Here is a 121,896-nt window from a genome sequence, read left to right on the forward strand (position 1 = left end):
TGCTAACAAGTTAGCAGGCCAAGCTTCACGAACACTGGCAGAAAACACAAGGTTTCTGGGTTAGGGACAAGGATGGTCTTTTCAACATATGGTGATGATACATACAGTTGGCATCAGAGCAAAAAGGCAGGAACTGAAATCTCTGTGGGAACCAGAGCCAGGGTTGGAAAAGCAGAACTGTAATTGACAAATTGCTGGAGGCTCAAAGGGGAAGCGTCTGAGAGTGAAAAACTAGGGGCCAGGGGTGCGTGGTGGGGAATCCCCATACATTGTGAGTTTTACCTCCAAGCTGTGAACCAGGTTCTTACAGTAAACATCAGAGGAAAATCCTTTTGTGCTACCAGCAATGGAAGAAGAAAGGGAATCATTTTGGGGGGAGTCATATTCTCAGTTCCTCATATGTTGAGTAATTTTGAATTGCCCTCTGGACATTGTAAATGTGTATTACGGAATATGTCTGTTACATTCCTCTGAAGAAGCTTTTATTTCTGTTTTAGCACAGACGTGAAATGCAAAGTCTATCTTTCAACAACAACACATATCTCAGATCAGTTCTTTTATCTTTAGCTGGGTTTCTATGTATGTTTCAAGGATCAGCTAGAAATTTGGGTGGTTTTTACACAGAATTTTGTGACTCTCGCTCTTACTGCCTCACTCCTGCTAAGGTTACCTTCTCACTTTCTAGCGGCTGTGGTTGTCCCCAAACCTGTCCCCTGGTCTTTCAAAGACTGTAGGATTTTCTATTAGTTCTAGTTGTTTCACATCATGTAGCATTAGTTAGCTTTCAGTCTAAAACTGCAAAATTGAGAAACTGACATTTGTGGATTATTTTTTCTAAGTGGCTACTTCACTCTAGAATCTCTCTGAATGTGTTTTCTTGTGTTCACTCGCCAAGGCACTCAGATCCCCTCCCTACCAGGTCTTATAGCTGTTTTTGTGAAAGTCTTGGTCCAATAGGAGCCTACTCAAGACACCAAAAAAAACTCATATCTTTCTAAGAATAGCTTTCATAATTAGCACATTGTGGCATTTTTTCCCTGATCTCTTATTTTTTATGTTAGTTCAGTTCAGTTCAGTTCAGTCGCTCAGTCGTGTCCAACTCTTTGCGACCCCATGAATCTCAGCACGCCAGGCCTCCCTGTCCATCACCAACTCCCAGAGATTACCCAAACCCATGTCCACCGAGTCAGTGATGCCATGCAACCATCTCATCCTCTGTCGTCCCCTTCTCCTCCTGCCCACAATCCTTCCCAGCATCAAGGTCTTTTCCAATGAGTCAACTCTTCGCATGAGGTGGCCAAAGTATTGGAGTTTCAGCTTCAACATCAGTCCTTCCAATGAACATCCAGGACTGATCTCCTTTAGGATGGATTGGTTGGATCTCCTTGCAGTCCAAGGGACTCTCAAGAGTCTTCTCCAACACCACAGTTTAAAAGCATCAATTCTTCGGTGCTCAGCTTTCTTCACTGTCCAACTCTCACGTCCATACATGACCACTGGTTTTTATGTTAACTGGAGAATTAAGTTAAATTGACTGATTTCAATTTACTTCCACCGTTCTTCCATTTTTTTCTTTCTGATATCTTTTTTTTGTTTCTTTTTCTCCTTCCTTTACTGCTTTCAATCAGAAGGAGGGAGGTGGTTTTGTTTGTTTTTCCTTTATTCATTTTCCTCTCAAGTTTGGAAGTCACATACTCTCTATTAATTTGATAGTTACTCTAACCATTTCCTAGACTTAACTAAATACAAAGTTAGCTGTTATTTTAGCTGGGGAACTGTGCCATAGTAAGGGTGGCTATGAGGGTAGGATGGTAACTTCTTCCTGGACTCTCTGAATTTTCCCTCCTTGAATGTCCCCTGAGTTTTGTGATGCAGACAGAGTGTGACTCTCTGTCATTTCATTTGTAATGGCTTTGCTGAAGGGCCAAGCAAGGGTAGAATTCAAAGTTGGTGCCTGCTCCACCCAACAGAGCAAATACTGACTACATCCTTGGACATCCAAGATAACTGGAGTAAGTCAGGCCTCAGGGACCATTTTGGTATCCAACCTAGAGACAGGAGGCTGTATACAGAAACCCAAGTCTATCTACACTTACTCCTCAGCCCTTGAACTTAAAGGATAGGACCTATGATTATCTCCCTTCAGTCTGGTGATAATGGGAGTAGGTCACAAAAGGACATGGTTTGTATGGTCTGCAATAGACAGTTTCCTACTGAGCAGCACTCATTCCTGAGTTCTTCATCTGAAATACAAGCAAAGAGGAAGATGGAGCAGTTGAGAGAATGAGCTCTTTCCACCTGTCCCTGAATCCATACACTCTCTGCATCTCTATCTTTTGTCCTCGTCTCTGTCTTTGTTCTCTCACTCCTACCATCAGTCCTTGAAGTCATGAAGTGAAGTGAAAGGTGCTCAGTCATGTCCAACTCTTTGAAACCACATGGACTGTACAGTCCATAGGGGGAATAGTCCAGTATTCCCCAGGCCAGAATATTGGAGTGGAATACTGAAATTCCCTTCTCCATGGGATCTTCCAAACCCAGGGATTGAACCCAGGTCTCCCACATTGCAGGTGATTCTTTACCAGCTGAGCCACCAGGGAAGCCCAAGAATACTGGAGTGGGTAGCCTATCCCTTCTTCAGGGGATCTTCCCAACTCAGGAACTGAACCAGGGTCTCCTGCATTGCTGGCGGATTCTTTACCTGCTGAGAGGTTGTGAAGCTTATCTTTTCTTCTGGGATCTCCCCAAATAACCCATCCCAAAGCCTATCATCTGAGCCTTAGGCTTGAAATCTTCACCGTTCTACATCTGGCCCCAACATCAACCAACCTCCTCAATGTGTGACCAAACTGGACTGAGATTCAAGGATGTCACACAGTAGCACACATCTCATTCTATGAACTACAACAGAGGAGCACCTGGAGGTCACAGTGGGATTAGAAATCTTCTACCAGGAATTTGGTCTTCCCTGGTGGCTCAGTGGTAACGAATATGCTTGCCCATGCAGAAGATGCGGGTTCAATCACAGGGTCAGGAAGATCCCCTGGAGAAGGAAATGGCAACCCACTCCAGAATTCTTGCTTGGGAAATCCCAAGGACAGAGGAGCCTGGCGGGCTACAGTCCTTGCAATCTCAAAAGAGTAGGACATGACTTAGTGACTAAACAGAAACAATCAGGAAATTATCCTTAAAGGAATTGGACCTTCTAATAAGCATGGAACAGAAATTTGCTAAGAGTAAATAGGCATGCCCAGACCATTTCACAATTTCCAGTATGAAAGCTCTCTTATCTTCAAAGAAAAAGCAGCACTACAGGTCATTCTGGTACAGAATGACCATAGTGGACACTAGGTAGATCCCTGAGCCCAGACAGTTTTGAAAAACTCTCCGCGTTTGGGATTGTGATCTCGGTGCCTTGTTCTCTGAAGGCCTCCCATCTATCACCTTGTAGCAAGAAGAAAAGTGTCTTTCCTGTTTGGGAAGTGCAAAGCACAGGTCCCCAGCTGTCCCCAGGCCCAAATTATCAATACAGTCTGTCCTCTAGGTATATTTCAGACCCACTTAAGGCTTTGTAGTGGAGGGGAGGGAAGAGTTTCTCAAGTTGTCATTTAACCCAAGGAGAAGCAGTATTACTGGACTTCAAATGTCATCATCAAACTCTCATTCAAACTGTGATTCATTCTTCCAAGGAGGAAATTGCCCAGAAAAATTCTCTCATTGCAGATCTACCCTAATTATGATGCATAAATTAAGCTGGACTAAGAAACAGAAAATTACTCATGCAAATTTTGTAATACCAAATGTCTCCTCCTTTAACTGATCTGATCAAGGGTCAAACCAGCACATAAAATTTAGTTTCTAATTTGATGAGAATTTACCTCTAAAGCATAAAATTGATTAAAACAAATTTCCTAAAGAGTCTTTATATGTATTTATGCTGCTGCTGCTTAGTCATTTCAGTCATGTCCAATTCTGTGTGACCCTGCTCCTGGCAGGAGCAGACTGCTAGGCTCCTCTGTCCATGGGATTCTCTAGGCAAGAATACTGGAGTGGGTTGCCATGCTCTCCTCCAGGGGATCTTCCTGACCCAGGGATCGAACCCAGGTCTCCTGCACTGCAGGCAGATTCTTTACCCCTGAGCCACCAGGGAAGCCCATATGTATTTATAAATATATATAAAAATTAAAAAAAAACCTATATATACTATATATATATAGATTACATATACTATATATATACTATATGTATGTGGAAAATCTCATTATTCATATAATAATTCGAAGAGTGTACAAAAACATGAAGTATAGACTCATTGGGTCTTCTATAGGAGTTACGTCTTCTGAAATAACACAGGTTTGTACTCTCTGGTCTGTTGAGAGAATCCACATGTAAATATCAAGGAAACTCCAACAACGAGCAACAGGTCTTGATGCTGGAACTTTCATGGAGGCAGAGAATGATCTGGATATGGTTTTGTCAGAGAGGATGAAAATTTTCTCTACCTTTCTTTGTTCTTCTCTCTGGTATAAAAATTAAACTGACATGAGACAGATTAACAGGAGCTAATCAAGTAAAAGTTAAAATAACATGTTCATATGGGAGAGACCCATGAAACTGAAACAAAAATGACCAAGATCCTCCCCTTAAATGACATCTTCAGCTAAAAACAAAAGAGGGTGTTGGGGGTAGTGGTTTGGGACTTCAAAGGAGAAGAAAGCAATTCACATGAAGATGGAAAAGCAAACGCGTTATGAACAAATGTTTGCTGGGCCAAGCACAGATGATGGGACAGACAGAAATTTTAACAAATAGACTTTGCTCAGTTCCTGCATATTCACTTTCCCTACTTCATACAAATAGTTGTTGTTTAGTCAGTAAGTCATGTCTGACTCTTTCGGGATCCCATGGACAGTAGCCCTCCAGGCTCCTCTGTCCACAGTATTCTCCAGGCAAGAACACTGGAGTGGGTTGCCATTTCCTTCTGCAGGTGATCTTCCCAACCCAGGGACTGAACTCAGGTCTCCTACATTGGCAGGCAGATTCTTTACTACTGAGGCACCAGGGAAGCCATACTAATAGTTATCTATGGTCAAAGCTCCATTCCTGGAACAAGCCCTCTATCTACATTCTTTGGGCAGCAAGAGAAAATTTTTTTTAAAAAAAGAAATAGAAAATCTCCTAGGTCTTCTGTTTCTTAAACAGAATCAGCCTAAACAAATCCTCAGGCTAGGAAGATACATTTTTGATGTTGTTGTTGTTTCCAGCACAAATTCTTAGACGATTTATTATTATTATTTTCAATCCATCTAGAGATGCTTTTATTTTTCCTAAAGAATATTTATCGTCTTAGTGAAAGTGAAAGTGGCTCAGTCATGTCTGACTCTGCGAACCCATGGACTATATAGTCCATGCAATTCTCCAGGCCAGAACACTGGAGTGGGCAGCTTTTCCCTTCTTCAGGGGATCTTCCCAACCCAGGGATCAAATCCAGGTCTCCTGCATTGCAGGCGGATTCTTTACCAGCTGAGCCACAAGGGAAGCCCTTTACCATCTTATCCTCATCATTATTCAAATGGTGAGAAAAACATTAAGCACATAGACAGTGTTGTAGGCATAGGGAATATCAGTTCAGTTCAGTTCAGTTCAGTCTCTCAATCGTGTCTGACTTTTTGCTACCCCATGGACTGCAGCACACCAGGCTTCCCTGTCCATCACCAACTCCCAGAGCTTCCTCAAACTCATGTCTGTCGAGTCGGTGATGCCATCCAACCATCTCATCCTCTGTCGTCCCCTTCTCCTCCTGCCTTCAACCTTGCCCAGCATGACGGTCTTTTGAAGAGAGTCAGTTCTTCACATCAGGTGGCCAAAGTACTGGAACTTCAGCTTTAGCATCAGTCCTTCCAATGAATATTCAGGACTGATTTCCTTTAGGATAAACTGGTTTGATCTCCTTGCAGTCCCAAGGACTCTCAAGAGTCTTCTCCAACACCACAGTCCAAAAACATCAATTTTTCAGCCCTCAGCTTTCTTGATGGTTCAACTGTCACATCCGTATAATCATAAGCAAACAGACTTATGCTAAGTCCGCATCCTGCATGAGCAGATAGGTTTTTTTTAAAATTTTTATTGGACTATAGTTTTTTTTACAATGTTGTGTTAGTTTCTACTGTACAGCAAAATGAATCAGCTATATGCATACATATATCTGGGGCTTCCCTAGTAGCTCAGCTGGTAAAGAATCTGCCTGCAATGCAGGAGACCTAGATTCAATCCCTGGGTTAGGAAGATCCCCTGGAGGAGAACATGGCAACTCACTCCAGTATTCTTGCCTAGAGAATCCCATGAACAGAGGAGCCTGGAGGGCTACAGTCCATGGGGTCACAAAGAGTCGAACATGACTGACAGACTAAGCACAGCACAGCATGTGCATATATCCACTTTTTAAAAAATTTCCTTCCCATTTAGATCACCACAGAGCATTGAGTAGCATTTCCTGTACTATACGTTGGGTTCTCATTAATGATATATTTTATACATAGCATCAATAGGGTATATATATATATATATATATATATATATATATATATATATTTGTCTTTTATATTTTGTCCTACCTTCTTTCGAAGAAAATGGGCTGCCTTTCTGGGTGCCAGGTGTCCTCTTCCAGTGTTCAAAAGTTGTTTTGTGGAAGTTGTTCAGCATTCAAATGATCTTTTGATGAATTTGTGGCGGGAGAAATTGGTCTCCCCGAACTATTCCTATGCCATCTCGCAAAAAGGCAAAATGGTTGTCTGACGAGGCCTTACAAATAGCTGAGAAAAGAACTAAAGGCAAAGAAGAAAGGGAAAGATATACCCATTTGAATGCAGAGTTCCAAAGAATAGCAAGGAGAGATAAGAAAGCCTTCCTCAGTGATCAATGCAAAGAAATAGAGGAAAACAATACAATGGAAAAGACTAGAGATCACTTCAAGAAAATTAGAGATACCAAGGGAATATTTCATGCAAAGATGAGCACAATGAAGGACAGAAATGGTATGAACATAACAGAAGCAGAAGATATTAAGAACAGGTGGCAAGGATACACAGAAGAACTAGACAAAAAAGATCTTCATGACCCAGATAATCACAATGGTGTGATGACCTACCTAGAGCCAGACATCCTGGAATGCAAAGTCAAATGGTCCTTAGAAAGCATCACTATGAACAAAGCTAGTGGAGGTGATGGAATTCCAGTCGAGCTATTTCAAATCCTAAAAGACGATGCTGTGAATGTGCTACACTCAATATGCCAGCAAATCTGGAAAACGCAGCAGTGACCACAGGACTGGAAAAGGTCAGTTTTCATTTCAATCCATAAGAAAGGCAATGCCAAAGAATGTTCAAACTACCACACAATTACACACATCTCACATGCTAGCAAAGTAATGCTCAAAATTCTCCACGCCAGGCTTCAACAGTATGTGAACCATGCACTTCCAGATGTTCAAGCTGGATTTAGAAAAGGCAGAAGAACCAGAGATCAAATTGCCAACATCCACTGGATCATCAAAAAAGCAAGAGAGTTCCAGAAAAACATCTGCTTTATTGACTATGCCAAAGTCTTTGACTGTGTGGATCAGAACAAACTGTGGAAAATTCTGAAAGACATGGGAATACCAGACCACCTGACCTGCTTCCTGAGAAATCTGTATGCAGATCAAGAAGCAACAGTTAGAACTGGACATGGAACAATAGACTAGTTCCAAATCAGGAAAGGAGTACGTCAAGGCTGTGTATTGTCACCCTGCTTAGTTAACTTATATGCAGAGTACATCATGCAAAATGCTGGGCTGGATGAAGCACAAGCTGGAATCAAGATTGCCAGGATAAATATCAATGACCTCAGATACGCAGATGATACCACCCTTATGGCAGAAAGTGAAGAAGAACTAAAGAGCCTCTTGATGAAAGTAAAAGAGGAGAGTGAAAAAGTTGGCTTAAAGCTCAACATTCAGAAAACTAAGATCATGGCCTCTGGCCCCATCACTTCATGGCAAATAGATGGGGAGACAATGGAAATAGTGACAGAATTTATTTTGGGGGGCTCCAAAATCACTGCAGATGGTGACTTCAGCCATGAAATTAAAAGACATTTGCTCCTTGGAAGAAAAGCTATGACCAACCTAGACAGTATATTAAAAAGCAGAAACATTACATTACCAACAAAGGTCCATCTAGTCAGAGACATGGTTTTACCAGTGGTCATGTATGGATGTGAGAGTTGGACTATAAAGAAAGCTGAGCATTGAAGAATTGATGCTTTTGAACTGTGGTGTTGGAGAAGACTCTTGAGCGTCCCTTGGACTGCAGGGAGATCCAACCAGTCCATCCTAAAGAAAATCAGTCCTGAATATTCATTGGAAGGACTGATGTTGAAGCTGAAACTCCAATACTTTGGCCACCTTATGTGAAGAAGTGACTCATTGGAAAAGACCCTGATGCTGGGGAAGATTGAGGGTGGGAGGACAAGGGGACAGGAGAGGATGAGATGGTTGGATGGCATCACCGATGTGATGGACATGAGTTTGAGTAGGCTCCAGGAGTTGGTGACGGACAGGGAAGCCTTGTGTGCTGCAGTCCATTGGGTCGCAAAGAGTCGGACATGACTCAGCGACTGAACTGAACTGAACTGTTAGTGATTCTGCTACATTCACCAGGCTGGAGAAACTTAGGGAAGGACAAATTTCCTACAGGTGGAATGAAGGCAGGGCGGGCAGTCTACACGGGATAGTGCAGCCCTAGATTTTTATCTGCCCCAGATGTGGCCTCCTCTGATTGTGTGAATCACCAAGGCTGGGCCTCCAACATCATCCATCTCACTCTGAACCAGGAAAGGGACATCTGAGTTTTCAGCTTTGAGAAGTCAGGATGAGGCACTCCATGCAGGGTTAAGGACTTAGTCATTCTTTTGACTCAACGGCCTCTGAAAGAACTGAGCTACTTGGACATCACAGAAATGTATTCGTCTGGAAGCAGGAAATGGAAGTTCCAGTTTGTCATCAACTTTGTCAGCAGGAAGGACAAGAATTGAGGCAGAATTTCCAATGCGAACGTGAAATATGAGCTTGATGCCCTAAAGTACATTCTTCAGATGTTTGGTTTTCCTCTCAAAGAGAAAAGAGGACTGATATCATGGTTTGTGATTCAGATAAATCTTCCTGGATTTCTTATACTGATCTCCTTAAAGGGAACTCAGTCCCCAGCCTGGTGAAAAAGAGAAAGACATTTTCAGATGAGTAAAACAAGGACACAGAATCATACTATTTCAATTAATTTTAATTTTTACCATAATGATACATACATATTGCTTTTGAGATTCAGAAAAGATGTTTGGGTAGTGCTTTGGGACTTTAAAGAGGAGAAAGGAGATTGACAAGGAGATGGAAAAGCAAATATTTGGTATTTTCTGGGCCCTGCAGAGACAATGGACTGTGTCATGTTTTCCCCACCACACCCTGCCCATATTCTTGCAAATATCTCTGGAGGGAGCTTTATCCCCAGAACAGGCCCTTTATCCAGTCTTTGGGCAGCTATGTTTGTGCATGCATGCTCGTTCATGTCTGACTCTTTGTGACCCCATGGACTGTAGCCCACCAGGCTTCTCTGTCCATGGGATTTCCCAGGCAAGAATACTAGAGTGGGTTGTCATTTCCTCTTCCAGGGGATCTTTCTGACTTAGGGATAAAACCTGTGTCTCTTGCATTGGCAGATGGATTCTTTACCACTGACTCACCGCGGAAGCCCTTAGGCAGCTAAAGGGGAGGTAAAAAGAAAGACTCTCTGAGTCTTCTTTTGCTAAAAAATAATCAGCCTAAAATAATTCACATGCAAAAGAGACGTATTTGGGAGTTGCAAATTTTGCTTCTCTATAGCAATATACGTGTAGTTGTCAGGGAGAGTAGGACCATCAGCATCACCCTACCTCTTCCCACCATTTAGCATCCTCGGAGAGACCTGCATAGGTCCCAGACCCAAACTATCTTCAAGGTTGGACATCTCGTCGCTCAACCCATTGATCTCTTGGGGGAAAACCCCATGGTTCCAATCCTTCTGCCAATCTCGGGTCTCTTCACATGGAGTCAAGAGGGCCTCTGGGATTATCTTATCCCTACCCACCCACCACCCACCCCAACGAGCATCTCACACTTCTGAGTTGTCATGGGAGTTTCTACCAACTATCAAGAAAAATTTAGACATGAAAAATTTAGACATAAAAACTTTCTCTCTGCCCTTTGACCTTCCCTTCCCCTCTAGCTCTTAGCAGTCTGAGCTATGCTGTGGCTGTCATCTCCCTACCCAGAGCGTCACCAGCAAGCAGCTTTCTAAGGAGAGAAGCCTCCACATGCTTCTCTAGCTAAAAGCCCAGAAGCCAGTCCTGATTCACTCAGAGAACAGAATCCGTAAGACAGACTGCCATGCCCACGAGACCACAGAAAACTCTGATTCATACTGGTGTCTGAGCCCCTGAGCCCAGTTGTTCTGTGAAGCTGCTGCCACCAGATCCCATGATCACTGTTGTGTTTTTGGTGTGTGGTGGGTGCTGATGAGGGACTTAGTCTATGCAGGAATCAAAGGGACAGCTGCTTCTCATTGGGCAGTCTTGTTGTTGAGCAGCATTCCATTATACACACACATACACACACACACATTCCACAACTTATTTATCCATTCATCTTTTGACAGACACTTATGTTGTTCCTGTTTCCATGTTTTGGCTACTGTAAACAGTGATGCTATGAATAGCGGGATGCATATACCTTTTCCAATTAGCTGCTCAAGGAAAAAAAGCAGGAGAAATCCCCTGAATGGTGAAAATAAAGACTTTAAATGACAGAAATATTTAGTGGGACTGCCCTGAATCAGGGGCCCAGATCTTGTCCCATTTGAAATTGTGAGCTCCCTGCAAGGAGGATGAAAGGGTTCAGGAGAAAAGCATCCCCACCTGACAGGTCCCCAGCTCTTCAGAGCCCAGGGCAGGCCACCTGTGGGCATCCTGGTCCACGATGATGGACTCAACATCCCTCCATCAAGATGCAGAAGAGAGAGACATATCCTCCAAGACTGAAGTTCTGGCTCACGTCTTTTTCCAAAGCACCTTTCCCAATTACCAAGGCCTGCAAATTGTAAGGTTTTCTAGAGATTAACGAAGGTAGAAGACGCCAGCATTTTCTTTTTCTTTCCTTTTAATTATTTTTTTATTTTTATTTTACATTGAAGCATAGCCGATTAACAATGTTGTGATAGTTTCAGGTGGACAGCAGAGGGACTCGGCCATACCCGTCTTGGTGGGACCATGCTCCTCACAGTAAGGCTGGGAAGACGCAAGACTGGGGACAAATAAAGAGAACATTGAAGGACTTTGACCCTGAACTTGCCTTGGACCCTCAGGGAGCAGACAGGTTAGGAGACACTGATCTCTAAGAGAGGACTAGACAATTCCCCCTACTCGTTCTGTGCTGTCCCAATGTGGGACAGGGAGAGAGTGCTGACCCAGAGCCAGAAACTAGGAAATTCTAAGCAGGTAGACTTGCTCACCTTCTGTGATGCTCACCTCCTGGCCCACCTCATAACAATCTCTCCAGTCCTTGCAGCCAAGGTTCAGAGCAGATGGTGGATTGGGAAGGGCTCGGGGTCCTTCCCTGGCCTCACAGGCTCTGAGACCCCAACCTCCATACACTGCTGACGAGTCGACTTTCCATGAGTCAGTGCTCTCCTAGGCCTCATAGGTTGTCCTACATTCCATCCATCCCTTCAGGAATAAAGAGGACCTCCAGCAAGAAGACATAGAGAGAATTGTTGTTGTTCAGTTGCTTCAGGTATGTAACTCTTTGCGACCCCATGGACTGGAGCCCACCAGGCAAGAATATTGGAGTGGGTTGCCATTTCCTTCTCCAGGGGGTCTCCCTGACCCAGGGATCGAACACACATCTCCTGCATTGCAGGCATATTCTTTACCACTGATCCATTTAAGAGAGTTAAATGGCCCAATCACTCATCAGGCTGGGATGACAGGACACAGACAAAGCCAGCTGGGCATTAACACAAAATACATAGCAACTGAAACATGGTACAACATCCCCTTTCTCGGGAGACTCCCACTTTTTACTTTTTAAACCATAAACTGTCAGAAACATGACTTCTTGAGCCACTGTGGAAAACAGTATAGAAGTTCCATAGAAAACTAAAAATAGGACTGCCAATTCCAGCAATTCTGCTCCTGAATACATAGCCATTAAAAAGACAAAAACACTAATTGGAAAGGCTATGCGCATCCCATTATTCATAGCATCGTTATTTACAGTAGCCAAAACATTATTTACAGTCTATCAAAAGATGAATGGATAAAGAAGTTGTGGAATATATATATACAAAATGAAATACTACTTAACAATAAAAGATGAAATTTTGCCATTTGCAGCAACGTCAGTGAACTTGAAGGGTATTATGCTAAGTGAAATAAATCAGACAAAAATAAATACTGTATATCACTTACATGCAGTTGATTTCCATTTGAGGGAGAAGCAGGGATATGATTCTGGGGCAACAGCCTTGTTAACAAATGGAGATCACAGAGGTCCATGGGAGCTGCCTTCACAAAGTGGAAGCACTTGTGTAGACATGAGACCTCTCTTCTCTGTGACATCAAGGATTAGGAACAAGAAGGTGGGTTTTATTCCGGATGAGACTGGTTTTTCTGGAGAGGGTGGACTGCCTGGGGAGGGTGAACTGCCTGGGGAGAAAGTCAGCTACTCATTTATTCACTCACTTAGCAATTAATTAATAATTAATTTTTTCAACATATACTTATTTGACACAGACATGGTGCTAGGAGCTGAGGGTGTAGTGGTGAACTAGACAAACACTACTTCCCACCAATCTAGGATTTTATACTGCAAAGAGGGAAGGAAAGAAAGACAAAGGCAAATAAAATCATTATGAATTATGTGAAGGAAAAAAAAACAGGAGAAAGGAAATTTCAGGAGGTAGAAGCAGTTTTCTTCAGACATGGTGGTTAGGGAAGACCTCTTGAGGAGGTGACATATAAGGAGATAACTTGAACTAGCCAGAAAGGCAAAGAGAGAGAATAAGCCAATACAGGTAACAGGGATGTACATGAGCATAGCATATGCAAAGGTCCAGGGGCTATAAAGGACTCAGCATATTCAAAGAACTGAAAGATTAGCATGACTGAAGATGGCAATGGAGAGACTGATCTGAAAGTAGTGTTGGGTCATCAGGGGCCAGACCATCCAGTCAAACCTGTAAACTGTGGTAAAGAATTTGCATTTCATGAAAATTCAAACTACAATGAGTTATCACCTCACACCAATCAGAATGGCCATCATCAAAAAAATCTACAAATGATAAATACTGGAGAGGATGTGGAGAAAAGGGAACCTTCCTACACCATTGACCAGAACGTAAACTGATAGAGCCACTATGGAGAACTGTATGGAGATTCCTTAAAAAACTATAAATCTACCATATGACCAGCAAGGGCTTCCCAGGTTGGCGTAGTGGTAAAGAACCTGCCTGCCAATGCACATAGACATAAGAGACATGAGTTTGATCCCTGGGTGGGGGAACATCCCCTGGAGGAGGGCACAGTGAACCACTCCAGTATTCTTGCCTGGGAAATCCCATGGACAGAGGAGCCTGATGGGCTGCAGCACATAGGGTCTCAAAGAGTCAGACATGACTGAACTGACATAGCACTTACACACACATGACCCAGCAATCCCACTATGGGGCATATGCCCTGAGAAAACCACAATTCTACAAGACACTTGTACACCAATGTTCATTGCAGCAATATTTACAATAGCCAGGACGTGGAAGCAACCTAGTTGTCCATCAACAGATTAATGGATAAATATATAAATGGAATATTATTCAGTCATACAAAGGAACAAATTTGAGTCACTTGTAGTGAGGTGGATGAACCTAGAGCCACTTACACAGAGTGAAGTAAGTCAGAAAGAGAAAAACGAGCGTGGTATATTAACACATATATATGGAATCCAGAAAAATGATACTGATGAACCTAGCAGAGAATGGACTTGTGGACACAATGGGGGAAGATGAGGGTGGGACAAACTGAGAAAGTAGCACTGACATGCATACACATGATAAAGTGTATATATGGGTTAGATGTAGGTCACGTGCAAAATAGATAGTCAAAAGTCTCTGTATAACTCAGGGAACCCAGCCTGGTGCTCTGAAATGACCTAGAGGAGTGGGATGGAGGGAGGGGAGGGAGGCTTAAAGGGGAGAGGGTGTGTGTGTGTGTGTGTGTGTACATATATATATATATATATATATGCTGCTTAGTTGCTTCAGTCATGTCTGATTCTGTGTGACCCTATGGACTTCAGTTTGCCAGGCTCCTATGTCCATGGGATGCTCTAGGCAAGAGTACTAGAGTGGGTTGCCATGCCCTCCTCCAGAGGATCTTTCCAATCCAGGGATGGAACTGGGGTCTCCTGCATTGCAGACAGATTCTCTACCACTGAGCCATCAGGAAAACCTATCTATCTATCTATCTATCTATTTATCCATCTATCTATCTATCTATCTATCTATCTATCTGCCTAAATATGACTGATTTGAGTTGTTCCATGGCAGAAACCAACACAACATTGTAAAGCAATTTTCCACCAATTAAAAAATTTAACAATAAGCAAATTTTTATAAATGAATTTGCATTTCATTCTAACTGCAAGTGGAAACATCAAAGAAGTCTAAATATTGGAATGACATAGTTGAATCTCCATTTATGGAGATAATCCTTGCTGGCTCACAGAGAACTGACTTAACAGATAGATGGAGTGCTAGATGGAGTCACCAGTCAGGAGGCAGGTGTACAGGACTGGTGAGTTACGGTGGTTTCCAGATATCCAGTGGTGGATGGCAGAGAAGTTGGAAAGGGAGGGGTGGATTTGAGATGTACTTTGAAGGTAGGCTTCTTGGTGAATAGACTTGATGGGTTGGATGCAGGTCTTTAGGGAGAGGAAAATCAAGGATGACTCCCAGGTTTCTATATTGAGTAACTGAGATGGAAAAGACTGGGTGTGGGAATAGGCATATTGGGCAAGGATCAAGGGTGCTACTTAGGACATGCTCAATTTGCAAGTTCTGAGTATATCCAAGCCGGTAGTTGCAAGTGCAAATCTGAAGTTTCAACAAGAGCTCTGGGCCAGATCAAACCACCATTATCCATTTGGAATTTAAATTCATAACAAGTAAGATCATCTAGTCATGGGATTCCCTGGTGGCTCAGTGGATAAGAATCTGCCTGTCAATGCAAGAGACACGGTTTCGATCCCTGGTTGGGGAAGATCCCACATGCCGTGGAGCAACTAAGCCAGTGCACCACAATTGTTGAGCCTGTGCACTAGAGTCTGAGAGCTGCAACTACTGAAGCCCAAGTGCCCTAGAGCCCATGCTCCACACCAAGAGGAGCCACCACAATGAGAAGCTCCCACACAGCAACAAAGAGTAAAACCCCCTCCCCACTACTAGAGAAAAAGCCATTGCAGCAATGAAGACCCATTGCAGACAAAAATAAATGAAATTATTTTTAATGCCTATGTTCAAGTAAATAGAAGACAAAATTTTTAAAAAAAGAATAAAAGAACAACAATAGCATCAACATTTCGAACATTAGAGTATATCAAAGGCTGGAGGAAAAAGTCGTAGAAACCAGTGTTTCAGAGACTGAAACAAGGGAAGTAAAACTGATAGAGCTCTCTCCATCTGTCATGAGAGGACGTGAGTTCAAGGTCCTTCTACTCTGCCATCTTTCCCCTTCTCTCTTTCTCCATCTGTCTATCTTGGAATGATGAGAATTGATCTGAAGGAATAAGAATGGGAGCTAGAGAAACTGAAGCAGGGAAATGAAGGAAACCAATGCAAGGAGGTGTTCCTGAGCTCAACACTCCCATGGGTGACTGCGACTCCATCCTGCTTGGATCCTCTGAGGAATCATGTGGACTACAGAGCTGAAATTTCCCTACCCGCTCTCCCCCATTGGTGAAGGGTTCCCAGTCATTGAAAAGCCCAATACACCTGTTCATCATATATCAAGAAGGGCAAGGATTCCTGAAGGAAGAAAACCTGATATGCTCACATTCGTATTCAGGACATTATAAACCTGCAATTTACATGTCTCTGGTTGAGTGAATTCATAAATTATACTATAAGCTTTAACTAAAGTAATCCTCACAAAATGGACAACTGGTTTAAAAGTATCAGAATAAACTGGGGATTGAATGTCCCCCTAAAAGTCTAGGAAACAGGAATAATAACAAGAAAATGTCATAGCTGATGCTTGAAAAAAGTGTAAACTGCTATCAGTGATTCTTTGAAATACAGATTGATTTACATCCACTATGGTTAACAATCAATCTTAACCAAATTGTATACTGTGTGTCAAATTATTAACTAATGATACTATGAGTTCATCATGATTATCAAGACTTGTGATATTTTTATTTTACATTCACCTTACCCTTTAGATTCATCTTTTGGAGTGCATGTTACAATATTTATAATAAGCATGCATAGAATTATTAATATCATTTATTGATAGGGTTATATGTTTGGAAGTCACATTTCCAGTCTATGGGTTGGCAGAATGAATAGCAAGAGAGGTTGCAAGAAGGATTTGGGAGTGGACTTAACTGGACTTGGTAACTAGGATGAGGGGACAAGATCAAGAAAGAATAAAAAGTGACTCAGGTTTTCACACTGGAATGACGTGCAAGTGGGGGACATGGTGTATCTAGAAATCATCTAGAGATTATCTAGAGGGTGGGCTTCCCTGGTGGTTCAGGAAATCTGCCTGCCAGTACGGGATATGTGGGTTCGATCCCTGGCTCAGGAAGATCCCCTAGAGAAGGAAATGGCAACCCATTCCAATATTTTGCCTGGGAAATCCCACAGACAGAAGAGCCTGGCAGGCTATAGTCCATGGGGTCACAAAAGAGTCGGACACAACTTAGTGGCTAAACAACAGCAACAAATCTAGAGGGTATCTAGAAGAGGAGGGGGTTTTGAGGTGATGAGAATGAGGTAGGCTATGGATGGGCATCCATGTATGGTGGTCTCTTAAGATGACCTGTTGTGTTTTCAAACAGAAGAACCTCTGACTGCTTGATCCTCTAAACTGGATTCAGCCACCCAGAGCCCAGACTGATTTAGAGTCCAGCCTCTAAGTAGTAATTTGTGCTTTGGGCTGTGCCCCTCTCCTTGGTGAGGGTAACAGGCTGCCCTGCCTCAGAGGAGGTCGCGATGAACCAGCCAGGGTAGGAGACAGACTGAAAGACCACGGTAGAGCCTTCATCATTGCGGTAAAAGAGGAAGCACTTCTCTCCTTTTGGCTTACTGTAGAGATTCATGATATCTTCTTCCTGAGGGTACGAAAAAGGCTGGTTAGAGAGGATTTTTGGCGGGAGGGAGCTAAACTAACTCAGCCCTGGCACTGTCCCCTTTCCCCAAAGAGAGGGACAGCGATAAGGGACACAGGCAGATGATAGGGGGATGCCAGCTCTCAAAACAGGCAATCCACTGGTTCCCAGTACTTGGCCCCACCCTAGAATCCCATCACAAGAGGTGCTTCTGATTCCTTGAACCAGAACTGCCTTCCTGAGAACAGAGGGAGTTGTAAACTCTTCCATGGATACACTCATCGAATGGTTCAGGCCAGTTTCATGAGGTTCCCCACCTCCAAGTGGATTTATACATTACAGCTTCCATCAGAAGCAGAGGATTGGCTTCATCACTACATATCTGACTTTCAGAATGGGGACCATAAGCGTGTCATCCACCAAATCTGACTAACAATCTCCCTTCTGGTCTCCACTGCCATGCAGTAGCTTTACTTAAGAGGAAGCATCCCAGAGCCTTGGAAGATCTCTGGGAGGTGGTTAAAGAGGACTGAGAATGGCCATTCTGAAACATTTTCATGGATGTTTTCTCTGGCTTGCAGGGTAAGCTCTTTCAGTAAAATGAGCCTTACACCTTCCAAAGGTCCCTTGTGTTGACTTGGGAATCAGGTCAGCTTTCCTTCTTTACAGTGAATATCCAGGATTGCAAGCCTGTTTCTTTCTGGCTTATTTTCTTCTTTCTTTTTTATTTTCTAAATTATGAAAGGATGATAACATATTTACAGGAGACTTGGAAAATACAGAACAAAGTTACATATCATTCCACTATAGGTTACAATTATTTTTCAGTTCAGTTCAGTTGCTCAGTCATGTCTGACTCTTTGTGACCCCATGAACTACAGCACACCACACCTCCCTGTCCATCACCATCTCCCGGAGTCTACCCAAACTCATGTCCATTGAGTCGGTGATGCCATCCAACCATCTCATTCTCTGTTGTCCCCTTCTCCTCCTGCCCTCAATCTTTCCCAGCATCAGGGTCTTTTCAAATGAGTCAGCTCTTCGCATGAGGTGGCCAAAGTATTGGAGTTTCAGTTTCAACATCAGTCCTTCCAATGAATACCCAGGACTGATCTCCTTTAGGATGGACTGGTTGGATCTCCTTGCAGTCCAAGGGACTCTTTAAGAGTCTTCTCTAACACCACAGTTCAAAAGCATCAATTCTTGAGCACTCAGCTTTCTTCATAGTCCAACTCTCACATCCATACATGACTACTGGAAAAACCATAGCCTTGACTAGATGGACCTTTGTTGACAAAGTAATGTCTCTGCTTTTTAATATTAAATTAAGATTTTTGGTTGGAATTTCAATATCAAACTCTCAAAAGTTACTAGAATGAATAGACGTAAAAATAGAAGCATATAGTATATCCAAAAAGCACTATGAACCAATCCAACATAATTAAGATTATACAATTTTTACACAGTGGCAGGATACAAATTCTATTCAAGTTCCCATAGACTATAAACCAGGAGACCCTGGACCATCCAGGGACATAAAACTAGGTGCAAAAGTTTCATGGTCTAAAGATATTGAAATCATACAGAGTCTGTTTTTTTATTACTGTAGAATTATACAAACCTATTACTTATATTCAGTAACAGATTAGATGAAATTGAAAGTTCCTCTCATTAATGTACTTCTCCAATTAGCTACACAACCACTCACCTTAAGCTGCAAAGTAGGAGAGCCCTGGATTTCTGTACAGTAGAGACAGAGATTTTTGTCCTTGATTCCCAGGTAATGCGGAGTACCGTTTCCTTTCTTGTGGAATTCCATGTCTCTACATGCTATCAAGGAAAGAATGACTGGAAACACAGGGGAAATGGAAACAGGTGTCAGGCTCCAAGCAGTGAAAAGACCAGTCCTTCTGGTCTGACACTCACATCTGGGGGATACTGAGCAACCAGGACATGCCCCCCCCCCGAAGTCTTCTCCCATTAGCCATGTGTCAGAGACTCTTCATCAGTTGGTGGAAACCCATTTCCTTTTTCTTCCTTAATATCAGAGCCCCAGATGTCACCAGGATATATTACTTCCCCAAAATAAAAATAAATTTCCCATCACACTTACAGCTAACTTTGACTATATGCTTAAGTTTTAGCCCATGAGATAGGAGTGGAATGTTGTGTAGGATTTCTAAGAATGTTCTTCTTTAAAAGGAGTTCACTCAGTTGGGAGAAGCTTCTTCTTATTCCCTGTCTTTATACCTAGATGGTGGTGAAGGTGATCTTGAAGATGGTAAAGCAGAACCCTAGAATCCTTGGAATCTGGTGGCATCACAGAGGCACCTATGGGCCTTAGTCTGCCTTCTCAGGCTTCTTTTCCATGAGAAAGAAAGGAATTTCTACCTTATTTAATTCCTGCTGGATGGTTTAGTCACCAAGTCATGTCTGACTCTTTTGCAATCTCAGGGACTGCAGCTCGCCAGGCTCCTCTATCCATGAGATTTCCCATGCAAGAATACTGGAGTGGGTTGCCATGCCCTCTTCCAGGGGTTCTTCCTGACCTTGGGATCAAACCCACATCTCCTGCATTGGAAAGCAGATTCCTTACTACTGAGCCACCGGGGAAGCCCCTAATTAATTCCTAGTTGAGTGGATTTTCTGTCACTATCAGTATAATTTAATTCTCAACTAATTTAACAGGTGATTCCCAGGAGCCTGCATGTTCTGCATCTATCCTTCTGGGTAGGGAGAAGGGAATTTAGCCATTCAACATTCTTTATTGAGTTCTCACTCAAGGTTCTGGAGATTTAGCTGAAAACAAGAGACATTGTTATTGCCACCATGGAAAATGGAACTAAACCATGGAAACAGAGTAATGACCAGAACCACAATAAATGGCAACACCTGTTTTGGGGAAACTGACAAAGGCCTGAGACAGTAGGAGAGAGACCAAGAAAGAGGAAGCCAAAAAGCAGAGTGAAGTTCAAGCCAAGAACTTAACGCTAAGAGAAAGCCAGTAAATGAAGAAATGGGAATGTGGTGGTGGAGGGGTTCAGATGAAAAGTGTTGACAGGGAAAGGAAATGTCAAGACCCTTACATGAAAGAAGCTTGGTAAGTTCCAGGCTCCAAAAATAAGATTGGTGTGCCTGAGATCTCCTCACTGCTAACTTTCCCCTAACTTCCACCCCCAAAACACAAATACTTGGAAACAATATTCTTCAATTAATGTGGTAAGAAGGTCACTCTTGATGGTTTGTGAAGATAGGATGTGAAGCTACACAAGTGAAGTGTTGACAGGGAAAGGAAATGTCAAGACCCTTACATGAAAGAAGCTCGGTAAGTTCCAGGCTCCAAAAATAAGATTGGTGTGCCTGAGATCTCCTCACTGCTAACTTTCCCCTAACTTCCACCCCCAAAACACAAATACTTGGAAACAATATTCTTCAATTAATGTGGTAAGAAGGTCACTCTTGATGGTTTGTGAAGATAGGATGTGAAGCTACACAAGTGAAGTGGGAGGGAGGGCAGTGAGGAAGTAATACAGTGCTCCAAGTGAAAGATGATATTAACTCAGAAATAAGGCTTATTTTGCACATAGACTCATCAGTCTCTGCTGGTGGATTAAATGGAGATCAAAGAAAAGAATAAATAAGGATGCCTCCTGAATTTCTGGCTCCAGTGAACAGGGTGATGATAGTGCCACTAAAGAAGATGGGGAAGACTGGGTCCATAAACTGTTTTGAGGAGTTAGATCCACAGTTCCACTTGGAATAGATGTTGTTAGAGATGTCTGCATGGTAAGTCGCTTCAGTCGTGTCCGACTCTCTGTGACCCCATGCACTGTAGCCCACCAGGGTCCTCTGTCCCCGGGATTCTCCAGACAAGAATACTGGAGTGAGTTGCCATGCCCACCTCCAGGGGATCTTCCCAACCTAGGGATCAAACCCGCATCTCCCGCATCTCCTTCAACGACAGGCGGGTTCTTTGCCACTAGTGCCACCAGAGATGTCTGAGAGGACATCAAAAGGACATGGGTTAAAGAGACCTGTACATCAGCTCAGCAAACAGTTCAGGAAACATTCACTGAACATCCACCCTGTGATAGTTGGAATTTAAAGGCCACTAGTTACTAGCCAAAATCTGTTTTTGTTTTGTCTCTGGACACAGAGTTAGACTACATTTCCCAGCTTCCCTTGCAGTTAGCTACAAGTCATGTGACTCCATTCTAGCCAAGCGTTATTAATGGGAATGTTCCAGGCCATTTTCACGCTTGGTCACAAAGCCCTTCTATACATACTCTTCTGCTCTCTATCATCTTCTGTCAGATGGAAACAAAAAAGGACATGGGTAAAATTTTCAGGGGAGACATCTGGGTTGGAAGTATAAATGCCAGAATGAAGAGGCAACATGTCAATCCAAGAAACCAGCTCTGAGTCCCTTCAGAGTGGTGGTGTGATGGTTACAGATTGAGCTCTGAAAATTGCCAGCATTTGGGTATTTTACAGAGAAAGTGGAGTCAGAAGGGAGAGTGCCAAAGAAGAGCCAGTGAACCACATAGAACATTCTTACCAAAGGAGGGAATGGAGAGTGTTCAAGAAAGAGTAATCAATTATGCTGACTGCCACTTGAGGAACAGAAAGTGAGGACAGAGAAATGGGTCTGGTGACTGGAAAGAGAAGCTAGAGATGAGTGGGCAAAGAACAATTCAGAAGTTTTATTGTTTGTTGTAAGCATGGACAGGTGGGGAAATGGAGACAAGTTGTGTACTCTTCCATGACTATGGCTGTACATAGAACAGTATATAGATTACCACATAGGAAAATAGAACACTTGTAGAAATGAAATGTGCAAATCCAGAGGAGGTTTTTAGTATTAAGCCTGGAAATGTTCTATCAGTGCCTGTCTATCAGAGTTAGAAAGAAGACAAAGACAGAATAAGCAGGGGAAAGGGGAATGAAATCAAACATCAAAGGAACAAGCAAGAAAGGAAAAGAAGCTGATTTGGATTGACTTTTTTTTTCAGTTTTATTGAGGTATAATTGGCATGCAATGGATTGATAGGAGGAAGGAATATTCCCCTATTATTAGAAGAGAGGACTCCAAATTAGAAAAATACAGGTATGATAATGGAAAGCTGAAGCAGTTTAAATTTAAGGACAGAGGTAGCAATGGTTGAAATTTAGAAGAGAGAAATTCCAAGGAGAAGGTCAGCTGTTAATTGAATGAATAATCTCTTCTTAACTAAGGACATTTTCTTTTGGTAAGGAGAACTCCAGATCCATCACACCCTCATTTCTGCGTACAGGTCTCGTTTCCTCATACCCTTTCCAGATAGTGTGAGGGAACCATCCTGCCCTTTCCTGCCTTTCTTGAGGACACTGAAGCTGTCCCCAAGAACATGCTCCCCAAGCTCACACAACCTCGGCCTCATCCCCAGTGGAGCTGATGTCCCTTTAAGGGCAACACAGTGGCTTTGATTGTCACTCACCAGGTTTAACGTTGTCGCTAGAAGGAACTGCTATTAACGAATTTCCTTTTACGACCCACACCATCTGCTGAGAATCACGAATGTGACGGTGACTGGGACATTCTTGCGCTGCCAGAAGACAGAAAATCACAAAATACACGTGAGGTTATTGTAAACTTTAGGACTCCAATTGCAACTGGTAACAAAGGCCTTTGATTCCTAGGATTCCTAGGAGTAGATTTACTGCTCTGACAAAGAGTGGCTATTGGAAAAAGGGAAGGGAAATAGGGCAGGGGCTGGTTTGTGAACCAACACATTTGAAAGAAGCTACATGCACTCACAGTCCCAAGAGTCTTTCAAGATTCACCCTTTTTTCTAGGATTGTCAGTGATATGTCTTTTTGCTGATTGATAGTCTCTGGGTAGTAACTAAACCAAGTATATATAAATCAGTCATCAGTACATTGTTTCTTATTTACCTTCTTTATCAAAAGAAATAAGCAGTTCTAGAACTGCTTATTTATTTTGAATGAATAATCTGGACTACAAGGGTTTCTTGTACTCTAAATTACAAGACAGAAACCCCTGTACTCCATTTCTTTGGGGAGACCAGATGGAAGTATTTCCAAGCTGGTTTGTGATTCACCACTTACACATAGGGGACGCCATGTTGGCTTCAGAGCTTTCTGTGAAGAGGACGAGGTAGACCAGATGGTGGAGACGCTGTGGTCAGCAGTTAGTCTTGTAGGGAAAGAGGAAAGAAAAACACGTTATCCATTTCTCTCCCTTCCCCTGGAATTCTGTATTAAAAAACTGTCGTGAGACCCTATCTTAGATGCACATTTGAAAGTAACTATGGGAAAAGCATGTTCCAGGGCTGTAAAACCCAAGATGGAAGCTCCCATCACTGTCAGGGCTGAGTGGTCCTGGCTCTCCAGGCTTCAGCGGCCCTGGGATGCCCTGCATCCATCATATCTAGGATTGTTAGGAGATTTCAGTGCATCAGCTCAGATGCCTTCTGGTACAGCAAGTCTCTGGATTTAGAGGAAGAAAGGGTGCGTGTCTGTCTCCATTTAGCACAGCTGATAAGCCTCCAACTATCCTGACTTCAAGCTTGAACATCCTAAATAACCAGCAGCTACCCTGTCTCTCTGACTCACATCTTCCCCCACCCTTCATCCAAAGAGGCATCTCTGCACAAGGATGTCCATGGACCACGTTAGGTATTTTGACTATTAGGGGACATCTATCTCTGAGCTTCTGGTTAGGGAACCATGACAATTCCCCAAGAAGACCACAAACTCCCCACAATGAGAACCAATTGTTCACATCCCCCTCTGCCTCAGGATATGCAGTGCCTGAATCTATAGTCATCCCTAGAGAAAGAGTAAACCCACTACCAGCAGCACTCTGGAAGCAGTCTCAGTTCCTCTGACACTGTGGGTCTTGGACCAAGGCTCTCAGAGGTTCCTCAAGGCTGGACACAGAGCAGTGAAAGAAGGTTCCCCATACACAGTTTCTGAGCAGCAGGAGTTACCTTTGTCCAAAGAGATGCTCTTGTCTTAGAGCCCAATGTTAAGGCTCCACCTACACCCAAGTGCCCTGTAGAACTGACCAGGACTTCCAGGCCTTTAAATGAGTGAGGAAGGAGGGTTATTTCCTGGCTCTGGGCGTGCCCACTTTGGCAAGAAAACTGGTCCAAGACAGAGGTCCCATGAGGATTCAGTGGGTGACTGAGAGGCAACACAGGTGTGGCCAGGCTGGGGTCCTGGAGAAACCAGAGGAGGGTAAATGCCAGGAAACACCAATGAGGAAATACAAAAAAGGCCAGATGCTGAGTTAAGAAGGAGAACTTCCTTCTGGACTGCTTTGGAGGCAGAGGTGTGGCTCACTTGATTCACTGATGGTATGAGCCATGGCCTCATTCACATCCTATTTGGGGCAATCCATAGTCCTCCTTTCAGAGTTTTGCATAACCAACATTGAGAGCTCATTCTGTATCTGATAGAATTCTGTACCTGATGAATCTTTCATCTTTTAGGAGCCACTCATCTTTATTTATTATGGAAGAAATCAGTCTCTGAGAGATGGCAAAACTTACCCAAAGTCATATAGCCACTAAGAAATGTAGCTAAGTTAAAAATTAAGTCTTTCTGGGCTTCCCTGGTATCTCAGTGGTGAAGAATCCACCTGCCAATGCAGGAGACACGGGTTTGATCCTTGATCCAGTAAGATCCCATATGCTGTGAGGCAACTAAGCCCATGAACCAAGACTATTGAGCCTGTGCTCTAGAGTCCAGGAATCACAAATACTGAGCCCACATGTCACAACTGCTGAAGTCCATGCACCCTAGAGCCTGTGCTCCACAACAAAAGAAGCCACTGCAATAAGAAGCCTTTGTACTGCAACGAAGAGTAGCCCCCACTCGCTGCAACTAGAGAAAAGCCTGCACAGCAACAAAGACCCAGCACAGCCAAAAACAAATAAACAAAAAAATTATTTTTTAAAAGTCAAGCCTTTTTGTTCTTTTTTTTTTTTTTTAAATAAATTAACCACTATGTAGTGTGTTTCCTTTGGGTCATGATCTCCTGTACCCTGTGTTAACTGAGATACATAGGAAGCCTTGTGCTTGGTAGTGGGTATTAAAAACTGCACTGTGTCTAAGGAGACTCACTTAATAGGAGGAAATTGGGAGGTCTCCTGGCTTCCTATCTCTGCTTCAGGAATCAGACTCAGCCACAACATTGGTGGTGAAAGGGAACCATGACCCTTGAAACCCATATTGTTGGTTAGTCCCAGGCGGCGTTAGTGGTAAAGAACATGGGTGCCATTGCAGGAGATGCGGGAGACCCTGGTTCAATCCCTCCATCTGGAAGATCCCTTGGAGGAGGGCATGGCAACCGACTCCAGTATTCTTGCCTGGAGAATCCCAGGGACAGAGGAGCCTGGCGGGCTACAGTCCACGGGGTCGCAAAGTGTTGACACAACTTAGCAGGCAAACACGCATGCCTAAACATAAAGAAGTATTCATTCCATGCCAAGATTTACTTCCATGTTACTCACAAGCACTGATCAGGGCTCTGTTCTCTGAAACCCACCACTGACTCTCTCCCAAGGAGTATTGCAATAGTCCCTAACGAGCCTCCCTGCTTCTGTTCTTACCTCCCTCGAGTTAAACTCACAGCCAGCAGCAGTAAGCAGGATCAAAGATGTCAGTGTGGTCCTATCACTGCCCTGCTCAGAACTCTCCCACGGCTTCACGTCACACCCCAAAAGCACTCAACACAGCTCACACAAGCGCACGTAAACTTGCCCTTGCTTATAAACTTGCCCTTTCTTGTCTCTCTGCACGTCTTCTATCCCTGCCCTTCCTACCGTCCCTGCTCTGGGGTCTTGCTGATTCTATCCCCCACCCCCAATAAAGAGCGCATCTTCACAGAGAGCCTCTCCTGTTTCTCTGCAAGAATTGGGCTTTCGCAGACCTTATGGGGTCCTCCCCCTCACTTCCATGCATTTGCGGAAAAAAAAAAAAACACCAGCCTCTAAATGATGTCTTCCCTGACTGCCCTGTCTCCAACAGCCTGCTCACTCATGCTCTGATTTCTAATTCTTCTCTATTATTTTCTTTAATGTGTATGTTGCCATGACCATGGATATTTATCTGTGTATGTACATATGTATGTATATATATATATATATGTACATAGACACGTATGTATGTGTGTATTGTCCTCACCACCAAAATGCCAGCTTCGTGGGGCCAAGGAACTTGTCTGTCTTGTTAACTAGATCCTAATGTCTGAAATAGTGTCTCACCCATTTTGGGGATTAGTAAAAAATGTATTAAATAAACAAAGGAATGAGTGGAATATTCTATGAATGAGAGGAAGACTGGGAAGAGAAAGGGAGAGAGCCGCCTTGTAGGGGCATCTGTTGAGATGAGAGGCAAGTTCCTGCCCCTCTCATGGAGAAGGGTCAGGGGTTGCTCTCCTATCCCATAGCAGAAGTAGAGGATTACCCCAAGAGCACTACCCCAAGAGGATTTCTCAAACAGATAGAGGTAGAGGAGACTAGGAGCTTCACCTTCAGTTGGATGACTGATATACCTAGAGATCCTCGGGCTCACTCTGGCTCCTCAGCCAGGACAGGGTGTAGGGAGGGAGTTCTTGGGAAGCCTGATATGGGTTCCAGCCTTGAACCCAAGAGACTGTACACCCCAGTTGGTCCAAAAGCATCCAATTTATGCCCATTGTCCTAGGGTGATACTTGTTTGGGTTTTGGGGGTTTGGGGGTGTTTTGGGGGGGTATTTTTGTTTTGTTTTGGGTTTTGTTTTGTTTGTTGTTTGTTTTGTTTTGACTCTGCTGCATGGCTTGCGGGATCTTAGTTCCCCTAGACCAGGAGTCAAACCCAGGCTCTGGCAATAAAAGCGCTAACCATTGGACAACCAGGGAATTCCCCCTGTGTGATTCTTAATAGAGCTCCTTTCACTATCTTAAGAGTTCTGGCCACCTCACAGCTCTAGGGAAATTACCTACATAGGGAAAGGCAAAGGAGAAACAGGTCTACCTTTCTGTAGAAACCATGAGAAATGAAAAGCTCAGGGATTTCTGTGCTATCACCAGGAAGAAATTGAATCTCTGCCATCAACATGGCCACTCAAATGCTGAAAGGCAGAAGATATTAGGATGGGGTGAGGAGGTCAGGGCAATGTTTGCGGGGCCCAGAAATTCATCATTGTGCTTGGAAAAATCTCCATAATCTTTCTCCAAATCTTAGGATAAGTAAAATCATAATAGAAAGTTTTAAAAAAAATCACAAGATGTTATGGGTTAGAAATCACCATATTGGGCTTCCTTGGTGGCCCAGTCGATAAGAATCCACCTGCCAGTGCAGGGGACATGGGTTCAATCCCTGGTCCAGGAAGATCCCACAAGCTATGGAGCAACTAAGCCCATGCACCACAACTATTGAGCTTGTACTCTAGAGCTTGGAAGCTGCAACTACTTGTTGCTCTGCAACAAGAGAAGCCACTGCAATGAGAAGCCCACACACTGCAACTAGAGAAAAGCCTGCACAGCAACAAAGACCCAGTGCAGCCAAGATTAAATAAATAAATAAATATTTTAAAAAAGAAATCCCTGTATTTACAGAGAATGCTGTTTACTGACATGATATGGGAAGAAATGTTATTTCATAAAAGGTAGAAGAAGAGATAAGTCTTTGTTGTCACTATGCTCTAGACGAGTGGATGCCATGTCAGATCATGGTCTGTGAGTTGATGAAAAAAACCCATGGGAGACTCTCAGAAGCTCTTTCTGGGATAAGATAGGGGAGCGTTTTGTTAGCTGTGCAGTAGCATTATGCATAAAATATGGAGTGTGATATCTACTAATGATGCTTTATTTGTACCACCACCCCAGTAGTGAGGCCAGGGGAAACCTGAGTTTAGGAAGATACCACCTTCTACAACTATCCTACTGAGTTCTTCTTAGAAGTGGGAGATTTCATGGGAACCTATTTTATCATTTCATGGGAACAAATGATAAAATTCCTTATGAATGCAAGGAATCAGTATTATAATCATGATATCCCATTAAAGTCATTCCATTCATAACAGCAACTGAGAGGAGCAAATTTTTTATTTCACATATTTAACTTTTCATGAGATCCAGTGATAACGTTTTAGGTGAAAACTTCATAAACAACACTAGTTCTTCATTCAAACCAGCGGAGCAGATAACTTCACTGAGACACAAGCCACGCCCACAAGGGGTTCCAGCTTTTTTTCTTAGTCTTTTCTTTTATGGAACTTGTCTGTCTGCTTTTTCCCACCAGGATCCAAAAGATCTTGATACATTGCCACAGAGCAACATATCTGAAAATCCAGAGATCTGGACTCCAAATGAAAGAATCATCACCTTCATTTGTTATTTGAAGTATCATTAGCAGGTATGTTAAGTAGAGTTTTCTTTAGTATTTTTGTCAAGGTGTCATAATTTAGCTACATAGCCATAGCAAAGACTCTCAACTTCCCTGAACTGTTATCCATGTGGTTCCTGGCAGAGGGCACACAACTTGGCCCAGTGTTGTGTGGATGTTGTCACTGCATGGATGTGTTGAGGTCAGTAAGATACTCTTGGGTAAAAAGCTTAACCAAGATTCTTCCTTCCTTTAAGACTAAGATGGTTGGGGAACCATCAAGCCAAAAAAAAATTATGGCAATTCTACCTTTCCTTGTTGAATGATCGGTATGACAATGTTCATTTCCAAAGCACTTTTCTCTCTTATTTTCTTAATTAATTATTGTTGATTTGCAGTGTTGTGATTCAGAAGCACTTCAGGAGCTTGAATGGAGGAAACCAAAGACAAGATTCTCTGTGCAGAGAACAACCTTCATCCTTAGACCAGCCTTAAGCCTGGAGTACTGTGAACCCAAAGTCAGTAGTGTAGATTTTCCCCAGTTCTTGGGTGATAATCACAGGACAGCCTCCACTGGAGCAGGAGCCGATGAACCAGCCAGGGAAGGCCACAGACTCAAAGCTGGAGGCCCTGCCATTCTGGTCATGGTAGAAGAGAAAAGGCTTCACAGGCTCAGTTTGGTGGTACAGATCCATTATGTTCTGTTCCTAAAGGGCAAGAAGGAGGTCCCAGGGAGAAACATCACTGTTTGAGTTGTTCCACACTCTGCACACTAACAGTTCCTATTCAAGATTGTTTTCTCTGTTGAAACAGGCCTGGGCACCTCTATTTCATATTAAACCATTAAAAATTATCAGCCCCAAATACTTTAGAGATGTTAACTTTAGGAGTGAAAACTTAGACCATTAATTTCAATGGTTCTTACTGTGAGACTTTGAAGAAGAACAGTGTTGACATCAATGTTTTTGAGAATACAAAGCACAGATTTAGCCATTACCTGTTCCTTATAAACCCAAGGAATAGTTACATAACAGTTATCATGAATTTAAACAGAGTTCTCAGAACTATGGATGTTTTGGGCAGAATAATCTTTTGTTGTCAGGGTCTGTCTTGTGTATGCTGGGAGGTTTAATAGCACCCCTGCCTTCCACCCACTAGAGATCAGCAACATCCCCCAGTCTCGAGGTGTGGCAACTAAAAATATCACCAGACAATGAAAAATTTGTCAGGGGCAAAATTGACCATCATTAAACCACTATTTTCTATCTTGTCATCAAATTGAGTGTCTGCCTATGCTTGTTTGCTGAAGGCTTTTACATTTATTCCTGACTCCAGTAGATGGGCTTCCCTGGTGGCTCAGCTGGTAAAGAATCTGCCCACAATGCAGGAGACCTGGGTTTGGCCCCTGGGTTGGGAAGATCCCCTGGAGAAGGGAATGGCCACTGACTCCAGTATTCTGGCCTGGAGAATTGCACGGACTGTTTAGTCCATGGGGTTCCAAAGAGTCGGACATGACTGAGTGACTTTCACTTTCACTCTTCTTTCCAGTAGAATAAATATAGATATAGAACATACATGCATGCAAGCTAAGATGCTTCAGTTATGTCCAACTCTTTGCGACACTATGGGATTCTCCAGGCAAGAATATTGGAGTGGGTTGCCATACCTGCCTTCAGGGGATCTTCCCGACCCAGGGATCAAACCTGTGTCTCTTATGTCTCCTGCATTAGCAGACAGGTTCTTTACTACTAGGGCCACCTGGGAAACCTATAGAATATATAGATCAAGGGATCAAGAGATTTCCTAAAGCACACAGAGGCCTGGTTTGTGATCCTCCTATAACTTAAAATATTTTTAAATAATGGAGAATAGCATTATTAAAATGTTTGTTACAGAGAATTGCTTGTTCACTTAAAGTTGAAAACTATCTCCTGTAAAAACATGTTTTAATTTGCTCACCCACCTAGTGATAATCAACTGCTGAAACTGTCATAGCTGATTCCACTCACACATGTGCAGTTGACCCTCCCTATCAGCAGATTCTGCGTACTTGGAGTAAACCAACTGAGGACCAAAAATATTTGGAAAAAAAAAACAAAAAAATTCCAGAAAGTTCCAAAAAAGCAAAACTTAAATTTTCTGTGTGCTGGCAACTACTTATATAGTGTTCTCACTGTATTAGGTATTATTAAGTAATCTAGAGATGATTTAAAGGATAGGTTACATAATTATACGGGTTATATAAGAACTTGAGCATCCACTTTGGTATCCATGAGGGGTAGAGGAATCCAGCACCAAATCCCCCAAAGATACCAAGGAATGATCCTGTGTGTGTGTGTGTGTGTGTGTGTGAGAGAGAGAGAGAGAGACAGAGACAGAGAGAGAGAGAGAGATTCATATATATAGTCAAAAATAAATCTAAAAGCCTTCCTCTTTGCTGAATTACTTTTTAAGTAAAACAAATGATTTTAGCAGATTAGTTTCAAAACACCCATGAAATTTTTTCTTATTTCATAATACACGCAGCCTAAAAAGAACCAAAAATAAATATGCATAAGGATAATAAATAGTTTGTCCTTTAAAAGATTCTAGAGGACTTCTCTGGTGGTCCAGTGGTTAAGAATGGGCCTGTCAATGCAGGGAACACAGGTTCGATCCCTGGTGTGGGAAGATCCCACATGCCACGGGGAAACTAAGCCTGTGTGCCGCAACTGTTGAAGCCCTCATGCTCTAGAGCCCATGCTTTGCAACAAGAGAAGCCACCACTTCTCAGTGCACAATGAGAAGGCTGTGCACCGCAATTAGAGAATAGCCCCTGTCCTCAGCAACTAGAGAATGCCCATGCACAGCAATGAAGAGCCGGCACAGCTAGAAATAAATTTTTAAAAAATTTTAACAAAGATTCTAAAAGGCTAAATTTTCCATCAAATGAGCACTTAGTGAAATAAATGCACATCTTCCTCCTAGTTGGGGGTAAATACTATGGCTCAGATGGTAAAAAATCTGCCCACAATGCTGGAGACTTGGGTTTGATCCCTGGGTGGGGAAGATCCCCTGGAGTAGGTAATGGCAACCCACTCCAGTATTCTTACCTGGAGAATCGCACGGACAGAGGAACCTGGCAGGGCTACAGTCCATATGGTGGCAAAGTCGGACACGACTGAGCAACTGCCACTTTCACTTTTACTCCTAGTCAGGCATAGACAAGACCCTTATTTTCCATACTCACTTGAAGCTGCAGCATGGGCTGCCCCTTGACCTTTGTGCAGAATAGGCAAAGCTCCGGCTCCTTCAGTCCCAAGTAGACAGGATTCCCCCTGCCCTTCTCAAGAGTCTCTGTGTACTTGCATGAGATTAAGGTAACAGTGACTGGGAACACAACATAATCACAGATCACTCTTTCATTCATTACAACCTGCGAGATAAGCCCAGTTAACGAGTCTATTCACAGTAAAATGAAAAAACTGAGCACACAACACACAGCAGTACTGGCCAAAAGGATTGCCTTGGACAGGCCTTGACCACTCACCTGGATCCATTTGGTCCTTCCTCGGGACAGCTGTGAGGGTCTGGCCTTGAAGGACCCATACCAGGTGGTTGACATCCTGAATATCCACCAGAATTGGATGTATCCTGGATAATACTGTAGAGAAAATCAAAAGGCAAATGTGAGCAGGAGGGTACCAAATATCCCCCCTTTCCAATTTTTTGGCCCTTCCGTGTACATCTTCACCTGTACCTTTTATTTTTTCATTCCCTTTGGATGATGCTGTTTCAGATCTGCCAAGGTGTGAAGACATTTATATGCAGATGGATCCCACAAGAAAATCTGAGTCAGTCCCAAGCCACGATTTGACCTTGAGTCAGAAGAAGAGCTAATGAGCCAACAGCAATCCCAGGGAGAATCTACGGTCCCAGAACTCACCTCACCCCCTCTCCTGTTCACCTTCTTGGACGTACCTTCCAGCAGAAGCAGTGGTACCTGCATTCAGGTCTAAACCCAGAGCCTTAAGACGACAGGAGGGCCAAGGCTAGGGGTCTGGAAACAGAGATTAAAGGTCAGCAGGCTTTGCAGCTACAGAGGACGCCGTGTCCCTATAGCTATGGACTATGGCTTCTTCTGTGCTCAGGTGCTCTGACGGAGTCCAATAGGGCCTGAATCTTTGATCCACATCAAGAAAGGAGGAAGTTCTGCCTCACTGGGGCTAGGACTTCCCAGCACCCTGAGTATTTGTCAGTTCCTGATACCAGGGGAATTTAGTGAGGCTTTATATAAAGAAATATCAACTGGGGCATGGTTGCAACCTGTTCATGCACCGTGAAAAGGGAGGCATGCTAAGTCTTCAAGAGTAGTCACCAGGAAACATCGTCATCAACACTGAGTTTGAGGAAAGAAGTGTTATGGGACTGTCCCATGGCTGATGAGTAAGTAATGATGCTGCAAAATATTACACTAATCTTATTTCAATGAGTGGAAACCCATAGTGGGTTCAAGGTAGACTTAGAAAGGGAGGGGTCCCCTAAGGCCTGTGTAGTTTCCAACCACTCCTGGTCCAGTCATCTTATCTCCTGACAATCTCGGATGAAAAAATACACTCAAGTGTATGCTCCTCCAGCTCTTCAGAGCAAGTATGAATGCTGCTTCTCCACTCAAGGAAAGACTTGCCTGGACAAGGTCAGCTCCTGCACACCCTGCCCCTCATGGACTCTAGAATAGTGGCTCCTAGATACTCTATTCGATGAGCTAGCAGACATGCATTAGCTCTTCTGCAAAGGGAAACAGGCAGTGCTGGTGAGGCTCTGTCCCGTCCTTTCAGTCCATCTGAGTTCACTATCTGAAGTGATTCCCAGCTCCTGTCTGCTCCACATAAAGGGCTTGCATCTCAGGGGCAACCTCAACCAATTGGGGAGGGGATTGGTGAATAAATGTCTCAGGTTCTTCAGCCTCTGATGGGATTGTGCTAAGATTTTATGTAGGGTTCCTAACTATCTTATCAGCCTACCTCACCTCATAAAGACACCCTCATGTTCACACATTCACCCTCCCCAAAGATTCTTGTTTCTTGATCTTGTCCTGGGTAGCCCACGATAAGCTGGTGAGCTGTCCTCTTAGGAGTGTGGAGTCATGAAGCACTGACATTTAAAGGTACAGCAAGTTTTGTTGAGTCAAAACTGGGATTTAGAATCAAGTTGAGTCTATAAGGAGGTCCTGCCTAGAGCATCCCTTAGCATGAGTTGATTCCCATTCTCTGAGAAGAAAGGGCTTCCCAGGTGGCTCAGTGTTAAAAGTATCCACCTGCCAAGGCAGGAGTTGCAGGAGACACTGGTTGTATCCCGGGATGGGGAAGGTCCCCTTGAGAAGGAAACGGCAGAAGAAAGTCCAGAGTTTGGACATCACCCCCATGCTCCTTATACAGGACTGAATGCACTTGGATATCTTAAGAAGAGGGGCTCAACATCCTGCCATCAGGTATGAAGAAGCAAACATCCAGGACACACTAGTATAGATGCAGCATATACTAAGGCAAACTCGTTCATGACCACGGTCGATAGGATATGTGGTCCTTCCAGATTCTTTATTGCATCCTATAAAACATATGACCTGGGAACTTAGCCCATAGTACCATTATCAGAGGTGATGGGGGCTTAGGTGATACCAGATAACCCAAGACCTCTGTGTATCTCTCCCTAATATGGAAGTGACATCCTTCATAGCTAAGGGAGTAGATACTCCTGAGATGGGAAATTGAGTCAAATATGATGAAGGAAATTTCTCTCTCTGCAAGAAAATAACTCCATAAGGATACAGTTTAGAGATACAGCTTCCCTACTCTCTTAGCTAGCCAGAACTGAATTTGCCTTGAAATTTAATTCCTTTGTCCATCCATATCTATCTTTCATTATTCAGTTTAAGGTGTAATACAGTCATCTCAGCCCCACAAATCCATCCCAGTTCTGATAGTATAATCCCCACAACTCAATTTTTCTATGGTTCACCTGTTGGCAAATCACATGCAACGTCCTTCTTCTGCACATTCCTTATGTTCAAAGTGTGGTGCGTGGAGCAGCAGCACTGGCAACAACCAGCAGTTTACCAGAAATGCACAATCTCAGGTTCTACCCCAGACTTACAGAATCAGGACCTGCAATGTTTTTAAACAGCATTAAAACTACAATATATTCTATGCTGATATAGAACACACCACTGTCAATACTCTAGTCATATAAGCATAGGAAAAAAGCAGTTGGGATTCAGGGTAGGCCTGGGCCTGAGGAAGGAACAAGCAAACCAGCCCCAGACCCACCCTCAACTTTCCTCAGCCTCTGGAACTCATGAGATAGGCTGTCTTGGCACTGTGGGGGGGGGGGGAGGGAGCAAATGACAATAGTAAAGAAAAGAAGTCATTCCTGGAAGTCTGTGATGATGGACAGACCCTCACAAGGATTTTCACTTGGAGTACTTACAGTTTGATTGAACCAGGTACTCTCAAACTATATTTGGTTTCATTTGGGCCAAATACTTTCTACCAGAAGGAAAGAGAAAGTCTCTCTAGAAGCAAGCAGAGTCACTTCACAGACAACAAGCCGTAAGTAGTTGAAGATTACCAGGCATACACACAAAAAAGAATAAGAGCAAAAAAGGAAAGAAAGGGAAGAGAAAGGAAGGAAGGGAGAGAGGGAGAGAAGGAGGGAGGGAGAAAGCAAAAGAAAGAAAGAAAGGGAAAATAGAAACATATCCACACAGAGATCACATTTTGTAACTCTTATACACAGAGCTTAAAACAACTGTCCTAACCATGTTTAAGAAACAAATGATGAATAAGAATATCTTTCTAGAACAGCAAACTATGAAAAGTGGCAAATTTGGAGGAGGCAAACAGCATCTCTTGCACTGTAAAATACATTAAACAAAATAAAATAAGCCAATATTTGTATTTGGCAATAGACAGCACACAGCAGAAGAATTAGAGAATGACATCAACAAGGTGGTGGTTTAGGAATTTCTAGGGCTTGTCCCCTCCCAGAAACATCCATTTGAACAACTCTCCACGCTCTGAAATACCTTCACAAGAGCTTCACAGGTGAGGGATTACAGCACTTGGGTGGAACATGGAAATAAGAAAAGATGCATTGAAAAACATAGGAAAGACAGTTTTACATTACTCCCGTCACCTCTCCCCTGTGGAGAGAGACATCTAACCTATGGGAGAAGGAAGTGAAGTAAGGACCTGACTTCACAGTGGACTCTACCATCAGCCCACCACAACATCAGGCCAGTTCCCATGAACCCAGGCTCCTGATGGGCTTGCACAAAACCAGGTTGCCAGCCCACCCAGCACCAGGTAGGTTCCTATGAACCCAGGCTTCTGGTAGGCTTCCTGACCTGCCTTAGCACCAGGTTGGCTCCATGGCCCCAGGTTCCCAACTGCCCCAGCACCAAGATGGCTTCTACAGACCTATACTCCAGATGAGCTTTCATGGAACTAGGCTCTTGGCCTGCCCCAATGCAAGGCTGGTACCATTGGCCCCAGGCTCCAGGCAGGCTCCTATGGAGCCAGGCTCCTGACTCATGGCAGTCCCAGGCAGCCCCATGGCCTCAGACTTTTGGCTGGTTTCCCTGGCCTGGACTCTTGGCAAGCTTCTGTGGATACAGACTCCCAGCCCAGTCCAGCCCAACCCAGCATTTGGCTGCTCCCATGGCCCCAGCTTTCACTGACTCCCATGGTCCCAACCTCCAGACTTGTTCCTTGGATTCAACCTCCAGGTTGGCCCCATGAGCCCTGGGACTATAGGTTATAGGCTGACTCCTGCAGCCCCAGTTGTCAGGTTCACCCAAATGCAAGGTAACCCCAGCTTCCAGGCTCCTGTGAACCCAGACTCCAGGCCTACCCCACCACCAGGCCAGCTCCTGTGGGCCCAGATGCCAGACCCACCCCAGTGGTCCCCAGGACCTGACTGGCTGGCACAGACCCAGGATCCAGGCCCACCCACACAGACTCAGGTCCCAGGCTTACCATCACAGACTCAGGCACCTGGTCAAACTCAGTGAACTCAGACGCAAGGGTAGTTTGTCGTAAGGGTCGACCTTGTGGATCTAAGCACCAGGTATGGTCACCTGCTGACCCAGGCACCACCTGCCTGTCTGAGAACTCCAGCAGCAAACACCCATGGACACCACCAGATGCCTTACTCAGAATCTCTGGACAAGCTGACTGGTGAAGGGCTTTCCCTTCCGAAGCCAGACTGTAAAGACTGGAAGAGGCAACTACTTTCTTAAATGCACGGACAACGAAGGCCACAAAGATCACAAAAATCAAGGAAACATGACACCTGCAAAGGAAACTAATAAAGCTCCAATAGTAGTTGTTGTGGTAGTCACTCAGTTGTGTCCAACTCTGCAACCCCATGGACTGTAGCTTACCAAGCTAACTGCCAATGGGATTCTCCAGGCAAGAACACTGAAGTGGGTTGCCATTCCCTTCTCCAGGGTATCTTCCTGACCGAGGAATTGAACCCAGATCTCCTGTACTGCAGACAGATTCTTTATCCTCTGAGCCACCAGAGAAGCTCCAATAATTGATCCTAAAGAAAAGGAGATAAATGAACTGACAAATAATTCTGAATAATCCTTTTAAGAAATTCAGTGAACTACAACAACACAGAGAAAACAAAATAAAATTAGAAGCATAATGCATAAAAAAAAATAGTTTAGGGCATTCCTTAGCAGTCCAGTGGTTAGGACTCCTTGCTTTCACTGCCAAGAGCTTGTGTTTGATCCCTGATCAGGGAACTAATATCCCACAAGTCATGCTGGATATTAAATCAAATTAAAAATTGAGAACTTAAAAAAAATGAGTCCGACAAAGAAACAGAAATCATTAAATAAAAACTAACAGAAATCCTGGAGTTGAAGGACTTTTCCACTCTGCAATGACTAAGCTGATGAATTCCACAGACAGCTTCAACAACAGACTGGATTTAACAAAAAAAAAGAATTAGAGCAACAGAAGACAGGTCATTTGATATTATTCAGTTAGAGGAGAAAAACAGGAAAATAATAATTAAAAATAGAAAAGAGGGGGCTTCCTTGGTGGCTCAGTGGTAAAAATCTCCCTGCCAAGGCAGGAGACATGGACAGATTTGATCCCTGATCTGGGAGAATCCCATATGTCATGGAGCAACTAAGCCTGGGCACTACAATTATTGGGTTCATGCTCCACAAAGGAAGCCGCCACAATGAGAAGCCTACACACTGCAACTAGAGAACAGCTCCCACTATCCACAACAAGAGAAAAACCCATGCAGCCACAAAGACCCAACACAGCCAAAAAATAAAATAAATAAAACTTTTTTAAAATTGAAAAGAAGACTTCCACTTTAAAATGGTGATGTACAAAGATTCTGAACTCACATCACAAGGACACGCTAAATCTACAAAACTAGCTGACCTTGCATCCACAGCAAAGATTAAAAAGGCCACATTGAGATAGGTAGGAGAAGCAGAGACTTGGTCTCACCAAACACCACATCCAAGACATGGCAACCCATAAGTGAGGGAGACAACTTTGCCTTGAAGAGCAAGGTGTTTATGCTCCACATAAAGCATTCAAAACCCTGGGGACCTGTGCCAAAGAGACAAGCCCACAAATTCCCTGTCTATGAAAACAAAGGTGGTTTATGTTCATAGAGCTGTAGAGAATGGAATAACTGCTCCTAAAGGGCTCATGCACTGACTCACTTGCCCTGGGACCTCACACAGGAGTGGCAGTTTGAAGGGTGCCTGGACCATGTGTGGAGGAGATTGACTTGCTAGACTTGGGGGTATTTCTAGACTTGGGGGGAGATGCAGAAACTTGCTGAGACTCTCTGGGGGTGGAAGCACTGACAGACATCATCTTTGAGTTCTCTTTTGGCCTTGCTAGTGTCAGCACTGGTGGGCACCATTTTGGCACACCCTCTTTCCCTGTTAAAGCCAGTAGGCACACCTGATCCCTCCATGCCACCTCTGAGGCCCTACTAATGCTAGAAATTACACCCAGCCCACATAGAGATGTCCCTTGACTGCCTAGCTCTGGTGACCAGGCAAATAGTGCAACTGGGCCCCATGAGTCATCTTTGCACAAGGCCACTCCTTTAAGACTTGGAGAGATAGCTGTTTTACCTAAGACACAGAAACAAACACAGAGCATCAGGCAGAATGGGGAGACAGAGGAATATATTCCAAATGAAAAAACAAAACCTCAGAGAAAGACCCTAGTGAAACAGAGATAAGTAATCTACCTGATAAAGAGGTCAAAGTAATGATCATAAAGATGCTTACAAAAACAAGAGAAGAACGGATGAACACAGTGAGAACTGTAAGAAAGAGACAAAAATTATAAGAAAGCATGAAATAGAAGTCACAGACCTGAAGAATATAATAGCTGAACTGAAAAAAAAAAATACACTAGCAGGGTTGAACAGCAAACTATATGAAGTAGATGAATGAATCAGTGACCTCAAAGAGAGGTAGTGGAAATCACCCAAACAGAGCAGCAAAATGAATTTTTAAATGTGAATATAGCTTAAGGGACCTACTGAACACAACAAACAGAATAGCATCCATATTGTAGTGGTACCAGAAGAAGAAAGGGCTTCCCAGGTGGCTCAGCTGGTAAAGAACCTGCCTGCCAATGCAGAAGACACAAGAGACTCAGGTTCGATCCCTTAAAGTAGAAAATGGCAATCCACTCCAGTATTCTTGCCTGGAACATCCCATGGACAGAGGAACCTGGTGGGCTACAGTCCATGGGGTCACAAAGAGTTGGACATGACTAAGCATACACAGAAGAAGAAAGAGTAAAAGGGGCAGAAAACTTATTTGAAGAAATAATGCCTGAAAACCTCTAATCTGGGGAAGGAAACAGCCATCCAAGATGAGGTAGCACAGAGAGTTCTAAACAAGATTAAGCCAAGGAGACCCACACCAAGACATGTAATAATTAAAATGTCAAAAGTTAAAGAGATCATCTTAAAAACAGCAAGAGAAAAACAACTTGGTACAAACAAGAGAACTCTCATAAAACTATCAGCTGACTTCTCAGAAGAAACTTTGCAGGCCAGAAGGGAGTGGTGTGATATATTCAAAGTACTGAAAGGAATAAAACTTCCAACCAAGAGTACTCTACCTGGCAAAGTTATCATTCAGAATTGAAGATTAAGAGATTAATCTTCTTAAGATTAAAAGATTAAGAGACTGCCAGAAAAAGCGAAAGATAAAAGAGTTCATCACCACTAATGGCTTCGTTGTAAAGAATCTGCCTGCCAATGCAGGAGACGTGGGTTTGATCCCTGGGTTGGGAAGATCCCCTGTAGAAGGAAATGGCTATTCACTCCAGTATTCTTGCCTGGGAAATCCCATGGACAGAGGAACCTGGTGGGCTACAGTCCATGGGGTCACAAAAGAGTCAAAAGAAATGTTAAGAAACTTCTTTAAGAAAAGAAAAAGCAGTAACTAGTAACAAGAAAATATATGAAGAGGGACTTCCCTGGTGGTCCAATGGTTAAGACTCCAAGTGTCCACTGCAGGGATTGTGGGTTCGATCCCTAGTTAGGGAAATAAGATCCCATGGGCAAATGATGCAGCCAAGAAATAAATAAAAATAAAGAAACTAGAAATCAATAACAGGAGGAAAAGTGAAAAATAAACAAATATGTGAAAATTAAACAACATGTACTCGAATAACTAATGCATCAAAGAAAAAAGCCAAAGGGGAAATTTTTAAATAGCTTGAACCAAACAAAAATGAAAATGCAGTATAACAAAACTTATAGGATGCAATAAAAGAAAGTTTATAATAATAAACACATTAAGAAAAGAGAAAGGTTTTAAGTAAACAACCTAACTTTATATCTCAAGAACAGAAAAGAAGAGCAAACTAAGCTCAATGTTCACAGAAGAAAGGAAATTACAAAGATCAGAGCAGAAGTAAATTAAATAGAAATCAAACGCACAACAGAAAAGATCAATGAAACTAAGACTTTGTTTTTTGAAAAGATAAGCATAATAGGCAAATCTTCAGCTAGATTAGTTAAGAAAAAAAGAGAGAGGACTCAAATCAAGTCAGATATGAAAGAAAAGACATTACAACTTACATTAAGTACAAAAGATCATAAGAGATCACTATAAGCAATTATATACCAACAAATATAACAACCTAGAAGAAATACCTAGAAATATGCAATTTACCAAGACAGTATCATGAAGAAAGAAAATCTGGACAGACCAAAAATGAGTAAGGAGAATCAATAATCAAAAACTTTCCAAGAAAGAAAAGCCCAGGATCAGATGGTGAATTCTACTAAACATTTAAATAATTAACTTCTCAGGCTCTTCCAAAATACTGAAGAGGGCCTAAACTCATTTTATGAGACTAGCATCATATTGACACCAAAACCAAAGAAGGACGACATAAGAAAAGAAAACTATAGGGCTCAATAGAAGGCATTTCCACTTACCAAGGATGACTGTGTAACTTATTAGCAGCAGAGACTAATACTGAGCCCCTGATGTGGCAGTATTCTTCAAGGAGTCTGACTAATCTCATGGTGGCAAGTTACTGACGTGTCAGATCTTTTCCCTCTTGGAAGGGCAACAGTGTGCCTTCAGAAGGATTGATGTATATACCATTTCTGCTTTCAGAGCCTCAGTCACCACTACTATGGGATGCCTGATCTACAGGCATGGAATCCCACACAAGATAGCATCCAAGCATAGAATTCATTTTATATTGAAGGAGGGGCTAAAAGAGGCCCATGACCATTGAATCCACTCAATAGTATGCTGGTAAATTTTTAACTATTTTCTTCCTAGAAAATAAACAAACAGAACATAAGACAAAACTTGTGGTGATTGTCAGTATCTATGATGTAGATACTCCCAACTTGGGCAATTTCAAGTTACCAACTGGCTTTCAAAGTCTGAAGATGTAACATTTGGTCTTTTCTAGCCAGTATGAGCCAACTCTACCACTTCCCTGGATTCACTGGTTCATCCATAAGTAGTCGACTTAATGGAGCTTTGGGTGGTGTATTGGAGGTACAACTGAAGTACCTCTCAGTGGCAGTACTCTTGAAGAAAGGAATTCATCCTTCAAGATGCAGCCTATGCAGGAGGAGGTAGAGTTTCCTTTATACATGAAGACAGGGAGAAATACAGTGTAATATTACTTGTGTAATATACAAGGAGGGCTTCCCTGGGGGTTCAGCAGTAAAGAATCCTCCTGCCATGCAAGAGATGTAGGTTTGATTCCTGGATTGGGAAGATCCCCTGGAAAATATTGGAAATGGCAACCCATTCCAGTATTCTTGCCTGAAAAATTGCTTGGACAGAGGAGCCTCGTGGGCTACAGCCCATGGAGTCACAAGAGTTGGAGATGACTTAGTGACTAAACTATAACAATACACAAGGAACTCAGGTGATCTGCTTGGGTACCTCTTGGTATCCCTTTGCCTAACCATAACTGTGAATAAGTACATGTAAGAACACCTAAGTTGGACCATAAAGAAGGCTGTGCCCAAGAATTAATGCTTTTGAATTGTGGTGCTGGAGAAGACTCTTGAGAGTCCCTTGGACAGCAGGGAGATAAAATCAGTTAATCCTAAAGGACATCAACCCTGAATATTCATTGGAATGACTGATGCTGAAGCTGAATCTCCAAAACTTTGGCCAACTAAGGTGAAGAGCTGACTCATTGGAAAAGACCCTGATGCTGAAAAAGATTGAGGGCAGGAGGATAAGGGGGCAACAGAGGATGAGATTGTTGGATGGCATCACCAACTCAATGGACAAGAGTTTGAGCAAACTCTGGGATATAGTGAAGGACATGGAAGCTTGGCAGTCCATGCAGTCAAAAAGAGTCAGGCACACTTAGTGACTAAACAATCACAAGAAAATGATAACTAAATGGTCAGACTTCTCATGGATGAGATCTTTGGTTAGATCACCAGGAAAGCCACTAAGACCTGCCAAGGTGATCACTGAGGATAAGGGAAATCCAGAATAGATAGTGGAGAAGGGAGACAGTAGAAACCAGCCACTGGGACCAATTGCAGAAACAGGTGCAGTAGTCAATCCATTTATATGCTGCTTCTAAGTTCCCCCTTAGGAAAAAGTGAATCAGAGTGGATCTGCTCCCAAACACGTGGAGAGGAGGAGATACATGCAGCACAATGCTGAAGTGCTGTGGTCACAGAGATGTGCCTCTCTGATCTTCCTTTAAGAGACCCTGTCACAATGAGAATTGTAAGCAGATGGCCTCAGGTGCCACACCTCTGGATCCACTGTGATATTCCTGCCAAGGCTACTCTCCCTGAGATGCTCCCAACCAATGACAGAGCAGCAGGAGGACCAGAGCCAGGACTCCATCAGGACACAGAAGCTGTTACAGGTAACTTTTGCTGTGCATCTCCTCATCAGTCTGATCAAGACATTCTCAGAGTTCTCACAGCTGCACTGCATGCTGAGGCTCTTCCTCTCACTCTTTCTTCCCTCTTTTCAATCACCGGTGTCAGTCCTGCATGATGATTTGAAGGCTCAGGGACTTTCCCGGTAGTCCAGAGGTTAGGACTCTGCTCTTTCAACTCAAGGGTCATCGGTTCGATCCCTGGTTGGGAGCTAAGATCCCAAATCCCTCATGGCACAACCAAAAAATAAATACATAATTTTAAAAAAATAAATGATTTGAATGCTCTGCTTGACTGCCCTGATCCCTCTCCCCATATCTTTCATGTGCATTTCTCCCAATAAATTTATTGACATCTTATTTCACCTCAGGGTCTTCTCTTCAGAGCCCCCAAACTAACATGACAGAACCACAAGTGAATCTCAGGAACATGAGGCAAGCTGTAAAAGGGTATAAGCAATATGATTTCACTTATATGAAGTCTAGAAGCATGCAAAACTAATTAACATCTATTTTTGTTGCCGTTTAGTCACTAAGTAGTGTCTCTTTGTGATGCCATGGACTGTAGCCCACCAGGCTCCTCTGTCCATGGGATTTTCCAGGCAAAAACACTGGCCTGGGTTGCCATTTCCTTCTCCAAGGGATCTTCCTGAACCAGGGATTGAACTTGTGTCTCCTACATTGGCAGGCGGGTTCTTTACCATTGAACCACCAGGGAAACCCAACATCTGTTTAGGGCATATACATATATGGTAAATCTATAACAAAATGCAAGCGAATAATAACCATCACATTCAGGATGACAGTTACATCCAATGGAAGGATGGGAAGGCAATGAGACGGTGAATGAACACACGGGTATTCTTAATGTCCTTTGTTTCTTCAGCTGAGGGCTGAGTTCATGTTGGTCCCTTTTATTTACATCTTGAATATTTTTTTTGTAAATATTCTCTCAATATAACTCAATATTTAAGTTAAAATAGAAAGAGATTTCCTGAATTTTCTGGAAATAATAATATGATAGTTATCATTTATTGTTAACCATAATTTCACTCCTTCATTAAACTCTCATAACAATTTCTTAACAGCTATATGTAGCATTTTTAAAGTCAGGTGTGAAACAAAAGAAAAAAGCTGAAATATTACTTAAAAGGTAGAAATAAATCAGATATCGGTAAAAAAAAAAGATAAAAAATAAATTCAGTCATATAGGAAAGCCAATAATGTTTTCATCAAACTTTTACAAAGAGAAAAAAATAAAATCACTTATGAAAATTTAAAGTATAGATATTCAGATATTACAATCCCAAAATATGAATCAGTGACGAATGAAAGCATTTAGTCCCTCTCTATAGACTTGGGTGTTAATCTAGACATCCTCAAGGTGAGGGCCTACAGGCAGACCAATGGTACATCCGCCCAGTGGAGAGCAAGAAGGGCCACCTCCCCATCCTATGGCCTCCAGCCCACTGGCAAAATGAACAATCATGATTTTCTTGAAATAGAAAGAGCACCATTGACAAAGGAAAATTATTTTAAATTCAAATGTTAAGAGTTAGACAACTAATGATATACTTGAAACATTTTTTAAAAATTTATTTATTGACATATAGTTGATTGACAATGATGTGTTCATTTCTGCTGTACAGCAAAGGTTTCAGAGAGAGAGATCTACATATATACATATACACTCATGGGGCTTCCCTGATGGCTCAGCAGTAAAGAATCTGCTTGCTAATGCAGGAACTGCAAGTTCAATCCCTGGCTGGGAAGATCCCTTGGAGAAGGAAATGGCAGCCATGGCAACCTGCTCCAGTATTCTTGACTGGAAAATCCCATGGACTGGTGGGCTACAGTCCACGGGGTCACGAAAGAGTTGGACACAACTTAGTGACTAAACAACAACAAATACAAATAAAAAACACGACCAAGAAACAACAAATATGACTAAAAAAAAACAGATACACACAGTAAGTCCCCCTACAAATGAATATTCAAGTTGCAAACTTTCAGAGATGCCAATGTGCTACTACCCAGATATCACTGGATCATTTTTTCAAGAGTGTGGATAGAACTGAATCCAGCAAGGAACTAGAACTTGTGCCATCAACATCAGGCATGAGTGAAATTGCACCTTGCCCTCCACCTCTTCTTGCTGACAATCCTGCAGCTCTACCAACTCCCTCCTCCAGTCAGTAACACTTCTTGCCTGTTGATGCCAGCCCCTGTGTGCCAGCTACTGTACTGTACTACTGTACTCTTCAAGGTACTGTACTGTAGGATTAAATATGTTTTCATTATTTTTTGTGTTTGTTTTTTATGTATTATTTGTGTGAAGAATATTATAAACCTATTACAGTATTACAGTATTTAACTCTTTGTATTAGTTGGGTACTTAGGCCAACTTTGTTGGACTTGCAAAAAAATTGGACTTAGGAGCACACTCTGGGAATGGAACTCATTTGTATGTGGGGAACTTTGTGTGCACGTGTGTATTCTTTTTCATTGTGATTTATCACAGAATACTGAATATTGTTCTCCGTGCTATACAATAGGACCTTGCTGTTTACCCATCCTATACATAATAGCTTGCATCTGCTAATCCCAAACTCCTCCATCCTTCCCCAATTCCCTGTCTCCCTTGAGATGTTTATTCTCTATGTCTGTGATTCTGTTTTTGGAAACATCTTTTTTTTTTTTGCAAGATGTATTATTTTTGTTTGATAAATTCAAAGTTTTAGTTCAGTAGTGAAATATTTTATTAAATTTGAATAATATCTTTTGAAATTAAATCTAATTTTTAAAAATTATGACTCTTTTTCATTATTAAATCATATTGTTGGAAAACATTATTTTCAAAAGACCATGAACACAGCCTGAGTTTTCACATAGAAAAAATAAAATTTGTCACCAACTCTCTTAGCTCTGATCTCTCTAATTCCCAAGACAAAATTTTCTCCTCTTGTGGCCAGGGTTTTTCCAGGCCTTACCAGCTCCTCGGAAGTGGTCACACCAATAATGATGACCAGCTCTTGAGCTGGCTTACACGAGGTGTGGAGAGGGATGCTGCAATGCTGAGAGCTGGCTTTTCTGTCCTCCCCACTCCACTCCCACTCCACTCCCAACCCCTACAGATGGCACATGCCTCTTCCCTGTATGCTGGGAATGAGATTTTGTTACCAACCCTTATGACTGAGGGAGGTTTCCGAGTGATAAGGGAAAAGCCCATACATGTAAACTTGCCTCTAATCTCATGTACTCAGCTAAATATTATTTTACATCTTCAAGACACAGATCTGCCAATATGGGACATGTGTTGTGATCTGAATTAAGAAATACGTGTTTATAGTTCTCTGGCTGTCTAGTGGTTAAGAATGGGCCCATTAATGCAGGGGACACGGGCTCAATCCCTAGTCTGGGAAGACTGTGCATGCCTTGGGCAACTTGGCCCTGTGAGTCACAACTACTGAGCCCGTGTGATGCAGCTACTGAAGCCCATGGTCCTAGAGCCTGTGCTCTGGAACAAGAAAAGCCATCACAATGAGAAACCAGAGAACCACAACTAGAGAGTAGCCCTAGCTCGTCGCAACTAAAGAAAGTCCAAGCGCAGCAACAAAGACCCAGCACAGCCAAAATAAAATAAATATTTAAAAAAGAAATACATGTTTAATCTCTGTTCCCATTTCTGGCACAGAGCTCCTAAAATCCTTGAAATGTCCTAGGTGTTGAGAGCAATAAAAGTGTCTTTTGTTACGTTATGAGGCGACTTTTGCAGGTTGCTGGGAAACCCCAACCATTGGATTAGAGGGTTGGAACTTTCATTGCCACCAAGTTCTGACCTCCAGGGACAGGGGAGGGGCTGGAGTTTGAAGCAATTGCTAATGGCCAATGATTTAATCAATATCTATGTAGTGAAGCCTGCATAAAAACCCAAAAAGATGGGGTTTGGAGAACTTCTAGGCTGGTGAACATGTCAAAGATCTGGAGTGAATGGCATCCTCAGAGAACCTGGAAGCTCCATGCTCTGTCTCCATACCTTGCCACATACATCTCTTTCATCTAAGGCCCTGTCCTAAGCCTAGACAGTTAGAATTTTGAGAGGAGTGGGTTTAACTTGTCATTCTTGTTTAGTTGCTAAGTCATGTCTGACTCTTTTGTGACTGCATAGACTCTAGCCCACCAGGCTCCTCTGTTCATGAGATTTTCCAGGCTAGACTAGGTTGCCATTTCCTTCTCCAGGTGATCTTCCTGACCCAAGGATGGAATCCGAGTCTCCTGCATTGCACACAAGTTCTTTATCGCTGAGCCACCAAGGAAGCCCGGGTTTGACTTACTAGGTCTACATTTTGCCCAAACACCCAAGCTTTTAGTTTACACTCCAGGTGATTCTGATGTTGCCTCAAGTTTGAGAAACAACTGCACAATATAGGTCAGCACTTAAGTCATTTCATAATGATGCTTAGGTGCCAGGAGTGCTCCGCCTGGGGTGGGTCATCCACTGACAGCGTGCTAGATGAGAACAGCCCAATGATGGGAGTGAGGAGGCTCACAAGGCACTGTCTTGTTCTGGATAATTGTTGCTGATTTCTCACACCGTGATTCATAATATCCCAACTCCAGGAAACAGAAATTGAAAGACCTCAAATCAAGGCTATCATGATTTCCAGTTCAAATAATCAATGTCAATGCCACACTGTGCACCTCCCTTTCCTCACCCATAAAATGAAAAGGCTAAAGGAGATGATGTCATTAAGAAAAACTATACAATTCCTGGGGAGGGGGAGCAAAAAACTATTGTGTGCCTATTATTTTTAACTGAAGTAGAGTTGATTTACAATGTTTCAGGTATATAGGAAAGTGATTCACTTACATACATATATACATATATTGTTTTTCAGAATTTTTTCCATTAAAATTATTACAAAATATTGAATATAGTTTCCTGTGTATAAAGTAGGTTCTTATTATCTATTTTATATATAGGAGGGTGTATCTATTAACCCAAATTTCCAATTTACCATTCTCCATTTTCCCTTTGGTAACCACAAGCTTGTTTTCTCTGTCTATGAGTCTTTTTCTGTTTTGTAAATAAGTTCATTTACATCATTTTTTTAGATTTGACATGTAAGTGATATCACATCATCAGTTCAGTTCAGTTCAGTCACTCAGTCGTGTCCGACTCTGCAACCCCATAGACTGCAGCATGCCAGGCTTCCCTATCCATCATCAACTCCTGAAGCTTGCTCAAACTCACATCCATCGAGTTGGTGATGCCATCCAACCATCTCCTCAAGTGTGAGAAATACAAATTGATGTTTCATTGACATGAAGAATTATTCTTTACAACCCTTGGTCTCAGGGTCTTGGGGAGGCATCTTTAGTCCTCATGGCCAATTGTTAATGCTGGGGACAGTGTCTTCAGGAAACTATCTTTGCCCTTCAGCAGTTCTGGGGCCAGATGATGTAAGCCCCAAAGCAGCTTGACAGGAAAACATCCCACTCAACTGTTTTCTCTGGACTTGTGATTTTGGTGGCAAAGTTCTTAATCCCCTCCCTCCACTGGAAGCCAGAAACCCCTCTCCCAGGGCATCAAGGTTTTCTGTAGTATCTAGTTGCTAAAGATACAAAGGAACCAAATGCTTCAATGAATATTGGCCTGGAGCACATGGTACTCAGGTGCAAGAACACTAGACACAACAAACACGTGAAAGTCAGATGTGCACCAGGCAATGAGCTGAAAATGAGAGTGCTGCTGCTCACAAGAACCTTCCCTGATTTCTTCCACTGTGCCAGATCGTGTGTGGTATTTCTCAGTGTGATGGGTAAGCTGGGGGTCCATGGAAGGCTGTTCTCTGGGTTCCACAGGATAAGATTATTGTGTTTTTCATTTTTGTTTATTTTTTTGGTTTTGCTTTGTTTGTTTGTTTGTTTTTGGCCATGCTGCTTGGCTTGTGGGATCTTAGTTCTCTGTCCAAGGATTGAACACGAGCCCAAGACAATGAAAGCACCAAGTCTTAAACACTGGATCACGGAGAAATTCCGTTTGCATTTTGAGAGTGAAAGTGTTAGTCGCCCAGTTGCGTCTGACTCTGCAACCCCATGGACTGTAGTCCACCAGGCTCCTCTGTCCATGGGATTTCCCAGGCAAGAATACTGGACTGAGTAGCCACTCCCTTCTCCAGGGGATCTTCTGGACCCAGGGATCGAACTCATGTCTCCTGCATTGCAGGCAGATTCTTTATCATTTGAGCTACCAGGGAAGCCCCTGAGCCACCAGAGAAGCCCCATTTTTCATTTTGAGTATGCTCTAAATATGTTATCAGAACCTCTTATGGGTGACCAGAATGACCATCTTACCCCTGAGACCAGCCCCAAGGCATCACCTTATTAGAGTTTTCCATGAGCTCTTGTACATGCCAGTTGACAAATGTATCATAGTGCCTGCATGAACAGAGATTCCACAGTAGAGAAAGGAGATGAGGAAACTGAATCATCGCACAGCCCCTGGTAGGACTGGCTATGCCATGGCACTCAGAATCATAATCACATCGCAAGGGAATGAGTCATCAGACCCCAATTGTCACATGTAACAATTGACAATGTAATGATGCAAATAGGCAGATGTAACAACCTGTCACCATTTATTAGCAGTGAGTGTAGTACTAAATATCCAATGAGTAATTCTTCTATTTGATATTTCAGAACTAATTAGCTTTGTGCCCACATTAATGTTGACTTTTATAAAACCACATGCTGAAAAAGTATTTCATTGAAGAAGAAAACTTTTAAGAATCAAGAGACACTGTTAAGTCAGTGCTTATTGACTGCTTACTAGCCTGCTAGTAGAGTAAGTGGTGTGATTGTCCCCCACTTTAATGAAAGTTTCATTAAAAAAAATTCATTACTGGTGCTATTGTGTGGACTGTATTTAAGCAAACATCGTTTCCTGCATTTGTAGTATCAGAGTCAGAATAAGAAATCTACGATATGCAGAACCAGATCTGAGCTGCATCTTTCTACAATTACACCCTAAATCAGTTGTTTCATTTCATCACAGTGTAACATCTGAAGCATGGCTGGTGAAGAATTTAGGTTCTCAGTTCCCCAAAAGGCACCTTTTACTGCAGTTTTTAGAGGGAGTAGTTAGATGGTGAGAGCTCCTAAAAAGAAAAGAAAGCAAGGCATGAGATTCTACAGAAAAGAGTAAATAGTAGTGCCTTTTTACATGAAATATCCCCACCCCCCACCCCCATCACCATTGATAAGGACCCTTCTCCCTTCAGCTAAGCCCCAGGCTGACCCGCTGTGGTGTCCTCATCTAATTACTCTTGCTAATTTCAGCTTGCTCCTTGTTCCCTGTTTCATTTCAGATCTGTTTTAGCTTTCTTATTGTATAAACAACCTAGAGTTTATATTTGGCTTTCTGGTGCGTACATGTGTGCTAAATTGCTTCAGTCGTGTCTGACTCTTTGCGACACCATGGACTGTAGCCTGACAGGTTCCTCTGTCCATGGGATTCTCCAAGCAAGAATACTGGAGTGAGTTGCTATGCCTTCCTCCAGGGGATCTTCCCAACCCAGGGATCAAACCCACATCTCTTGCGGCTCCTGCACTGCAGGTGGATTCTTTACCACTGAGCCACCAGGGGAGCCTTGGCTTTATGGTGACACATTAGAATTAGACAAAAATAATTCAATTTCATTAAGAATTATTTTCTTTTACAAGATTTTAACCCTTAAAATGATGTATTAACCCTTGCAATGTACTGGAAACATATAGAGATTATGGGAAATGTAATCCCATCAGGAAACAAAACAGAACAGAAAGATCAGCTCCAAGCTAGTCCCAATATCTTGGGTAAGACTCATGAGCTCTGAGGCTTCTTCATAACCACACCCAAGAGAGAATCCTACTGTTTTAGGGTCCCGATATCTTTGTACAGATGGCTTGAGGGATGGACCATTGCAGCTGGAAAGGAGAGCCACACAGCCACCCACCTCCTTTGCTTCTGAGCCCACATTCTATTCCTTGGTTGCCATAGAGTCATTGCTTCTTCTCCATTTATAAAATAAGATGAGAACGGGGTCAAGCCCACCTCTAAGCACTGATGAAAATGACACAGAGATAATACAGACAAAGACACTGAGTGCTAGAAATGATAAGACCAAGTTGCCACCTCTAGGGTGAGTTCAAACCTTGAAATCTAATTGGAAGGCAGTATTGTACACGTTCCCCTGCTCGGAAGTGAGAAGGATGGGCTGGTTTATCTTGGAAGAGGCAATGAACCATCCAGGAAAGGCCGCAGATTCAAATGTGGAGGTCCTGCCTGTCTTTTTGTGGTAGAAAAGGAATGGCTTGACAGGCTTGGCTTGGTTGTACAGATCCACTATCTTCTGGTTCTGAAACGGAACAGAAAATGCCAGAAGGAGAAGCAGAGGCTGTTTGAGTAGTTCAAGGTTGTTGTTGTTTAGTCACTGAGTCATGTCCGACTCTTTTGAGACCCCTCAGACTGTAGCCTGCCAGGCTCCTCTGTCCATGGGATTCTCCAGGCAGGAATACTAGAGGGGGTTGCCATTTCCTTCTCCAGGGGACCTTCCCAACCCAGGGCTTGAACCCTCGTCTCTTGTATTGACAGGCAGATTCTTTACCACTGAGCCACCTAGGAAGCCCTGCAGGTCAAGGTTCCTTGCACATAACCTATAAATGTTCCAACATTTGAGCAACCCTCTCCATCTATTAGAGCAAGCCTAGGAAAATACATTTCAAAGGAACAGCAGAGTGGGCACACACAAAATCTCACCTTCCCAGCCTTCACCCTCAAATCCAGAGGTGGCATGGAAGTGACACAAGGCACAGGTTCAGGAACAAGTGGCCACACTTGAATTAAAAATTGGAACTCTCCTCACATTAGAGGCTGAGAGGACCCCCCGTCCCTCTAGGAAAAGGAAGGAGATGCAAATTTGCAGCAGGAAGCCAAGGTCCACTCTCACCCAAGCTGCATCCATGAGAGACTCCCTTCTGTAAGAACTTATCTTAGGTAAGATAAGTATTTCTAAGTAAATTACATTATATCCAAGATCTCCAAAGAGATAATAGAATGGCCCATAATTCAGCCACATCCTACCCTGAATAGGGGAACTTCTTCTAAAAGATTCCTTTATTCAGTTAATAACTTTTAGTTAATCTATCCCACTCCTTGGACAGCCAAAAACCAAGAAGCCAACCTTGATACGGCTTTCTTTGACCTCTCAGCATCTAACCCAGCAGCAAGACCTGTAAACCCTAGTTCCAAAATCTTTGTCGTATTGAGCCGCTTCTCACATCCTCCCCCAACACCTGTTCCATCTCCACCACCCATTCTCCACAAAGCAGTTGAATGAACTGTAAACTGAAATAACTGAATAAATAAGATCATGTTACCATCCAGCTTAAATGTCTTGAATGATGTTCTCATAATTATCATACAATTTAAAGCCTTTAACAAAACCTGCAGTGTCTTAACCATCTAGCTCTTGCCTTCAGATCTGAAAGCATACTGTTTCATCCTCCTCTACTTCATCACACACCATATTCGCTCTGTCAGCAAATCCCATTACCTCAATTTAAAGTATTTCAAGACTCTGACCATCATCCCTCTTCCTCCAGTAGACCCTCAGATTACACCTGGGTCACCCTGAAACCTCCAAGGGGCATTTTCTCTTTGTCCTTCACACCCTGCTCTCAAGTAGCAGCCAAAATGATCCTTTTAAAATCTATTTCCTTTCATGTCACTCTTCTATTCAAAACATTCTAACAATTTGGATTTAATTAATTTTTAAAAATTTCTATATATTTTTAATTGAAGTATAGTTGCTTTACAGTGTTGTGTTAGTCTCTGCTGTACAACAAAGTGAATCACCCCTATGTATACATATATCTCCTTCCTCTTGGACCTCTCTCCCACCCCCACCCCCAATTCCACCCCTCTAGATCATCATAGAGCACCGAACTGAGCTCCCTGTGCTGTATAACAGGTTCCCACTAGCTATCTATTTCACACATAGTCGTAGGTAAATACAACGGAATATTACACAGCCATCAAAGGGAATGAAATTGGGTCTTTGTAGTGATGCAGATGAACCTAGAGTCTAGCATATATGTTGAATGAATTAATTGATTGACAGGTTAAAGTCTTTACAAAAGTGGGAAAGCTCTTTTACTATCTGCCTTTCTCTGAACTCTGCCTCCCCCCTAGCTCACTCCCGGTCCTTGAACTTGCCCTCGCTGGACACTCTGTTGGCTCACACTTTTGCTTCCTTTCCTGTCCAATAAAATCTCACCTTTGCAATAACACCTGCTGTACTATTTACCACGAAGCCAGGCTCTAGCTCTAGCTGGCACCACCAGTCTCTTTACCAGCTCTAATCATTCTTTCCCAGACAACAGAACCCCCTTTAACATGTCACAGGCTTACCCATGATTACGCTTCTTGTGGACCATTTCTTGTCTTCCACTAGAATGTAAACCCTAGGAAAGCAGGGCTCTTTGCCATTCTGTGCACTGATGATGTTCAAATGCCTACAACAGTGCCGGAGACCAGTAAGAATGCACACATTTGCTGACTTGGATTGGATGCTATTGAATTAAATTGAATTGCTGTAAACTGAAGTTTCAGAAACAAGTTGTTTTATAACAGACAGTTACAACTAAGAAAAACATGGGCTTCCCTGGTGGCTCATGGTAAAGAATCCTCCTGCCAATGCAGGAGACACAGTCTCTATCCCTAGTTCTGGGAAGATCCCACATGCCGAGGAACAACTAAGCCATGCCACAACTACCAAGCCTGTGCCCTAGAGCCCAGGAGCCACAACTAATGAGCCCATGTGCCACAACTACTGAAGCCCACATGCCTAGAGAGCCCGTGCTCTGCAACAAGAGAAGCCACCACAATGAGAAGCCCATCCACCACAACTAGAGAGTAGCCCCCACTCACTGCAATTAGAAAAAGCCCACACAGCAAAAAAGACCCAGCACAGCCAAAACTAAGCAAATAAAAATTAGTTAGTTTGTTTTTTTTAAAAAAAAAAAAGCTTATTGCCTGAAAATGACTCTAAAGGAGCCAGGTATAAATATGCTTAAGAACAGAAAACTATTTCTTTTTTAATTATAAAATTAGATTTCCTGACAAATCAACTTCTGAGAAAAGAAGTTGGGTTTTTTCTAACATTACTTTCCTTTGTCACTTACCTTCAACTGAAGTTTGGGCTGTCCGCCAGTGTCCTCACAATATAGACACATTTCTGGCTGCTCTATTCCCAAATAAATAGGAATCCCTTTGTCTTTCTCAAGAGACTCTGGATAGTTGCATGGCATAATGGTGACAGTGACTGTCAGAGAAGAGGGGTTACGGTGTCAGTGACCTTTTGCAATTACAAAAGACCAAGATCTTACAGGCAAGGCTGGAAGAGACCTTAAGAGTATAATCCCACTACCCCAGACCCACAGAATGGTCAGCCTCATATTCATTCGTTCATTCATTCACTCAATCACACCAAGCACCAATCACTGCTCTAGGAAATGGAGCAAAGGCAGAGGAGGCAGACCCCACCCTTGGAATTTTCACAACCTCTGCTTGAACACCTGAAGTCGAGAAGCACCAACCCCAAGCAACCCCTCTGATCCTTGGAAAGTTCTGTTCATTAGCGAGTTTTGCCTAAGCAATGTTGAAATCTGCCTTCTGTGCAATCCACCCAATTAGTCCTCTTAGGACATAGGAAGTTGGGCAAACAAGCCACTCTTTTTCCTTAGCACAGGACTTCAGAACACTGAAAGCAGCTCTCCTGCTCCCCAGAAAGCTACTCCACTCCTGCTGCTCTCTTTGCTGTGGTCCATGACACCCCTTCCTGGGCAGATGTGAAATTCTTCCGCCTCCAGGCGTTGTTGTTCAGTTGCTAAGTTGTGTCTGACTCTTCGCAATCCCATGGACTGCAGCACACCAGGCTCCTCTGTCCTCTACTCTCTCCCAGAGTTTGCTCAAAATCATATCCATCAGATTGGTGATGCCATCCAACCATCTCATTTTCTGCTGCCCCCTTCTCCTTTTGCCTTAGTCTTTCCCAGTAACAAAGTCTTTTCCAGTGACTTGGCTCTTCACATCAGATGGCCAAAGTATTGGAGCTTCAGCTTCAACAACAGTCCTTCGATGAATACTCAGTGTTGATTTCCTTTAGGGTTGACTGGTTTGATTTTTTATAGTTCAAGAGACTCTCAAGAGTCTTCTCCAGCACCACAGTTGAAAAGCATCATTTCTTCAGCGCTCAGTCTTCTTTCTGGTCCAACTCTCAGACCCGTATATGACTCCTGGAAAAACCATAGCTTTGACTATATTGACCTTTGTCAGCCAAATGATGTCTCTGCTGTAAAGCCACACTTTAGTAAAAGAATGGTACTAGCATCCCAGCTGCACTGATGTGAGGCTGCTCCAAGGAGCAGCCACGGGATGACCTGTCACTTACCTGGCCACACATTATTGCTCCGAGGAACTGCCATGAGGGTCTGACCCTGAAGGATCCACACCTGCTGACTCAAGTCAGAGACTACTACAGGTCTGGGATGATCCATTGCTGTTTAAATGGAAAAGAATAATTAAAAAAAAAAAAAAAAAAACCCAACATGATGAAGGCTGCTTTACCAGATGTTAGGAGAAAGATCATCTAATCCAGGTCTTTCAGGAAGGAAGGCTCAGTCAGTAAATAATCTGCCTGAACATAAAAAAAAAAAAAAAAGAATCTGCCTGAAATCCAGGAAACCACCTGCAATATAGGAGACCTATGGAAGATCGCCTGGAGAAGGAAATGGCAACCCCCTACAGTATTCTTGCCTGGAGAATCCCATGGACAGAGGAACGTGGTGGGATACAGTCCCTGGGATTGCAAAGAGTCAGACATGACTTAGCGACTAAACCACCACCAGGAGAATGATCTAATCCAGGTCTTTCAGGAAGGATGGTTCAGGGTTTGCACATTAAAACTAGCAGCTCTCACATGACCCATGAACCCAGCCTTTCTTTCCATTGAAACTGTGGGCTCTGTTGAGGAAGAGAAGGGCCATAACTGTTCTAAGAAGATAAACTCTCATCCCCATAAGCACACATGTGTCAGGGCCCAACTACTCTCTTTGATACTTTGGGTTTGGCCCAAGCCTGGATCTGGACCCAGAGCAGTGAATAAGAAATGGTCCTCACCCTCACGTTCCACTGAAGGATGGCTAGCCTTGGGTGGTAAGGACTGTACACAGGAAGGGGAAGAGAAGGCTGGGGTGTCCAGAAGAGACAGACATGAATGTTCCTGGCCTCCAGATCCCATGCCAATATCACCTGACGTATGGACTTCTCTATTGTCTCCCAGAACACGTGCCATAGTGGGGTAGTCTCAGTACCTGTGGGGGACAGTGATAGGAGATCTGAGCATTAGAAGACATTTCAAGACCCTCCCAGGAAACTAGTTCCTAATGTCCTGATTCTGGGCAGGGAACCAGGAAGCCTGGACTGATACCAAGATCTGAGGTACCTTCTGGGACAAAACCTCAAAGCAACCTTAAGGAGAGCATGTAAAGCAGCATTTTCCTCCTCCCAGGGATCCAGCCAGGGACCGTGATCCCCCTAGAGGTTCCAAGGTCAGGCATGACTTTTGACCTCAAATATCCCACAGCTGAAGTCTGGGTCACCTCCTCTCAGCAGCCCTCCCCAATCCCACTGGCAAATTCATCTGCCTAGGAACAGAGGAGGGACCCGAGTCAAGTAGATCTGCCAGGATCCTAGCAGCTCCCTAGTAAGAAGCACCTAGCCTGGCATGGCTCCACCCCTTCACTGAGTCCTAAAACACTGAAAAGAGAGAAGACTCAAGAGTCAAGGAACCTTCCAGCTCTCAGTTGGCAAGAACCTTTATCGAAAGCACAGGGGACTCTATAGTAGCTCCAGCAGCTCCCGAGAGCAATGACGGACTAAGACAAAGCAGGAGACATTTATCTGGCATGTTAGGGAGTGCCAGCTGCCTCAATGGGGCGTGACAATCTTATGACATGAATGAAAGCAGGATCCTCCTTTCAGAAGATCCCGTGAGGCTCAGATGAAGAAATTACAGCATCAGCATGCATATGACCTGTCTGGGCTCGCTGAGAAGAAAATACCAAGCCAAGCTCCGCCGGCAGGGTTAATGACAGATCCTGGGTTTCTCAGGAAGGGGAGATTGAGGGACTTCCCCAGAACCCAGTTCTCCTGCTGCTGTCACTCTGGTCTGGACTTGCCAGCTCTAAGTGAGGGGAATCCATCACCTGGGGCCAGGAAGCTTGCCCTCTGCAGTCCTACTAAGGGAGCCCTGTGATGGAAAAATTAGCTGTGGGCCCAGGTGGCACTAGTGGTAATGATCCCGCATGCCAGTACAGGAGACCATAAGAGACACGGGTTCGATCCCTGGGTCGGGAAGATCTCCTGGAGGAGGGCATGGCAACCCACTCCAGTATTCTCATCTGGAGAACCCCATGGACAGAGGAGCCTTGCGGGCTACAGTCCATAGGGTCAGGCACAACTGAAGCGACTTAGCACACACAGGCACAGACAGGAGGAATATGGCATTTCTGGTCACTGAATCATTCCAACTTGGGCTACACATACATGGAGGGTTAAGCTAAAAGCACCTTCCTCTGCTCCTTTAGTCCCTTGGAGATGCACCTCCATCCTCTTGGGAGCCACAGGCATTGAGTAGCACACCCTTAACTGTGGTAAACCCAGGGACTTCCCTGGTGGTCCAGGGGTTAAGTCTCTGTGCTTCCAATCAGGGGACGCAGGTTCAATCCCTGGTTGGGGAACTAAGATTCCACATGCCATTTGGTATAGCCAAAAAAAAAAAAAAGTAATCCTAGTTTCTGGTGCCCCCAAATATAGAGGACTCTAGACCTGCCTAAGGAATTAACGAGGTAGGTAGTGACTTTTTGAAAAACTGAACCCCAGATCCCAGCTTATCCCTTCCACTCTGCTCTAATAATGTAGGACATTTGTAGGTGTCAAGAAATGGTAAGTTATTGTTCTATATGTTTGTTACATGCACACACCATCTGCTGAGGTCACACATAAAACATTTCTGAGACACAAGTTAATTTGACTAAAGTGAATTTCAGAAGGCAGACTTAAAAGCACCTATAACTTCGTATTCATCTGGGGGGGAAAGTGCAAAGAATAAGATAGAACCTTCTAGGTTAGCACCTCCATGAACCCCTCTTTCCAACCCTGAGAAGAGTCTCCTTACTTAACCTCTCATACATTTCACCCCCATATCCTTTCTTTCTTTCTCACTCTCTTTCTTTTTTTTTGAAATGTCTGACCAGACCACACCACCCAGCATGCGGAATCTTAGTTCCCCAACCAGGGATCAAACCCCTGCTTCTTGTAGTGGAAGCAGATTCTTAACCACTGTTGAAGTCCCACCCATCTCCTTTCTGGCCTTAGAGGAACATGATCCTTCCTTGTTGAGGCCTGAGTCCCATCACTTCTGGTTTGCAGTTTATCTGTTTCCCTTGGAGAGAAAGTGTGGTTATGAGTTTAGATACTGCTAAGTCGCTTCAGTCGTGTCCGACTCTGTGCGACCCCATAGACGACAGCCCATCAGGCTCCCCCGACCCTGGGAATCTCCAGGCAAGAACACTGGAGTGGGTCGCCATTTCCTTCTTCAATGCATGAAAGTGAAAAGTGAAAGTGAAGTCGCTCAGTCGTGTCCGTCTCTTAGCGACCCCATGGACTGCAGCCTATCAGGCTCCTCCATCCATGGGATTTTCCAGGCAAGAATACTGAAGTGGGGTGCCATTGCCTTCTCCGAGTTTAGATACACCTCTGTACAAATCCAGGCTTGGCCAGTGTCACCTCTTGAGTCCTCTCTGCCCAGCTGAAGAATCCCTCCATCATGCTTCAGTTAACATACCCCCTTTCTTGGGATGCTTGCCCCAAAATGACATCAAAAAGGCCCCACCATCTGGCCTCCAAATTCATTGGTCTCTGTTTCAATCAGGATCTAGGCTGGAAAGCAGAACCCATACAAGGAACTGCAAACAGAGGGAACTGAACACCAGGAACTGGTTACACATATGTTAGAAGGCTGAAGAGTACAAAGGAGTTGCCAAAGTTATCTCAGTTCAGTTCAGTTCAGTTGCTTAGTCGTGTCCAACTCTTTGTGACCCCAGGGACTGCAGAAAGCCTTCTGAAAGGCTTCCCTGTCCATCACCAACTCCCAGAACTTGCTATCTCAGACAGTACCCAACTGCAGGAAGGAATCAAGAGGAAACAAATGAATCCAGGAATCAAAGGAGGAAGCTTGTAGCACTGATGCTTAGACCTCAGGAGGGGTTCCTCTATCAAACTGATGCTCAGACCTCTGAAAAGAGAGTGTGGTCTCCTGGGTGCATGAAACACAAAGTTGGAGATGAAAGGTCAGCCCTGGAGATGCTTGGAGGGCCCAAAGGACACAACATAGAGAGCCGTATTTCCATTGATTGAAAGCCTTTGGGAGGACGTCCCTGGTAGTCCAGTGGTTAAGAATCCTGCCAATGCAAAGGACACAGGTTTGATCCCTGGTCCTGGAAGATCTCATATCGTCTGGATAATTAAGCCCAAGCGCCACAACTACTGAGCCCACATGCCCTACAGCCCACACTCCTTAACAAGAGAAGCTACCTCAATGAGAAGCCACTGCACTGTAACTAGAGAAAATCTGCATGCAGCAACCAATGCAACAAAAGTAAATATATTTTTTTAAAAAAGCCTTTGGGACCAGGTTGGTGCTATCACATGCAAGAGACCTAATCACGCTGTGTGACCTTAAGAGACAGTGTTTTCTGTTCACTTCTTTGACTGGTTTTATTTGTCTGTCTGATAAATTTAAATCAAATAAAAAGACAAACTTTATTTGTCTGATCATCCCTGCCTGATAAATGGCGGGACTGACCTTTTTCTCTCAGTTTTGACTCTCAGATTTTGGCCATTTTCATAGGGCATGGGCCCGAGGGGGGAAAAAGTTGGCACTAAAATCAACTATTTAGAGTTTTGCTACTTTTCACCTGAGTTGCTAATTATTTAATGAGACAGTACATGCAAAACTGGTGAATTCTGAATAAGGCTTTTATTTCAGTTCATAGAACTATATCAGTGTCATTCTAGGGTTTTGACAATATACTGTGACTGTGTAAAATAAAATAATACAATCTATATTTTTTAAAACTTTTGGAAAAAGAGGCAGAGGTGGAATTTCCTGGTGGTTCCAGTGGTTAGGACGCCATGCTCTCACTGCCGAGGGCATGGGTTCAACCCCTGGACTGAGAACTAAGATCCCACAAGCCATGCAGCCATAAATTAGTTAATTAATTAATTTTTTAAAAGCTTGGGCTTTTCATGCCCAGATAAAGACTGCAAAAGACTATGTATGATGATGCCATGTCTTCTTTAGCCTCAACCTTTTATTCCACTTGATCATGACCTTTTCCTGGCTTGCCAACATTCAGAGAAGCCAGCATTTCCAGAACTATCACCATCAGCACCCATTCTGAGGTCCGCAGCTTAAACTCGAGTGTGAATGACTATCAGAGAAATGAGAAGAGTAGGAGTGATGATGATCAAAAGGAAGAAATGAGTCATTGGGGTGGATAATTGAAGAGCAGAGAGCCCATCTGCTGAAGAAATGGACCAAAATTTTTGTCTTAGAGCAAAATGGATGATTCCATGATCCCTTAGCTATATTTGAGAAGGCCATCAATTTTCGTGCTGCTTATAGAAAGTAAAGATTGCAGTTCTGCTGTATGAACAAAACTAGATTCTGTGCCAGATTCTATTAATATTTTATTGTCACCTAGAACAATGAAAATTTTGCACACTGTTAAGTGTGGCTTGCACTGAACTCAAGTAAGTATTCATAAAGCCAACGATCCGAGACATGCAAATAATTTGAAGAGATCACTGAGTCTAGATTCTAATTTCCAAGCTTTAAGACATTATTACTCACACTTGTTTGACAACAAGTCCTGCCAGTCTGCTCATTTAATTAAATGTCCATGATCTTAACAAGTTGAGGGGACATCAGTGTAAACCAGCTAGAGTAAGAAAGTTTGACCATTTACCACTAGATTCTCTAGGTCTGTTCACAGATGCACAATCTCCACGATGACTTATTCATGCAACCAAGTCAACAATCACAATGAATAATGCAGAAGGGACCATGAAGCAGTAAAGGTTATCTGGCCCCCACAGTTGACAAACTGTTGTTGTTGTTCAGTCGCTCAGTCCTGTCTGACTCTTTGTGATCCCATGGACTGCAGCTCATCGGGGTTCCCTGTCCTTCTCTATCTCCCAGAGTTTGCTCAGACTCATGTCCATCGAGTCGGTGATGCCATCCAACCATCTGGTCCTCTGTCGTCCCCTTCTTCTCCTGTCTGCAATCTTTCCCAGCATCAGTGTCTTTCCTAGTGAGTCAGTTTTTTGCATCAGGTGGCCAAAGTATAGGAACTTCAGCTTCAGCATCAGTCTTTCCAATGAATATTCAGGGTTGATTTCCTGGAAATCAACAGTTGACAATACACAGAATCCAATTAATAATAGAACTAGGCTTAATCTGGGCTTCCTGGGTGGCTCAGTGGGAAATAAGTCTGCCTGCAATGCAGGAAACCTGGGTTTGATCCTTGGGTTTGCAAGATCCCCCAGAGGAGGAAATGGCAACCCACTCCAGTATTCTTGCCTGGGAAATCGCATGGACAAACGACCTGGAGGACAGACTCAAGCACGACTTAATGACTAAGCAACAACAACAAAAGGTTTAATCCGGGGCTCTCTGCTATGGTGCTCACCAGTGCCCTTGGGGCTCCTAAGAGGACCAAAACCACTGTAGCTTAGGTGCTATTGCTATCATAGGCTACCTTCATGCAGGGCTGACAGTCTGGGTTGTGTATTGCTACTGGAAAAAAACTGGCTTTCACCTAAGTTCACTTAATGAGACAACATGATGTGTAACATGAACCACAAAAAGAATAGCATGGAGCCATTGGTAGTCTAGTCAAAATTTGGGAAAATGCCAAGGAAATTGCCAGGACAGCCTCTGCAGTTCATGCTTTACTCAACATAGGTGGAATGACGTAGCTGAACTCTTCCAAGGGCTTCCCAGATGGCGCAGTGGTAAAGAATCCTCCGCCAATGCAAGAGATGCAGGAGACTCGGGTTCAATCCCTGGAGGAGAAAATGGCAACTCATTCCAGTATTCTTGCCTGGGAATCCTATGGACAGAGAAGCCTAGCGGGCTACAGTCCATGGGGTCACAAAGAGTCGGACACAACTGAGCAACTGAGCACTGAGCACTGCTCCTCTAAGCAGCCCAAGCCCGTTGTCTAAGGCTTGCATCCTTGTGGCCTCACCCATCACATTTCCCTAAAGCTAGTTTCTCCATGAAACCCCAGGCTTTAGGAGTTGGGACAAGATGCTACTTAACAGTTTCTTTTCTCTCTTGTGAAAATAAAGGATAAATAAAAATAACCTCCAAACTACTCACAAAAATGGCAGAAATAAACAGAAGCATTAAAAGTATTATAACAAAAGAGCCAACTATACAGGGCCAACATAAAGGGATATTCTCTAAATATAAAACAGCTATTGACCAAGTTGTATACCATGTGCAACCAAAAACTAAAAAACAAACAGCTAAAGCCTTAATTGGACAGCTTGTGGTACAACATTTAAGGAAAGGTGGTAGGTTAAATGCCTGAAATTTGAAATTCCCAAAGAAACAGTCAAATGACAAAACTTTTAGCCTTTGCCCAATGATCCACATCACACAAAATACAAAAGACAGTAAGTTGACCATTATCAAAATTTTATAATTTGGAAATGCTGAAGAGGATGTGGAGAGAAAGGAACCTGCCCGACACTGCTGGCGCAAATGTAAATTGGTACAGCCACTACAGAGAACAGTATGGAGGTTCCTTTAAAAACTAAAGATAGCGTTACTAGATGAACATGCAATCCCACTTCTGGGCATATATCTGGAGAAAAACATGATCTGAAAGGATACATACACTTCCCAATGTTCTTTGTAGCATTGTTTGCAATAGCCAAGACATGGAAACAACCTAAATGTTCATCAACAGAGGAGTGGATAAAGAAGATATGGTACATTTATACAGTGGAATATTTCTCAGCCATTTAAAAGCACAAAATAATGTCATCTGCACCAAGATGGATGGACCTAGAGAGTGTCAAACTGAGTGAAGTAAGTCAGACAGAGAAGGAGAAATATGTATGACATCCTTTATATGTGGAATCTAAAAAGAAATGATACGAATGAGCTGACTTACAGAACAGAAAGAGACTCACAGACTTAGAGAACAAACTTGCTGGGGAGAAGGATGGGGGGAAGGGATAGTTAGGGAGTTTGGGATGGACATGTACACACTGCTATATTTTAACAAGGACCTACTGTATAGCACATGGAACTCTGCTCAATGTTATATGGCAGGCTGGATGGCAGGAGAGTTTGAGGAAGAATGGATACATGTGTATGTACGGCTGAGTCCCCATCGCTGGTCACCTGAAACTATCACAACACTGTAAACTGGATACATCTCAATACAAAATAAAAAATTTTTAAGAATTTGGGGAAAACTTGGACAAAACACACTACAGAAGAAAGTTAAACGGAAGTACTTGGGAGAAAATATTTTCCACACATCTAATAATTAATATCCAATGTTTTAAAATAGTTACTACAAATCAATAAGAAAAATGAAAAATAATTGTATAGAAAAAACGAGCAATAGATGTAAAAAGCATCTCACTGAGAAGAAAATGTAAATATCCGATAAATAGAAGTAATTATAGTTAACCGTCCTCTAATTAACCACCCGTAATTAGCAAGATGCAAATCAAAGCAATAATGAGATTCAGTTTCCACCCTTCAGAGAGGCATAAATTAAACAAATGATAGACAATGGTGTGAGGAAACAGATTCACTCACTGGATGAATGGATGTGAATCAGTCCGGCCTTTTTGGAAAACAATTTCTAAGAAATCTAAAACATGGGTACCCTTTGACCCATGAATTCTACTTATGATAGTCTATTGGCTAAATTACTTTCAGCTTCAAAAGCTAGAAGAAACCAACTCCAAGTAACTACTAGATCACATAAATGAAAGCCAAGCAGTAAGGTCGAGGTTGCTGATCTGATGGTTCTCTGATGTCAACAAGGATCAGCATTTTTTAAATTTCCTTTGAACTGACATTCATAACTTGAGGACATGTTCCTTCAAGGCTGTAAAATAATTGCCTGTGATGATCAGAATTGCATGCTCAGTCATTTACATCCTGCAAGAAAAGGAATGTCATTTCCACATTAAAGTCTTTCAAGATTGTTTGGGTCAATTTGGGAGCCATGCTGTGTCCTAATGTGAAGTCTAATATCAACATAGGACACACTCAAATTTGGCACTTTGAGATAGATGTAGTTATTTATTTACAAAGACGTGGGCAGACTATGGAAATCCCAAGGCATAGTGCAGAACCCCAGGGCTGCTAACAGTAGGATACACCCCTTACCACCCATAGGCCTCATGGGATCAAAGGAGGAAATGATTACCAGAACCCAGAGAGAGAGAGAAAGATTTGTGGACAACGTCACCTAATAGGAGTTATGACCATCATCAAGAAAAATTCAGGCTAATTTGCAACAACATGGATGAACCTAGAGATGATCATACTAACTGAAGTAAGTCCGAGAAGGACACATGTCATATGGTATCACTTATATGTCGAATCTAAAAAAAATGATATAAATGAACTTATTAAAAAACAGAAATAGACTCATAGACATAGAAGACAAACTTATGGTTACTAAAACGGGAAAGGGGGAGGGACAAGTCAGGATTTGGGATTAACAGATACACACTACTATACATAAAATAGATAAACAACAAGGACCTATTGTATAGCACAGGGAATTATATTCAATACCTCTTAATAACCTATAAGGAAAAGAATCTTAAAAGAATATATATATGTATGTATAACTGAATCACTTCGCTGTATAAATAAAAATAACATAGCATTGTAAATTAACTATATTTCAATCTAAAAAAAAAAGAACATTTGCTTAAAAAAAAGTCAGAAGATAAAAGGTTTCTACCCAATCAGCTATTATAGTAAATAATATGCCTACTGAACTAAAGATTATATCTTTTTAAATTACTTTCACATCTCTCTATTTTATGTAATTAATACACTTTTATTTAGAGCAGTTTTAAGTTTATAGGAAAACCGAACAGGAAGTACAAGTTCTCATACACCGCTCCACCTCAAGCAGCCCCCTACAAACACACACACAGCCTTGAGTTTCCCTATTATTAAGATCTTGATTAGAGCTGCATTTGTTATAATTGATGAATCAACATTACGTATACAACCATGTATGGTATTGAGACAATAGTATTAACAAAAGTACATAGTTTACATTAGGCTTTACTTTGTGCCATACAATTCTGAGTTTTGATAAACACATAACATCATATATCTGCCATTACAGCATCATAAGGGCTTCCCTTGTGGCTCAACTGGTAAAGAATCCACCTGCATAAATGAGACAAACACATAACATCAAATATCTGCCATTACAGTATCATAAACAATAGTTTTTCTGACCAAAAAAAAAAATCCTCTGTGCTCCACCTACTCATTCTTTCTTCCTCTCCTAACCCCTGGTACCCTTGATCTTTTTACTGTCTCTATGGTTTGGCGTATTCCAGAACATCATACACTTGGAATCACACAGTATACATAGCATTTTAGACTAGTTTCCTTTATTTTGCAGTATGCATTTAAGGTTCCTCTTTTTACAGTTTGATAGCTCATTTCTTTTTATGGCTGAAGAATATACCTTTCTGAGGATGTACCACAGTTTTGGTGGCTTCTCCAGTGGCTTATCAGTAAAGAGTCTGCCTACAATACAGGGGCCGCAGGAGATGCATATTTGCTCCCTGGGTCAGGAAGATCCCCTGGAGGAGGGCATGCAACCCACTCCGGTATTCTTACCTGGAGAATCCCATGGACAGAGGAGCCTGGTGGACTACAGTTCGCAAAGACTCAGACATGACTGGAGCAGCACACACGCATACGCCAGTTTTTGTGTCCATTAGCCTATTGAAAGATATCTTGCTTCTAGGTTTTAGCAATGATGAATAAAGCTACTATAAACATTTGTGTGCAAGTTTTGCATGGAGTGCAATTGCTGGGTGATATGGTGATACTATGTTTAGCTTTGAAAAAACAAAAAGACAAAAACAAAATGTCTTCCAAAGTGGCTGTCCTATTTTGCATTCCAACCAGCAATGACTAAAAGTTCCTGTTGCTCCACATCCTCACCAGCATTTGATGTTGTTGTTGTCAGTGTTTCCAATTTTAGCCACTCTAATAGGTGTGTAATAGCATCTCCTTGCTTCAATTTGCAATTCCCTAATAACATATGAGGGCTCCTTTTGTGGTACAGTGGTAAAGAATCCATCTGCCAGTGCAGGAGATGCAGGAGACAAAGGTTGGATCCCTGGTTGGGGACGATCACCTGGAAGGAAATGGCAACCCACTCCAGTATTCTTGCCAGGAAAATCCCATGGACAGAGGAGCCTGGTGGGCTATAGTACATGGGGTCACAAAGAGTCGGACACCACTGAGCAGGCACACATCCACAATGATACATGTAATAACTTATCTTTTCACATGTCTAAATAGACATCTTTTCATATGTATATATCTGTATATCTGCAGATATACATCTGCATATAGATGTATATGCATCTATATGCCATCTGTATATCTTCTTTAGGGAGTTTTCTGTTCAGATGTTTTGCCCATTTTTAATTGGGTCATTTGTTTGCATACTGTTGAACTATCACAGACCTTTATACATTTTGAGTTTCACCTATGTCTTTTCACTTTTGTTAATATGGCCACTAGAAAACTTAAAATTCCATACATGACTCAGATGTAGGGTTTACCTGTACTTTTTTAAATTGCAGTATAGTTGATTTACAATGTTGTGTTAGTTTCAGGTATACAGCAAAGTGATTCAGTTATACAATTGCATATTTTCATTCTTTTTTGTTTATTTTTTAAACTTTTTATTTTACATTGGGGTTTGGCCAATTAATAATGTTGATATTCATTCTTTCTCAGATTCTTTTCCCATATAAGTTGTTACAGAATATTGAATAAAGTTCCCTGAGCTATACAGGAAGTTCTTGTTCCTTACCTATTTTATATATAGTAGTATCCGTATATTAATCCCAAACTCTTAATTTATCCCTCCCCACTATGTTTCCCCTTTGGTAACCAAGAATTTGTTTTCAAAATCTGTGAGTTTGTTTCTGTTTTGTAAATTAGTTCATTTATAAGTGAAAGAAAGAAATTGAAAGTGAAGTCACTCAGTTGTGTCTGACTCTTGGCGACCCCATGGACTATACCTGCCAGGCTCCTCCATTCACGGGATTTTCCAGGCAAGACTACTGAAGTGGGTTGCCATTTCATTTTCCAAGGGATCGTCCCAACCCAGGGATCGAACCCAGGTCTCCTGAGTTGCAGGCAGACTCTTTACCATCTGAGCCACAAGTTCATTTATATCATGTTTTAAAACTTAGATTCCACATACATGTGGTATTATATTTGCCTTTCTCTGTCTGATTTACTTCACTTTGTATGATAGTCTAAGAATGCAACTGTGTTGGCAGAAAGGCAAGGGACAACATTATGAAAGGGCAGCCACTTACCTAGCCCGAGTGGAGGGCCAGGACTGGGAGACAGAGCAAAGCAGAACGTTTTGGTGTGACACTTCTCTTTTGCTGCGCTGGGTCTTTGTTGCTGTGTGTAGGATTTCTCTAGTTTTAGCAAACCAAGGCTTCATTCTAGTTGCAGTGCACAAGTTTCTCAGTGCAGTGACTTCTCTTGTTATGGAGCATGGGCTCTGGGGTGCTTGGGCTTCAGTGATTGTGGTGCACCGGCTAAGTTGCCCGGAACATGTGGGGACATGTGGGGACATGTGGGGACATATGGGATCTTAGTGACTAGACCAGGGATCAAACCCTGTCACCTGCATTGGCAGGCAGATTCTGAACTACTGGACCACCAGGAATGTCCCTGGTGTAACACTTTTGACACACTCATTTTGCAACCCTGAAAATCAAAACATTACATTTCCAGCTTTTTAGAGTGAAATACCTAGTAATACATGCAACTGACATGTTCGTATAATAGACTGGCTCCCTGTTTGCATTTCCTGACCCAATACTGCACGCCTAAGGGTCTCAGTTTATCACCTAGGTTCCCACTGCTGTCTGTCAATGGTCTGTTGCCCCAAACCCTCGCTGATTCAAGCTGTCTTCTCACTTTGGTCAGACTTTTTTCAGAATACACATCTGCTCTTTCCACAGTCCTCTCTAAAACCTTCAATGACTACCTATTACCTGGGCAATAAGTTCAAACCCTAGCACAGGTCAGATTCTAACAAGGGATAAAGCTTATACTCTAAAGATGCAACTGGGGAGAAAGCATTCAAAGGAGTATTTACAAAAGCGCAGGCAGGTCCCAAGGAAGCAACAAACGGTGGTAAAGCTGCCAACAGCTGGAATCCACCACACTTTCCAGAGGAAAAGGGGCAAGGGGACCTGGTATGACTTGACAGAAAGCCGGATGTGTCATCTTACTTATATGAATGTAGCCACTGCCAACTGATCTGGGATTGGGGCCGAAGGGGAAGAACAGTAACCAAACTCTTCCCCCTCCCTCTGATCTCCCAGTGTCTGAGCCCAACCAGAAGACAGAGGACAAGAGATCACTGAGGCAGCCCACAAAGTCAGTTTCACAGGCATGGAGCAGATAGAGATACAAGGTACGCCCATCTGAGTTTTAGGGTTACCACTTACCACCAGGATTCCTGACCCAGCCCATAACTGTCTGCAGACTTCAAGGTGCCTCCTGCTGTAGGCTGCCCACTCACTCAGGCCAAGAAATTCCTCTCAAATATGAAATCCTCCTTGCTGTCTACCCAGCAAATCTAGACTTCACGGTGAGATTTCAGACCCTCTATGAACCGCCTCTGCACACCACCTGGCTCATTTTAGCTTCGCGAATGCAAAGGTTTGGTTCAGCACAAACCCCTTAAAGAGCATCCTCAGCCACTGCCCCGTGGTGGGTACTACTACTACAGAGAGGACCTGGCTGCCAGCGAATCCAAAGACGTCCTTGTGATACACCTTCAGGGCGTCCACGGACCCTGGCTGAGCTATTGTCAGAGCTGTGCCTTCTCAGACCAGCAGAGGGCGCTGTGACACCGAAGGACGTTGACTGCACCTTCGGAGGCCACACCGGGGGCGTGAGGCCTAGCGACCTCTGAGCTCCCTCGTGGTGCCTGCAAGCAGGACCTTGTCCAGCCTAAGAAAAGGGCTTTTCAGACTTTTTTTTTTTTAATGCAAACCACGGTTTGAAGTACATTTTACTTGGCAACTTAGTACACGCATACTAATATACACGTATATTTATTTTTGATTTTTAATATTAATCTGCCGGAATCTGCTGATGGTATTTCACAGTGATAAATTCAAAAATAAATAGTTTAACACAATTAAATTTAGTTAAAGTGGAGCTTTGGACTTTGTACTTGTAAATTAAAGTTTTTAACATTTTTATGTGACTAAAGCTTTTTTTTTTTTTTGACTTGTGGGATCTTAGTTCCCCCAACAGAGATAGAATCCATGCCCCTTACATTGAAGCACAGAGTCCAAGGAAGTCCCTAAAGCATTTCTTTTGTGAAATATTCACATTTTTAGTTATAGAATACATGAAATTTTCTGTACTACTACCTCTAGTTTTCTTGCTGCATGCTTAATTTTTAAAAATTTTTTCAAAGCGACTTATTTTGAAACATTTTTAAAATATAGATAACAAAAAATGAAAGCTTGACCATGTAAAGTCATAAAGGCCTACATTCTCCTTAAAATGAAACATTTACTTTTTGTGTGTTATTTATTTTCTGTCCAGCAGCATGCATAACATTTTAATCAAAACTAGACCGTTAAAAAAAAAACTAGAACTTTATTAGATTCACAAATCATACTCAGTTGTAAGGAGAACTACTTTGTCATCAACTCTTCAGTGTGTTAAAAGATGAACTTAGGCTTTATTAACAATTTTAAGGGTTTATTTGAGCAAAAATCCATTCGAATTGGGCAAAATCCAATCTAGTGCATAGAAACGAGCTCTAAGGAGCTGTACAAAATAAAAGACTTTCAAAGGCAGCAGAGCTCAATGAGAAGGAAGTTATATTAGGTAAAAGGTCAGGTTTGTTGTTACAAAGTTACATTCATTTTAGGGTTGACAGAGGTCTACCAGGCAGATGACCTCACTAGTGTTGTTTTTAGGTGATCCCTAATGGACTGGGTTAAGATTCCATTTCTAGGACAGCTGGGAACTGTGATTAAGTTAAATCTCAGTTTGCAGCAGCAGCAGCAGTTTGCTAACACAGGGCTTAGCATAATCGTGCGTAGACAGCTGAGTTCCACACCACATGATGTTAAAACATTGATGTGTCTTACATGGAAGCAACCTAAATGCCCAGCAACAGATGAATGGATAAGGAAGATGTGGTACATACACATAAAGAAATACTGTTAGTTGCTCAGTTGTGTCTGACTCTTTGCAAACTCCTGTGGACTATAGCCTGCCAGGCTACTCTGTCCACGGGATTTCCTAGGCAAGAATACTGGAATGGGTTGACATTTCCTTCTCCAAGGGATCTTCCCAACCCAGGGGTCGAAACTGGGTCTCCTGCATTGCAAGCAGATTCTTCAACATCTGAGCCACTAGGGAAGTCAATGGAATATTATTCAGCCATAAAAAAGAATGGAGTAATGCCATTTGCAGCAACATGGGTGACCTAGAGGTTATCATACTAAGTGAAGTAAGCCAGAGAGAAAGACAAATACCAAGTGATTTCACTTACATATGGAATCCAAAATATGACACAAATGAACCTATCTACAAAACAGAAACAGACTCAGGGACATAGAGAACAGACTTATGGTTTCCAACGGGGAAGGGGTTGGGGGAAGGTAAGAATAGGAGGTTGGGGTTAGCAGATATAAGCTATTATATATGGAAAGGATAAACAACAAGGTCCTACTGTATAGCACAGAGAACTATGTTCAGTGTCCTATGATAAACCATAACGGAAAAGAATATTTTTTTTAAAAAAAGAATGTGTGTATATATATATGTATAACTGAATCACTTTGCTCTATAGCAGAAATCAACACAAGACTGTAAGTCAACTGTACTTCTATTTTAAAGAAAACTTATACAGGAAAAAAAAAAGAAAGAAAATGTTTATGTCTTAAAAAAGCCAACTGCTTCTAATTTGCTTTCCTTGTTAACATGTAGGAGCAGAAACCCCTGCTGAAAAGGAAGTAAAAGAAAACCTTTACCGACAATGTGTGAGTTAAATGCAGAACTGACATTTCGTGATATAATACTTGGGGCTCCCCAGGTGGCGCTAGTAATAAAGAATGCACCTGCCAATGCAGGAGATTTACGTTTATTGTGTTGAATGGATTCTACTAGTTTAGGTTCTGTTCCTTTTTGTTTTGCAGTTGATTTCTACGACTTATTATGTGTCTCAGCCCTCAGTTGATAAGGCACGTGTTAGAATGGGAGCTGAGAGAACATATAGGTCCTTAGCAAGTGGCTCTGGTGAGCACATGGCCCCTCTCACCTCTGCCAGAGCTGGCCCCATGGAGAGAACCAGCTTGGAATTAAGAGAAAAGAGTCCTTTGCCCCATTCTGCCCCTAACCAAGCTCGGACCCCAACTGTGCTTTATTTGTTAAGTGGGGAGGGGGAGGTAACTCCTGCCCATTTTACTTCTGTTGTTACTCTAAGGGTCTGATGAATTTAAAAAAAGACTTCAGGGGAAATACACTGCTTTATACAAGTGTATCATCAGATCCACTGGAGAAGGAATAGGTTACCCATACCAATATTCTTGGGCTTGCCTGGTGGCTCAGATGGTAAAGAATACGACTGCAATGTGGGAGACTTGGGTTCGATCCCTGGGTTGGGATGATCCCCTGGAGGAGGGCATGACAACCCACTCCAATATTCTTGCCTGGAGAGTCCCCATAGATAGAGGAGCCTAGCAGTCTACAGTCCCTGGGGTCACAAAGAGTTGGACACGACTGAGCGACTAAGCACAACACATCATCAGAATCACTCAGCAAAGACCAGCTGTATCCCTGCCCTGTTCCTGGCACTACTTCTGTGTCTCATGGCCCCAGGTCCCCAAGCTGTGGCCACTCATGGGCACAATCAAATGCACACACAGTTCCAGAGTTAGGAGCAGGCTCCCCCCAGGTTTGTTCCTGAGTCAACTGATCAGAGCCACAAGCGCTGTGGTTTAGCCTGCTGAGTACCTGGCATGGTTCACACCATGGTTTGTGGTTTGGTACTCAGAGTTAATTAAAAATTAAAAGACGCTTGCTCCTGGGAAGAAAAGTTATGACCAACCTAGACAGCATTTTAAAAAGCAGAGACATTACTTTGCCAACACAGGTCCATCTAGTCAAAGCTATGATTTTTCCAGTAGTCACATATGGATGTGAGAGTTGCACTATAAAGAAAGCTGAGTGCCGAAGAATTGATGCTTTTGAACTGTGGTGTTGGAGAAGACTCTTGAGAGTCCCTTGGACTGCAAGGAGATTCAACCAGTCCATCTTAAAGGAAATCAGTCCTGAATATTCACTGGAAGGACTGATGCTGAAGCTGAAACTCCAATACTTTGGCCACCTGATGCAAAGAACTGACTCGTTGGAAAAGACTCTGATGCTGGGAAAGATTGAGGAGAAGGGGACGACAGAGGATGAGATGGTTGTATGGCATCACCAACTTAATGGACATGAGTTTGAGTAAACTCCAGGAGTTTGTGATGGACAGGGAGGTCTGGCATGCTGCAGTCCATGGGGTCACAAAGAGTCGTACACGACTGAGTGACTGAACTGACTGAACTGAACCCAAAGTTACCACACCATAAAATGCCCACAGAATGCATCACACCACAGGATAGCGCCATTTTATCAGGATAATCCAGTGCCTTGGCAAGCGGGTGTTGGAGACCAGCTCACCCTGATTTATCCACGAACAGGTGTGTACAGAAGCACCTATATCAGCCTTTTCCTTGCAGGAAGCATCACCTGGACCAGTGTTGTTCCATACTTTCTCCACTTGTGGGCTGTCACCGACTTTAACTACAGATCTGGCCATCTTCTCTAAGTAACCACGAGGATGCTTTGATCTGGAAAGAGAGTGACATGAGATCCTGCACACCTGGAAGAGCTTACAATCAATCTTAAATATTGCTTTCAACCTGCTGTCATAACAGCCTAGAAAAGTGGACTATTAAGACAATAAAATAAAAAAGTCAACTTCTGCACGTTACTATATATAACGTGCTGGAGAGAATGATGCAGCCTCTCACTCAAAGCACTGGACTGCATGTTTATTTTAAGCATCAGGTTTTCCTTTATACTTTTACAAAAGCATTAGGTCAGAGGTAGGACATCTTCAGTTTCCCCTGACCCAGATTTACTGTCTCCATAAATCATTGTTGTCCTTCAGAGTTCCCTCTTAGGTGTCCCTGTGATAACATTGTAACTCAAGTTTGTCTCTGGGCTGCATACCACATTCCTCAGTTTATTTCTTATCCTTCTAAATCCTGCTATCCCCTAGTAACTTAAGCTCATTATCTCCTAAAAAAGCTTTTAGCTATTAGTATCTCTAAAATTCCTAGTTTCTATAAGCTACAGTAAAATATGCCAACACTAAAACATACCTTAAACTCTTAGCTTCTAACTATTCTTAATTATTCCTAAATCCTAAACTCAGCAAACTACTTTTGCCATAACGTTTCCCTTACAGGGAAGGGATATCTGGCAGGTATCAGATAACAATGTTTCCCATGGTCTCAGGCTGCAGTCTATGTGCTCATCCTGGAACATTCTTTGTAAAGGTCCTTGAACAAATGTCAATAGTTAACTTTATGGATTATAACATTCTTTCCAGCCAACTCAACTGGAGGAAGGAAAGGACAAGTCAGAATCACAAGACCTAACTCCTTCATCCCGGGACCGTGCCTGTGGGATGAGGAGAGGGGATTGGGGGCGTGCCTCCATTTTGTCAGTAATGCCTAACGCGGCTCCCGACAATATTTAGTTCTCAAATACATTAAAAGTTTTACCCTGTGCTTACTCGTTAACCTAGAAGGTCCTCTTCTAAAGCTACATTACAAGGAAATAATCACTCACTGCTGAATTTATAGGACATACTGTTGTAAGTGTCCAGCAAGACAAATCATTTCAAAGGACTGCGGGATGTTCATGTCTCTCTCCTCAACTTTGATGCCAAAAAAGCACCCACTTGGACCCAAATATGTGTTAGCAATGTAGAAGGGACTACAGATTTGTAGGAGGCATGGAGAAAGTTTACAGTGTAACCCCCTGTTAACAGCTTAATCACCCCATCATCCAATATCCCTTCTTGGCGCGCACTAGATAGCGTCCCCTTCCTGGTTCTTCCCTCCCCTCTCCCTTGGTCTCCTCCTTCCCCCTCTTCTCTCTCCCTCCATCCTGCACTCCTTTCCTCCAATCAAAATTTCACTGACTCCAATCTGATCCTTTATCATTGAAAACCATTTTTCTCAACTCTCCACCCTCCTCTCCAACCAAATTTTCTTCCTTTATCCATTTTAGGGTTCACCAAAACAAAGGCAAGTATGATATCCAGAATAGACTTTACTTAGAACACAGTTTGATGACCATATATTGTCATATTGGTATCATTTAAGGTGTCTGAACCCCTGTGGAAAGGCTGACAAGGAACTCTCCAACAGAGATGGGTCTCCCCTTACTAAAAACGCTATTAATGGCTGAAAAAGGAAGAGAGTTTCCATATATCCTTACACATTATCTAACAGTGAAAAATGATCTTACAGATAGGCTTACAGAAGCCTATCTTATGACATGGAAAGGAATATAAGATACACAGTTAGGGACAAAAAATAAGCCAATTTTTTGTTCTTGATTCTATATTTGTAATTAAAAACTATCTATATATGAAAAATAAAAGCCTAGAAGGATAAACAGTAAACTTTCATAGTGATTAACAAGCAGTATAAGCGAGGACTTCCCCAGTGGTCCAGTGGTTGAGACTCCACCTTCCAGTGTAGGGGCATGGGTTCCATCCTGGTTGGGGAACAAAGGTCCTACTTACCTTGAGGTTTGGCCAAAAAAAAAAAAAAATTAAAATAATGTAGGCAAATAGCTGGGAACATGGTTCTGGAGTCACAAAAACCTGGACTACATCCCTTCTCTGACTTATACACATGTGGCCTTAGAGCAATTTTCTCAGCCTCTGAGCTCCTGATCCTTTATCTGAATGCTAGGGCTCCTGTAAGATTTAAGTGCAATAATACAGAGAGTGTGTAACACATATTAAGTGTTCAATAAATATTCATTATATTCTTTGTTGTGGTAGGTTCCAAACTGGTTTATGGATTTTTATTTCTGAATTAACCATCTATTTGTGTCATCATAAAACATAGTCATGCTAAAAATTAATCATCAAGTAAACATTAGAGAATGTTGACAAGGAAAAATAAGCAAAGTGAAATAAATATCAAATAGCCAACAGGCTGTAGGGGGAAGCAGGTCCTTGTGGGGCTTGGTCATGGGTGGTCTCCTAGAGGTGTTTCACATTTTAAAGATTAAGGGGTCAGGGGGGCAGCGGAGGGGGGTGGTAGTTGGATCTAAGTGAACGCCTGGAAGGCGAGATAGTGAAACGGAGCAGGTTCCTATGGCCCTTGCCCCCACTTCCCCATGTCCTCTGTCTGCCTTTTGTCTGTGGAAAAACATTAGCCAAAGAATAAGTTTAATCAGAGAAGAGAGAAAATGCAAAAACAGAGGAAAACAATCAAAGGAGACCAAGTGGCTCAGTGGTAAAGAATCTGCCTGCCAATGCAGAAGGCACAAGAGACTCGGGTTCAATTCCTGGGTCGAAAAGATCCCCTGGAGAAGGCAATGGTAACCCACTCCAGTATTCTTGCCTAGGAAATCCCATGGACAGAGGAGCCTGGCAGGTTATAGTCCAAGGATTCACCAAGAGTTGGACACGACAGAGTGACTGAGCACACACATGCACTCATTAAGCATAGTCAAGGGCCTTTAGTTTCGTCTCAAGGGCTATAGATAATATCCTGAGCCATATCCTATAAGCTGTCTTATAGCTACTGAAACCCCCACCTGGTGGGAGAAGTTAACTACATGATGACCAGACTGTAGCCACAACATAAGCGGCCACAATTCCAAGAGTTGGCCTCAAGGAAATGGGAACAAACCAACCCTGAAGTTGAAGACAAACTGTACCCCTGAAACAACCAAGACAATGCTGGGACAACGCTGATCAGACCACCGATGACCAATTTCAAGATGACTGTCAGAGCTGACTGTGCTGTTCTGCATGTAGCACCCCCTCCCAGCCTATAAAAGCTATTCCCTTCCTATTTCAGGGGAGGGGGAGGTAGTCAACCTTTGGAGAGGCATCCATCCTCCCTGCTCCCCAAAATAAAGTAAACTTTCCTTTTCACCGACCTGGCCTTTTTCATGGCTTTTGAGCAAGGAGCAGCCACACCCTTCTTTTGATTACAATAGAGGCCACTGCTGCCTGGACACCTCGGGCTGTTAAGAAAATTTAAATGAGAGCAGAAGCCTTGCTTGAACCCAGTGTCCTTGCTTGAACACATCATGGCTGCTTTCCACAGACACTTTGTTGCCAAAGTGGATATGCAGTCCCCTCATCTTCTCCTTCCTCCTTCATCATGGCTTAGATGGTTTCCTGGCCTTGAAGATGGCTACAATAAAGATTAGAGGAAGTCAAATATCTCCATCATCTGCTACTGCATTACCAACCACCCGAAACTTAGTATCTTAAAGTAATAACAACCACATTTTTGTTCAAGACTCTGCCTGTTGGACAGAACTCAGTGGAGTCAGTTCACTGCTGCTCCAAGCAACTTCAAGGAGTCTAGCTGGATGGAGGATTCACATCCAAGACCGGAAAGTTGGTGCCGGGCTCTGGATCTATGGTATTGGTACAAGGCCTTGCACCTGTGACCTTCGTATGGGACTTCACACTTTGTTTATATATATTATAAGTATCAGTTCAGTTCAGTTGCTCAGTCGTGTCGGACTCTTTGCGACCCCATGGACTGCAGCATGCCAGGCCTCCTTGTCCATCACCAACTCCCAGAGTTTACTCAAACTCATGTCCATTGAGTTGGTGATGCCATACAACCATCTCATCCTCTATCATCCCCTTCTCCTCCTGCCCTCAATCTTTCCCAGCATCAGGGTCTTTTCCAATGAGTCAGCTCTTCACATCTGGTGGCCAAATTATTGAAGTTTCAGCTTCAGCATCAGTCCTTCCAATGAACACCCAGGACTGATTTCCTTCAGGATGGACTGGTTGAATCTCCTTGCAGTCCAAGGGACTCTCAAGAGTCTTCTCCAACACCACAGTTCAAAAGCATCAATTCTTTGGCATTCAGCTTTCGTTATAGTCCAACTTTCACATCCATAAATGACTACTGGAAAAACCATAGCCTTGACAAGACAAATCTTTGTTGACAAAGTAATGTCTCTGCTTTTTAACATGCTGTCTAGGTTGATCATAACTTTTCTTCCAAGGAGTAAGTGTCTTTTTATTTCATGGCTGCCGTCACCATCTGCAGTGATTTTCGAGCCGAAGAAAATAAAGTCTGCAACTGTTTCCACTGTTTCTCCATCTATTTCCCATGAAGTGATGGGACCAGATGCCATGATCTTAGTTTTCTGAACGCTGAGCTTTAAGCCAACTTTTTCACTCTCCTCTTTCACTTTCATCAAGAGGCTCTTTAGTTCTTCTTCACTTTCTGCCATAAAGGTGGTGTCATATGCTTATCTGAGGTTATTGATATTTCTCCTGGCAATCTTGATTCCAGCTTGTGCTTCATCCAGCCCAGCATTTCTCATGATGTACTCTGCATATAAGTTAAAGAAGAAAATATACAGCCTTGATGTACTCCTTTTCCTATTTGGAACCAGTCTGTTGTTCCATGTCCAGTTCTAACTGTTGCTTCCTGACCTGCATACAGATTTCTCAAGAGACAGGTCAGGTGGTCTGGTATTCCCATCTCTTTCAGAATTGTCCACAGTTTATTGTGATCCACACAGTCAAAGGCTTTGGCGTAGTCAATAAAGCAGAAATAGATGTCTTTCTGGAACTCTCTTGCTTTTTCTATGATCCAGCAGATGTTGGCAATTTGATCTCTGGTTCCACTGTCTTTTCTAAAACCAGCTCGAACATCTGGAAGTTCACAGTTCATGTATTGTTGAAGCCTGGCTTGGAGAATTCTGAGCATTACTTTACTAGCGTGTGAGATGAGTGCAACTGTGCAGTAGTTTGAACATTCTTTGGCATTGCCTTTCTTATGGACTGGAATGAAAACTGACCTTTTCCAGTCCTGTGGCCACTTCTGAGTTTTCCAAATTTACTGGCATATTGCATGCAGCACTTTCACAGCATCATTTTTTAGGATTTGAAATAGCTAGACTGGAATTCCATCACCTCTACTAGCTTTGTTTGTAGTGATTCTTCCTAAGGCCCACTTGACTTCACATTCCAGGATGTCTGGCTGTAGGTGAGTGATCACACCATCGTGATTATCTGGGTCATGAAGATCCTTTTTGTACAGTTCTTCTGTGTATTCTTGCCACCTCTTCTTAATATTATTTCTGCCCTTTATTGAACCCATCTTTGAATGAAAAGTTCCCTTGGTATCTCTAATTTTCTTGAAGAGATCTCTAGTCTTTCCCACTCTATTATTTTCCTCTATTTCTTTGCACTGATCAGTGAGGAAGGCTTTCTTATCTCTCCTTGCTATTCTTTGGAACTCTGCATTCAAATGGGTATATCTTTCCTTTTCTCCTTTGCTTTTGGCTTCTCTTCTTTTCACAGCTATTTGTAAGACCTCCTCAGACAGCCATTTTGACTTTTTGCATTTCTTTTTCTTGGGGATGATCTTGCTCCGTGTCTCCTGTACAATGTCACAAACCTCCGTCCGTAGTTCATCAGGCACTCTGTCTATCAGATCTAGTCCCTTAAATCTATTTCTCACTTCCACTGTATAATCGCTAGGGATTTGATTTACGTCATACCTGAATGGTCTAGTGGTTTTCCCCACTTTCTTCAATTTAAGTCTGAATTTGGCAATAAAGAGTTCATGATCTGAGCCACAGTCAGCTCCCGGTCTTGTTTTTGCTGACTATATAGAGCTTCTCCATCTTTGGCTGCAAAGAATATAATCAATCTGATTTCTGTGTTGACCATCTGGTGATGTCCATGTGTAGAATCTTCTCTTGTGTTGTTGGAAGAGGGTGTTTGCTATGACCAGTGCATTCTCTTGGCAGAACTCTATTAGCCTTTGCCCTGCTTCATTCTGTACTCCAAGGCCAAATTTGCCTGTTACTCCAGGTGTTCCTTGACTTTCACTTTTGCATTCCAGTCCCCTATAATGAAAAGGGCATCTTTTGGGGATGTTAGTGCTAGAAGGTCTTGTAGGTCTTCATAGAATTGTTCGACTTCAGCTTCTTCAGCATTACTCGTTGGGGCATAGACTTGGATTACCGTGATACTGAATGGTTTGCCTTGGAAACGAACAGAGATCATTCTGTCATTTTTGAGATGGCATCCAAGTACTGCATTTTGGACTCTTTTGTTGACTATGATGGCTACTCCATTTCTTCTGAGGGATTCCTGCCCACAGTAGTAGATATAATGGTCATCTGAGTTAAATTCACCCATTCCAGTCCATTTTAGTTCAGTTCAGTCGCTCAGTCGTGTCCGACTCTTTGTGACCCCATGAATTGCAGCACGCCAGGCCTCTCTGTCCATCACCAACTCCCGGAGTCTACCCAAACCCATGTCCATCGAGTCGGTGATGCCATCCAACCATCTCATCCTCTGTCGTCCCCTTCTTCTCCCGCCCCCAATCCTACCCAGCATTAGGGTCTTTTCCAATGAGTCAACCCTTCGCATGAGGTGCCCAAAGTATTGGAGTTTCAGCTTCAACATCGGACATTCCAGTGAACACCCAGGATTGATCTCTTTTAGGATGGATTGATTGGATCTCCTTGCAGTCCAAGGGACTCTCAAGAGTCTTCTTTTTAGTTAGCTGATTCCTAAAATGTCGACGTTCACTCTTGCCATCACCTGTTTGATTGCTTCCAATTTGCCTTAATTCATGGACCTAACATTCCAGGTTCCTATGAAATATTGTTCTTTATAGAATCAGAACTTGCTTCCGTCATCAGTCATATCCACAACTGGGTGTTGTTTTTGCTTTGGCTCCATCTCTTCATTCTTTCTGGAGTTATATTTCTCCACTGATCTCCAGTAGCATATTGGGCACCTACCAGCCTGGGGTGTTCATCTTTCTGTGTCCTATCTTCTTGCCTTTTCATACTGTTCATGAGGTTCTCAAGGCAGGAATACTGAAGTGGTTTGCCATGCCCTTCTCCAGTGGACCACATTTTGTCAGACCTCTCCACCATGACCCATCTGTCTTGGGTGGCCCTACATGGCCTGGCTCATAATTTCATTGAGTTAGACAAGGCTATGGTCCATGGGGTTAGATTGGTTAGTTTTCTGTGATGGTGGTTTTCAGTCTGTCTGCCCTCTGATGGAGAAGGATAAGAGGCTTATGAAAGCTTCCTGATGGGATAGACTGACTGAGGGGGAAACTGGGTCTTGTTCTGATGGGCGGGGCCATGCTCAGTAAATCTTTAATCCAACTTTCTGTCGATGGGTGGAGCTGTGTTCCCTCCCTGCTATTTACCCGGGGCCAAACTATGGTGGAGGTAATGAAGATAATGATAACCTCCCTCAAAAGATCCCAGGCACAGACTGCCACAGTCCGTGCCCCCAACCCTGCAGCAGGCCACCACCGACCCACGCCTTCACCGGAGACTCCTGGACACCCACAGGCAAATCTCCTGTGGGGTCACTGTTCCTTTCTCCTGGGTCCTGGTACACAAGGTTCTGTTGTGCCCTCCAAGAATCTGTTTCCCAGTCCTGTGTAAGTTCTGGCAGCTCTATAGAGGGGTTAATGGTGACCTCCTCCAAGAGGACTTATACCATAATCACACCCAGAGCCCCTGTCCCTGCGGCAGACCACTGCTGACCCATACCTCCACAGGAGATGCTCATTCACAGTTCTGTCTCAGTCTCTGTGGGGTCCCTGGGTCCTGGTGCACACAAGGTTTGTTTGAGCCCTCTGCGCGTCTCTGGCAGGAACAGGGTTTGATTCTAAATGCGAATTTGCCCCTCCTACCGTCTTACTGGGGCTTCTCCTTTGAAGTTGGATGTGGGGTATCTCCTCACAGCAGCTCCAGTACCTACCGTCTTACTGGGGTTTTTCTGACCTTGAACGTGGGGTATCTCCACACGGCCTGTCCAGCGAAGTGCAGCCGCCACTCCTGACCTTGGACCTGGGGTATCTCTTCACGGCTGCTCCAGCAAAGCACAGGCGGTGCTCCTGACCTTGTATGTGGGATATCTCCTCACAGCTGCTGCTCTTGACCCTGGACGTGGGGTATCTCCTCTTCACCTCTCTCTCTCCAGCACCGCGCAGCCGCCGCTATGCATATATACATATGCAGCCGCTGCTATGCATATATACATATAGGGCTTCCCAGGTATCTCAGCGGAGAAGGCAATGGCACCCCACTCCAGTACTCTTGCCTGGAAAATCCCATGGACGGAGGAGCCTGGTAGGCTACAGTCCATGGGGTCGCTAAGAGTCGGACACGACTGAGCGACTTCACTTTCACTTTTCCCTTTCATGCACTGGAGAAGGAAATGGCAACCCACTCCAGTATTTTTGCCTGGAGAATCCTAGGGACGGCGGAGCCTGGTGAGCTGCCGTCTATGGGGTCGCACAGAGTCGGACACGACTGAAGCGACTTAGCAGCAGCAGCAGCAGGTATCTCAGTGGTAAAGAATCTGTCTGCCAAACAGGAGATGTGGGTTCGATCCCTAGGAGAAGGAAATCCCTGGAGAAGGAAATGGCAACCTACTCCAGTATTTTTGCCTGGGAAATCCCATGGACAGAGGAGCCTGGCGGGCTACAGTCCATGGGGTTGCAAAGAGTCAGACAAAACTTAGCAACTAAACAACAAGATCATAATAATATAATTCTGATGATCTTCCTTTTAACTAACTTGGAATCAAACTATAGATTATAAATTAATTACATTTTTCACTAATGGGTAAATAAATTCAATAACTGTAAGTTTAAAAAAATATCTTGCATTCTCAATCAATAATTGACTCCACTAGACAAAAAGACACACCTACATTTCCTTTGTAGACAGCCCACCTACCTTGCATCACCTATGAGGTTTCTGTGGTTCAAGACCTTTAAGTTTTGTAAAGGACCTCCCAGGCACACCCTTCAATCCTTCTGAGATTCAATTTCCCACATTACTTCAGACATCAGTTTTGCTAAACTTCCCTCCTCTGTGACATAACACACACCATTCTTTTCTCCAGTTTTCAGTCGCATCTTCCCCACTACCCTTCAAGCCTTTTTGAGCAGTCTCCTCAAAGCCTTCCAGCTTCTACCAGCCTCTCAAAGACAAAGCTGGGGTCACATGTTTTAAACTTTAGTTACTGGAGCACCTCACTCCTGATACCAAAACTTCTTCTAATTATCTATTCCTGCCATAACCAACTACCCCAAAACTTTGTGGCTTTTTCTTTTTTTGGCCATGTGGCATGGCATGCAGACTCTCAGATCCCTCAGGGATCAAACCTGTACCCCCTGCAGTGGAAGCACAGAGTCGCTACTGGACCACCAGGAAAGTCTCATTTTTTGGCTTATTTTGCTCATAATTCTGCATTATGGACAGGGCTCAGCTGAGATAGTGACTCTGTTTCGACTCAACTGGGCCTGGAGGATGCTTTCCCAGGAGGCCCCTCCTTTTGCTCTCATATTGGTGCTGGGTGTCAGCTTGGAGCTCAGCAGGGGTCTCAGTGGAGCCTTAATTTCTTTCCATGTGGACCTCCTAAGTGGGGCTGCTTGGGATTTCTCACAGAATAATGACTGGGTTGCAAGAACAAATATCCCAAGAGACAGGAAGTAAAAGCCACCAGTCCCTAAGACCTGGAAGAGGCTGAACACAGACACAGTTCCACCACCTTCTATTGGCTGAGCAATCACAGAGCCCACCCAGAATCAAAGACAGGATACATGGATCACTCATCTCAAGGAGATGAATATTAAAGACTCCACAGTCATCTTTAATCTGCCCCACCAGTGATTTGTTGACTAATTGTTGTTACCATAATTTCACATCTACCCACTCTCATCCATTATCCAGATGAGCAGCAGTCCTGGTAGCATATAGGACACACCAGCACACTGATATCCACTCAGAGCCTCAGACACGGGACCTCCCTGGCCCAGGTATGTGGTCCTCATCCCTGGTTTCTAGAAATCACCCTCTGAGCTGTGGGTCCCAATGACTTTGGCTCTTCACAGTCTTCTGGATCAAGTTCCATCTAAATTGTTTTCCTTAGCTACGGACCTGCATAAATGAAGAGGTGGAATAGCACTCATTGGCTTGGCTGAATTTTTTTTTAAATTATGCTTATGCTTTTCAGCTATTCGGAATTTTATCCCTAAGACCACCTTGAGCAACTTGCTCCTAAGAACAAGAACAGACATTTTCTCCCAGGAGGCCCTAAATATCAATGGGTTGTTAGCGATACAACAACAATGGGAGAGGGCAAGTATGAAGCTTGAGATCATAGCTATCTTGGTGTGTCATGGTAGAGTACCACTGATGTCACAAACTCCTCTATCCCAAGGGCTGGAGTGACTAATTTTGAAGGCAAATAGAGAATTTGTCTTAGAAGAGTACTTTTGGACTCACTGTTTTGAGCACTCTTTGCTTGATGGAGACAGATGCCAGATGGCTGAATGTGGCTTTTTTAGATGGATCTGTAGATACCACCCAAGTAAATATCATCTAAAAGTCTGTTGTGAATTTCATTAGCCTTGTGAGCATATTTTGTCCATAATTGGATGTCAGTTACCTAGACATCTCCAGATTCTCCAGGCTATTGGAATCATCTTTTTTGCAATGTTTAATAGGAATTGACTTAATCGCCTATCCAACATATGGTGGAAACCCAATTTGTCTTATCCTATTTCCTAACACCTCAGGGTACCTCTTTGTCATCAGTGATTTCTTATGCCCTCTGATCTCTCTCTTGGCTCACATATTTCAGTTGGTTCTTGTGTTGGTCCCAAACTGACCCAGAACTCTGATTTCCTCCAAAACAAAAAAAGGTGGTACTGACAGTAGCAGCTCTGTAGTTCTCACTTGGCTTTAGAAACACCTGTAAGACTTTTAAATATTCTGATGCTGAGTCAAATCTCTAGATCAATCAAGTAGGAATTTCTTTTTTATTTATTTATTTTTGGCTGCACTAGGTCTTCGTTGCTGTGCACGGGCTTTCTCTAGTTGTAGCAATCGGAGGCTATTCTCCAACAGTAGTACTCTGGCTTCTCATTGCAGTGGCTTCTCCTTTGCAGAGTACAGGATCAGGATGCAGGCGGGCTCACTATTTGTGGCACACAGACTTAGTTGTTCAACAGCATGTGAGTTGTTCCTGAACCAGGGATGGAACCCATGTCCCCTGCATTAGCTAGCAAATTCTTAACTACTGGACCACCATGGAAGTCCCTCAAATAGGAATTTCTGAGGGTGGGACCCAGACCTCCATATTTTTATTAACTCTTCTGAGTATTTCCATGTCAGCAGTACTGAGAAACTCAGCTAGCACAGTGCTTCTCAAACACCAGCGTGTATGGGAATGATCTGGATATCTTATTAGTATGCAGACTCTGTTTCTGGGGTTGAGGTGGGGCTCCATACTCTCTATTTCTGTCTAATAAGCTCTCAAGTGTTACTGATACTACTGATCCCCAGACCACACCCAGAGTAGTAAGGGGTCATCACACACATGGGAGATGACAGCATATAGCAAACAACCTCTACCCCTCCTGGTAAGACATACATCAGTGATACCTTCGTCAGAAACTTCTCACACACCATCTCCTCCAGCCCCAGCTCCCAGTCCTCTCTTTCTCCTTTCATACTCCTTGGCCTCCCTCAATTTCCAGGGCCCTTGCCTTGCCCTTCTCAGGTGCTTGTGGAAGTATCAGACTTTTTCTTCTTTATTGGGTGGATCAATACAGTCCTCTCTGTCTCCAAGCGCAGCACAACCCCATTCTAACAGTTTTGTTTCCACAACTAAATGCACTGTCATGCTGCTGCTGCTGCTGCTAAGTCACTTCAGTTGTGTCCGACTCTGTGCGACCCCATAGACGGCAGCCCATCAGGCTCCTCTGTCCCTGGGATTCTCCAGGCAAGAACAGTGGAGTGGGTTGCCATTTTCTTCTCCTATGCACAGTCATAGGGACTGACTAATCCCAAGGGAGCGCTCTGCCTGATCAACATGACCTCTACCTTCTAAATCAGTGGTCCTCAAACTTCTCAACTCAAACACGAAATTCCTTAGTGTCTAGGGGATCTCTGTAAGAATCTCTAAGGCAAGTATATATGTGTGTGTGTGTGTGTGTGTGTGTGTGTGTATTTGGTTGGCTCAAAATTTCATTCAGGTTTTCCATAAGCTGTTACTGAAAACCCAAAAGAACTTTTGGGGCAACCCAGTATATGCCTGACAGTGGCTTCCCTGGTGAATCAGACAGGAAAGTGTCTACCTGCAATGCAGGAGACTTGAGTTCAATCCCTGGGTCAGGAAGATCCCCTGGAGAAGGAAATGGCAACCCACTCCAGTATTCTTGCCTGGAGAATTCCATAGACAGTCCATAGGGTTGCAAAGAGTTGGACACAACTAAGCGACTAACACACACACACACACACACACACACACACACACACTCAGTCTGTGAACCAGCAGCACCTCCTATGAACTTGCCAGACCTGCTGTATCAGAATCTGCATTTTAGCAAGACTCCTCCCAGGTGATTTCTGGGAATTCTTCCACATGAGAAATAAAATACAGCAAGTAGCCAAAAATAGTCATTTGATAGGCAAACCACTGAATTACCTCAGTGGACTACACTCTAAACAGAATTTGATTATGAATTGAAATGATTTCGTACTTCGACAAGTAGAGACATGGGGCTCTCTACTTCATGAGAAACGCTGGCTGGAGGAAGCACAAGCTGGAATCAAGACTGCCAGGAGAAATATCAATAACCTCAGATATGCAGATGGAATCACCCTTATGGCAGAAAGTGAAGAAGAACTAAAGAGCCTCTTGATGAAAGTGAAAGAGGAGAGTGAAAAAGTTGGCTTAAAGCTCAACATTCAGAAAACTAAGATCATGGCATCTGGTCCCATCACTTCATGGCAAATAGACGGGGAAACAGTGGAAACAGTGAGAGACTTTATTTTTCTGGGCTCCAAAATCACTGCAGATGGTGATTGCAGCCATGAAATTAAAAGATGCTTGCTCCTTAGAAGGAAAGTTATGACCAACCTAAAGAGCATATTAAAAAGCAGAGACATTACTTTGCCAATAAATGTCCATCTAGTCAAGGCTATGGTTTTTCCAGTGGTCATGTATGGATGTGAGAGTTGGACTATAAAGAAAGTGGAGCGCCGAAGAATTGATGCTTTTGAACTGTGGTGTTGGAGAAGACTCTTGAGAGTCCCTTGGACTGCAAGGAGATCCAACCAGTCCATCCTAAAGGAGATCAGTCCTGGGTGTTCATTGGAAGGACTGATGCTGAAGCTGAAACTTCAATACTTTGGCCACCTGATGTGAAGAGCTGACTCATTGGAAAAGACCCTGATGCTGGGAAAGATTGAGGGCAGGAGGAGAAGGGGATGACAGAGGATGAGATGGTTGGATGGCATCACTGACTCAATGGACATGGGTTTGGGTGGACTCTGGGAGTTGGTGATGGACAGGGATGCCTGGCATGCTGCGGTTCATGGGGTCGCAAAGAGTCGGACACGACTGAGCAACTGAACTGAACTGAACAAGTAGAGATGAGGCAAGGTCCTGTAGGTAGGCATTAGGGCACTGGGTGAGGTTTTCTAGACTAGGGAGATTTCATAACCAGCATCCCCTGATCTCTGCAGGTCCAGAGTTCCCTTCACCTCTCCCATCACATTAATTCCTCCCTTGGGTGATGTCTTCTTCAGAGGGCAGCTCAGACATGAAAACTGACCATGAGTTCCATGAAAATGAGTCTGAATCCTTGCCAGACCTGGAAGGTAAGCAACCTCTGCAAATTCATCATGAACATCATAAAGTGATTCCCAAATAGGAAATGTGTTCAATGCTGTCTATAGAAATGGTTCTTCCTCTGTCCAATTTGCCAAAGAACTGAGCTCCAGGAATTTCCCTAGCACGTTTAATTGTCATGTCCAACTCTTTGCAACCCTATGGACTGTAGCCTGCCAGGCTCCTCTGTCCATGAGATTCTCCAGGCAAGAATACTGGACTGGGTTACCATTTCCTTCTCCAGGGGATCTTTCCCACCCAGGGATTGAACATGGGTCTCCCGATTGCAGGTGGATTCTCTACCACTGAGCCACCTGGGAAGCTCAAGCACATTAGGTAGACAGGGACAGTTATGAAAAGTGTTGGAAAGGGACATATTAGGATTCAGGACCCCAGTCCTATCTTGAGTAGACACAATTTTCATATATACACTCTGATTTAAAAATCAGAACAAAACTTCAAAGCACTGCTTCTCCAATTAACTGGTTTGCAGATGCTAAACTCCCTAGACCACAAAAGGCAAAACCACAGGACTTCTCTGGTGGCCCAGTAGCTAAGACTCTGCGCTCCCAATGAGAGACGCCTAGGTTGGATCCCTGCTCAGGGAACTGGATCCCACATGCTGCAACTATAAGACCCAGCACAAGCAAATAAATAAATAAAATAAAACTTTAAAATTTCAAAGGAATAACCAGGAGTGAGATCCATCTTGTTGAAAATCTTACTTAGCCCTCCAACCCAAAAATCAAAAAAGGGACCCCTTTTTTGGACTAGAGGAGGTCTAGCTAGATCATCATTGGCAAAACTCTTGTGATTCCTCACCAAATATTCTGGGGGAAAAAATGGTTCTGAGAAGTCCCACTTTAAGGAATCAAGCTTAACAGTCCTTAATTCAGAATCTTCCCAAATTATTGGACACAGAGCCCTTTTAAGAGTACTAATATGTTTCTGTGTGAAAGTTTTACAGATTGCCCTTTAGCAGCTGCCAAAGTTAAGAATTAAATCACCTCTAAGCCAAAGAACTTACACCTTAGGCTAATGGCATTGAGTTTGCTAACTTTTTGTCTTTGTCTCTTGTCATCAGCACAAGGCACCCTGGCATCAGACCCCAGCCTTTCTTCTGTGGCTTCCACCCATTCTGGTGACCTTCCAAGGGGTTGTGGGATGGGAGGGGAGGGTGGTGGGTAACTAAACCTCCCTTAAGAAGCAGGGAACTTTCTCCTGGGGGCATCTAAAACGGGGAGTGGGTGGTTGGAATTGGCACTCAGCCTTTGCAATTTCTGCTTTGAAAGAATTAGCCTTTGGGGGAAGAATAAACCCAGGAAGTTGATACAGGACTTGGAGCTGGTGAAGGACAAGAAATTCACATTTCTTGATAAATATATACCAAACTCCATGCTGAACTCTTTCCACAAGGGAATGTTTGTTTCCCATGACAACTTTACTGTGTGTATGCTCAGTCATGTCTGACTCTCTGCCACCCCATGGACTGTGGCCTGCCAGGATCCTCTGTCCCTGGAATCTTCCAATCAGAAATACTAGAGTGGGTTGTCATTTCCTACTCCAGGGGATCTCTCTGACCCAGGGATAGAACTCACATCTCTTGAGTCTCCTGCATTGGCAGGTGGATTCTTTACCAACTGTGCCACCTGGGAAGCCCAACTTTACTGGGAAAGTGTTATATTTCCACCTTTTTGATAAAGACAGTGTAGGGAATATACTATGCACAAGCCTGCACTATAATAAATGGGGCTTCTTTGAAAAATAAGAATGACTTTCTCATCACCCCCAGGCGAAGGGCTGGGAGCAGTAAAAAGTACATCACAGAAAGACATCTTGAAAACAAGATGTTTAAGTACTGATGTGACTGATGGAAAACCATTAGTGACTGTTCCCGTAACCAGAGCCTTGAGGGAGTTGCTGAGAAAAGGCATCACTAGCCAAAAGGCTAAACAAAGTCATGAAAGGCCTGAATGTTTGACATTGAGGACTGTGCATTGTATATCCTTATCCCCGATCTGAGATTGTAAAGAACATACATCTCTAGAGCAGAAATAAGGAAGTAGAAGTTAACAATAAAAGGCATGCAAGGATTAGGATCTGGGCTTTTGCCTGTGAATGGCATCAACCCCCTGATCCCCACTTAATTTCTGAGTCTTCTTCTTTATTCTTCTGCGACACTGCTCCCTCAGGTCGGTTCACTGTTGGGCTGGTCCCGACAGACAGATCATCAGAAGTGTGAGTAACTCATCTAAGACATGTAGTAACAAGTAGCAGAGACAGGATGATCAGCAGGTCTGCCTGCCTCTAAGTCCATGGTTCCTTCCATCACACACAACGGGAAGACCTCAGTTTGAGTCCCAGAATGTTTGCATGGGTCCCACACTTCCTTGTCTATAAAGTGCTATGAAAACCCAATGACAGAAGAAAAGATGAACATTCACTGCTAGCCCAGCCAGTGATTGCCCCTCCCAGTTTTGCTGGTGGCAATGATGGTTTGGTTGGCGTTAAAAGTTAGACTCCTGTCCTGGACTGGCCCCAATTCCTCTGGCCCTGATGTCCCTCAGAGACTAGGGAAAATGATACATTGGAATCCCCTCCCACCAGTACTTAGTACTTACACCAATGAGCACAGGATGACTTTCATTCTATTTTCAACAATTGCAGGCCAGTAGGGGAGCAAGTGGGGGCAACAGATTCTAACAACAATTTTGATATACAAAGAATAGAAGAAACTGCAGTAGAAGGCAGCAAAGGTTGCTTCAGGAACACAGAAAACCAGTTTATGTTGAGGGGGTTGAATTGTGTTATATATCTTAGAGGAGGTGATGCCTGCACTGAATCTCAAGGGAGAAGTTGGAATTACACTGGGAATAGAGGTAGAAAGCAATTCCGGGCAGAAGGAACAGCGTAAACAAAGGCATAGAGGAGCATATGGAAGAGAAGGAGCTTGGGACCGAGGCATGAAGCCAGAGTGGAGGAATGGCAGGAATGCAGGCTGAAAAAGCCAAGTGATGAAGACTTTGTCCACCTCCCTGAATGACCATGTCCTTATGATGCAGAAGGTTTTCTCAGTTGGGCTGTCCTATCTTATTGGTACCAAACTCAGGATGATTTCCTTTCAATGCGTTCCAACCATGTAGTGCATCCCTGATGCAAGTTTTATAAAAAGTCAGTAGTATACTTCTCTTAGACCTCATAGGTACCAGGAAGTGTTGAACCATTGATTTTTAACAATATTCCAGTACTTTTTATTTCATTTTTTGTGTCAATCTATTTTTCCCCCCGAAAAGAGACAATTTGAGGTTGGGGATACAAGTAGATGGGTCTTGAGTTAGTTTCGACCTTCATTGTTTTATTCCCCAACAAAAGTCACAGATGGCTGGGGTCAGAAGAGCCCTCGGGGGACTTCTGTGGTGGTCCAGTAGTTTAGAATCTGCCTCTCAATGCAGGAGACACAAGTTCAATCCCTGGTCAGGGAACGAAGATCTCACATGCTGGGGAGCAACTAAGCCCAGGCATCACAACCAAAGAGTCTGAGTGCTGCAATGAAAGATCCCGCATGACCCAACAAAGATCTCATGTGCCACAACTAAGACCCGAGGCAGCCAAATATTTTTTTTTAATTAAAAAAAAGTTTAATAATAATAAAAAAAATTGTTTTTTAAGAAGAAGAGCCCTCTGAAGCACACTGATAACTTCCTCCAGACCCAGACAGGCCACCTCAGTGAACTCTGACCCACGCTGATTACTGAAAGCCCCACCCTGGGCCTGTGAAAAATATAGAATGAGTCAGAAATTAAAACCACACAAGCGTGCAGTAACCACAGTATGAGGTCTTGCCATCCTGCTGTCCTTCCCCAAACACAGACCGATGGCTGGGGCAGATCCAAGTAGAAAATGTCTCTCCCACTAAGGGATTGACAGAGGGCTTCAGAGGAGGAGGTGGCACGTGAGTTAAGATGACAGGACAGAGAGGAGGTGGACAATAGGCAACAGGAGGAAGGCGCATACCACGGCTCCCGGCTGAAAGCATTGTTTATAGTGAGTAGGAATCCAGATTATGTCATATCTGTATATAATTATATAGCACAATTTCTAAAGCACAATTTCTAATCTACAAGGTCATCTATCAATTATCATATTTTGTATCTGTTGTTCTAGATAGACTCTATCATCAGTTCTATGTATGGGCTGCAACACCTGACCATCTTTCTTTATCATTTTATTCATTTATTTTTGCTGCTCTAGGTCTTCATTGCTGCACACAGGCTTTCTCTAGTTGTTGGGAGCAGAGGAAAATCTCTAGTTGCAGTGTCCTGGCTTCTCACTGCAGTGGCTTCTCTTGTTGCAGAGTACAGGCCCTACAGTACTCGGGCTTCAGTAGTTGTGACTCAGGGGGTCTAGAGCACAGGCTCAGTAGTCGTGGCTCATGGGTTTACTTGCTCCACAGCATATGAGATCTTCCTGGACCAGGGATTGAACCCATGTCTCCTGCACTGCAAGGCAGGCTCTTAAGCACTGGACCACCAGGGAAGCCCCAACACCTGACCATCTGATGGATGGTCACTGGCCCTATCACAAGTGGCACAGGGACAAGTTCCCAGTCTAGGATTGCCCCCCTCTTCTAAGCAGGGCTGCGTTGAGTGAACGCTCCAATTTCCCCCCACCAATAGGTTCAGGCAAATCCCTGGCCAATGTTGCAGCTGGCCCTGCCCACTCAGGCTCCACAAAGACAGACACAGTCCCTCTTCACTTTGCTCCAAACTCTTGCATCTCCAGTTCCTCTCAATCCAAAGCTGCTGTTCTTGGGGCCTCCCTGCTTCATTATTTTCAGCCTTTCACCCTCCTCACCATTGGCCCCACTGGTGCCCAACATGGCAGATATCTGTGCCATCCCAGTCTTACTGATAGCATGGGCCCACCAGGGAGACGATGCAGAAAAGAGGGTTATCAATACTATCACTAGTAATGATGATGATGTATCTTTAGTACTGTCATGGATATATTATTTTTTTATGATGTATTACTTTCCTTTCATTTGGATGTATCAATACAACTATTACTTATAACAATGATGACTTTTCAATGAATGTTACCGATACCACCACTAATAATAATGAAGAAGGAATTCATAGGGCCTGGACTCCATCTTAGGCCTGTTCGTGCTGATCATGTTCGGCCACTCTCTAATGGACTCTGAACTCTGTGCTTAGTGCCTGTGGAAATGACAATAGAAGTTTTTTTTTCTGTAACCTCGGGCTTATTGATTATTGATTGTTTGAACACATAACACATGAATGATAGGGTTATTGTGATTGTATTTACCTTTCCTTTGTTTATGTAAGTCACAAGGAAATTGGGTGGTGGGTTCAGACACGTACACACGGGGTATAAAAGATTTTCACAAATGCTGATTGGGGTCCTTGGCTAAGAGAAGACTCTGCCTTGGGCCCGCCAGTGTAATAAACTGCATTTCACTATCTGCATCGTCCTTCTGAGTGAGCTTGTTTCCCGGAACGCGTGGCTATAACAATAATAGTGAACTTTCCTTGAATCCCTCCTATTCCCCACACCAACCCTATGTAAGGTAGCCTTTAGTACCCTCATTTTACTGGTGGGCCGAATTAGATTTATTAACCTGTTCAGCTTGTAAACATGGAGAAGGAAGTGGCAACCCACTCCAGAATTCTTGCCTGGGAAATCCCATGGACAGAGGAGATTGGTAGGCTATAGTCCATGGGGTTGCAAAGACTCAGACACGACTGAGCACACATGCACGCATCAGCTTGTAAATGACTGAACAAGGATTGGACCTCAGTCTGACTTCAGGGTGCAGCGGTTCATCACTGAAGTTCCTTGATGAATGGGTGGATAAGTTAGGATAAAAAACTAATGAGAGGTACACATCTCGCCTAAGTTCGCTGAGAAAGGTGGGGACCTGAGGCCTTGTTAACGGTTTCTAATCTCGTACTGTTTTTCAGGTCCAAGAGTCAAATCTGTAAGCTTTAAGAAGTGTAATATTCGAGATAGGAACCAGGAAGTTCTGGTTTTGGAAGGCGGGGTCCTCAAGGCAGTCCCAGACAAAGATGTCACAGCCCGAGGTGACTCTCAGCCTTGCTTACTCAGCAGAAGTGGTTCTCATTCTCTCACTGCCCACCTTGCCTGTAGGGAGGCCTCCCCCATGGGGCAGCTCAGCCACCCCTTCCCCTGGGACTGGCAAAGGGAGGCCTCCTAGAAACAGCACAGGGCAGCTGATGGCAGTTAGCAGTGAGGATGGGAATGTGGGCCCAGAGATCCCCTGACTTCAAAGAAGTCTCCCTGGGAGGGCTGGGAGAAAGAGGAGCCAGAGGGACAGGGAGTGGGAAATTCCAAGAAGAGGGACATTCTTGGGTCCTGGGACAACCCAGGACTGAGAATTTGATGACACTGCACAGGGAAACATGGCGGTTAAACCCAAAATGTCAACAGGAAAAAAAAATCATTTTTCTCCTCTTGGGCTGATCCAGTTTCTGACTTTTTCCAAAGATTTTATTATTATTATTATTATTATATTTATTTATTTTTAATTGATTGATGATTGCTTTACAACATTGGCTTGATTTCTGTCGTATATCAGCATGAATCAACCGTAGATGTACATATGTCTCCTCCGTCTTAAACCTCCCTCCCACCTCCCCAACCCGTTCCCAACCCTCTAAGTTGTTAGAGTCCCAGTTTGAGTTCCCCGAGTCATACAGCAAATTCCCACTGGCTATCTGTTTTACATGTGTTAGTGTATATGCTTCCATGCTACTCTCTCCATTCATCTCATCCTCTCCTTCCTCTTCCCCACCCTTGTCCATAATTTCAGAGACTTTTTATGTATCAGTTTCATACAGAAGATTTGGGAAACCTATGAACGAGGGAAAGAATCATATTTTTTGGCTGTCTCGAAAGGCGAGCTCTGTCTCTACTGTGACAAAGTCAAAGGGCCAAAGCAGCCTTCTTTGCAACTAAAGGTAGGCGACCTAGGAACAAAACGTCCCCTGTCCTGCCACCCAAGAATGTGCAAAGCCTAAATGATAAGACTGAAAGCCTGAACTTTGACAACTGCCTTGATCTCTCCTTTCTTTCTTCCCAAGGTAGCCTGGCCACCTAACAAACTCTGCTCTGTTTCAGAAAAAAGCGCATCAAAGAACTGAGTTAGCACTGAAGGCTGAGGATAGTCTGCCTTTCACTTTCATCAAGGAACAGGTGGGTTCCTATCTCACTCTGGAGTCAGCTGCAAACCCAGGGTATTTTATCTACACCTCCAACAAACCTGGACAACCTATAGGAATGACCAAAGAACTAGGGCAAGAAAAAAACATTCATTTTCAATTTCAAGAGACTAAAATGGAACTTGACACAGTGCAAGATTGAATATACCAACTGACAGTGGCCAGTTTGACAATAGTGCACAACCCTCAATTTCTAATAGCAATTGGCCCAGAAAGCCAAGCCAAGCCCATTGTGATCAGTCGTTTCTGCTTCTTTGTGACCTCGTGAACTGTAGCGCGCCAGGCTTCTCTGTCCATGGGATTTTTCAGACAAGAATACTGGAAAGGGTTGCCATTTCCTCCTGCAGGGGATCTTTCCGACCCAGAGATCAAGCCCGTGTCTCCTACGTCTCCTGCATTACAGGTGGATTCTTTACCTACTGAGCCATCGGGGAATAGTCAAGGAAGAGTCAATGACTGCCAGCTTCTCTATTTTGGCACCCACTTCCAACTCAGGACCAATTAGGAAAAGGCAGCTATGTTGCCCAAACCAATCACATAGATGCCACTCCCCCAGCTTCCCCATGGCAACAAGTCCAATCAAAGCATACCTGGAGCCCTCCCTTTCTGCCTGCCCTGAATCTCTGCCAAAAGCTATTGACAGTGGTTGACTCCTTTGATATAGCCAACTCTGAATAAATAGGCGCCATTTCCTCTAGAATAGTCAAAGGAGGCAAGAATACTGAATATTGAAGAGACTCTTCAATAAGCAGTGCTGGGAAAATTGGACAGCTACACGTAAAAACAATGAAATTAGAACACTTCCTAACGCCATACACCAAAATAAACTCAAAATGGAATTAAGATCTAAATATAAGGTCGGACACAATAAAACTCTTTGAGGAAAACATAGGCAGAACGATCTTGGACATAAATCACAGCAAGATCTTTTATGAGCCGCCTCCTAGAGTAATGAAAATAAAAACAAACAAAAAAAATAAATTAATTAAAAAAAAAAAGAAAATAAAAACAACAACCAAAAAGAGGAGGAGCAAATAAAAAAAGATATCTCCTTGTAATATCTCGCCTTCATCATGGGCTTGGCTTTCACTGTCATTTGTCCCTTTCGTGTGTATGGAGTTTGGGCTATAAAAATAGGGTGTGGTTAGTTACAAAGACTTGAATAAATTTCTAGGGATTGGTGATCTCAGTGTCCGTGGGTTTGCTGCTTTCCTAAACACGTGCAACCTCGCCGATCTCCTTCTGTGTCTCAAGAGGTAACCAGGCCATAATGATTATCTCCTCCAAGAGGTCAGCCTGGATTATGCAAGCTCTAAAATCATTGATGTATGTAGAGGGTGAATGAAATCTAGGGAAACTGATCCAGCTGCCAACAGAAGAGGTTTAGTGGGGTTCAATGCCAAGGGGTATGGTAAGGCATTGTGAGTCCTCAGTGCAGGAGAGCAAAGCAGTGGGTGTGAACCGGTGGGAGGAGCCAGTGACAATGAATCCAGAGCAGGTAGCAGACAGAAGCTAGCTTCCCTTAGTCCCTTCCCTTAGCCAAGCAGGATTTTCTTCCATCTTTGTTTGCCATCTGGTGAGCACTGGTCTATCTTTCCCATGAAGGAGTCTGATGACCAAGGCTAGCACACACCAACATTTCAAAATGTGCCTGCCCTTCTGGCTCCTATGCAGCCTTGGGTAATACATGGGCTGTGGCCACCACTTTAGAACGTGTATCAGAGACCGGGTTCTGCTTTGGAGCTATGTAACAAAGCAGAAAGTAGTTCTCTTTCCAAATTTCTGAGAAAAGCACTGGTTGCCTCACTCTATGGATGTGCTCGTGGCCCATATTCATTCATTTTCCTTGTAGCCACACTTCATTCATCTGCCAAGTGAGAAAGTGAGTTTTGCACAGATCAGGAGATAGGATGGAAGAGGGATGGGTGACAGAGGCCCCCTCTGCCTCCTAAGCACTCTCCCTCCCTTTGCCCACTGTAGTCATGTAGATGGGGTACATTCCATAAAACATCCCTGCCAGTTGTGGAGATGCAGCTGGCTCTATGCCATTCACATCTCTCCCTTTTCCCCATCTTTGCCTTTTCCAATAGCAGTAAAGGAAACTCTTCCTCGGAGAAGGAAATGGCAACCCACTCCAGTATTCTTGCCTGGGAAAATTCCATGGACAGAGGAGCCTGGTGGGCTATAGTCCATGGGGTTGCAAAGAGTCGGACACAACTGAGCACATCGGGACCCCTCAAAGATGGCAGGAAGCTCTCCCACCTCCAGCCTGGCTAACACCCACTCTTCCTTCTGATCTCACTCAGGGGTCTCTTGCCCAGGGAAGTCCTTCTGCTTTCCTGACTGGGTTACACAGCCCCATCCTACACTGGGCACTACTTCTCCACTCCAATTGTGTTGGCCTTATTTGATGGTCAGATCACAAGCACCTTGAGGGCAGGGTCTGCCTGTGAATCTGTTTAACATTCCATCCTCCGCACCTCACTCAGAGCCCAGCACAAACATTGTTGTAATAAATGAATCAGCTGGCAGAGGGCTCACCAGACCAGCCCAGAGGGTCCAAGCTCTGGGTGAAGAAGCCCCTCTCAGAGCTATGTTTTGCTGGGTGCCTCCTGGCTGAGGACAGGGGACCGTCACCAGATGGATCAGGCAATGATCAGAGAATCCATTCTCTGTGGTTCAGGCTCATGTCACCTGGAGCAGGACCTTCCTAGCAGTGTAGGTTTAAGCCCTCTACTGTTGGTGGCTGGTACCCAACCAGTCAGAAATATCTCTCAGCCAGAAAGGCAATTGTCATTTTCTAATGAAATGTATGGGGAGGAGGCAGTGTTTTTCAAAGTGTAGACCAGAAAGAAATGCCTGAATCAAAAAACCCTGGGGCTTTTTTTTTAAAGGCAGTTGGATAATGGGACTTACCTGGTGGTCTAGTGGTTAAGAATCCATCTTCCAAGGCAGGGGAAGTGGGTTCGATCCTTGGTTGAGGAACTAAGATCCCACATGTCACAGGGCAACTAAGCCCACGAGCTGCAACTACTGAGCCCGAGTTGCAGAACTAGAGTGTTTTCACATCACAACAAAAGGTCCCATGCTGCAATGAAGCTCCTGCATGCCGCAACTAAGACTCAACACAACCAAATGAAAGAAAGTTCAGTTCGATTTTAAAAAGCAGACTCACAGATACAGGAAATAAACTGGTGGTTACCAGTGGGAAGGGGAGGGGCGATTTAAGGATGGGGGTGCGGGAGGTACAAACTACTGAGTATAAGACAGGCTCGAGATTGTATTGCACAACATGGGGATAGAGTCAACATTTTGTAATAACTGTAAGTGGAAAGCAACCTTTAAAAATTGTATAAAGTTTGAAAATTAAAACAAAAAGGCAGTAATGTCCCAGGGCTACATCCCAGAACACCTAGATTGGAAGAATCTGAGGGTGAGCAACACTGAGAATCTATATATTTTTTCCAGCTTTATTGAACTAATTGACATATAACATTGTGTAAGTTTAAGGTGTATAAAGTGTTGATTTGATACATTTCTATATGTTGCAATATGATTGTCACCATTGCCTTAGGTAACTCTTCTACCTCCTCACATAATTATCATTTCTTTTTTTTTTTTTTTGTGGTGAGATTTAAGATCTACTTGTAGCAACTGTCAAGTGTATAGAAAGTGTTAGTCTCTCAGTCACATCCAACTCTTGTGACCCCATGGACTACAGCCTGCCAGGCTGCTCTGTCCATGGAATTCTCCAGGCAAGAATACTGGAATGGGTAGCCATGCCCTTCTCCAGGGGATCTTCCTGACCCAGGGACTGAGCTCAGGTCTCCTGCATTGCAAGCAGATTCTTTATCATCTGAGCCACCAAGGAATCCCTTTTATTCAAGTCAAGTCTATAATACAATGCTGTTAACTATAACCACCACGACATACATTAGATCCCTAGAATGTGTTAATCTTATAAATGGAAGTTCATACCTTTTGACCAGTACCTCCCCATTTTCCCCACCCCACCAGCCCTTGGTAACCACCACTCTCTTCTAGGTTCTCAGAGTTTGGCCTTTTTAAAAATCAGCATATAAGTTGTATTACTTTTCTTTGTCTCTCTGATGTAGTTCACTTAGCATAATGCCTTCAAGGTTCATCAGAAGGTTTCCAGGAGATTCTTAAGCACAGGAGCATTTTAAGCCCCAGGGACATCGCAAAGGTATTTGAGCTTCCCAGGTGGCTCAGTGGTAAAGAATCTTCCTGCCAATGCAGGAGACTCATGAGAAGTGGGTTCAATCCCTGGTCAGGAAGGTCCCCTGGAGTGAAAAATGGCAACCCACTCCAGTATTCTTGCCTGGTGAGTCCCATGGACAGAGGAGTCTGGTGGACTGCAGTACACGGGGTCCCAAAGAGTGGGACGTGACTGAGTGACTGAGCATGCACACACAAACAGCTCTGCACTAAAAGTCGGAACACCTGAAAGTCTGCCACTTACAATCTGGGTGACTGGTCAAGCTACTTGTCTCTGAGTATGTTTCCTCCTCTGTGAAATGAGCGTAATTCCCATTCAGTCCTTGTCCCAGCGTTAAGCAGATGTAATAGTCACCCAGTGCATTATGAAATCTACCTCACAGCCCAGAAATCAGCATGACCCTGAGAGTCAGCCAAGCAGTCCCCTCTGCACATTCTGCAAAGAGTCTGTTCCTGCCATTGGTCAACTGGCCTCTGATCCTGCCCTGAGCCCCTGCACCGAGCTGCTTTGTCTGACAAAGCATCTTCTGCAATAGGCTGTGGGGAAGTGCCAGGCAGTGTCTGGGTCCCTTGATTAGGTGGAATTTAGAATGTATTTTCCTCCTGAAAACTGCCAAGAGAAGCAGAGTTAAGTCAAACAAGCAAACAAAAGTAATGTTACTTTTGCAGTAAAAAGCAATGCAGGCTTTGGTGAATGAGATGGAGACATTATGCATTGCAGCTCTCTGATGGAAAATAGAAAGTTCTAGAATGACTCCAGGGGGCTGTCAATATCTGGAGGCTGCAAACAGTCTGTGGCCTCTTGCCTTCTGGAGAAGGAGTCCACAAACTTTCTGTAAAGGGCTAGAGAGTAAATAAATAGTCTAGGGTTTGCAGACTGCACAGCCACATGCCCTACTGTAAGAGGAAGGTAGCCATAGGGAACCAGTGACCCTGACTGTATTAGCGAACTATTTGAAATAGGCAGAGAGCTGGATTTTGCCTACAAGCTATGGTTTGCCAACCACCCGTGACTCTCAGATGAACATCTTAAAGAGGCGGCCCTGGTGTGCTGAAGTCAATTCATCCCAACCTGTAAGAGCCCACTGTTAGCACCCCTTCCTAATGGCATGTCCAGTGACTTCATGTGAGCAGTTTAAAGTAGTCACAGGGAGCTCAGCTCAGTGCTCTGTGAGGACCTAGAGGAGTGGGATGGAGAGTGGGGGGTAGCAGAAAGGCTCAAGAGGAAGGGAATATATGTATAAATAAATCTGATACACATGTACACATAGAGCTGATACATATATATATATACACACACATATAGCTGATTTACTTTGTTGTACAGCAGAAACTAACACAACATTGTAAAGCAATTATACTCCAAGAAATAAATAAATAAATAAATACATTGGCTGTGCTGAGAGTCCTTACACCCTGGAAAGTGGCATGAACTATGTATCAGAGCTCCCGCCCATTCCCACCCCCACCCCTCCACCCCGCAGAGAACTGGTTGTTAAACACATGCCAGCCCATCACTAGGGGTGTATCTGTAGAGACTGGGGTGAGGAGCAGAGGCTGGGTGAGCCAGACAGTCTATTGGAATGTGAGAAGAAACTACAAAATGTCAGTTCCTATTTTATCTAGTCCTTGTAAATTTCCTAATTTTATGTAAGTTTCATAAAGTTCTATTGCCCACATTTCAAGATGTGTCCTCAATTTTGTTTAATGGATCGGGACAACTGGGATCCAAAGTGCTTGGGGTGCACCACTCCTAAGGCTGTATGTTATGCTCTGTGCTGGGTTACTAACTCCCAAGAAGACTGCAGAATGGATAAAGGTCTTCTCTTTCTCTCCCCAGTACAACCTTTCTCTTTCCCTCACCCTGCCCTGCCCAGGATCTTGGATGAGGGTTGTAGGAATGACCAGCTGGGAAGGACTCCCCTGACAGGGTCCTCCTGCAGTTGTTTTTGCTGCAGAGTCAGTGCCATAGGATCACCCTTTTACAAGCATAGAGAATGCCTTGAGATGAGCAGTTGAAATGCTGGGTGTTAAGGATTGAATTGTGGATATGAATATAACATACTCCAAAATGTATGTTAAAGTCCTAACCCCTGGGCTTTGTGACTGTGGCATTATTTGGAAAGAGATTCTTTGCAGATGTCATCAAGATCAAGTTCTTAGGATGTGTCTTAATCCAATATGACTGCTGTCCTAATGAGAAAAGGGAAATTTGGAGACTGACACACAGAGAGGATAGGAAGACACAAGACACAGGGAGAAGAAGTCCATGTGCCTACAGAACCTGAACGGTGCATCTACAAACCAAGAAACACCGGGACTTTCCAACCAAACCAGAAACTAGAAGAGGCATTGGAGAAGATTCACAGCCCAAGAAGGAACCCACCCTGCCAACATCATTTTCTTAAAACATTTTTTTGAATTGAAGTATAGTTGATTTACAATGTTGTGTTAGTTTCAGGTATACATCAAAGTGATTCAGTTTCATATATATATTCAGTTTTATATATATATATATTCAATTTTATTTATATATTCTTTTTCAGATTCTTTTCCTTTATAGGTTATCACAAAATATTGAGTATAGTTCCCTGTAGGAACTATACAATAGGTCCTTGTTGGTTATCTACTTTAGTAGTGTGTATATGTTCATCACAACCCCCTAATTTATCCTTCCCACCCTCCTTTATCCTTAGATAACCACAGTTTGTTTTCTATGTCTGTGCATCTATTTCCGTTTTGTATATAAGTCCACTTGTATCTTTTTTTTTTTTGATTCCACATATAAGTGATTTCATATGACATTTGTCTTTCTCTGGCTTACTTCAGTTAGTACGATAATCTCTAGGTCCATCCATGCTGCTGAAAATGGCATTAATTTCATTCTCTTTTATCCACTCGGCCAACATCTTGCTTTCACACTTCCAGCTTTCAGAACTGAGAGAATAGAGTTCTGTTACTTTAAGGCACCTAGTGGTTTTACTTTGTTGTAACAGTCCTAGGAAAGCAAGACATTGGGATTCCCAGGTGTCATATGTAAGGACCAAAACTTTCACATGAACACCCAGACCCATGATTACAATGACAGTTAGGAAAATAAAATCCAAATCACCTCAGCTGATTTTATGAAAGTTTTCAAAACTGCATCTGCTTTGCAAGAGAAGTCATAATAGCTGCAGTAATAAGATCAAACTTCAGTGGCTACTCTTCCCTCTCTCCCTTTCTTCCTTCGTCCTCTGGTCTTTCTTCCTCCTTCCTTCATTGAACACTTTCTAACACCATACACAAAAATAAACTCAAAATGGGTTAAAGATCTAAATGTAAGACCAGAAACTATAAAACTCCTAGAGGAAAACATAGGCAAAACACTCTCCGACATAAATCACAGCAGGATCCTCCATGACCCACCTCCCAGAATGTTGGAAATAAAAGCAAAAATAAACAAATGGGACCTAATTAAAATTAAAAGCTTTTGCACAACAAAGGAAACTATAAGTAAGGTGAAAAGACAGCCTCAGAATGGGAGAAAATAATAGCAAATGAAGCAACAGACAAACAATTAATCTCAAAAATATACAAGCAACTCCTGCAGGTCAATTCCAGAAAAATAAACGACCCAATCAAAAAATGGGCCAAAGAACTAAACATACATTTCTCCAAAGAAGACATACAGATGGCTAACAAACACATGGAAAGATGCTCAACATCACTCATTATTAGAGAAATGCAAATCAAAACCACAATGAGGTACCATTTCACACCAGTCAGAATGGCTGCTCTCCAAAAGTCTACAAGCAATAAATGCTGGAGAGGGTGTGGAGAAAAGGGAATCCTCTTACACTGTTGGTGGGAATGCAAACTAGTACAGCCACTATGGAGAACAGTGTGGAGATTCCTTAAAAAACTGGGAATAGAACTGCCATATGACCCAGCAATCCCACTGCTGAGCACACACACCAAGGAAACCAGAATTGAAAGAGACGCGTGTACCCCAATGTTCATCGCAACACTGTTTACAATAGCCAGGACGTGGAAGCAACCTAGATGTCCATCAGCAGACGAATGGATAAGGAAGCTGAGGTACATATACACAATGGAATATTACTCAGCCATTAAAAAGAATGCATTTGAATCAGTTCTATTGAGATGGATGAAACTGGAGCCTATTATACAGAGTGAAGTAAGCCAGAAAGAAAAACACCAATACAGTATACTAATGCATATATATGGAATTTGAAAGATGGTAACAATAACCCTATATGCGAGACAGAATAAGAGACACAGATGCATAGAAGTCTTACGGACTCTGAGGGAGAAGGTGAGGGTGGGACGTTCTGGGAGAATAGCATTGAAACATGTATATTATCATATGTGAAACAGAACACCATTCCAGGTTCAATGCATGAGACAAATGCTCAGGGCTGGGGCAATGGGATGACGCAGGGGGATGGGATGGGGAGGGAGGTGGGAGGGGGGTTCAGGATGGGGAACACATGTAAACCCATGGCTGATTCATGTCAATGTATGGCAAAAACCACTACAATATTGTAAAGTAATTAGTCCCCAACTAAAATAAATAAATTTATTTTTTAAAAAAATGCATGAGGTGTCTATAAGTGCCAAGCAGTTTTCTGGTATACATTAGAGAGTAGAGATCTCATTGAACTTACATCTTAGTGGAAGATCCACACAATAAACATAATAAATAAGCAAATTACATAGTATGTTGAGACTTCTCTGGTGGTCCATTGGCTAAGACTCTGCACTTACAAATGCAGGAGGCCTGGGTTCAATCCCTGGTCAGGTAACTAGATTCCACATTCTGCAACTAAGCGTTTGAATGAGCAAACAAAGATCCCACATGCAGCAACTAAGACCTGGTGCAGTGAAAGAAAGAAATAGAGAAAGAAAGAAAAGAGAAAGAAGGAAAGAAAGGAAGGGAGAACAAAGGAAGGGAAAATAAGAAAGAAAAGCTAAGAACAAGAGACTTGATTTTTTTAAAAAAATGTACAATATGTTAGAAGGACAAAAAAAAAAAATAAGTCTAGGTAAAGGAGGGTTGATGGTCCTGGCGTGGGGAGCAGCTCACAGCACTAAGTAGGGTAGCACACCTGTGTGATCACCTGAGTTTCCAATAATAAAGTCAGAGCACACAGAAATCTGCTTCTGCAAGGGGTGGGTGTGTTTGTAATCTCTGTGCAGCCTCACTGGAAGCCCACACAACCTACTACATGCACCACAACGATTTGCTACCTGACACCAGGTAGGAAGGACAAGGGGAGGAGGATGGAGCCCGGGCTATGCCTGTCTCCATTTGATCCACAATGTGACCTCCTCAAGAGCACAGTCATTGAGCTTGTCTCTCTCCCATAAGGGAGCCAGAATTCCCACTGTTAGGAGACAGCCCTGCTTGGCTTGAAGACTAATTTGAATAGTTATGTCTTGGCTGCAAAGAGTTTCCATGATGTTAAGAAGACACACCCTCCCCTGTCCCCAAACATCACTGTCACATGGACACATTTTCAAATGCTGAAAATACCAAATACTTACTTTTTTTCCCCCCTGCTGGTCTGTTATTGGTCACCAGCATCCTCAGATCAGAAAGAGAAGCAGCTGACCTTGCTGGAGGTCTTCCCTGGGGTCTTGTCCCCCTTGACCCTTACAGACTGGGGTGATGTCATAGTCCTAGTTACATATGAGGGGATTCAGGAAGGCATCGCTTTGTCTTCCTGCTGAGCACCCACACACCCTTAACATGAGATCAGTTCTTCAACTTGACTTGAAGGACTTTCACTGCCTCTTTGAAATGTAAGAAGGTATCTTGTAGAGAGTTTGATTAAGATGTACTGCCTTGGTGGGAATGTAAATTGATACAGCCACTATGGAGAGTGTATGTAGGACTAAAACTACCATATTGTTGTAGCCACGCATTCCGGGAAACAAACTCACTCAGAAGGACAACGCAGATAGTGGAGTGCAGTTTATTATATCTACGGGCCCAAGGCAGAGTGTCCTCTTAGCCAAGGACCCTGACCAGTTTTTGGGAAAACCTTATATACCCTAAGTGTATAAGGTTCCCTGAAACTAGTCTGAACAAAGGAAAAAGAAAGATACAATCAAAGTTAACCCGTGATCACATGCCTTAAGCCTAGGTAGTTAACAGTGGACAATTATCAATAGACCTGTGGTCATACCCCAATAAGCATAATAGAATGTATGATTCTATTCGGTTACACAGATAATTAGGGTATTCTTTTAGGCGACGGAGAGCCCTGGGGCTCTTCCTTCCTGGGGCCTTGTTTTCCAGTTGGTATGTCATTTTCATAGATACTGGACATATTGCTCAAAATCCACAGTCCAGCCCAAGATGGAGTCCTGTTTTCAAGATAGAGCCTGTTCTGTCTCCTCCTTCAATATGACCCAGCAATCCCACTACTGGGCATGAAAAGTGAAAGTGTTAGTTGTTCAGTCATGTCCAACTCTTTGCACCCCCTAGACTGTATCCCACCAGGTTCCTCTGTCCACGGAATTCTCCAGGCAAGAATACTGCAATGGGTTGCCATTCCCTTCTCCAGGGAATCTTCTCAACCCAGAGATTGAACCAGGGTCTCCTGTATGACAAAAAGACACATGTATCCCAATGTTCATTGCAGCACTATTTACAATAGCCAGGATGTGGAAGCAAACTAAATGTCCATTGACAAATGAATGGATAAAGAAGATGTGGTACATACATACAATGGAATATTTAATACTACTCAGCCATCAAAAGGAACGAACTCAAGTCAGTTGTAGTGAGGTGGGTGAACCTAGAGCCTGTTATATAGAGTGAAGTAATCTATATACCTTACACAGCAAAAGGGACTCTGCAAATGTGATGACAATAATGATCTTGCCTGGAATTCCCCTGGATAACTCAAGTGAATTCAATGTAACCACAGGGGTTCTTGTAAGTGAAAGAGGAAGACAGGAGGGTCAAAGACATTCAGCAAGAGAAAGACTCAACCAGCCATTGCTGACTTTGACAGTGGAGAAAGAGGCCACAAGCCAAGGAGTGCAAGTGACCCATGGAAGCTGGAAAGCAAGAAAACAAGTCTCCCCATTAGTCCTTAAAAGGAAGGCAACCCTCTCTACACCTTGATTTTAGCCCAGTGAGACCCATTTCAAACTGACCTCCAGAAAGGCAAGATGATAAACTGCATTGTTCTAAACCACTGTGTTTGTGGTAATCTGTTAAAGCAGCAATGAGAAATGAGTGTGCTTCAAATCCTTCTAGTAAGCTCCTGTTTGTTTTAGCTTACTTTCTGCTTAAGTAAGCCTGCCTCAATTATTGTTGCTTGTAACTGAGGAGCCATACCTAGGAGACGACTAATTTCCAAGTTTCCCTCCCCCTTGCACCACCTCCACTCGGTTTCCAGGTCAAGACTTTGTGGTCGACCAGCCTTCTCTTTCCTGGAATCTGAGCCCAGCTTAGTGATGGGACCTTGTCTTTGTTGTCAAGCCTCCTGAAATGTTGTTGCTGAACCACGAAAGATGCTGGGATTCTTGGCCTCTGGAGGAGAAGAATTCAATCCAGGGCCAGAGACGAAGCTTGCTCACTCAGAGCTTTTGTGGAATAAAGTTTTATTAAAATATAAAGGAGATAGAGAAAGCTTCTGACATAGACATCAGAAGGGGGCAGAAAGAGTTACCCCCTGCTAGTCTTTAGCTGGATGTTATATAGCTTCTAGCAGTCTGCTAATTAAAGAGAGGAAATGTCTCAAAATTCAGAGAATGGCACCAGGCCCCTCACCCTCAAGATGCATTTTGAGATAATCTTGGCACCAGGGAGTCATCCCGGGCCATAAAATGATTGACAAGAATCTTGAAGAAAGGCAGATTTCCAAACAAATATATAGTTTCATTAACATAGATTAAGAGAACAATGTATAACATTTGGCAAGTCGGTTCTGAGCCTTTAGGCAGAACTGACTTGAAGACAGTCTGGGGTAAATACACAGCACATTAACATAGCTTAAGACAATCATTTCCATAAGAAAAAGGCATTGGTTAGCTCAAAATTTGAGAAAAGTTAAGTTCAGTTGGAACCAGGTGTCATTAGGGCAACACAGAATTTTGAGAGAAACCTTTTTTTAAATTTGTATAGAGAAGGGGGAAAAAATGTAACACTAGTTTGTTTCCTCCTGCCGCTTAAGAGAGAGAGAAAAAAATGTCTGACACTTGCAGCCTATTTCCTCCGTTTGGAGACCCCTGGCCTTCCTACTTGGAAATCTGTACCTCACTCCCAGACATCAACTGGTTGCTCAACTGGTCTCCCGGCTGCCACTTGACCCAGATTCCTTGGGTCTGTGTCTCTCCCACATTTAAGGTCACCCTACTCCTCGTCTGAGACCCACCCCACCCTTTTCCACTTATCACTTGGCTGGATGGTGACTTGCTATTGCTTTTTTCCCCATCACACTGTGCCCTAGATACAGACTAAACAACTTCCGTGGACTTCAACACCACCAACCCCAGGGCCTATCAGATGCCACTTATCATTGTTGCTGTTGTTTAGCCATGAAGTCATGTCTGGCTCTTGCGACCCCTTGAACTGTAGCCTGCCAGGCTCCTCTGGGTTTTCCCAGGGACTTCCCAGGCAAGAATATTGGAGTAGGTTGCCATTTCCTACTCCAGGGGATTTTCACAACCCAGGGATCAAACCTGCATTAGCCACCTGGGAAACCCATCAGCTCCCAGTAGGAATGGCTGATTCTGGAGCATAGAATTAGGCCAGCTACTCCTTCCTAGGGCAAGTTCAGACTCTGCCTGGCCAGACCATGTGATATGACACCACTGATAAATGTCTGATGGTTCAGGGTAAGCAGTGCACAGAGAGAACTTTATTTCATCTGAGAACTCTACAATGAAGCAACCATTCCTTCTATATCTGTATCCTTCTATCTAAAGGTACAAATTCCCATAGTGCTATTGAAGGAGGAAACAGAACAGGTTCTATCTTGAAAGCAGGACTCCATCTTGGGCCGACTGTGGACTTTGAGCTATATGCCCAGTATCTACGGAAATGACAGACCAACTGGAAAACAAGGCCCCCAGAAGGAAGAGCCCCAAGGCTCTCCATCGCCTAAAAGAATACTCTAATTATCTGTGTAACTGAATAGAATCATACATTCTATTATGCTTATTGGAGTATGACCACAGGCCTATTGATAATTGTCCACTGTTAACTACCTAGGCTTAAGGCATATGAATCATGGTTAACTTTGATTGTCAGGGAATTTGGGGAGGTGGGTTTGTGCACATACACTTAGGGTATATAAGGTTTTCCCCAAAACTGGTCGGGGTCCTTGGCTAAGAGGAGACTCTGCCTTGGGCCCACCGGTGTAATAAACTGCACTCCACTATCCTTCTATCCTATCCACTGTCCTTCTGAGTGGGTTTCTTTCCCGGAACGCATGGCTACAACATTTGGTGCATTGGCTGAGAAACTCTTCACTTTGAGGAGACAAGTCCCATTTGGGACTACTCCAAGGCCTTGTGGCTTGAATCTTCTAGAGGGGGGAAGACACCTCGCCCTTCTGGAAGGATTCTGCCTCTCAACGCCCGGACTTTTCATTTTAGCAGGTAGTGGATGGCAGCAGGGGAACTGAGTGCTCAGGTGAGGAGGAACCCACCCAGCAGAGTGGAAGAGGGGGCCTGATCTACCCCCCACCCCGGGAGGGACTAGAAGGGGCATGGACCCAAAGGAGCCTGAAATAGGCAGGTGGCAGCGATTGCTTGGTACAAGGGTAGACGAGCGTGTTAGGGCTTAGGAAGGAAATTTGTGAAGGTCATTTAGGAGGTGTGTCCACGCCGTCTTGGGGAAAATTATTACCGAGCAATCGCCAGGGGATTTTTAGGAGAAACTTGGTCCTTGTGTGCTCGTATTCTACCCTCCCCGAGGAGGTGTCCTGTCTGCTGTGAAATTCTTGACCCTTTGGGAATTATCAGGCTAGAAGGAGGGGGATATGTAAGTGAGTATGAATTGGCTTTTCCGGAGACGGCCTGGGACTTGGGATATTTAACCCATCTGTGTTTTCATCCACACCCGATCAAGCCCACCAAGGCAGAATGGACTTTAAGGGAGAAACAGTCTTGGACCACATGGTGTTCTGGTTCAGCCGTGCAGACTGGCAGGTGAAGAGACGCCGATCCCCCTTCTCCCTCTGGGACCTGACAGGATTTGGACGAGGATGACCTGCCCCTCCCCCATACTGGATGATGATGTGCCCGCCGCCCAGTGCTCCACCAGGACTGGAGGCAGCCTTAAGGCCCGATCCAGGGCCTGGTGAAGTTCCTGCAGCAGCCACTGCTCCTCCGCCAGCTCTCCTGGAGGTCTTAGAGCCGCCACCTCGGCAGGCTCTGATCCTGGTGGCAGAAGCCTCTGGCCAACACTTCCAGGATCCAGCTCCAGCTGAACTGCCCAAGCTATACCCACCTCTTCTGGTGAGTACTGACAGGAAGGGGGAAGAAAACATCAGAATCAAACAGAGGCTGCATTCCGCTAAGGAGCCAGAGGAAAAGGCCCCGCTACAAATGCCCCTCAGAGAGTTACAGCAGCCTCCGGTTCAGGGGGCAGACGGCCACTACCATCAGCCCCCTGTAGCCTATTATTACCAGATTAGGCTAATAGAGACTATTTTTCAAACCCACTGCCCTACGTGGGATGACATAATCCAACTTCTAGTCTCCCTCTTCAGCACTGAGGACAGACACAGGGTTCTAACTGAGGCCAGAAAATGGTTATGAGAAATGGCACCTGAGCGTACTGCAAACCTGCAGCAGTGGGCAGAACTAGCCACCCCTGATGAGAGGCCCAGTTGGGACTGTAACACAGAGGAAGGGAGGGGCCACCTGGAGAGATATTGGGCAGCTATTTTACAAGGTCTCGAGAGGGGCCCAAAAACCTATAAGTAGGGCAAAATCCTCCAAAGTGATTCAAAGGGAAAGCCAACCACCCTTTGAGTTCTACAAAAGACTGTGCGAGGCCTGTATACTTTATATGCCAATAGACCCAGAGGCTGCTGGGTCTCAGATGGTGATAAATGCAGCCTTTGTGTTTCAAGCCTAACCCGAAAATGTTAGATGGGGGGACACCAAGTGACTCATGAATTTTTATACATCTCTGAATGCCCAGTTGGGAAGAGACTTGCTGTCTAAACTGGGGGCACAAGTAACCTTTCCCCCCCATGAAAGACCCACTTTTTGAGTGGGCTCAACCACTCATTGACTCTTCCTCTTGGTAACCCCTCAAGATGAATGGTATAGACCCACGGCTTATCTCTTGAATCAGCTGGACAATGTTGCCACTGGGTGGCCGGGATACTTACGGGCAGTTGCTTTGGTTGCCTTACTGGTCCAGGAGACAACCAAGCTGACTTTGGGCCAAGATTTGATCGTAAAAGTCCCACATGAGGTCAACACTCTCCTGCAAGGGGACCCCCATAAATGGCTGTCAACATCCTGGATTACTCAATACCAGGGACTGTTATGTAAGAAACCCCATGTTACTTTTGAGCCTTGTCAGGCCCTGAATCTGGCCATTCTCCTTCCTGTGGGAGAAGGTGGGCCCTCACGTGATTGCAAGGAAATCCTGGAAGTTTATGCCAGCAGACCTGACTTGAGAGACCAGCCAATCCCGGACCCAGATTGGGTCCTGTACACCAATGGCACCAGCCTGGTGAGACAAGGACAATGACTGTCGGGATATGCAGTAGTCATGGAAGAAACCATCGTTGAGGCTAGCTCTCTGCCATCACACTGGTCTGCTCAACGGGTCAAACTATATGCTCTAATTCGGGCCCTCCAGCTGTCAAAAGGTAAGACGACAAACATTTACACAGACTCCAAGTATGTTTTTGCTACTTTACATGTACATGGGGCTTTATATAAAGAGAGAGGTCTTCTGACAGCCAACAGAAAGGACATTAAAAATAAAGAAGAAATTCTGACCCTATTAGATGCTGTCTGGGAAACAGAAAGGGTTGCAGTCATACACTGCCAAGGACATCAAAAAAAGGATACCCGCCAGGCTCAGGGAAACAGACTGACAGATAAGACCGCTAAACAAGCAGCCAAGGGCTTGGGGGTGACAAGTGAAGCCCCTATTAAAGTTCTCATATTGGCAGATCTGCCTGAGCTAACACTGGAGTCTCCAAAATACACTGAAGCCCAAAACCAACTAGCCAAAGTGGAAGGGGCCATGAAGACTGAAAAGGAATGGTGGGAATTGCCAAGTGGCAAATTATTGGTATCGGAGGAGCTGGTACCCACTCTGGTAAGCCAAACACACCAAGCATCCCACCTAGGCCATGATAAACTGGAAGAGCTAATTCAAAAATATTTCTTGTTTCCCCACCTCACTTCCCTATGCAGGACAGAATCTCAGAACTGCACTGCCTGCTCACAGGTTAATGCTGCCTCTCAGCACTATCTTGGGTGAAGTGTGATTTGTGGAACATTGTTATAGTTGCCTTGATGGTTCTGCTTTGTGGACCCTCCATTTTACAATGTATTATGAACTTTGTAACCCATAGATTGGTGTCATTCTCCCAAATTGGCAGTCGGAGAGCCAGGGTGCAATATATCCTTATGAATGATGCTCATACTATGAGTTAAGAGCATCAAGAGGGGGGAATGAAGGAGGAAACAGAACAGGTTCTATCTTGAAAGCAGGACTCCATCTTGGGCCGACTGTGGACTTTGAGCTATATGCCCAGTAGCTATGGAAACGACATACCAACTGGAAAACCAGGCCCCCAGAAGGAAGAGCCCCAGGGCTCTCCATCGCCTAAAAGAATACCCTAATTATCTGTGTAACCGAATAGAATCATACATTCTATATGCTTATTGGAGTATGACCACAGGCCTATTGATAATTTTCCACTGTTAACTACCTAGGCTTAAGGCATATGGATCACGGGTTAACTTTGATTGTCAGGGAATTTGGGGAGGTGGGTTTGTGCACGTACACTTAGGGTATATAAGGTTTTCCCCAAAACTGGTCGGGGTCCTTGGCTAAGAGGAGACTCCGCCTTGGGCCCACCGGTGTAATAAACTGCACTCCACTATCCTTCTATCCTATCCACTGTCCTTCTGAGTGAGTTTGTTTCCCGGAACGCGTGGCTACAACACTGTTAAGAAGCAAAAAGAGGTTAATGAGTAGCTCTCATGTTCTTCTGCCATTGGTACACAGTTAGAGAAGAAAGGACAGGAAGGCATCTGATGGGGCTGTTCCTTACTCGCTGACTTCACTGGGGCTCATTTCAGCTTTGCAGATGTGCCGAAATGAAAACTCAGTGTGTTTCCTTCTTCCGTGCCATTTTGTCATTTCAACTGGTCCCCCAGGAATGGGGGAGGTGCAGACGAACCATCCAGGGTGGGCAGCCGACTCTAAGGTATTCCAAGAGCCCACTTTATTCCGATAAAAGATGAAGGGCAGACATGTTGGATCCTTCTGGGCAGCCAGGTTGGAAAGTGTCTTCTTCTAGGAGGTAAGAGGGATGAATTAGACAGTACAGGCTTCGGGATGGAGAAAACTCAGCGTGTGTGCTCGTGCAGCAAATCCTTCCACTCAATATTTTCAGGCAGGTGGATGCTCCTGCTATATTAGCCAAAATTAGAATTTGTGGAGCATGTGGGTAAAGAATCTGCCTGCCGTGCAGGAGACACAAGAGACACAGGTTTGATCCCTGATTTGGAAAGATCCCCTGGAGAAGGGCAGAGCAACCCACTCCAGACCCTTGCTTGGAGAATCCTGTGGACAGAGGACCCTGGCAGGATACAGTCCATGGGATCGCAAAGAGTCAGACACAACTGAAGCAACTGAGCACAGCACAGCATGGAGAGGCATTGAGGACTTTGACTTTCCACTTGGGTGGCCGAGGGCAAAGCAAACTGGCTGAAAGCCTCACCTTCAGCTGCAGGGATGGCTGGATTTGCCCTTTGTTCATGTCACACCAGAGACACAGCTCGCCTTTTGAGACGGCCAGGAGAATGGGGCTTCCTTTGCTCTCACAAGCTGACTTCACACGGGAGGCTAATGCAAAGAAGGTTTCTGGAAAATGATAGAGGAATGGGTTGGTCCTTGGCATAGGGAAGAGGCCCTGTTGTCTGCTGGGGTTTTGGGCAAGATATGAACACCTTTCCCTTCATGTCCGTTAGTGGCTCAGTTGTGTCTGACTCTTTGTGACCCCATGGATTGTAGCCCACCAGACTCCTCTGTCCATGGGATTCTCCAGGCAAGAATACTGGAGTGGGTTGCCGATCCTGTCTCTAGGGGATCTTCCTGAGCCAGGGATCAAACCCAGATCTCACGTATTGCAGGCAGATTCTCAACCATCTGAGCCACCAGGGAAGCCAGGGAAGCCCTTGGCTCTGGGTCAAAGACCCCCTCATTCACTCTGGCCGAGTTGCCCCTTCTTCCACAGCCTGGGTCCTTCTTTCAGAAGGAGAATCCTCCCAGAAAGACATCCTTCAAGTCTAGTCATCATTACAGACTTGCCATCTAATTCCTAGCAATCCTTGTGGTTCCTGGACCCTTTCACCCTGCTCCCCATCACCGTCTGGAGCTGCAGGAGTGATGCAGCCTGAACAGAGCCCCTCACAGGAAGGTCGTCCCCTGACTGCAGGGACGGAAAACACGACACCCCTGAGAGTCACCTGGGAGTATGTAGGTCTTATCCGGAACTGCTCTGAGGGTCTCAGAGTCCAGGACCAGAACTTTGTGATCCCCGTCATGGATGGTGAATTTCTCCGGGCCCTTGGGCTTCACTCTTGGACCTAGATCAAATTAACCAGATAGTAACATTTCACAATGAGCACAGATAATTCGATCTTCCGTCCCTGTGTGTGTGTGTGTGTGTGTGTGTGTTAGCTGCTCAGTCGTGTCCAACTCTTTGCAACCCCATGGACTGTAGCCCACCAGGCTCCTCTGTCCATGGAATTCTCCAAGCAAGAATACTGGAGTAGATTGCCATTCCCTTCTCCAGGGGATCCTCCCAACCCTGGGATCAAACCCAGGTCTGCTGCATTGCAGGCAGACTCTTTACCATCTGAGCCACCTAGCCCTTGGTCAATGGTCCTGGCCCCCCACCCTGCCTGTGAACTTGGCCATCACAGCCCCCTGAAGACTTCTCCCACCCCAGGCTGTCTGCCTTGCTCCAAACAAGCAATTTAGCATGTATGTAAGCACCTGGGCTCTGATTCTGACACATGGGTTCAAATCCAAGATCTGCCACTTGCTACTTGAGGACTTGTTGTTTAGTCGTTAAGTCATGTCTGACTCTTTGCCACCCCACGGACTGTAGCGCACCAGGCTCCTCTGTCCAAGGGAATTCCCAGGCAAGAACACTGGAATGGGTTGCCATTTTCTTCACCAGGGGATCTTCCCGACCCAGAGAGGGAACTCGCTCGCACCTCCTGCATTGGCAGGTGGATTGTTTACCACTGAGCCACCAGGGAAGACATACTTTAGGACTTAGAAGTTACTAAATCTCTCTAAACCTCAACTTCTTCATATGTGAAATGTGGGGAAGTAGTAATAACAGCGCCTACTTGGGGTCTTGAGAGAGTTAAAATGCTTAATCAGATGAATAAGAGTTAGCCAGACATCAGCTTCAGAAGTAACTCAGTACACTCTTCCTAACCCTCTTTCCTGCGTCTTCTCACTGGGGACATCACACCACCAGCACTGCCTGGGCTGGGACAAACCCTTGCTCAGCTGATGCACGGACAGTGGCAGAGCAGGAGGTAAGACGTGGAGGTAGGAAGTGCCCAGGGGCACAGCTTCATACAAGACTGAGCTGGCATTGCTGGGTTCCCACGAGAAGCTACAGGGTTTGAGCCTGGCCTTGGAGGAACCTCCCTGAACAGTCAGGACCTGCCACAAGAATACCAGGGGACTTCCCAGGGCTTGGCTCCGAGAGACACATTCAGGCCATTCCTGCCTAGAGGTGCAGCCACACAGGGAGTCTTCTGTACCGGGCCTCGGACAGGGCAGGTGAGCCAGCCCTCCTTTGTAGGATGAAGGGCAGGAGCCTACACGTGGGCCAGTAACCATCAGGGACGGGTGACTGTGAAATTTCCAGGGTGATAACACAGTAGCCACCACACCAGGTGACCATGTAATATAATTATCCACCCTAGGCAGTTATAACCAGAGATGAAATCTGAAGTCTCGTTCTTACCCTCTGCAATCAGCTCAAGGCCCCTTACTGGTCTCAGCTTGGAATGTCCTTCTGGTCTCCTTCTTCTGCCCGTGAGTGGAGAGGGCTCCTGCTGGCTCTCCTGCCACCTCCTCCAGGAATCCCTCCTAAGCACCTCTGTGGGGCCCACTTCCTCTCTGGACCACACAGCTCTTTGTACCCATCCCTGAAGCATAGGTATGGTGTCCTTGCCCCATTTCCCTGCGGCATTGTAAGCCCCCTGGGAGCAGTTCCCCTGCCTGATTCACCCACCATCCTCAGCCCCAGCCTAGAGCTCCCCAAATCACAGACATTTGATCGAAAAGATGACTGGCCCAGGCAAGACCCTAAGAGGCTCTGTAGTGGTGTAGGGTCAGATGAGATCTGTGCTTCTCAGCTCTCCTCAGGTTAGAATGTCCTAGGCAGCATTTCTGGGCCCTGGACATTCTGAGTTCATAGTTTGGATGCATGTTGATTCAGAATCATTAAACTAGATTAACTCTCAGCCTTTCAATGTGTCAAATGTTAACCAGACGTACAGACTCGGCCTTTCAGGGACGTTGATGCTACTGATCTGAGGACCACGCTTTGAGTGTCACTGTCTAAGGCAGTACTCTCAGTGTTGGCTCTACAGCAGAAATCACCTGGTGGGTGGCCTTTTAGGACCATAGATGCCCGAGCCCCAGCCCCCTGAGATTCTGATTCAGTTGGTCCAGGGTGAGACCCAGACATACTATATAGGTTGCATTCCTAACATTAATACTGTGCTTTATTTTTTCTAACCTTTTTAGTATTTCCTAAATCTAGTCTTCTTTTCCTTCTGTTTCCCTCCTATCACACCCTCGCTTGGGCCCCCGTCATCTCACACCAAAGCTTGGGTAGAATCCTCTTAACTTGTGTTTCTCACATTATGAAAAAACTGAAAAGTGAAATGAAAGTCACTCGGTCGTGTCGGACTCTTTGCGACCCCATGGACTGTAGCCCACCAGGCTCCTCTGTCCATAGGATTTCCCAGGCAAGAATACTGGAGTGGGTTGCCATGCCCTCCTCCAGGGGATCTTCCGGGCCCAGGGATCGAATCTGTGCCTCCTGCATTGGCACTCAGATTCTTTACCACTGAGCCACCTGGGAAGGTCATGTAGTACCTTTAGATTCCAGCATTTGTGTCACCTGGCGCAGGTAACCTGCCACTGTTCCTCAGTTTCTGCCCGTGGAATTGGTAGTGTTAACCATTTCCTCATGGCGTTTTGGAAGATTCACACGGTAGCTTGTGAGAAAGGTTTTAGCTTGGTGGAGCCACCATGGCCTTCAGAGGTGTGGGTTCCAGGACGCCCCCTGCTGGCCATGTCTCTGATTTTCATAAACACAGTGAGGAAGGACTTCAGGGTTTCCAGGCTCCTGGCCATGATCAGAGGGACTACCAGGCTCAAAACATTTCTTCTCTTGTACCCCTCAGCTGCTGCATGTTACTTGCACCTCAGAAACCAACTTGGGCTCATCTTTCTTTTTTTTGTAAATTTATTTATTTTTAATTGGAAGATAATTGCTTTACAATATTGTATTGGTTTCTGCCATACATCAACACCATACATGTTATCGGCCCTCCTGAGACTGCTTCTGTGAAGATAAAGCCTCAGCTCCATCCCAGCACCTGAGGTGCCCCGCGTCTCTGATTCTCCCACTCCCCTGAGAGCTCAGCAGCTCATTCCCCAACCAAACCCTCACCCTTTACCACACTCATCAGTTCACCCAGGGGCCTTACCTGCATGGGCAGAACTCATGGAGGTGAGGCTGGGGCCTGGCTCCAAGTCATCTCTGACTGGGTCTGGGATCAGAGACAGGGAGGTTAGCACAGGCAATTGAAATTTTCAGGAGCATCAGGGGCCATTGACTGTCTTCTTTTGCATGTGTTTTGAGAAACACTGAAGCAGAGAAATAGTGATGACATTATAAATAGCTTCCTTGGTCCAAAATGGTGGAGGTGAAGATTAAATAGTTTCTAGGGGCTTCTGGTGTGGTGCTGTGGATAAGAATCTGCCTGCCAGGGCAGGGGACATGGATTCGATCCCTGGTCCAGGAAGATTCCATGTCCTGTGGAGCAGCTAAGCACCTGCGCCATAACTACTGAAGCCCATGTGCTCTAGAGCCTGTGCTCTGCAACAAGAGAAGCCACCGCAGTGAGAACCCCACACACTGCAACGAAGAGTAGCCCCTACTTGCTGCAACTGGAGAAAACCCGCACGCAGCAACGAAGACCCAGCACAGCCAAAACTAAACAATTTTTTAAAAAAGGAAACAGTTTCTGAATGCAGAACCTCCTAGAGCCCATACTTATTAGAAACACATGCACTGCTTTCTTCCAGTGGAGACAATATACCTTGCCCACATTACTCTGAGAATCATCTGGAGGATTTTCCTTCATGACACATCATTTGAGAAATTCCTCAATGAAGTGTCTGGTCATAAACCACACAACTCTTGCACACTGAGAACACATATAGCCTACAGAAGAGGAAAAACCGAACCCTGTGCTCTGGTGTGAAGGTGTCATCCCGTCTTTACTTTGCTGCTCCTCTGCCATCTGAGACAGCTCTGCCTCCCACCACTTTGACCATCATCCTCCTGTCTGTCCCTCCAGCTCAACAGTCTAGGCTTCCGAGAAGCGGGAGGGGAAGGCTGGGGGAGAGCTGGCTCAGACAGAGCCTCTCCAGTTCTGTGTGGGGAACGGGAGGCGTGCCTTCACCTCTTGTGCAACAACAGACAGAGGCAGAGCCAGGATGTGGTCTCAAGGTCACGGTCTGAAGCTCCCTGGCATTCGAAGACTGTGGCATCTGGTGTCTGTGCCTTCCAGTGTCTGCTCCCCACTGTCTTGAGGACAGAATGGGCATGGTGGCCTCCACATCACCCGTGTCACAGGAGCAGGGCTGGTGCCAAACTGCTCCGTTGTCACTGTTAGCAGGTCCACATCCACCAGACCAACATCCTGATTCTTAGTTTTACAACTCTGAACACTGTGTGTGGGTTGAAAACTCCAGGATTTGGTTTCTGGTGTGTTACAAACCTCTCTGTTTACGGTCATTAGACAGTCATTTTGGTTAAAAGCCTCCCCTTCTTGTTCCTGTGGAGCTGATATCAAGTGCCTTCCTCCAGCAGATACTCAGAAGCCCTGAGCTAGGGTCCCTTTTCCAACCCAGACTCAGAGAACCCTTTCCATCACATGGCTTTCTCCTCTGCCTGGGCCAGTGGGGAGGAAGAAGATGCCTTTGGAGGATTCAAAACCATTCAGGTGGTGGGGCTTCCCTGATGGCCCTGCCTGCCAATGTGGGAGACATGGGTGCAATCACTAGGCTGGGAAGATCCCCCACGCCGCAGAGCAACTAAGCCCATGTACCACAACTAATGAGACCAAGTGCTGGCAACTACTGAAGCCAAAGAGCTCTAGAGCCTGTGCTGTGCAACAAGAGAAGCCACTGCAATGAGAAGCCCATGCACCACAACTACAGAGTAGCCCCGGCTCACTACAACTAGAGAAAAGCCCATGCAGTAATGAAGACCCAATGCAGCCAAAAATAAATAAACGCTTTTTAAAAATCCAGGTGGTGAATCAGAACTCTGGCACCCCAACTCTTTGGGTGAAGATTTAGCTACCACCTGGTGCACCTGGACACATGGGGCAAAGCTTCATTCTCCCTTCAAGGATTTCTCTTGTCTAATTCATTTTCCAAGGAAGTTCTCAAAACTCACATACCAGGCAAGGTCAACAGGGAGAAGCTGGGTCGGTGTCCAGCACCTCACAAGGTCCCTCTTTAGGAGTTACTCTTTGGCCCTGGTGTGGATTTTTTTAAAAAAGAATCTTACCTTCTGAGGAACACTGAGGTTCATCTCTTTCCCAGTCTGCACAGTCCATTTTCATACCTGGGTTCTCCTCTGAAACAGACATTTTCAGTGTGAAGAAATGACTCAACAGGAGGCTGGGGTGAAGGGCAGGACCTGAGTGGACAGGAAGGAAACTGGTAATGGCATCTTCTGACCCCAGAAGACCTTGCTGAATGCTCCTAAGTGTCCATCAGGCTGCAAGCCTTGCTTTCTGCCTGGAAACGTTTGCTGCATCCAGGAAGTCCTCCCAGGGCTGGGCCATCCTTCTTTGATGTTTGCCCCCCCAAAGCGATATTTTTGAAACATTTTTATGATCTTGACAACATTTTAGCAAAATGAAACAGAAAATTCAAAGTATATGTTCTACAGTATGGAGGTTCCTTTTAAGACTAAAAATAGAGCAACCACATGACCCTGAATCCCACTACTGGGTATATATCCAGATAAAAACATGATCCAAAAGGATCCATGTGCCCCAACATTCACTGAAGGAGTGTACAATAGTGAAGACATGCAAGCAACCCAAATGTCCATCAACAGAGGAATGGATAAAGAAGATACGGTGTGTATATACAATGAAATATTGTCCAGCCACTAAAAAGAATGAAATAATGCCATTTGCAGCAACAAGGATGGATCTAGAGATTGTCATACTGAGTGAAGTTAAGTCAGACAGAGAAGGAGCAGTATCGTATGACATCCGTTATATGTGGAATCTAAAGAGAAATGATACAGATGAAGCTATTTACAAAATAGAAAGAGACTCACAGACTTAGAAAATGAACTTGCGGCTGCAGAGGGGGCAGGATGGAGAGAGGGTATAGTTAGGGAGTTTGGGATGGACATGTACACATTGCTATATTTCAAATGGATAACCAACAAGGACCTTCTATACAACACAGAGAATTCTGCTCATGGGGCAACCTGGATGGAAGGGGACTTTGGGGGATAATGGAGGCCTGTGTGTGTATGGCTGAGTCCCTTCGCTGTTCACCTGAAACTATGACATCATTGTTTGTTAATAGGTTATACCCCAATACAAAATAAAAAGTTGGAAGTATATTTTTCTAATCCTGGGACTGGAGAAAGACAGCCCACAGGCCAAATCTGTCCTACCACCTGGTTTTAAGTAAAGTTTTATTGGAACACAATCATGCCTGTGTTTATGTGTTGTCTATGGCTGTTCTCTGGCTGCAACAGCAGAGATGAGTCACTGAAAGAGAGTCAAAGAAAGCCTCTACTGCTTACTGTCCCAGTCTTCATAGAAAAACCTTGCCAACCCCCTGCTAGAGTCTAGTCAGCAAAGAAAGGCCATTTCTTTGCAGCCTCTTGTCATGGAAAACAGAGCCTCCAAAGATCCCAAGGAGCTCAACTCCTGATGTCTTGGGGCAGGGCTGACTCAGAATCCCCTCACAGAACAGGTTTGGAGGAGAGAATATCCAATATCCAAATATCCAAATATCTTCCAATGGCACATATCACCTCTAACCCGATTCACAAAGACCATTCCCCAACACGAGTTCAGGGCAACAGAGTGAGGGATGCGGGGTAAGAATTGTTTATTCCCAATTTACAGATGAAAAACCTGAAAGTTGGTGACTTCTCAAGGCTGACATCACTTTTAAGGTTGCAGAGATGGATGTTTTATGTGAAAACCCAATCCTTGGAGAAAGGCTTAGGAAAAAGACAAAGAGAACCTAGATGGTTTTATAATAAGTAAAAAATGACAAGGAAGAGCTCCAGGGCTTGTCAGTAGGACAGTGAGCAAAGGTGAGGATGACCACCAGGCAGTTCTGGGGGGTGGGGAGAACTGATGGCTCTTTAAGGGCACATATATCTACTATTTGATCCTCCATAGTTCATTGTTTGCATCCCCTGAATTCACAAAGCACACCTGCTTTTGCAGTTTGAGGGACAAATCAAGGGACACAGAGGAATGGTGGCACTTGAGAAGGCAGAGAAATTGGCATTCACAGGAGGACATCAGAACAAAAGATAAAAATGTAGGTATGCAAATACGTGAAGATGCTGCTGGTGACCAGAAGGATGCCCACAGGCTGGAGGACCTAGGGATGTCCCTGTGAGCTGCTTATGGAATTTGCCACCTATATCAAGGTAAATGCAGGTGGCTGCCACAGAGCTTCCTAAAGAGGCAGTGCATTCAGCCATTGACAGTTATCTCTCCAGCTCAGATTGCTGAAAATATTGGGTTCCAAAATATCTTTCTGAAGACCAACACTTTCCAGACTCTTGAATGAGTCTTCCCAGCCTTCAGAAAAGAGGCTGGCATCAGAGTTTGCAGGTTTTCTAAGCTCAGGGATTGCCTGGCCCTGGAGCAATGCCTGCTTATTGGTGGTAGCCGTCCTTAAAGGCTTCCCACTGCTTTGGGGGCTGAGAGCAAGGTGGTCTGGGCAGGTCTCAGAAAGAATATTTAGAAATTCAGGAAACTCATGGAGGGGCAGGCTTCTGGTAGGGAAACAGCAAGGCAGGCACCAGTTGCTGCTGGACGCCTCCATCTATATCAG

General features: G+C 43.9%; 4 protein-coding genes across 24 annotated transcripts; all 4 read right to left on the reverse strand.

Moving 5' to 3' along the window:
* Positions 1 to 16,510: 16,510 nt before the first annotated feature.
* IL36B (interleukin 36 beta) lies at positions 16,511 to 23,645 on the reverse strand. The gene is made up of 4 exons (XM_081587411.1): positions 23,558 to 23,645; positions 22,927 to 23,034; positions 19,158 to 19,297; positions 16,511 to 17,452 (listed from the first exon to the last, which is right to left on the reverse strand). The coding sequence occupies exons 1-4, from the start codon at positions 23,571 to 23,573 to the stop codon at positions 17,240 to 17,242; spliced, it is 477 nt and encodes a 158-aa protein (XP_081443537.1). The 5' UTR covers positions 23,574 to 23,645; the 3' UTR covers positions 16,511 to 17,239.
* Positions 23,646 to 28,527: 4,882 nt separating this feature from the next.
* On the reverse strand, positions 28,528 to 49,784 carry IL36A (interleukin 36 alpha). Of its 6 annotated transcripts, XM_081587406.1 has the most exons (8): positions 49,653 to 49,784; positions 41,324 to 41,674; positions 34,823 to 34,968; positions 32,786 to 32,864; positions 32,565 to 32,682; positions 32,355 to 32,468; positions 32,055 to 32,194; positions 28,528 to 29,532 (listed from the first exon to the last, which is right to left on the reverse strand). In XM_081587406.1, the coding sequence occupies exons 5-8, from the start codon at positions 32,623 to 32,625 to the stop codon at positions 29,317 to 29,319; spliced, it is 531 nt and encodes a 176-aa protein (XP_081443532.1). In that variant the 5' UTR covers positions 32,626 to 32,682; positions 32,786 to 32,864; positions 34,823 to 34,968; positions 41,324 to 41,674; positions 49,653 to 49,784; the 3' UTR covers positions 28,528 to 29,316. The 6 variants fall into 6 exon arrangements, with proteins under 6 accessions (XP_081443532.1, XP_081443531.1, XP_081443533.1 ...); XM_081587405.1 differs by lacking the exon at positions 41,324 to 41,674; XM_081587407.1 differs by lacking the exon at positions 41,324 to 41,674 and having other exon boundaries at positions 49,627 to 49,784.
* Positions 49,785 to 49,893: 109 nt separating this feature from the next.
* On the reverse strand, positions 49,894 to 104,945 carry IL36G (interleukin 36 gamma). Of its 15 annotated transcripts, none has more exons than XM_081587395.1 (8): positions 81,841 to 84,211; positions 76,995 to 77,254; positions 73,476 to 73,645; positions 56,492 to 56,685; positions 55,764 to 55,871; positions 54,496 to 54,635; positions 51,465 to 51,668; positions 49,894 to 50,429 (listed from the first exon to the last, which is right to left on the reverse strand). In XM_081587395.1, the coding sequence occupies exons 4-8, from the start codon at positions 56,664 to 56,666 to the stop codon at positions 50,400 to 50,402; spliced, it is 657 nt and encodes a 218-aa protein (XP_081443521.1). In that variant the 5' UTR covers positions 56,667 to 56,685; positions 73,476 to 73,645; positions 76,995 to 77,254; positions 81,841 to 84,211; the 3' UTR covers positions 49,894 to 50,399. The 15 variants fall into 15 exon arrangements, with proteins under 15 accessions (XP_081443521.1, XP_081443517.1, XP_081443515.1 ...); XM_081587391.1 differs by having other exon boundaries at positions 82,824 to 83,278; XM_081587389.1 differs by having other exon boundaries at positions 73,545 to 73,645; positions 82,824 to 82,905.
* A 6,219-nt stretch (positions 104,946 to 111,164) lies between these two features.
* On the reverse strand, positions 111,165 to 119,435 carry IL37 (interleukin 37). 2 transcript variants are annotated; one of them, XM_081587334.1, is made up of 4 exons: positions 119,354 to 119,435; positions 113,973 to 114,092; positions 113,225 to 113,367; positions 111,165 to 112,797 (listed from the first exon to the last, which is right to left on the reverse strand). In XM_081587334.1, the coding sequence occupies exons 1-4, from the start codon at positions 119,433 to 119,435 to the stop codon at positions 112,549 to 112,551; spliced, it is 594 nt and encodes a 197-aa protein (XP_081443460.1). In that variant the 3' UTR covers positions 111,165 to 112,548. The 2 variants fall into 2 exon arrangements, with proteins under 2 accessions (XP_081443460.1, XP_081443461.1); XM_081587335.1 differs by lacking the exon at positions 113,973 to 114,092 and having other exon boundaries at positions 112,549 to 112,797.
* Positions 119,436 to 121,896: the final 2,461 nt, after the last annotated feature.

The sequence above is a fragment of the Giraffa tippelskirchi genome, chromosome 4 (assembly GCF_054371585.1).
Source record: "Giraffa tippelskirchi isolate mGirTip1 chromosome 4, T2T-mGirTip1v1.2.pri, whole genome shotgun sequence".
NCBI classification, from domain to species: domain Eukaryota; kingdom Metazoa; phylum Chordata; class Mammalia; order Artiodactyla; family Giraffidae; genus Giraffa; species Giraffa tippelskirchi.

Excerpts from the sequence above, each read along its gene's own strand:
- IL36G (XM_081587387.1), bottom strand. The coding sequence starts at position 77,149 with ATGATGTGTTCAAGCAAGGACACTGGGTTCAAGCAAGGCTTCTGCTCT. Across the intron at positions 73,646-76,994 it reads AAAGCCATGAAAAAGGCCAG|ATCAAAGCATCCTCGTGGTT; the intron begins GTCGGTGAAAAG and ends CTCTCTTTCCAG. Across the intron at positions 54,636-55,763 it reads GAGCAATAATGTGTGGCCAG|TCACTGTCACCATTATGCCA; the intron begins GTAAGTGACAGG and ends CTTCTCTGACAG.
- IL37 (XM_081587334.1), bottom strand. The coding sequence starts at position 119,435 with ATGTCTGTTTCAGAGGAGAACCCAGGTATGAAAATGGACTGTGCAGAC. Across the intron at positions 114,093-119,353 it reads ACCTCAGTGTTCCTCAGAAG|GTCCAAGAGTGAAGCCCAAG; the intron begins GTAAGATTCTTT and ends AATTTGATCTAG. Across the intron at positions 112,798-113,224 it reads AGCCATCCCTGCAGCTGAAG|AAGAAGACACTTTCCAACCT; the intron begins GTGAGGCTTTCA and ends CTTACCTCCTAG.
- IL36B (XM_081587411.1), bottom strand. Across the intron at positions 19,298-22,926 it reads TAGCGACAACGTTAAACCTG|TCATTCTTTCCTTGATAGCA; the intron begins GTGAGTGACAAT and ends CTGTGTTTCCAG. Across the intron at positions 17,453-19,157 it reads CTCCTACTTTGCAGCTTAAG|GAAGAAGATATCATGAATCT; the intron begins GTGAGTGGTTGT and ends TCGTACCCTCAG.
- IL36A (XM_081587408.1), bottom strand. The coding sequence starts at position 32,625 with ATGTCTTCACACCTTGGCAGATCTGAAACAGCATCATCCAAAGGGAAT. Across the intron at positions 32,469-32,564 it reads AGGGAATGAAAAAATAAAAG|TATTATCCAGGATACATCCA; the intron begins GTACAGGTGAAG and ends TTTTCTCTACAG. Across the intron at positions 29,533-32,054 it reads AGCCCATGCTGCAGCTTCAA|GAACAGAACATAATGGATCT; the intron begins GTGAGTATGGAA and ends CTTGCCCTTTAG.